Source organism: Amblyraja radiata, chromosome 38 (genome assembly GCF_010909765.2).
Source record: "Amblyraja radiata isolate CabotCenter1 chromosome 38, sAmbRad1.1.pri, whole genome shotgun sequence".
Classification (NCBI taxonomy): Eukaryota; Metazoa; Chordata; class Chondrichthyes; order Rajiformes; family Rajidae; genus Amblyraja; species Amblyraja radiata.
The window spans coordinates 8516740-8654479 of record NC_045993.1 but is presented as its reverse complement, the minus strand read 5'-3'; the positions used below and the strand labels follow the sequence as shown (position 1 = coordinate 8654479).

Genomic DNA, 137740 nt, shown 5'->3' with positions numbered 1-137740 from the left:
CAATTTAGTCTGCAGCTCTTTCTGACTCGCAAAGTTTGTGTATGCAAGTCCCACCTGAGAGATAAAAATATAAGATGATATACTTGCAATATTAATGAGATATTAAATTAAAAGTCCAGCATGATCAAGTGTCATTAAGTTACTTTGGGATTATTTTGCAGAAGGGGAGTTACCTCAGCTATTCTACCTAAGAGTCACCCTACATTATCTAGCCAATGTTACATGCTATATGTAGGAACTTGCTATGTTCAGATTAGCTGCATGATTCCTCTGTCACAACTGCATGGTTGCGGCAGGGTGGCGCAGCGGTAGAGTTGCTGCCTTATAGTGTTTGCGGCACCTGAGACCTGGGTTCAATCCTGAGTACGGCTGCTGTCTGTACGGAGTTTGTACGTTCTCCCCGTGACCTGTGTGGGTTTTCTCTTTGATCTTCAGTTTCCTCCCACACGCCAAAGACGTGCAGGTTTGTAGGTTAATTGGCTTGGTACACAGTAAGTGTAAATTGTCCCTAGTGTAGGGTAACGTTAATGTGTGGGGATCGCTGGTCGGCATGGACTCGGTGGGCCGAAGGGCCTGTTTCCGCGCTGTATCTCTAAACTAAACTAAACATTGATTACAATTCAAAGGTATTTAATTGGCTGGAAAATGCTTTTGAACTTCACTAGGTCATGAACAAAGTGATATATGAATCTTAAATCCTTCTTTCTCTCTTTCTGATAGCTGAGTATGCCTGTGTATCTTGCAATCAGTGAAGAGAATTTGGAGTTACAATAATATCTTCTGCATTGCGTTTGTCAGTGCAGGGTGTTTTAACAAAGCCTTTGTCCCTCTGATGTCTTTGGTTCCAAGGTGTTTCAGTTCTTCAAATTTTCACCAACTTCATGCTGTTCAGAAATTATTTTTAATGGTTTGTATTATTTTTATAACTTTAATACAACTTTATTATGCTGATTTTATAGAAATGATTTGCAATGAAATTCCGAGAATCTGCTGTCTGAATATTTGGAAATCTCCTTTGTTTAGTATCTGAAACGCCAAGTCCTATTTCTTGCCCTCCCATTCAACTCACTAGGCCCCTGCGTCCCCTTCAGGTTTATTAGGTTGGCAGGGAAATGTATTGTAATATTGTGTAACATCTTAATAAAATGAATAAAAAAGTATGCATATAAGAATAATATCCAATAGTCTGCTATTCTGAAAATAGGCTGACAATATGCTAGTCTGACACTACCAAAATGCTGAGTGTACCAGATTTTACCAGAATTTCTGTTCTGGGTGTTTGATGCTTTGCTTTGTCAAAGAGCTGTCTTTCTGCATTTCCCAAAGCTTTCGCTTTTCCTGGACTGGTTGGTTTTTATAATTATAATAATGACAATTTTATAATGCCCAGAGATGGGGAATCGAGGACCAGAGGACATGGGTTTAAGGTGAAGGGGAAAAGATTTAATAGAAATCTGAGGGTTAACATTTTCACACAAAAGGGTGGTGGGTGTATGGACCAAGCTGCCAGAGGAGGTAGTTGAGGCTGGGACTATCCCAACGTTTAAGAAGCAATTAGACAGGTACATGGATAGGACAAGTTTGGAGAGATATAGACCAAACGCAGGCAGGTGGGATTAGTGTAGCTGCAACATGATGGTCGGTGTGGGCAAGTTGGGCCGAAGTGCCTGTTTCCACACTATATCACTCTATGACAAGTATTTCAGTTCCTATTTTTTGTGCTATCCAATTGTAGTGTGATGGCAGAAAGCACTGTAAAATATGGTGCCTACAGTGCATATGGTCCACTGTGCTTCAATATGTTAGTTGAAGTTTGAATTCCCCTGTTCATACCCATTTAATTTTGTACTTGACATTTTCTGTGGATATTATCTCTTCCCAACATCTATGAGAGGGTACATTACATTTTGCACTTTAAAATGGGTGTCAATATCCAGGCTGAGCATTTTATCCTGTGTGAAGAGTAATTGCGGTGGATGATGGGTGATATAAACTGGTTCAAAGTACTACTTGTTTTCCCCAATTCATGAAGTTGGTGTTGGAGTTGGACGACCTCCTACAAATATTCTTTTTGTAAAGCTCAAAACTGTTATTTTTCTTTTACCCTATAATGTAGGGACTCCCAATTCCAATTGTGTGTCACTAGTTGATTTCATTATCCCTGGACAGTGCCCATTTGCAGAGATGTCAGGAAAACAAAAGTTGGGACAGTTGTCTCAGAATGTATGGGGACAGTTGTCTCAGAATGTATGGGGACAGAGCCAGACTTCTGTCTGACTAACCTAAGGCCTTCTCAATTTTCTGAAGAAGGGAAACGTCACCTGTTCCTTCTGTCCAGAGATGCTGCCTGTCCCGCTGAGTTGCTCCAGCTTTTTGTGTCTATCTTCAATTTCCTGGGGCATCTCAAGAATGGGTTTATTTTGTTCGGATCTGAGCAGCTGCCATCCCGATGCACTGTATGTATCGGCAGGCTGAAAACGGAAAGGTAAGTGACAATTCCTATTTGCTCCAAGCCTCAACGACCTTCCTAGGATGCAATAATTGGAACCCGATCTCTGAGCCTGTCAGATGAATGTTCACTTGGGATCTGCAGTTGTGTTGAACGTTTTTGCTGATGCTAAGTCCTGTCAGTGAGTGTGGGCACTCACTCGATTTGGACAGGCAGAGCACTGTTTCAGTTGCTGTTTATGCAACAGGGATCACTCTATCCAATCTTGATTCTGGAATTTAGTTACCCATTTTCTTGGGTACCTCAAATAAAATACTTTCTGGACCCCATTGCTGTTTAACTCCCAAATCTTATTGATTGTATGTTTTTTTGTAAAATGTGTTCTTTTCTCCAGCAGAACTTTTGACTGTTTAGGTAGAGCTGGGAATGACACAGTGATGTTAACTAAGATAGAGGTAGAGCATTGACATGCAGACATATTTGCAATGTGCCCGTTTTTCGGTCTGAAGAAGGGACCCAACCCAAAAAGTCACCCATCCATGTCTCCAATGCTGACTTTGTGTCTTTTTTGTAAACAAGTATCCTCAGTTCCTTGTGTTCAAAAGGGAACTGCAGATGCTGGAATATCGAAGGTACACAAAATTGCTGGGGAAACTCAGCGGGTGCAGCAGCATCTATGGAGCGAAGGAAATAGGCGACGTTTCGGGCCGAAACCCTTTTTCAGACCCATCCTCAGTTCCTTGTTCCACCAATTTTGTTGTACAATTTAACAGTGCTTTTTCCATTATGGTGCAGAGGTAATGAGTGTAGTTGGAATCAAACTGCCTTCCTACTTATTATGTGATTCAGAGCAGCTGTTTGTCTAAACTAATTACACCAATTGTTAGTGTTATGTAGTAATCCACATTGTATAAAATGAATTCGCTTTCCTTAACAGGGCAAGGACCCAGTTTAGAGAAAGCAAATATTTTTTCTCGAGTGCCTTTTGCTTCCTTTCAGGATGTTACATCGTTTTATAATCACTGAAGTGTAATCACTATTGAAATATGGCAGGCATTTTTCACACAGCTGGCTTTCTCAAGCAACAAATTGACAATGACCATGTTATGTCCTGGAATAACTTCCTCGCTGTTCTATCAAAGAGTGAAAATGGATCTTTGATATAAACTTGAGAGAATAGAGGGGACTTTAGCACTTCATCTGAAAGGCGACATGTCTGACTGCACAGCAGTCTTTCAGTACTTTTCTCAAGCAGTCCCCGAGATCTGTATTCTTAAGTGTTGGAATGAGATTTAGACACATTACTTGTATGAGGGATATGAGAATGCTGCCATAGCTGACATTGTGGTATTTGTGTTAGTGAAGGAATTTGGAAAACATTAAGTAAATGTTATGTTGTATAAGATGACAAAAGATGGATTTGTTATTTACAACAAAAACTATAAAATATGAAAGCAAAATGCTGGAAATAGCTGGCATGAAACAGTAATATTTAGATTGATAACCTTTCATCAGACCCTTTGGTTGTTGATCATAGATACAATTTGTGTCAGCACAGTTGGTCTTGATTTCTAGAATGACTAAAGCATTTTCTGTTTTCATCATCTGCAATATTTTATTTTTGTTTATTGTCTTTTATTTGTTGTTGGCGAACTGTCTGTGTACAGTCAATAAATTTAACTTTCTATTTGGTTACAGTTAGATTTTTTTTTCTTTTGTTATTTGTGTGTGTTTTTTTATACAATCATTCTTGTTCACAGACTTTTACACCTCCTGCCATACGCCATCCTATTGAAGCAGCTATCCAATTAGTCTTATTACCTTGTCCATCGCCACTAAGAGTTTTCCCTTGTATTTATCGGATTCAATTCTGAGAATTTGTATTTGTAACCCTATTGGGTATATCAAAGCAATGGACCACATTTTAAAGTTTTGTCACCTCTAATCTTCACATATGTTGCCAGTGCATAATTAGCAATATCGTCTAGTTTGGCTGAATATCTTGTTTAAGCTAAAGATACATTGAGTTTAAACACTCTATCCTCTGGTTACTAACCCTCCTGTCACTGCCCGACATGCAAGGGATTATAGTATAAATTTGTACCTGAATATTTGCTGACACAATTTGATGCTCCAATGGAAAAGGCTACTTTAGGGTGAGGGGTTGTTATTTCTGTATGGCTGATATAAATATTCACAGCCTCAATGTACTGCAGCCTCCAGCTTGTGTGTATCCACATTTGTCTCTGTTCTGCCAACTTAATGTTTGAATAAGCAGTCCATACAAGGTGTCATGCTTTTCCAGTACATCTGTTTTGGAAGTTTTTTGTTCTTTATTGGGCAAACTGTTCGACTGGGCGTCCCCTCAAATATGCATCAGCTAACTGTAAATGAAGATGAGAAAATCTGTTACTGCTTAATGAGTGGGTAAAGAGGATAAAACTGTTACTGCTTAGTGGGTAAAGAGGATAAAACTTCTTGCAAGTCAGTGTCTGAGGTAGATTGTTCATTTGTACCTCACGAGTGCGAGAAATAGCTAAAATACTTGTCTAAGCAATTAAATTAGGCAATGAAGAGACTCGGCTAATTAAACTTGTTTTGTTAAAGGCCTCAATTTGGGCTATATTTGACAAACCTTTCTCTCTGTTCATGTCCAAATGGTGATATTATAAAATAATTACTTGGCAAATGTTTAGCTGCAGAGTTTTGAGTTTCAGCCAGTTTCCTTCCTGTTGGGGATCAATGAGTTTAGTTTTGAGAATGTTCTCCTTCCTCTGTATTTGGAACGACAAACACAAAATTGATTTTTTTTCTCATTTTGTATGTGAGTTTTTGGCAGGCAGGCAGCCTGGGAGCTTGTAAATATGGAATAGAGAATGTTGGAAATATACAGCAGGTGAGGCGCTCTATGTGGAAAGAGAAATAGTTGATGTTTCACATCAGTACTGGTGAAGGTTCTTTGAACTGAAAAGACAATCTCTCCCTGTAGCTCAGGCCCTCGAGTCCTGGCAACATCCTCGTAAATCTTCTCTGCACTCTTTCCAGCTGAACAGCATCTTTCCTATAATATGGTGACCAAAACTGAACACATTACTCTAAATGTGGCCTCACCAATGTCTTGCACACCTGCAACATGACCTCCCAACTTGTATATTCAGTTCTCTAACTGATGAAGGCTGATGTGCTCTACCTGTGACACCATTTTGAAGGAAATACGTACCTGCACTCCTAAATCCCAATGTTCCACAACACGGTGACACAGATTTGCTGCCTTACAATGCCAGAGACCAGGGTTCGATCCTGACTACGGGTACTATCTGTATGGAGTTTGTACGTTCTCCCCGTAACCGCGTGGGTTTGTTCCGAGATCTTTGGTTTCCTCCCACACTCCAAAGGTGTATAGGTCTGTAGGTCAATTAGCTCGGTATAAATGTAAGTCAAAATTGTCCCTAGTTTGTAGGATAGTGTTAATGTGCGTGGATCACTGGTTGGTGCGGACTCGGTGGGCCGAAGGGCCTTTTTCCGCGCTATATCTCAAAACTAAATTACCCTGTTCCCTGCAATTCATCGTGTAGGTTTTGCCCTGTTTAGACTTCACAAAATGCAACGCCTCTCACGTCTCTGTATTAAACTCCATCAACCATTCAAGATACAAGATAGATTTATTCATCACATGTGCCAGATGGCACAGTGAAATGAAATTCCCATACAGCCATACAATAAAAAAGGGACACAACACACTATAGGGTTTGACATAAAACATCCCCACACAGCAGAATCAAAGTTTCCCACTATGTGGGAAGGCACCAAAGTCAGTCTCTTCCTCCATTGTTCCCCGTGGTCGGGGCCTCCCGTGCCCTCCGCAGTTGCCGCTACGGGCGGCCAGATGTAGTGGACCGCTCGCCGGGGTGACACAAGTCCGACGTCGGGGCTGCGGGACGTCCTCAGCGGCGTGGACACCAGAGTCGGCCCCCTCCTACCGAAGTCGGCGGCTTCCAAAGTCCGCAGGCCGCGCCGGGTGGAGACTGCTGCTGTAGACCCTCTGCAAGGCGCCCCCGGACTCCACGATGCCGTTCAGCGCCGCCCGCGTTGGAAGCTCTCCGCACCAGAGCTCCACAATGTTGGAGCAGCAGCCCAACGCTTCGGAGCTCCAAACGGCGACCCGGGTAGGCATCGCCCGCTCCGCGGTGAGTCCAGCACTGCGCCGCTGCTGTAGCAGCCCTGGTCCGGTTCCCGGTCCCCGGCAGGAAAGGCCGCTCCGATCCAGCTGGTAGGCCGCGAGGTGGTGGGCGAGGACGCGACTCGGAGAAATAGTCGCGTCCCCGCCAGGAAGAGACTGGGAAACGGTTTCCCCCTTACCCTGCCCCCCTCCCCCACATAGAAAAGTAAAAGTTTCCCCCAACACAAGACTTTAGACTAATTAAAAATAATAAGAAAGATAGAAATAACAGACAGGCTGTAGGTAGAGGCTGCTGCCAGTGCAGCGCCCCTAGTGGACAACCCACCTGCCCAACAGATCAAGATACTGCCACACTTATTGACAACCATCTTCATTATCTACAATACTACCCACTTTAGTCTCATCTGCAAATTTACTCATCATTGCCTTGTATGGTCTCATGCAAATCTTTGATATAGATGACATTAGCAATGGGCCCAGCACTAAAGCATGAGACACACCACTAGTCACAGGCCACCAGTCTGAAAATCAACCCTCTACTTCCTTCCATGAAGCCAGTTTTCAATCTAGTCGGCTAACCTTCCTTGGATCCCATACCATCAAATCTGGAACCTTGTCAAATGCTTTGCTGATATTCATATAAACAACGTCTACAGCTCTGCCCATATCAACATTTTTGGTCACTTCTTCAAAAAACTCTTATCAGATTCATGAGACACGATCTCCCATGTACAAAACCATATGGACTATCCCTAATCAGCACTTGTTCATCTAAATGCATATATATCTCATCCCTCAGTAACTTCATCCTCAGTAACCTAACCACCATACTAATGTATGCAGATGATGACAGTGGTCAATTTTAATGCCCAAAATTATTTACAACTACATTTGTTTTAAATGATGACTGGTTCTGTTCTCTCACAGAACAAAACAGTATATTTTTGAAAGGTCTAGTGCTGCTTTCTTCAATTATTTTGGCAGAGTGCTTGATCACAATATTTTGCTTTCGCATAGATTAGAGATAAGGCATGGAAACTTGTCCCACTGACTCCATGCTGACCATCACCCGGTCACACTAATTCTATATTATCCCATTTCCTCATCTACTCCCCACACACTAGGGGCAATTTACAGAGGTCAATTAACCTACAAAATCACACTTTTTTGGGGGGATGTGGGAGGAAGCCACAGCACATGGAGGAAACCCACGTGGTCACAGGGAGAACATGCAAAATCCTCACAGACGTCACCCGAGATCAAGATCGATCCTGAGTCTGTGGGTTAGCAGCTCTACCAGCTGTGTCACTGTACCACCCTACTGCAGGGATCATAAATAAATAAATCATAAATCATTTATATAAAAATAAATGATTTGCATGAGAATCCATGTGGCCTGATTACTAAGTTTGCTGATAACACAGATATTGATGAAAAAGGTTGCAAAATTATTTGGAGGGATATAGATGAGTTGAGCAGAGCAGTGGCAGTTGGAATTTAATCCAGATAAGTGTAAGGTAATGCATTTTATGGTCAAATACCAATAAGACACATGGAGTAAATGGCAGGGATCTCAGAACTGTTGATGTACAGAGGGATTTTGATGTAAGTTCATAGCTCCCTGAAAATGTCAACATGGTTAGATAGGGTAGCGAAGAGGGCACTGTTGCCTTCATAGGCTGAGAAATAGAGTTCAAAAGTTGGGATGTCATGTTGCAGCTGTACAAAACAATGGCTAGGTGGCATTTGGAGTATTCTGTACGGTTCTGGCTGCTATAGTGCAGGAAAGATATTGTATAGCATTGTATAGCAGAGAAAAGACTTTGCCTTCCATCACAGTGAGGAGGAGATTCACTGTGATGGATGTTTGTGTAAATTGAATTGTTTAAATGCCTTGTAGGAATTGTCTTTGTTTGTATGGCTGTGGAAACGGAGTTTCATTTGAGCCTCACTGAGGTTCAAATGACATGTAATAAAAATATTGTATATTGTATTGAATAGAGCGTTATTTATCCAAAGGTTAGATAAATTGGGCTTATTCTCGCTGGGAATTAGGGGGCCATGGAGTGATCTTATTGAGGTTTATAAAATAGAGAGGATAGACAGTTGGAGGCTTTACCCCAGAGTGGGGAGACTAAAATTTGATGGCATTACTTTAAGATGGGAGAGGAGAAATAGAAAAGAGATCGAGTGGTGTTGGCAGAGAGTGGTGGTTGTATGGCACAAGCTGCCAGAGGAAGTGGTAGAGGCGGGTACAATTTTGATGTTTAATAGGCATTTGTACAGGTGGATGGATAGGAAAGGAGTAGAGGGACACAGGCCTAATGCTGATAAATAGGATTATTGTAGATAGGCATCATAGTTTGCATAGACTAATTAGGCTGAATGGTGTGTTTCTGCGCTGTACAATTCAATTGCCCGATTTTAAATGACCTACAGATGGTGGTGGGGAAATCAACCAATTCATGAAATATGAAGAGCATTACTGTTGCATCCTTTCGTCGAAGCACCGTACACCTTTGTCATTTGTGATGTTGAACTTTGAATTCCATAGATCATTCTAGTCGGACGATTAGTTCAGGCTGCTTGCATACGACAACCTTAGACCTTGTGTAAGGCAATGCTGAATAATCAAAACATTCAGATTATAGACTGTGCTTGACAGCTCCACCTCATGTGTCAGCCAATGAATTGGTGGTTGGGTGTGTCATATGACATGCAGCAGGAAATTTATTGTATATCAATTTAAAGTTACTCAAGAAATGGAAGCTCATTAATAAATAGAGAAATCAGAAACAGTAACTTTCAACAACAGCAGGGTAATTTCACCAGAAAAATGCAGCGAGTGAAGACTGCTTCCAAGTTAATGTGCATAAAATCAATCCCAGTCATCACAGCAGGGTGGTCACCAAGCTTAATTGGCCCAGTCCTTTCCTTTGAGTTTGGTTATAGTGCTGAAGGATTCAGCACAATCATTGTGCCCATTTTTAATTACTGAGGTTTGTATCCCAAATGTTGCAATTATAAAGAGAAGTTTAAAGAACAAACTGGATAAATTGTCAATGAGCTCGGCATTTAATCTTTGTAAATATTACAATATAATTAACCATAATATTTTAAGGGAGGGTCTGGAGGTGTAGCGCTAACGGCTCAGTTTTAATAGCCACAATGCCAGCTCCACCCATGCAGTCTACAATGTGCAGTTCGCCTGCTTAAAGCTTTCCTGAATTCTTTAGAGCCATTGTTCACAGCCAAAGGGAGGAGTTATGCCACAAAGAATATACTGGTGCAGCAGTAATAGTGTTTTCATGTTCACATTTACTTCCTTTCATAACTGCCCTACAATGATTCCAACTGCATGAGATCATCCACTAACCTGCTGAAAGGCTCAGACTTCAGAAACTGGGAGATCTGGAATTTAAATAAATCGTTAGTTAAAATATGCCCACTATGCACTTGTGTTTTGTTTCCCACTCTTGATTCTAAAAGCTTGGTGGCTTCTTGTTGCATCAGCCGAAGGCTGACATGTAAACATAAGTTTCTGTGGGCCCCTTAGTAAATGTAATCACCAGCAGAAAGCTCAAGTTTCTGGGCTGAGTGCCATTTCTTTTTTGCTTGGCTGTGTTGAGCACTCTTGCTTGGTTATTTCACGGAGGGCCACTACTCTGCAGACTGAAAAAGATTCATCATCTATTTGTTGTATTTGTTTCTTTGGAATAAAAGCAAAAACATGCAGGAAATACTGTGGAATCAGGAACTGTTATGTTTCAAGTTTATGATATTTAATTAGAAATGAATACAGATGAAAATAAACATAGTTTAAATTGCCATGGACGGCGGGGTCATATTAGTAGTGCATAGCACAATGAATGCCAGGAAATAGGAGCAGGCAGAGGCCACCTGCAATGCCATTTGTTATGATCTGCCCTGGTCTCAGTGGTTCTTTATTATCACATGTATCAAGGTGCTGTAAAATTCTTTTTTTGCATATAATTAAGTAAAATATTACCTACATAAATACAATCCCAGATTAAGTACAAAGTGTATAAAAATATCCCACTGGGACCATATGCAAGAGTCACCCGGTTTTTGTGCCATTTTCAAAGTCCAAACCAAAACTGGCCCATTGCAGCCGTCACCACCATCTGGATTGTCCAGTGAACAGTCGTCCCTCTCCAAGCCCATCCGCCATTCAGCCTTTGTGCACCAGGTCACCTCTTGCCATTGACCTTGAGGGTGCAGAAGGTAAGCTACCGGTTCTTTGTTCTTGTGTCTGCTGTCGGCCACTCCCACCATCCCCTCCACTCCGGGACGAGCAGAGGCTGGGCTCGGTGGCTCCCTCTTCGGGCAGGTTGTTGTGGTTCCGCGGTGGGTAAGCCAGGCGTGTTTCCGAAATATGGCTGTGGCCCCTCTTCTCTGCCAGCTCCTCGAGGCCCTCAATTCTCTAACCTTTGCAAAAGTGATCTTCCATCTCTTTAGAGATCTAGTGATCTAGCCTCCATGATTGCATTGCTTTGTAAGATGATCTTTCGGGACGACAGATGGCACAATGGGCTAAGTGTTCGACTGGCAACCGGAAGGTAGCCGGTTCGAATCCCGCTTGGAGTGCATACTGTCGTTGTGTCCTTGGGCAAGACACTTCACCCACCTTTGCCTGTGTGTGAATGTGTGTGAATGTGTGTGAGTGATTGGTGGTGGTCGGAGGGGCCGTAGGCGCAGATTGGCAGCCACGCTTCCGTCAGTCTGCCCCAGGGCAGCTGTGGCTACAGAAGTAGCTTACCACCACCGAGTGTGACTGAGGAGTGAATGAATAATGCGATGTAAAGCGCCTTGAGTATTAGAAAGGCGCTATATAAATCCCATCCATTATTATTATTATTATTATAAGAAGAAATTCTTGTGCACTTCAGTCTTAAGTAAACGTTCCTTATCTTGTAACTATATACCATACGCAAATAGAAACATTTCTTCCATCGAATGTGTCTTAAAGACAAGCAGCTCGATTTGCTACACATACCTATGAGAGAGAAGCGAGTGTTACCAAACTTCTGAATTCACTGGGGTTGAACCCTCTCCAAGAGGCGTAAAGCTCACCGTTTGACCTGTTTTTACAAAATGTTAAATGGTCAGCTCGACATAGATTACCAAACCTACACCAAACCCAAACCTAATAGGAGCAGACGAGGGCATTCGATCCAATTTGAGATACCAGCTACCAAGACAGACGTGTACAGCAATTCATTCTTCCACCGCACAATTAAAGCATGGAATAGTCTTCACCCTACCATAGTTACTCAACCAGATGCAACTAAATTTAAGAATCCAAGAATCCAAGAATCCTTTTTTGCTTAAGTCCACCCTCCACCACCTCCTGTTTAAATTCCATTTGGAATATTTTGGAGGACCAAGAACCCCTATTCATGTGTCTCCACCAGTGGAAACATCTCAGCATCTACACTGTCATGCTCTCTTGGGGTCTTGTATGTTTCAAATAAGATCATCCCTCATTCTTCTGTATTAAAAAATATACAAACTTGACTAATTATGTTTGGTATGATAGGCCAATCCTTTTATCCCAGAAATGAGTGGAGTGAATCTTTTCTGGATGGCCTCTAATGCCATCAATAAGGGGCCAAAAACCATACCAAATATATCAGGTGCAGCCTTACCTACACCATGCACAATTGTAAAAATACTCTGCATTTCCAAACTACAGCTCCCCTGCAAAGAATGCCATTTGCCTTCCTAATTGCTTGCTTCACCTGCTTGCTAACCTTTTTGTATTTCATGCACAAAGAGCACCTAAATCCATCCTGTGCTCTGCTCATTTGCAGTCTCTTTCCATTTAGATAATAGTCTGCTTTTAACTTGCTTTTGTTGAAGACCACAACAGTATATTTTCTTTTGTTAAACATCAATTGTCAAGTTATTGCCCACAGGCAGAATCCATCTATATCCTATCTCCGACCCTAACCCACCTATTTTGTTGTCATCAGCACTTATTTTTGTGTCATCAGCAACATACTGTCCTCTTTTCCAAGTTACTAATGAAGGTACTAAATAATTGAGAGCCAATGACTGATTCTTGGGGAACTCCACTAGTTTTTTCCTTCTCTGGAAAACCCATTCATTCTGACTTTGGCGATCTGCACGGAACATAAAAGGTCTCCACCCAAAACGTCACCCATTCCTTCTCTCCAGAGATGCTGCTTGCCCTGCTGAGTTACTCCAGCTTTTTGCATCTATCTTCGGTTTAAACTGGTATCTGCAGTTCCTTCCGACACATAAACTTTAATCCACGTTAATTTAGGTTTAGGTTTAGGTTTATTTTTGTCACGTGTATAGCAAAAAGCTTTATTTTGCATGCTATCCAAGAAGATCATGGACACCATACATGGAAACAATCAGTTCAAACTCAAGTACAATAGGTACAGTAAAGGGGAAGATGCACATCAATACCATGAGCTGTGATATTGTACACCCCGCCTGTTATATGACACCTTAGCAAATACCTTCTGGAAGTTTAATTTTCTGATATCAACAAGTCCTCGTGTTTTGATTCTGCTTGTTACATCCTCAAAGAATTTCGGCAAATTTGCAAAAATATTTTCTTTTCATGAAATCTCGTTGACTTAGTTTGATTGCACCAAGCTTCGCGAAAATTACTAGCTATATTTTTCCTTAATTATAGACTCTGCCACCTTGCCAACGCTAATTGATTGGCCTTTAGTTGCCATCTTTTGTCTTCCTTCCTTCCTTGAATATTTGAATCACATTTGTGGTTTTCCAATCTGCTGGTATCCTCCTGGAACTCTTGAGTTGTGACAAACTTCACCCAATGTCTCCACTATTTCTATAGCTATTTCCTGTAAAACTCTTAGGCGCAGTACATTGTTTTCTTAGAACATATAGCTGTACAGCACACAAACAGGTCCTTCAGCTTGCAATGTTTGTGCCAAACATGGTGCCAAGAATAATATTTAGCTGCCTACAAGTAATCGATATCCTTCTATTTCCTGCATATGCAGTGCCTATCCAAAAGCCTTTTTTAATGCCACTATTATGTCTGCCACCACCACCATTTCTGGCAGGGGTTTCAGGCATTCACCATCCTCAGTGTAAAAAATAATGATCCACACATCTCCATTCAACAATGTTTGTCTCACTTTAACTCTTTTTGATTTTTCCCTCCTGGGGAAAAGACATTCTGGTAATATTTCTGCTTTTACCCTGGTTGTTTACCAATATCTTGTCCCTTATGACTGGAATTGTTCTTCCATGCTATGTAAAACTAGTCAATTTTCCAATGTTGAGATATATGTGCAGTGTTCTCCACTACTGCAAAGTATTGATTTAAACTATCTACCATTTTTGTTTCTCATTATTAATTTCCTAGTTACACTCTCCAGGGTTTTGTCATTTCAGTTACCCTCTTCCTGTCTGTGAAGGAATGTCAACTGGGGGAGAGTGAATAATACAAGTGATACTGAAAGAGGGTAGCAAAACAGCACAGTCAGTAGAACCTCAGCCTCAATACACCTGCGGTGGGTGCTAACTGTGCGGAGTTTGCACATTCCCTCTGTGACTGCATGGGCTTTCACCGAGTGATCTGGTTTCCTCCCACATTCTTAAGATTGGGTGGCATGGGGCGTAGCGGTAGAGCGACTGCCTTACAGCGCAAGAGACCTGGGTTCGATCCTGACTCTGGGGGCTTGTCTGTACGGAGTTTGTAGGTTCTCCCAATGACCTGCGTGGCTTTTCTCCGTGATCTTCGGTTTCCTCCCACACTCCAAAGACGTACAAGTTTGTAGGTTAATTGGCTTGGTATAAATGTTTAAAAAATTGTCCCAAGTGTATGTAGGGTATGTGCGGGGATCGCTGGTCGGTTAGGACTTGGCGGTCCGAAGGCTCTGTTTCCGCGCTGCATCTCTAAACTGAAAAAACTAAACTAATTGGCTGGTTGATGGGTTTATTGTTATCTGTAAATTTTCGTCATTTGAGTGGTAGAATCCAAAATTGATGGGAATATGGTGAGAATTAAAATTGAATTAATATAGGATTAGTGTAAATAGGTGGTTGATGGTCAGCATAGATTTTGTTGGTCAAAGGGCCTGTTTCCATGCTGTACCTCTCTGGTAAAAGGCAAGTGAATTAGACAAAGCCATGCCTGGAAGAGAAATAAATAGGAGACTAAATCTGAAATTATCAGCATAGTAAAGAAAAAGTATGGTGGAAAGTACATTTTACATGGCTGAGGGCCATGCAACAGCTGGTACCTTTCCACCATTCAAGGACCCAAATGTTCTTTCCAGCAGAAGCAGCAATTCCTCCAATTTAGTGTACTACATTTAGTGTTCACAGTGTGGGCTCCTCTACCTTTGGAGATACCAAATGCAGGTTGGATGATTGATTTGTGGAGAATTTGCTTTTGGTCCTCAGTTATAACCCAGAGAATATACATTATATTTCCATTCTGATGTATCAGTCTGTGGCCCCCTGTACTGTTACACAAGGCCAGAAAGGAATAACATCTCCTCTGCTATCTGGGCATGTAGACTGTATTGTTTTCTCCACATCTACACAACACAGTCCTTTCTCTTAGGATCAGAACTGGTCATCCAATGTGATTTTTGGCTTGACCTATTCCTCTCCAGTATTACAGCCTGACCTGCTGAGTATGTCCCACAGCCTTGCTAATAACAACACATATCAGACAAAGAGTAGTCTGCCTCAAACTGCCACATTCACCCTTTGGTCTCGCCCTATCATAATATTCCCTCTGTCCAATCCATTAGTATTGAATTAAATACGGTGCCTGGTAAAGCACACGGCATTGGGGGTTCAGTATTGATGTGGATAGAGAACTGGCTGGCAAACAGGAAGCAAAGAGTAGGAGAAAACGGGTCCTTTTCACAATGGCGGGCAGTGACTAGTGGGGTACCGCAAGGCTCAGTGCTGGGACCCCAGCTATTTACAATATATATTAATGATCTGGATGAGGGAATTGAAGGCAATATCTCCAAGTTTGCGGATGACACTAAGCTGGGGGGCAGTGTTAGCTGTGAGGAGGATGCTAGGAGACTGCAAGGTGACTTGGATAGGCTGGGTGAGTGGGCAAATGTTTGGCAGATGCAGTATAATGTGGATAAATGTGAGGTTATCCATTTTGGTGGCAAAAACAGGAAAGCAGACTATTATCTAAATGGTGGCCGACTAGGAAAAGGGGAGATGCAGCGAGACCTGGGTGTCATGGTACACCAGTCATTGAAAGTAGGCATGCAGGTGCAGCAGGCAGTGAAGAAAGCCAATGGTATGTTAGCTTTCATAGCAAAAGGATTTGAGTATAGGAGCAGGGACGTTCTACTGCAGTTGTACAGGGTCTTGGTGAGACCACACCTGGAGTATTGCGTGCAGTTTTGGTCTCCAAATCTGAGGAAGGACATTATTGCCATAGAGGGAGTGCAGAGAAGGTTCACCAGACTGATTCCTGGGATGTCAGGACTGTCTTATGAAGAAAGACTGGATAGACTTGGTTTATACTCTCTAGAATTTAGGAGATTGAGAGGAGATCTTATAGAAACTTATAAAATTCTTAAGGGGTTGGACAGGCTAGATGCAGGAAGATTGCTCCCGATGTTGGGGAAGTCCAGGACAAGGGGTCACAGCTTAAGGATAAGGGGGAAATCCTTTAAAACCGAGATGAGAAGAACTTTTTTCACACAGAGAGTGGTGAATCTCTGGAACTCTCTGCCACAGAGAGTAGTCGAGGCCAGTTCATTGGCTATATTTAAGAGGGAGTTAGATGTGGCCCTTGTGGCTAAGGGGATCAGAGGGTATGGAGAGAAGGCAGGTACGGGATACTGAGTTGGATGATCAGCCATGATCATATTGAATGGCGGTGCAGGCTCGAAGGGCCGAATGGCCTACTCCTGCACCTAATTTCTATGTTTCTATGAAATGTATCACCTTACTTTAGAACTTGAAAGGGAAGGCTTAAATAGTGCTACTTGGACTTTTGAAATTGATACCACAAAAAGGTAGAGATTATAGGGTAAATGTTCTGAATAAATGTCAAAAGAAGAATCATGACGCGTTCTCAATGATCAACTTAGTAAGTCCTTTGTTTGGTATTCAAGGAGTAAAAGGATCCAAATGAATGAAAGCTGCTACAAAAATCGGTTGAAAACAAAAACAAAGGCATATGTCCAAAAACCTGCTCTTATTTAGACAATGCCTGTAATAAAGGGGAACAGCAGTCAAACAATATTCTGGTTCAGCATTTTGCTCTTCAGGAAACAAATTAAAGGATGTGTGAAACAGGATCAGCAATTCAACAAAACTACAAATGGAATGATCTTGTCCCCAGATCCTCTTTTCTCATGTCCCCGGAACTATTGAATTCCCTATAGGTTAAAAATCTGTTTTGGCTTTGAATATATTCCATGGCTTCCAGGGGTAAAGAACTTTACCTTCTGAGAAACAAAAATTCTTCATTATCACTGTGCTAATGGGCAGCCCTCTTCTTCTAAAACCTATTCTGGATTCCTCAGTGAGAGAAAACTTGGTGTCCCAGAAGGTTTTATTTTGTACGTTCTGATATATGGCATAAACTCCTAAATTTTGGAAATAGTTATTTGCACACTAGAGTGTAGCATATATATAACCAAGTAAAATAGCATTGCAGCATTTATGACATTGTAGTTGTAATGGGAATTTAATTGAATTGTATTTATGCAGCGTTTGTCAGTCATATCTGGCTGCAACTCTTTAACCACTTTTTGATTATACAGTAGATGTTCATTGTAACCTGGGAACCACAGGATTTGGGGTATTTTAAAACGTCATTCTTACTGATGTGCATGACATCAACATAAATTCTGTTGCCTATAGTATTTTAAAATCAGGAATCAGTTTTACCTGTAGTTTGGAAATTGAATGAAATTAGTATTTCATGGTTATACGTGGCATTCAGATTTGAAAATGTACCATATGATGTACTGTGCCAATAATTGCCAAAGTGGATCATGCACATTGTTTCCTGATCGGTAAGGGGATCAAATCCCAAGCAACAAGAAATTTCAAATCACTGGGTAACGAATGTGGAGGAGAGAAATGACTGAAACTATGAGCCCATTGATCCAGGAAATATAGCTGCAAGGGGTAAATGCTTCTTGGCAGAAGGAATCAAGGGATACGGTTAGAAAGTAGATGGTTAGAGTATTTCTAGCAAAATAAACTGTTTTGTTTAATCAGAATTCTGTTCCTAAAAATCAAAATATTCTTAAACTGTAGTTGAAACAAACAGAAATGCTCTGTGTACCAGTGTATTATCTTTTAATTCTCTTAACCTGTAAATGTGTAACACTGGACATATTGTTTACTTACCAGTTTCTTCTGTTTCGTGGAAGAGGCAGAAAAAATGCAAGGTATTTTCTACTTTAGTTTTGCCAAGGAAAAAACTAATTAAAAAAAAAAAATCAACCAATTGAGTACTCAAAGATAGTGCATTAGAAGTGCTCATTTTTCATTCAACTGCATATGATATTGTTTACACATACAGGCATGTACAAAGTGTCATGTGATATGAAGAGGGCAATTTCTTTCCTTTTAACTTTCTGCAGATAGTTTTATTTTCTCCCCTATATTGTTTTGTATTTTTCCTCAGTTTGGATTAATGCTAACAAAATTCCCAGGAAAATGAATTCTGTCTATATGAGCAGGGCCTGGTGAACATTCAGTGGTACTTTATTTGTAACATGTACAGTGAAATTCATTTTAGTATTCAGCTCGATGCAAGTATCACTTTACATAAGAACTTAGATACATTTTAAATAAGGTTTATTTAAGATCTGTTACATTATTTAAATCTGTTACATAAATATCAGACATTGATCACCTACAGAAAAATAGATTCTATCAACTGCCCATGAAATAGTCTCTTTGTTGAATTCCCCACCGCCAACACGCTAGAATCACCGTTGACCAAATCTGAAAATAAAAAAACTGCTGATGCTGGCAATCTGAAACATTAATGGAAAATGCTGGAAACTCTTATAGGTGCTTCTAGGATTTTCTTATTTTATAAAACGATTGGTCAGAACCTTATCCAGACCATACAGCACACAGGCGCGTGTGTACTGGCATGTGCTTTTGGAGTACATCAGAACTGATAAGTGACACATCAAATGATTGTAGAAGTGTTTCCATTACTTGACAGATTTAAGTCAACAGTGAGTTGGAGTACTTTCCATTTGCCTGGATTGATGTAGCTTCAAAACTGTATGAATAGGCAGAGGATTGGACTGCCCTTTAAATTTGCTCTGTCATATAAAGAGATCTAAGCTGCTCTGGTTGTAACCACAACTTCATGTTCTTGTCTACCTGTGATAACCTTTCAGCACCTTGCATATCAAGAATTTAAAAATATTCAGAAACTGCTTTCAATGACAAAGTGAATTCTAAACATTCACAGAGAGAAAAACATTTGCCTAATCACTCTTTTAAATGGATGACCCCATATCTTTAAACAGTAATCCTTCCACAAGAGGAAATATTTTCCGAACAATTCCTTGGGATCATGTATGTTTCAGTCAAGTCCTTCTCTCTCTCTTCTAAACACACCCATTTGATTAATAGCCCATTCACCATATTACTTAGTCATTCCACCACTAGTGTGATACGGGCATGGAATATACCAAATACAAAATGGAAGTATTTTATCAGTTTACCAAACTACTGTAAATGGCACAACCCAGTGGCTTTATACCACCTTGTAGGGGATGCTAAGCAGGAAAATTGGGCAACCAAGTCACCTTGAGTCAGACAATATCTTGGAAATGTATTGGCATTCCTTCGTTGTCAGAGAATGAAAGCCTAAAGACCCCCCCCCCCCCCCCCCGCTCAACAAGCAGTGTTAGACTGCAGCAGCTCAAGCAGCTCATCATTTATATATCACAGGTAAATGGGGATGGGTATTAAATACTAGCCTTACTAAATGAATACATTTATGCGAATAAATAAATAAAAATAACTCAAAAGATTATGTTTATTTTATAAAATGAATTTTTTATTTTTTATTTCTGTCTTATCGTTGCCTCCTGCAGTGATCTGGGGATTTCTGGACATTTAAATTAAAGTGCATGGGAATACCATTATATCCAATTTCCCTTAGGTCAGGCATTATTGTACTTGGAACTATATTGCCTTTTCTTCATTGCCATTGATTCAAATTCCTAGTACCCCCAACCTAGACTGCAGTGTTTCAGTCTGTTTGCTCCTGAGTGCATATGCTCTCTTGTACTTCTGTTTATTTGCATTCTACTGAAATTGCAAAGATTTTGTACTTTTTTTGTTACTCGGGTGCAACATAACATCAGCAAGATGATGTCATTGACTGAGTGACAGTACATTCAATTCGAGACCTCTTCCTGCATCCATATACCTACAGTTTCTAACAAGAGATTCTCAAGAACGTGATCAACACTTGCAAAGGGGGTTTAATTTGTTCCTTTGTTTGACATGCTTACCGTGGAAGAAATTACAAAACCTGTACTGAGTCTTATTTTTGCATATAGCAGAAATGGAAAATCTGAGGCCAGGATAATACTATCTATTACATTCACCAACTGGGTTATAACAGGAGCTAAAAATGTATAATCTGATTCTATATAATTTGTCTTTTACCTCACCATTGAAAAGCATAGATGTAGTATTTAAACTGCCTTTATGCTGTATTTGACTGAAAACAAGACTGCTGTTGCAAATCCATTTATGAGTTTATTGCTCATTTCCAGCCAGGTAATAGTCACAGTGGTTTTAACATGAAAGCAGCTTTATTCCTTGGTGCTTTTAAGTCTAAATGTTAGCAAGTAAGAATTGCATTGTTCTATCTGGGACATATGAATGACTTGACTAGATTGATATTGTTTGCTAACACCAGGCTGGCCAAAATTAGAGGCATTTATTGCTATTGAAATTAACTGGGAATGTTATTCATTGAAGTTGGTCTGTCTAAGGTTATTTGGGTGGAATGTGACAATGGCAGGTTTTGGTGGAATGTTGGGATTCTGCTCACGAAGGAAACGCTGCGCCTTAATCTTTCGAGAGCGATTCAGAAATGATGTTAATGGCGAATATTTGTTGGGTGCCGGGGCTAAGGGCTGCTACAGTGGAGCTTCCAGGAAATTCCTGAATGGATAGTGGATTATTGAAAGTGTGACTGATAACAATAAAATTGCTGATGCAGGTCATTTGTACCATGCATTGAACACACAATGTGGAAAGTTCAACACTGTGTGTTTATGGAGCACCACGAATTGAAAGAGAGGCGAGTGCTGCTTATCTATGTGCCTGGTGAAAGAGATAGCTTGCAGGAAGGCAGTGGAAGAGTTAATGTTGTTGCTAAGTTGCAGATTGCTCTGGTGCTGTACGCAGAGGGATTAACCTTACAGGGTCCTGCTGCATGTTAGAACATGTAAACTACCAATCAGAGTGCCTGTGCTTGTGGGGGAGGTGGGACTCAGCCTCCCTCTCCCTCTCTCTGCCTCTCTCTTACCCCACCCCCGTATGATTGATGGGACAGTAGATCACATGACAGCCTCTTTCTGAAGGTCACAAATAAAAGCTTCCCACAGAAGCTGGCTCTTAAGTTCCTGCCAAAATGGCCGCCGCAGTCTCTGCTGGCTTTTGAGCGTTTGTTGTTTTTTTTAAAAGAGAAGAGAGAATCTGTTTTTTTTTTTGATTTAATATTCTTCTTTTGCTCTTGCCTTGAATGCCTCAACTTGCTGGATCCTTGCACTGCTGCACTTTATGAGGTTTGTGGCTGATGCCCGTGCCTGTGGGCTGGGCTTTTTAAAGAAAAAAAATCAAGAACAGTGTTTAGTCTGTCTGGCAGCAAACAGCTACAGGGTTGGAACCTGGGCCTGGTTTAAGAAGGCCACAGCCATTTTATGAAAACTGGTTGGTGGGAGGGGAAATGGTGGCTTTAAACTTTAAAGATGCTATTGCTTTTCAAAAGTCAGAAAGGTTGAAGATTCTGCAAAATACCGCCATGCTGCAAATGAGCAGTTGCTGATAATTTTTCATTGCGAGTATGTATTGTGTAGCATAGCACTGAATGCTAAGTTTTTTTTCCCCAAAGCATCTTTCTCTCGTGCGGTTGTACAAATCTTTGAAATAAATAGCAAGTTGGCACAAGGAGAATTCTTGCACCAGGCATTTTGATCATGGAAAAAGGCTTTTTTTCCCTTTGGCAAATACGCTTTCTAACCAGTTTGGCTTGATCTGCAAACTGCCAAGTGGCATGGTTGAACTTATTTACAACACTGCGGGGTAGTCTAGCTAATTATAATTTCAAGACCTAGAAAATCAGCATTGTAAAGCTATTATTATCTGGAATGTTTATAATTTAAAATTTAACTTACATTACATCTGTTTTATTGTTAAAAAGATACAGCAGTCTCTCTGCAGTTTTTAAGTTAGTTGCGTTGGTTAGATCCAGAAATTGTTTCATTGTTACTCAGTCAATTAACAGTGAAAGACCCGGTTGTGATCTTAGTCAGTAAATTCCATATATTCAAATTAAACTCCAGTGTGAACTTCCATAAGGTTCTGCATTTATGTACTCCATTCTTTGGATCCTGCAATACTATGTTATACCTCGTCCGTTGTATTTTCTGCTCTCCTTCGAGAGCAAGGGAGGGGGGAAGGAGGGGGGAGGGAGGGAGGGGGGGGGGGGGGGGGGGGGGGGGTGAGGTGAATGGTAGTTTGTCTGTTTGTGGTCTGATAGGTGAAAGCTGTTCCTTTTAACAGGAAGGTCATGGGTTCACGTTTTTGGATCTAAGAGGTACTTTAATATTCCTGTACTTTTGTTGGTAGTTGGGAGGGATTGCAGTATTGGAGTAGGTGACTTGGGAAAGAGAATGATAAAGGATTGGTGGTTGGGAGAAAGGAAGCAGTGTGACAGTAATAATGGGATGGAGTCGTGAAGAATGTCCCTATTTGTATTAATGGGTGAATGACTGAAATGGAACTGATATAATTCATTAGGTAGACACAAAATGCTGGAGTAACTCAGCGGGACAGGCAGCATATCTGGAGAGAAGGAATGGGTGAAGTTTCGGGTCAAGACCCTTCTTCAGACTGATGTCAGGGGAGTGGGTGGGACAGAGATAGAATATAGTCGGAGAAAGTAAGACTGGTGGGAGAACTGGGAAGGGGGAGGGGATGGAGAGAGAGGAAAGCAATGGCTATTTGAAGTTAGAGATGTCAATGCTCACACCGCTGGGGTGGAAGCTACCCAAGCAAAATATAAGAGGTGCTGTTCCTCCAATTCATTATTATGTCTTTAAACTTTCTATGAAATATTTGAAACACTTTTGATGCGTATTCTTTGGAACAACTGAAAATAGATTTGCAGTGCGACTGTTATTCAGGAGATTGGAAATGAACTAGTGGGAATTAATACCAAACTGAAGTTAAATGCATTAACATGGAGTGAATAAGGAACATGAGATTTGTTGAAGGTGAATAAGGTCCAAAAGAGTTTTTGATGAATAACAATGTTAATGAGGTTGATGATATAAATAGATTTTTTTAAAGGGAAGCAATAAAGACAAGGGGGTGTGGTATACCTGATACTAAGATATGCAATAAAGGCAGTGAAGAGAAAGGATCTAGCCCCTCAATGGGAGCAAGCAAAGGGCGGAAAACATTGATGTTGTTTATAGACCCCCAAACAGTTGAGGCAATGCAGAATATAAACCAGGAAATATGGAGCACGGCACAAGGATAATGAAATAATCATGAGTGATTTTAATCTCTAGCTTGACAATTAGAAGTGTTGGTGTGGAGGATAAATTGAATATGGTCTTCTAGATCAGTACATTGAAGAATGTATGAGGGAGCAGGCTCATTTAGATCGAGCATTATGCATTGAGAAAGAAACAATACTAGATCTAAAGTTTTTAAGCAATAATCATAATATGTTAGAATCTTACATAAAAAGAGAAGATTATTTAGTTTAATCTGAAACTAGAGTCTTAAATCTGAATAAAGCAAGCAACAATTGGATAAGGAGTGTTGGCTCTGCCATATTTGGAAAGGAAAAGATCAGTCTGAAGAAGGGTTTAGGCCCGAAACATTGCCTATTTCCTTCGCTCCATAGATGCTGCTGCATCCGCTGAGTTTCTCCAGCATTTTTGTTTACCTTGGCAAAGGTACATTATATTTATCATATAATGGATTAGATTTAAATAATTAATATTGTTCACAAATAATATATATTCCCTTTTAAATTAAAAGAATATCAACCAAAAAGATGTTTTAAGAAGGAACTGCAGATGCTGGAAAATCGAAGGTACACAAAAATGCTGGAGAAACTCAGAGGGTGAGGCAGCATCTATGGAGCGAAGGAAATAGGCAACGTTTCGGGCCAAAACGTTGCCTGAAGAAGGGGTTTGGCCCAAAACGTTGCCTATTTCCTTCGCTCCATAGATGCTGCCTCACCCGCTGAGTTTCTCCAGCATTTTTGTCTACTCTCAACAAAAAAGATGTCCAGTTGTGGTTATAATATAGCTGAGTATAAAAGAGTCAAGAGAGTTTTATTGTCATGTGTCCCAGATAGGACAATGAAATTCTTGCTTGCTGCAGCACAACAGAATATGTAAACGTAATACAGAACAGGAGTTAAATCAAAGGAATAGGCATGTAATGTTGTTTAAAATGAAGTTAAACTGGAGGGGAGGTGACATTTCAGTAAAGTAAGATGAAAGCTTTTATATGAAAATGAAAAGTAGAACATGAGCAAGAACAGGTTATAAAGTAGCAGATTATTACAAAGCAACTATAAATGTGTAACAGAAAAGATTCGCTACAGTTAATGTGGGGGAATTTGAAGACTGAGGCAGAAGAAATTGAGTCAGGGATAAAGGAAACAAGAGAAATGAAACATATTTCTGCCTGCCTGGAAGAGGACTGAGGAAAACATGGAAATTGTGGAGAGAGACAGGCTTAATACAAATGTGGAGATCAAAAATATAAGCATTAAAAAATAGTTTGTGAAGAGCTAATAGCCTGAAAGATGATAAATTCCCAGGATCTGATTGCTTGGATCTTAAGGCTTTGATAAAGGCTACTGGAGATAATGGATGCACTGATTGTCATCCTCAAAGTTCCATAGATTAGAGAATGATTCCCACAGACTGGAAAGTAGCAAGTGTAACTCCACTATTGAAGAAGGGTGGGGGGAAGGGAGGGAGGGAGAGAAGAGAGAAAACGGGGTGGACAATAGACCACTTGGCATGAATCAGTAGTGGGGCAAGTGCCGGTTTCAATTATCAAAGTAGTTGTAACAGGACACTTAAATAATTGGATTAGGTAGGCTTAGCATAAATTTATGAAAGGGAAATTTTATTTGACAAATCTATTTTTTTTTAAGGTTGTAATCAGCAGCGTATAAAATGTAGTCAATTAAAGTAGACAAAAATGCTGGAGAAACTGGGTGAGGCAGCATCTATGGAGCAAAGGAAATAGGCGACGTTTCAGGTCGAGACCCTTCTTCAGACAAAAGTGATGTTTTTGGAGTTTGGAAAGGTCTTCAATAATTTGCCATGCAAAAAAAATATTAAATAAAATTAGAGCACAGGAGGCACAGATGTAGAGTTGCTGCCTTACAGCGCCAGAGTCCCGGGTTTGACCCTGACTACGGGTGCTGTCTGTACAGAGTGCATGGGTTTTCCCAGAGATCTTCTGTTTCCTTCCACACTCCAAAGACGTACAGGTTAGGTTAATTGGCTTGGTATAAATGTTAAATTGTCCCTTGTGTGTGTTAGTGTGCAGAGATCCCTGGTCAGTGCGGACTCGGTGTCTTGTGGCTAGGTGGTAGCTGTGATGAAGTTCCATTTGTTGTCAATCTATACCTGTGATTTGGTTGAGGGAATCAAATGTAATGTAGTGAAATTTGCTGACAATAAGCTGGATATACAGTGCATTCAGAAAGTATTCAGACCCCTTCATTTTTTCACATTTTGTTATGTTACAGCCTTATTCTAAATGGATTAAATTCATTTTTAAAATCATCAATCTACACACAATACCACATAATATAAAAGCAAAAACAGGTGTTTAGAAATTTTTGCAAAGTAATTAAAAAGAAATAACTGAAATGTCACATTTACAAAAGTATTCAGACCCTTTACTCAGTACTTTGTTGAGGCACCTTTGGCAGCGATTACAGCCTCAAGTCTTCTTGTGTATGACGCTACAAGCTTGGCACACCTGTATTTGGGTAATTTCTCCCATTCTTCTCTGCAGATCCTCTCATGCTCTGTCAGGTTGGATGGGGAGCGTCGATGCACAGCTATTTTCAGGTCCCTCCAGACAAGTTCGGGCTCTGGCTGGGCCACTTAAGGATATTCACAGAATTGTCACAAAGCCACTCCTGCATTGTCTTGGCTGTGTGCTTAGGATCATTGTCCTGTTGGAAGGTGAACTAATAATAATAGTCTATTGTAGTTCATAGCTTATGAGGTTGTAGTGTTTAATAGCCTGATGGCTGTAGGGAAGAAGCTGTTCCTGAACCTGGACGTTACAGTTCTCGGGCTCCTGTGCCTTCTTACCGATGGCAGTGGTGAGATGAGAGTGTGGCCAGAATAGTGTGGGTCTTTGATGATGTTGGCTGCCTTTTTGAGGCAGTGACTATGATTGATCCCTTTGATGGTGGGGCGGTCAGAGCCGGTGATGGCCTGGGCAGTGGTCACAACTTTTTGTAGTCTTTTCTGCTCCTGGATGTTCAAGTTGCCGAACCAGGCCATGATGCAACCAGTCAGTAAGCTCTCTACTGTGCACCTGTAGAATTTCAAGAGAATCCTCTTTGACATACGGTATCTGCGTAATCTTCTCAGGAAGTAGAGGTGCTGATGTGCTTTCTTTATGATTGCATCAATGAGCTGGGTCCAGGAGAAGATCGTCAGAAATATGCACGCCCAGGAATTTGACGTTTTTAACTCACTCCACCATCGTCCCATTGATGTGAACAGGATTGTGGGTCCTCAACCTTCCTCTTCCAAAGTCCACAATCAGTTCTTTAGTTTTGCTGATATTGAGAGCCAGGTTGTTGTGCTGGCACCATATGGTCAGTCGGTCGATCTCACTTCTATACTCTGACTCATCACCCTCTGTAATTCGTCCCACAACGGTGGTGTCGTCAGCGAACTTGAAAATGGAGTTTGCACTATGTCCGGTCATGAGTATAGATTGAGTAGAGCAGGGAGCTGAGCACGCATCCTTGAGGTGCTCCCGTACTGATTATCACTGAGGCTGAAGTGTTTCTGCCAATTCAAACAGACTGTGGTCTGTGCATGAGGAAGTCGAGGATCCAATTGCAGAGGGATGCGCAGAGACCCAGTTCCGTTAGTTTCGTAACCAGCTTGGCGGGGATGATGATATTGAACGCCGATCTGTAGTCTATAAGCAACAGCCTGAAGTAAGTGTTTTTATTGTCCAAGTGGTCCAGTGCGGAGTGCAGAGAGTGAGATCGCATCCTCTGTCGACCTATTGTGACGGTAGGCGAACTGTGGTGGGTCGAGGTTCTTATTGAGGTAGTAGTTGATATGCCCCTTAACCAACCTCTCAAAGCACTTCATCACCACGGACATTAGTGCCACTGGTCGATAGTTATTGATGTACGTCACCTTACTCTTCTTGGGCACGGGCGGGGGGGGGGGGGGGGGGGGGGGCGGTGAACTAGTATCAGTAATGGTGATCATAAAACTACCAGATTGTTGAAAGTTCATCAGATTTGCAAATGTGCTTTAGGGGAAGAGATGTGCTGCTCTTGCCTGTCTGACCACAATGTGGTTGATGTCTTAACTTCCCTCAGAAATAGTCAAACAAGCCATTTAGTTCATAGACCATTAGGGTTGCATAAATAAATAGCAACACTCACTTCCCCGACCGAATCCAATTGAAGAAATATAAACACTTTCATCAGTGCAAGATTAGGGATTATGAATATAAAATATTTGTTTTTCCAATCAATAAATATCAGTGATATGATAAAAGATTATATGCACAATCGTGACAAAATGTATTCTTCTAATATTTCACACAAAATGATTAGAAAAGTTTATGATTCTAATATATCCCCAAATGGAAATGCTTACCTTTCCCCAATTTAGTCATGTGGATTATAGCTTGCACGTATTAAATCAGTGTCAGTCACAATCAGTTGCTTAGGTTGGTTGTCATTTGCCCACCATCTTTTCAAAAATCTTTAGTCGAGATTTTATTATTTATTTTTGATGTTGTATTCTTAACATCGGATCGAAGGCAGAATGCTAATGAGTTATTATGCCATAGTGGGTAGATGGACCACAACTGGGGCCAGGTGAGCAATCCTGCAGTGTCCAGGGATAAATACATAACCATTAGCGATCAGCAGCTTGAAATATGCTCATCTCTCTTCCCAACACTTGTCATGAGAAACTGAGGCAGACTTTATCATCTATAGTAGGAAACTGAAAGCATACCAGTCTTTTGACACTGAACCATGATTGCAGTCATTATAGCTTCTATGATTATTTATGTCTCTTAGAATCATGTGACAAAGAAGCAGGCTCTTCTACCTGTCGTTTTACTGGTAGCTTTTTGAAAGTGTTTGAGAATTAAAAGTCTGAGAATTAAAGATGAAATCTTTTTCTGGGATATTGATATCTTGCCATTAACGACTGCCTCAGTTTAAAACCAAAACAGTGCATACTGAACCTTAAGTTAGGGTGTGCAAAAATCAACATTTCGGGTCGGCAATCCTTCGCCAGAATTGGGAAAGAAACAGATACATTTTCTGCAGGAGTACAGATGGGATGATTAGAACAAAGGGAATGTCTGCGATAGGATGCATCAAAATTACTTAATGGCTTCATTTCAAATCTGACCCAGAAGTACTCGATCACCAAAAATCTGTGATTTGGAATCCAAAGATTCAACCGTACCTTATATTATTTTTCCTTGAGTGTTCACATGAATAGATACAATTAGTGTGAATGGACTACATTGTAACAACTTTTGATCTGGTTACCAGCCAACCAATCCATTGGAGCTTGTGAATTTCTATTTAAAATTCCTTTCTCACATTTGCTTAGGAGGTTTTAACAGTCGTGTAGTTTGATTGGTTCCATGCACACATTAGTCCCGTCATTTATTTGGAACTCCTTTGCTGTAATAATTACGACAGTTCCACCGCATGTGCCCTTCCTTCATGTCAGCATGGACGCAGCATCTTCTTTGCTTTTTTTCCCCCCTTGCTTCGTTTCTGGCAAAGTTTTCATTTGTCTTCTTCATAAGCAGGAGTGCATTTGGGTTGGCTGTTATTTAAGTCAATTAGATACACTTGCCATGCTATGCAGGATTCTCTGGTTATAGACTTTGAACTACATTTGAATATCCTGTACACACTGTTATCGGGGATATTTCTTGATCTCTTGTGCTGTTTGAGATTGTTTTCAGTTCCCGTGAATTGAAATCAAGATTATGGATTGGATTATTGGATTTCACTTTCATTTCTATATGGCCATAATGCGTTCAGTAAGACATTTCTTGAGCAGACTTTTATTTTTTATTTTATTTATTTTATTTATTTTATTTTATTATTTATTTCGAACAGAATAAAAGAATAAAAAGCAAGTGTGAAACGGCATACCAAAACAAAACAAAAATATTTATAAAGTGTCATAAACAATATCTATAAATAAATGAAATCGTATGTGTCCGAAAAGGAGCAGGAAGAAGCCAAAGCTTATTAATTCCCACCCCTTATTCAACTGCTTGTAATTATCTTATACAAATTTAGCAGCTATATGTACACCATATGTACACCAGCCACTATATGTACATCAAATTATTTACATTTGAACACTAATCAAATATTTACAAAGCCATACAAAAAAGAAAAAAAGAAAAAGAAAAGAAAAAACCCGCATATACTATACAGTATCTTAGTCATATTTACAACCCATCACTCTATAATCACCCTTCCCAATACAATCAGTTTAACAAATATCACAATCACCTATCCTCATCCCAATATCCTTTTAAACAAGTGTTTTTGTACATCTTTTTAAACTGAATGATGCTTGTGCTAAGTTTTATCTCCTGTTCCAGACCATTCCACAAATTCACACCACAGATTGCTATGCACATATTTTTAAGAGTTGTTCTGACATTGAGTTTTTTTAAATTATGTTCCCCTCTCAAATTATACCCACCCTGTCTTTCCATAAACAGTTTTTGTATATTTCTTGGAAGTAAATTATTTCTTGCTTTGTACATGATTTGCGCAGTCTTAAATTTAACCAGATCAGTGAACTTCAGTGTATGTGACTTTAAGAATAATAAATTGGTATGTTCAAGATATCCAACATTATTGATAATCCTTATTGCTCTTTTTTGTAATGTGCATAACGGCTGTAGGTTGGTTTTGTAGGTGTTACCCCATATCTCCACACCGTAACTCAGATATGGCAATATGAGTGTATTATACAAAGTATGTAATGATTTGTGGTCCAGAATGTGTCTTGATTTTCCCAATATTGCTATAGACTTTGCCAGTTTTGCTTTGACGTGGTTTATATGTCGTTTCCAGCAGATTTTGTGGTCTAAGATCACACCAAGAAATTTATTTTCATATACTCTTTCTATACTTATGTTAACTTTTGATAACAAAGTTCTCAGCTCGGGGCTCATTTTCTCTTTCCTGTTTTGCTTTTGAATTTGTAAGGAAAAAGACTGAGCATTTAAATTTGTTCTAACCTGGCTGCCTGTTTGCGGAGTTGTTCAGAGTAACCAAAATTTGGTGAGGGTGGGACTCAGCTTGGGTAGCTGCTCTAGATTTCAGTGGCTTTTACTGCACTCTATATACATACATACATACATACATACATACATACATACATACATACATGTTTTGCTCAGAATCTGATGTTGATCTCCATTTAGGCTTGGGGTAAAGGGTGGCAATTTAATTAATCAGGATAGAATGGTTCAGGATTACAAGTAGAAAATATTTATGCTCAGAATGATGATCTATCTGGCTTGGATATTCTAAATGATGGGTATTGCTGAAATTCTGGGATTTATCATGACATCCTATAGTTATAGATTTTGCATGCCTGAAATTTGTTTATAATGGGTCACTGAGCATGTCTCTAATATACATATATTTCTACCATCTGCCACATTGCAGTAACTTGCCTTTGTATTGTGAAACCATATTCTCCTCTTTGAGTTGATGCAGCATTTTCTGTATCCCTGATCGGCTATGTGTGGTCCCTGCCAATATATGCTGAACCTTACAGATACTTTGCTCATTTGCACATTTGAGTGGATGTGAGAGAGCTTAGGTTTGATTGTGTGCTATAAAGCTTTGCGGGTTCGTGATTAAGCAGAGAGTAAAATGAAGAGCTGGCCTAGTGCAAACAAAACAGATATTTCATTTTTGAAGGGATAGGTTGAATCTTGGAGTTGGCTCGTGTCTGGGTGCATGGCTTAGTGGATTGTACTGCTGATGGGAGGAAGTGAATCATAAATTTGATGTGGAGGTTGGTTCGGTTGTGGAAACATCAATCTGACACTGACTGCAGATAGATTCATTCCAAAGGAACTGGAGTCTGCTTCATTGCAGCTGCTTTTTTCAACTGTAAAAATTGAGCTTTTAAAAAAAAAAATGGTTTCACTGAAAATAATACTCTTAACATCAGCATGTCAGAGACCAGAGAATAGTTTATTTAGGCATCACTGTAGACTGAGATTCATATATAACTAAATAGGAGTGAATTCTGAGCAGAGATGGAAATTTAAAAGGTGATGAGATCTTAAAAATGAAAAATCATAAAGGCATAAATTACTTCTTTAATTGTGTGAACTAAACATTTTTGAGTTATTTCGATATCCTGACTTGGTGTACTCAACAGTTTTTTTGCTGGCATTCTGCACTTCAAAGTTTTTGAGGGATAACTTTGTAATTCAAGATTGGATTTATTGCTGATTCAGAAATAAATTGATGAAACCAGAACAACTACCTATTCCGATTGTAAGCATAATGGTGAGGCCACCACTGATTCCCCACTACAAATTTTTGATCTAATTTGCTGACTATTTGTGAACCCTTATCTAAATTCAAGTGAGCATGTTCAGTTTCACTCTGAGCAAACACATAAGACCTGTTGTGAGATGTAGCAAGGTCACCAGATGAGACAAGGCTTCTTTCTGTTTTCAGTTGTTATGACATTTGTTGCACTGAGGGAATTGAGTATAAATTGCATAGCTTGGGGACTAATGTCACCATTGGTACCATGAAAGACACGGATAGCAGGTCCTCTTTCCTCATTAAGAAGACTGTTGGTTTTTATGACATTACTGTAACTATTTGATTTTCTTACTCTAGTGATGGTCTGCACAAGATCAATTATGAAACAGTTTCAGAACTAGGTTTTGAAAACTTGTGGGGAAAAAAGACAGAGCTGGAGTAACTCAGCAGGTCAGGCAACATTGCTGGAGGACCCAGATAGGTGGTGTTTCAGTTTGGGACCATTCCTCAGACTGATTGTTAGGGAGGAGGGCGAGAAATAAAGCTGGAAGGAAGAGTGACTGGGTTGATCTCATTAGCGATCATTTTCATCTCCTCTTCCTTCAATCCTTTGGTTTAAAGGATGATTTGCTTCAATTCAAGTTCTTTGGATTCTGATTAAATCAACTATGTCCTCGATTAAATCAACTATTATAATTTCTAATTGTAGACTTGGGCTTTTACTCCAATTTATCATGAGATTTGTATTGTTTTTAATGCAAAGCCTTTTATTTTTACTTGGGCTTTCATTACAGAGCTACGCTTTGCCTTTTGATTGTGACCACAAATGGAAATTCACTTTACTTTCAGTATCAGATAGAAATTAAGAACATGTACTTGTACATATGGAATTGTACTTTTTATGGAAAATGTTTGTTTATTTATAGTTGGTGAACACTTAAAGATAATTACCACATTTTATAATGGAATCGGGAAGTTATCAGTAAATGCAACCTTTTCCCTACTTATAAAAGATTTTTTGTCATATCAGGAGATCGGGAATGTAGTTATTAGATTTAAATGCTCCTCTCTGAAAAATAGTGCATGAAAATTAGTGTGGTTCTGTGTGATGCGTTTTCTACATGTAAAAGTAATTACGATGGAGTAATACTAAAATACCCATGTATCGAGCAATTCATATTTTCCCCACCTTCTCTTATCATCCCAGTCCCCTGCTACTATCTCCTCCTTTATATGATCATCTCCCAACCCCAACGTCTCATATTTCCATTGTATCCCCCTTTTTTCTCTTCCCCCTGCCCTCTTCCATATCCATATCCCGTCCTCCGGTTGTACATTTCACTCCTCCTCTCCTCCTTATCTTGAAAATCCCCTTGTCTCCTTTGTCATTTACTCTGCCCATCTATCAATCATCCTTTGTCCCCTCAGCTGTATCCACCAAGCACATGCCAGGCTTTGTCTCACCCGCATCTCTCTTTTCTCAGTGTTCTCCAATTCACCAATCATATTATACAGCAAAACTACCTTTACACCTAAGTTGTACCGTTGGTGATCATGCTTCTGTAAGATATTTGCTGAAAGAGGAACAGTTTCACTTGGTTACTTGTTCTTACCAATATGGCATGGATGGATAACGATGTGCAGAGCACCAGGAAGTCGCAAAAACAGTTCACATGTTTGGATCAAGACAACTCGAAGCATTCAATCCTTCCTTCAATGGTGCATCTTTTAAAAGCCTATAGGAATGGCTGATAAAAGCTGAACTTGCCATCGATTGCCATATCTGGAGAAATAAATGGGAAAATAATTATTGTGGAGTTATATGTTGACGACCAAGCAGTTCTCCCATTCCATCGAAAAAGTCTTCAAATTTCAACATGAGGAATGAGAAAAGTCCATTAACCATAATGAAATTAAGCTTTACAGTCATTTGTACCTGTTGATACCGTAAATTGCTTGGTCTCCTTTTGTATTTTGGAGGGGGGAATGGGTAATGCACGTGGCAGAGAAGGTGGAAGCAAATAAATATATAATGTTTGAGCAAGAGCCTGTGTTTATGCAACTGTTTTCATGAATGTAGGGTATTCTCACATACTTAACAGCCAGTTATTAAATTATATTCAAAGTTATGCAGGTCAGTTTTACAAGCATTTGAACACAGCATGATCCAAGAAAGCTGTATGATTTGGCAACCACTTAATGTGATTTGATGCTATTCGTTGATGGGGGAAATTCTACTCTCTTTCATAATAAGACCTTCAATTCCTTCAATTGGGACTTTCCAAACTATGTTCAAGTAATTTATAAGCAAATATTTGAATAGAACTGTGTCAGCTGCAGTAATCACAGGAAAAGAATATTGCACTGTAAAATGTGCCACTTTGAATGTTGCAGTGTGTAAGAAAAGAAAACATCTGTATTAATGTAATTGGTGTGCCTCATATACGAGGTGATCCCTAATTGTTGAAATTGGAATTTGAAATTTAAGATTTGTATATATTGCATGGCTGATTTGTTAATTTTGGTTATGCAGTCACTTCAAAAAGATTCTTATTTCTCTCTGCTCGTTAGCCAAATTCAGGATGAATTACAGCATGATGAGCTGTAACTAGTGGAGTGACATGGAGATGAGTAGTGGGACCTCAACCGTTTACAGTCTATATTGCTGACATTAATGCACTGTGTAATTAGACCAAATTTTCTGATTTCACAAGGTGGGAAAGCAAGTTGTAGAAAGGACGTGATGTGCCTGTGTTGAAAAATTAATAAGTTACGCTAGAACCAAGGAACATTAGTATCTGTTACCCATTTAATATAGAGGCAGGGAAGTTCTCTCAAATGTCATGAAGCTTTGGAATTCTCCAACCGAGGGAGCTGTGGAGGATTGGGTTATGAATACAGGTAGTTCTGCTATAATGGGCATTTCCATAATGCAAATTGGATATAACATGCTTGATTAATTAGAAGATACTTTGTACTACGTGGATATTGGTTATAATGCTATTTCAGTCTGCAACCAGAGAACCACTTAACAGTTATTTTGGAAATTGACAAGTGGAAAATAACTTCCTTGATAAAAAAGTCATTCTTGGAGGTAGGAAAGCTTTCCATGTAACCTCCCCGCAGTAAACTTAAGGGTGGTGGTGGGGGGTGGGGGGTGGGGGGGGGGGGGGGGGTGGGGGGAGAAGAGTGGGCACAGTGGCCAAGCTGTAGTGTTGCTGCCTTACAGTGCCAGTGACCCAGGTTTGACCTGGACTACGGGTGCTCTCTGTATGGAGTTTGTACGTTCTCCCTGTGACTGCATGGGTTTTCTCTGGGTGCTCCCGGTTTCCCCCTACATTCCAAAGACGTACAGGTTTATAGGTTCATTGGGCTCTGTAAATTGTGCCTCATTTGTTGGATAGAACTAGTGTACGGATGATCATTGGTCAGCGTGGTCTAGGTGGGCCAAAAGGCCTGTATGGAGGTCCATTATTGCAAGGGTTTACTGTATTGCAAATCTGAAACTCTCTAGCCCTTAATGCCCTCTTCCCATTGAAATAATTGTTTTTATAATGTTTCTATAACTGGAGGTTTCTATTGAGTTACAGCAGAACTACCTGTTTCTGGAAGGCCAAGTAAGACAAGTAATTGAGGTTACTGGGGCAGACCGGAAATAGAAACTGAAGCCAGTTTCAGATTAGTGAAGATCTTATTGAATTGTAGGACTGGCTCAAGTGGATATATTTTTTGTAGATGCTTGGTATGGCAGGGTGTTAGCATTCTCCCACAGATCAGGTTCAAAGCCTATTTCTAGAAACTTCTGGAAGCCAGAGTAATTTTTCAGAGGTGATTATCCGTCAGACTCCATCAGGACTTTCAAATTTTTAAAGTAAATCTGCAGGATTTGAAGATGACTAATGATGCTTTTTACAAACATTGATCTCTGATCTAATTGAATTTTGAATAAGTGTATATAGATATTTAATTCTGTTATATGTGATATTATTGTCAATAAGACTCATTTTACCTTTTGACAAGTTACTAAACTTGGAAAAAGTACTTCATTAACTCAAAGCATTCTAATTAATTAAAGGCCACTCTTATTGTGACACTCGGGTTTAATTGTAATCGTTGGTCCTGTGCACACTATTTGCCAGAGCCTATGAGGTGGATTTTGTGCTGTTCAACTCTCCCAAGCTTTTCAACCATGCAAACGTTCCACCAGGGTGCCACAAGTCTATTTAAGGAAAATGTTTTTTTTTGTTTTTTTTTGTTTTGTTCTGCTTAATCATGGAGTATTTGTAGGGATCTGGCAGCATTGCTGACTGACATTAGCTGATTCAGCAGGAATTATATGTTGTTTCTTTGGCAAGTAAGTTGTCCTGTAATTAGTGTAGGAATGAACTGCAGATGGTGGTTTAAATCTAAGGTAGACACAAAATGTTTGGAGTAACTCAGCGGGAAAGGCAGCATCTCTGGAGAGAAGGAATGGGTAATGTTTTGGGTCGAGACCCATCTTCAGACTGATTATGTCCCATAATTAGAGTTTGCCCAGATCAGCAGAATATGAAGTATGTTGCTCCTCCAACAGTTGCTTACAATTTACAGTTTTTAGTCAGGACTTTATTCACTCTAAAGTAGCATTACTTAATTAGCCACATCTTTTTTGAGCTACACTGAATTGTTTGCCAATTTTGGAGAAAAGTACTTATACAATAGAAATTGCGCTTCACTTAGGGAACAATGTTGAATGGGAGTGATGTTCTGCTGGCATCATAAACTGCAAGGGAAACTAGAGTAAAACTATGCTTATTTTTAATTCTTGCACCCACGAACCTGTTTATTAGCATAAATCATATGATTTAAATTGAAAGAAAATTCAAGCACTGTGTTTTGGAAATATGAAATTGAAAATATTAGATTTACTCAGCAGCTATGACATGATGACGATTTCAAGTGGTTCAGCAAGGGCATTGGCTAGTAGTTGGCTGGGAGACGGATGTTTGTGACAGTATATGATATAAGGGGGGAAAAAGATGGTAAGTATTTTATGGAATACAAGCGCTGATTCATATTAATTATTAATTTGATAATGGCGCAGGTGTCATGGGGAAATTGTCTGTCTGAATATTCAATTCAATTAATACTAATTATAATATTTAATAGGGTGCTTGGCTGATTGAACCAGATCTGCCATTCACTGAAAACATGGACGGTATGTGACACATTCCTACCTTTTGCACATCTATAAATACTTTTGTAGAACAATCTTTCAATTATAGACTTTGAAATCAATAGTTAACTCAATGTGAGTTGCTGTTAACAGGAATCGGAATATTTTTTTTCACACTGAGGTTAGTAAATCTTTGGAATTCTCTATCCAAGAGGGTCGCTGAATATTTTCAAGAAAGATATTTTTAGAGATGAAAATATTTTGTTTGGTCTGTTAGTCTTTACCTTAAATTTCAGACTTCTTCAACACCAATTTTGAGGAAGTGTTCCAAACACACGAAAACATCTGCCACAATGTTGTTTGTTCCTCATCTGCGTCTCAAACGGGTGACCACTTGTTTTTAAACTGTGACTTCTAGTTCTGAATTCTCCTGTAAGAGGAAACACCTCCCCATCTCCATGCGATCAAGATCAATCGGTATATAAATAAGTTATAGACTCATACAGCATGGAAACAGGCCCTTGGGCCCAATGTGCCGATGCCAACCAACATGCCCATCTACACTAGTCCCGCCTTCCTGCATTTGGTCCATATCCCTCCAAACCTATCCGATCCATGTACCTCTGCTTTTTTTTTTTTAAACATTGTGATAGAATCTACTTCAAGTACCTCCTCTGGCAGCTCGTTCTATAAACGTATCTTTTCTTTGAAAATTATATCTCCCCCCCCCCCTTCCCTCACCTTAAACCTATGTCCTCTGGTTCTTGATTCCCATACTCTTGGTAAAAGACTGTGCATTTATTCTATCCATTTCTTTCATGATCTTATACATATGACCACAGCTCATCCTCTTGTGCTCCAAGGAATAAAGTCATAGCCAGCTCAACCTCTTCCTATAGCTCAGGCCCTCGAGTCCTGGCAACATCCTTGTAAATCTTCTCTGCACCCTTTCCAGCTTTACAACATCTTTCCTATCACAGGGTGACCAAAACTGAACACAATACACTAAATGTGGCCTCACCAAATTATTGTTTATAGAGGTTCAATCCCTGCAGCGGAAGAAAGGCTTGTGTCTAATCGGGCAAATTGCACTGAAAACCAGCAGGAAGCTGATGATCAAAATCTGCACATGTTTTAAGTCTGAAGCAAAAACAGGAATTCATGGAAACACTCTGATCAGGCAGCAGCTACGGAAGAAAAAACGATATTAGTGTCTTGATTCTGAGACCCTTTGTCAGAGCAGGAAGGCAAAGTTCGCTTTGAAGAGAATATTTTTGCATGTTTGTTTTGAGTATGTATTTGTGGGAAGTGGTGGACGGGTTGCAGCTGAGGAAGAGATAGCAGTTTCAAACCATAGAGATCACCACATCTGACATTGGCAACTCTTAGCCGTGTTATTAACTGATGTGTGAAGAACTGCTGCTATAAGATATTTTGCATAACTATTGCTATCTGAGTTTGGTTTTGCACTGCAACTCCAGTAAAATCAAACAACTTTTCATTTGGAACATGGAGAGAATTGTGCTGAAATGGATATAGTTATATTAACTTGTTTTGCTGTTTGCGGAATCTTTGTTTACTTAAATTTGAATTATTTCCAGTGTAGACATGTTTAATGATGGTGTGATCCCCATATTTGACAGCTGCCTCATTGCACCCCTGAAAGGTAACCAACAAAAACATTAGTTCAAAACTGACCTTGACATGTCACTGCAGGAGCTGGTGCTATGATGATGCTATAAATCGCAGAAACCAATTTCATTATTGCATTGTTGGTTGGAAAGTTACATGGTCTATATAATACAATATGCTTTCATCTTAATTTACCTTTAATACTCTTGCTCCCATCACCACCAGTAATAAACCAACACCCATTATTACTTTAACCTGTTTTAATTGAGCTTATAATGTTGGTTCAAGTATATCTCAAGGACACTATTGCAAGGTGGTTGTTATTGCAGCTCAACTGGATGCATTTTGTAAAGTAATTCACAATTACTGTGATATCAAAGTATTAGTAATGGTGAATTTCTTTAGGCATAAGTTGATTGTATCTATCTTCAATTGTTATGTATTAGTCTAATTCATTCATTTGTTCCAGTGTGTACAAATTCAGGAACCAAATCTTATTCAGAGACTATTCTGATTGTGAGTTTCATTTTCTTGCTTTGGGGTGAAGTTTTCATTAAAAGTTTTGAGCAATATGTTTCTCTGTTTTATTTAGCCTCTTGACATAATTTAAACCTGAAAATATTGGTTGATTAATTTTGGCTGTTTGCAATCTCTGTACTTTGGCTTTCCGTGGAATCTAATTTAAGAAATTACTTAAGGTGCAGTGTCATCTTGTTTCAAATCTCTGATTTGAATTGCTGCAACGATTTTGCTAACTGGAACAGCTGGGTTCTGCTTGCTATATATAAATTGCTTTCCTTCAAAGTGCACTTTGTTCTGATAGTCCAATGGAGTATGATGATGGAACAAAATGTGTTCCAAAATTTGTCCACTTAATTAAACCATCTAGACCGAGTTTATATTGGGGATTATTGAGGAACTTTCATTGAGGCTTCTATGAATGCAAACTGAATTTCAGAATGGGCTGAGGGAAAATCTGTTTTCTCTGAAGTAAACTTTCCACTTTGCAAAATATTTTTTTAAATGATCTAAACTGTGTAGTTTGAGTCCAATGTACCATCTACTTGCACTAAAACAGGGAATTAAAAAAGCTGCAATGGGATATGGCACTTGTGGTGAATTAAATGCAGTGAGCCTGGGAGGTCATGGGTTTGATTCATGGTATGAACCTCGGCAGCTAATCTTGGCTTTGTGATGGTAAGCACCACTTGGTAACCTCAATGTTGTCATTAGGATAATTCATGAGCTAGTGATGTGGAGAGGAACATAATAGATTGCATTAATATTTTTTCCTCATCAATCCTTGTATGTCTGTGCTGTTCCCATAATCGATGTCCTTAATTTTGGTAAAAAGGTGTGGCTTGAGTCAGTCTTTCTCCCATTTTTGTAATTGATTCCGTGGTAATGAGTATTACAGTTTGTCTTTTTATGCGAACACACAATTGGAGGACTTAAAAGTGAATTTGAGCAACATGAATTGATGAAGTTGTCATTCACTATGAGCTCGATGACATCTAGCTGCAAACTAAAGGGCCTGTCCCACTTGGGCGTCATTTGCGCAGGTGGCGCGCGAAGATTTAGTGAATCCCAAAATCCTGGGGCACCGCGCGCGACCACGCGTTACTGCCTACGTCACCACGCACCATGCGTGCGTAATTCACGCCATGCGCGCATCATGTGTGCGTTATGACACGTAAATGATGTCGCGTAAATGACGCCCAAGTGGGACAGGCCCTTAACCCGCTATACTTTTTGTGTCTGAGAAGACTAGCTCAGTGAATTGCAGTGTTTCACGATTAATTTCAGTATATTTTCAGGGCAAATTCACCATTTTAAATTTTCTCACAGAAGTATTTGTAAGGGTATCTTCATTTTCCTGATACTTCAGACATTCGAGTATTTGGAAATAAAGGCACCTCGCGTTTTTCGCCCGAATACGTACCTGAAAAGCAGCATGTAATTCAAAAACGCAAATTAAACATGTATATTTAAACAGTAAATTTGAGCGCATTATTTCAAAAATATAGCTCGTAAACAAGGTTCTGGTATTAATTATGTTCAAAAGGGAACTGCAGATGCTGGAATATCGAAGGTACACACAATTGCTGGGGAAACTCAGCCCAATTTGGCTAGCCCGTGCTGTCTCCTCCCCTTCCTTAACCCTCTAGCTGTCTCCTCCCACCCTCCCATCCGCCCGCCCTCGGGCTCCTCCTCCTCCTCCCCTTTTCCTTCTTTATTTCCCCACCCCCCATCAGTCTGAAGAAGGGTTTCGGCCCGAAACGTCGCCTATTTCCTTCGCTCCATAGATGCTGCTGCACCCGCTGAGTTTCCCCAGCAATTGTGTGTACCTTCTGGTATTAATTAAACTAGTTATTTCAAAATTGGACGAATCAAGCAATGTGTAAAACTTGATAAAACTGATCTCTCCAAGTTGAGCATATTTCTGGAGTAACATTAGATACAGCACTACTCTATGGAGCACTGATTCTGTTTGTACTTTTGGCCCTCTAATTCACAGGGACATATTCCAGTCTACTTTTTGTTTTAAAGATATCCGTTCATGCAGGAAAACCTGGTATGAACACCTGCTGTCCTCAACAGTGTTGGGAACCTGATACAAACATCAGCACTTCCTGGAGATGCAAGCTGCTGCTATCCATGATCCTTGTATAGTGCTTTACATGTGACAGCATTCTGATTCACTCCTGGGATTGGTACGGCGGAGTTGCCTGTTAGGGCTTTGCTCAATAGGCTGAATATTGAGGTGTCGGGCTTCGTGCTGCACTCTGATTGGCATCTGACTGTAAGCTATTGCTGGGTTCTGACAGTACTGCCATACGTAAAATATTCTGTATAGAAATTTCTGGAGAGAGTTGTAGATCTAAACAGAAGGGGGTGCAGCAACTTTGCTTACATCCAAGAGCTAGTGATGAGGCAAACTGTAGTATTTGGTGGTCTGTCAAGACGTGGTGCAGGTGGTGCTAGTTCCTGACAATGGTCCACACCCTCCATGCCAGTCAAGGTGCAGCCATGAATCCCATAGCCCATTGCTGAGCACCTGCGCAATTTGTCCTGACCTGCCCAGTGCCAGTCAACACAGGCAGCCACTCCACACTGAGCTATGCATTGATAAATAGCTATGGGCACTCAGTACAAGGCAGGTATTTGAACCAGCTTCATGGCACAGCATCTAACGCATCTTTTTTTAATATTAGTATAATTGCCATTCTTAACACTGATTTCATTAATGCTGTCCTTCATGGGAACGCATCCTGAGTATCTCGCATAGTACTATACAATCGCAAATAAGATCATAAGAGATAGGAGTAGAATTAGGCCATTCGGCCCATCAAGTCTACTCCACCATTCAATCATGACTGATCTATCTCTCCCTCCTAACCCCATTCTACTGACTTCTCCCCATAAACTCTGACACCTGTACTAATCAAGAATCTATCTATCTCTACCGTAAATATATCCACTGCCTCCATAGCCTTCTGTGGCAAAGAATTCCACAGATTCTCCACCCTCTGACTAAAGATATTTCTCCTCATCTCCTTCCTAAAATAACTTTTGAGGCTATGACTTCTGGTCCTAGACTCTCCCACTAGTTGAAACAACCTCTCATTCCTGGGATCATTCTTGTAAACCTCCTTTGGACCCTCTCCAGAGCCAGCATATCCTTCCTCAAATATGGTGCCCAAAATCGCTCACAATATTCCAAATGTGGCCTGACCAGCGCATTATAGAGCTTCAGCATTACATCCCTGGCACAGCCTGTGACAGAACCATTGCTCATTTGTTACACAAATGTAACAGAACCATTGCTCATTCATCAGGTGTTAATATTCCTGGCACACAAATAGCCAAGAATTAATAATTTTAATATTGGAAGGTCAAACCTATTGCATGACAAAGACATTCTTACCCCATATCAGGTATATTAAATAATGCCTTCTTTAAAATAAACAGAAAAGTCCTACGTGTCCATTAAAATCTTACCCATTGAAACTGCTGTTGTTTTCCACCTATTTTCTACCTATTTAAAAAAAACCTTACAATGTGACCAGCATCTGCATTTCTTTCTTAAACGTGTTCACAGAAGGTGCGCGGCCATGCCGGTGGCTTTGCGTAGAATGCGGTATAGCCAGAGCCCGGCCTCTGCTCGGGGTGTTCTGCGGGCTGGATGATTATGGGGGGGAAAATCCACCTGCGGGCTGGATGATTTTGGGTTACAGGCCGCATTCGGCCCGGGGGCTATAGGTTGCCGACCCCTGCCTTACCATTATCCTCTGGTTGTAGTCATCTCTGCTAAGGAAAATATTTTTGTTATCTACCCCCATTTGTCTGTCATAATTTTGTATACCTCAATCAAATCCTCTCTTGGCCTATCCCAATCCAGCAAAATCTAGCTTAGTTTATCCCAGTCTCAGCTCTGAATGTTGCATCCCAAGCAACATTCTCCTTTGTACTCTCTCCTGTGAAATCAGATTCTTTCTGTAGTGTTGTTCTCTAGTTCTGCCCTATCTGATGTTTTATATTGTTGTACCATAATCTCATGTATTCTATGCAATGGAAAGTATATCAATCGTACCACCCTCATTGACACACTTGATCACCTTCTCAAAGTTCAGTAAAATAATTAAACAGGATATACTATTAGCAAAACTTTGACTATCCTCGATTAATTTCTCTCCAAAGTGGAGATTAATCTTATCCCTCAATCTTTTTCAAGAGTTTCCTTGCTATTGATGTTAGACTGACCAATTGCACCCAGGTATCTGGTGTTGTGAAACAGCAGCACACACTGCTACACCATTGTGGTGCCTCTTTGCTATGGAGATGATTATGCACTGCCACTTTTTAGATCGAGCTGTGTTAGCAGGTGAGATCAAAATTAAATGTAACTGTACTATTTCTTTCTCATGGGCAGGTATCAGACATTGGTGGGTGTGTTGTAATCATTGAATGAAACCAGGATCCTGTTTGAAAATGCAAAAATATGCTCATTGAAGTACAGAAGAAAATCTTTCTTCCCTTTATATATTCAGTGATGGAATGGAGTATGTCTGGTTCTTTTGTAGCGCATGTTAAACACAGAACAAAGTTAGTTGGTCACAGTGTTTTCATTCACCATTCAGTGCTTTGCTGGTGTTAGGATAAGAATGCAAATAATAAAAGTTCATAGCTGGGTTGACAAATTTTTGAAAGCTGTGAGAAGCAAGAGTAAGGAATTGTATTTTATTAAGTGATTTTTACAATCAGGATTTAAATTAGTTGCAATTTTCATGCTATAATCACATAGAAACATAGAAACATAGAAATTAGGTGCAGGAGTAGGCCATTCGGCCCTTCGAGCCTGCACCGCCATTCAATATGATCATGGCTGATCATCCAACTCAGTATCCCGTACCTGCCTTCTCTCCATACCCTCTGATCCCCTTAGCCACAAGGGCCACATCTAACTCCCTCTTAAATATAGCCAATGACTATCCTCGACTACCCTCTGTGGCAGGGAGTTCCAGAGATTCACCACTCTCTGTGTGAAAAAAGTTCTTCTCATCTCGGTTTTAAAGGATTTCCCCCTTATCCTTAAGCTGTGACCCCTTGTCCTGGACTTCCCCAACATCGGGAGCAATCTTTCTCTGCTAAAATCTCCCAAAGACTAATTATAGAAGGTAGACAAAAAATGCTGGAGAAACTCAGCGGGTGAGGCAGCATCCATGGAGTGAAGGAATTGCCGATGTTTAATTAACTTCAGTTAGCCCTTGCTCTCTCTCTTCATCCCCCCCCTCCCTCCCAGTTCTCCCACTAGTCCCACTGTCTCCGCCTACATTCTTTCTTTCTCCTGCCCTCTCCTGAAGAAGGGTTTCGACCCGAAACATCACCAATTCCTTCTCTCCATAGATGCTGCCTCACCCGCTGAGTTTCTCCAGCCTTTTTTGTCTACCTTCGATTTTACCAGCATCTGCAGTTCTTTCTTAGACTAATTATAGATTCTGCCCCTTGTCACTTGAGATGTGTGAGAGGGAAAGACAGAGTGTTTCATGTTGTGGGTGATATACTGGTGGTGAAAGTCAGAGTAATAGTGAAAAATGTGTTGAAATTATTGGTGCGAGTAGATTTTATTTGTGACACCACACAGAAATACTTTATTGTTACTTTGATAAAAGAAAATTAGGTAAACAAAGTCAAGCCGCTGTTATTAGCTACAATTTAAAAAAGAGAGGCTAGAAAGTGTTTTGTATGTGATAATGGCTTATTTTCTCACTCCTTCATGTAAGGATTTTCTTTCTTCCACTGTTGATGTGAATAAACTGAGTCGTATTCTGAGTCGAGTGAGGACAGGTACTTAGTGATGATAGAAGGAAAGATTTGATAAATTGTTCATCTCCAAAAATCCCTAAAGACACCTTAATGGTGGTTTTCAAGGAATATGATATGCTGTCCATGGTATAGGATACGAACAAGGAGGTTATGTTTTGTTGAAATGGAGTATTTCAGAGATTAGAGACTGGGTAGGATAAACTGTTAGATTTTGCTGCATTGGGAAAGGCCAAGAGAGGACCTGATTGACATATACAAAATTATACTTCAATCTCTTTTGTCAAATTTGGACACTGCCTTCAAAGGCACTGTGTCATTCCCATTGACTATTTTCTCTTAGCTGCTTGATGGGCAGGTTGTTTTAGGAAGAAAGATTGGACAGACTAGGATTTATCTGCTCAAGTTTAGAAGTGCAGAGTGGGAATGATTGAAATACATATTCTGAGTAGTCTTGCAGCTTCCTAAGAAAATTTAGAAGTCACAGTTCAAGTAAATAAGGATTTGGCAAATTGGAACAAAGTGAATTTATTTCTGCTAGTTGAGTCTTCAGAACTCGTTCTCAAGTTTTTAAATATGTTTAAGGCAGATGTGGATAGATTCTTGACAAGCAAGGAGGGAACGTTATTCTGTCTAATGTAGATTTGAGGCTACGATTTAGAAGGATGAGGGGGAACCTCATTAAAACTTAACAAACAGTGAAAGGCTTGGATAGTGTGGATGTGGAGAGGATGTTTCTACTGGTGGGAGAGTATGGGACCAGAGGTTATAGCCTCAGAATTAAAGGACGTTCCTTTAAGAAGGAGATGAGGAGGAATTTCTTTAGTCAGAGGGTGGTAAATCTGTGGAATTCTTTGCCGCAGAAGGCTGTGGAGGCCGTCAATGGATATTTTTAAGGCAGAGATAGATAGATTCTGGATTAATACGGTGTCAAGGGTTATGGGGAGAAGGAAGGAGAATGGGGCTAGGAGGGAGAAATAGAACAGCTATGATTGAATGGCGGAGTAAACTTGATGAGCCAACTGGCCTAATTCTGTTCCTATTACTTAAGACCTTATGACAATTAGATCAACCATGATTAAATATGCTCCTAATTCATATGTTCTTCTGCATGTTTGTATGGACAAGTGGCTTAGCAAAATGTCAAGCTGCAGTGGTTTTCTAATGTGAAGTATATTAAGTTTTGATCCAGCTTAGGATAGCTCTGCTTTAGTCCACAGAATTCTTCTGACAAATAGATCAGGTTGTCCCCTCTGGCATGGGTTTGGATTATTTTCTTTATGAGAGAACATTGATCTAACATGCTGGGCCATCTGCTTTTTGGTGTTCAGCAAATCGCATCCCAGATATTACAGTTTGATTTTCCAATGCCAGTGTGTGTTTTAAATTCACTGTTTCATAAATCATTCTGCAAAGTTGAAAATGCTGGAAATGTTCAGTAAGTTGATGGTTCAATAGTGCTTTATTTGCAGCACCTTTTAAAAAATAAAAAAAAATAAAGAAAAAAGAGGAATAGGGTTATCATTTTAGGTTCTGAAAATGTTGAATTCATTACAGGGTTGAGAAGGTTGTGACTTGCCTGAAATTCAACAATTTAGGCTAATTTAATTTTTATTTGTATCAGAACCAGATTAACTGATATTATACCAATTTCTCTTTCTTCGCAAATCTGTTTGATCTAAGCATTTCCTACAGATCACATTAGCCTTTCTCAGTTTCTACATGCCTTGTTGTTTTCTCTCTCTCTGCCTTTATTTGTCCATTAAACGGCTCACTGCTTCAACATAACTTCTGAATATGACAACCCTGGCCTTGCCCTCTCAGACATATTACCGTTGTCCATTTCATCTCTGCAACTTTTTTTTTCTCTTTGGACGTTCCAAAACATTAACTCTGTTTTCCTTTTTCTCATATATTTCTCATACTCTTTCTCATATATTTCTTCGAATATCCTTGATACATTTGATATTGTCTGCCATGATGAGGGGATTGAAGGCATTGTAGCCAGGTTTGCGGATGATAGATTTTGTATCTGCCTGATGGGAAAGAGGAAATAACTCTAATATGTCGTGCTTGATTATGTTGGCTGTCCCATGTGCTACAGATAGATTTGGTGGGTGAAGGGCTGTATTGTGTGCTGCATCCACATTGTGGGCTGGTCCACATTTCTTTCCGTCTTGGGCCGAGCAGTTGCCAAACTAAACTGTGATGCATCCAGATAAGATGCTTTTTATCGTGCAGCTGTAAAAATTGGTAAGAATCATTGGGGATATCCTGAATTTCTATAGCCTTCTGAGGAAGTAGAGGCGTCGGCATGCTTTTTCCACCAAGCATCAAAGTGGTCTGAAGAAGGGTTTCGGCCTGAAACGTTGCCTATTTCCTTCGCTCCATAGATGCTGCTGCACCCACTGAGTTTCTCCAGCATTTTTGTGTACCATCAAAGTGGTTGAACCAGGACAAATGGGTGATATTTACACCTAGGATTTCTCTACCATCTCCACTTCAGCACTATTGATGCAAACATAGAAACATAGAAATTAGGTGCAGGAGTAGGCTATTCGGCCCTTCGAGCCTGCACCGCCATTCAATATGATCATGGCTGATCATCCAACTCAGTATCCCGTACCTGCCTTCTCTCCATACCCTCTGATCCCCTTAGCCACAAGGGCCACATCTAACTCCCTCTTAAATATAGCCAATGAACTGGCCTCGACTACCCTCTGTGGCAGAGTTCCAGAGATTCACCACTCTCTGTGTGAAAAAAAGTTATTCTCATCTCGGTTTGAAAGGATTTCCCCCTTATCCTTAAGCTGTGACCCCTTGTCCTGGACTTCCCCAACATCGGGAGCAATCATCCTGCATCTAGCCTGTCCAACCCCTTAAGAATTTTATAAGTTTCTATAAGATCCCCTCTCAATCTCCTAAATTCTAGAGAGTATAAACCAAGTCTATCCAGTCTTTCTTCATAAGACAGTCCTGACATCCCAGGAATCAGTCTGGTGAACCTTCTCTGCACTCCCTCTAGGGCAATAATGTCCTTCCTCAGATTTGGAGACCAAAACTGTACGCAATACTCCAGGTGTGGTCTCACCAAGACCCTGTACAACTGCAGTAGAACCTCCCTGCTCCTATACTCAAATCCTTTTGCTATGAAAACAGGGGTGTGTACTCCACCTTGCTTCCTGAAGTTCATGAGCAGCTCCGTTGTTTTGCTGACAGCAAGAGAGGTTGCTGCTTTGCTGCTAAGCTGTCAATGTCCTCCTTGTTTGAGATCTGGCCCACTATGATGCCGAATTTGGTTATGGTTGTAAAGGGAAGATAACAGGAGCTGGGAATGCAACTTCGCGGGACACCAGTGTTGAGAATTATCAAAGAGGATGTTTTGTCACCTATCCTTGCTGATTGCAATCTATTTGCAGAGGTAGATGGTGAGTCCGAGGTCCAGGCGTATGGGAGGAGTTCATTGGGTCTAGCAATTTCGAGATGAGTTTGATAGTATTTGATAATATAATGCTTAAGAAAATTTTGATTTTTACGGCTTAAGCTTCTTACTTTTAGTAACATGGTAGGACAAACATTTAGAGATATGCCTTTGTTGCTACTCAATTGATAATCACCCATGAAAATCAGCCATCTGTTTATTACTACAAGAGCTGATGAGCAAAGTGGAAGTTTGTGGTTGCTGTACATTACCACAAATTCTCTGTTAGTGAACTGTTCAGCTGCTGTCTCTTTCTAATTTCCTATTCCCAGTTTTATGAAACCAACAAAATGTTACACGTTTGATCTGGCAAAGGTGAGTGCAGTTGGAGAATGTATCCAATGTGGCAATGAATTCAACCAGAGCAAAGATTGTTGTGGAGGGGAATTAATTGGGCCTCTGTTCAATAGAGAAGCAAAGAGCTCTCTTGCCTTCCTGTTGTGGGATGTAGGTGTAGAGATCACAAGTTTCCCTGACATATCACACTCGGAGGAGCTTTTAAGCAGTGAAAGATTTCAAATGAAAATATGTTTTGTGCAATAATGCAAAAATCTGGGTTTTATTCATATCCCAGATTAGTGCTCATCAATGTGCCAAATATACTCGGTAAGATTTAACCCAGGCCTACTCGGTGAGATTTGTTGCAACATGAACAGTTTGAACAGTGTTATTTTTGCATTTAGTATGTGGTGTTGTCTTTCACCTATGCAGCCCCTACCCCCAAACTAATGTAACCACTTTCAATTTCATTTTTTTTTGTAGCCAGCCTGCAATCAAAGCTTATCCACTGGTAACATGCACTCTTTATGTAGGTTACCAGATGGGGAAATTTAGGAGTAAAGCCTCGATAAACTGACAATCACTCAAGAGTGGGATTATTGGCTGAAGGGCCTGTTTTCATGCTGTATAATGAGCGTCCCACTTAGGTGACTTTTTAGGTGACTGCAGGAGAGTAGCGAGAATTCTCGTGCCGTAGGAGGGTCTCCAGGAGGTCCTAGTGGGTTGCCAGCAGGTCGAAGGTTATCGTAGGTTCTTATAGGTTGTAGCCGGTGATGACCGATGAATTTCATTGGTTCATTGGGGGAAAAAAATGTAAGCAGTAGTTTTCAGAACCAAGGATAACTGACTGGTAATGTTAAATGCCCGACAGCTGCGTATCTCTGGCTTCTTAAAAGTTGTCGGGCTTCTTAAAAGTCTCCACTCCTTCTTCCCCCCCCCCCCCCCCTTCTCTCTCTTCTCCCCCCCCCCCCCCCCCCCCCCCCCCCCCCCCCCCCCGTTCCCCTTCTTTTAAAGTACACTGTGCTTTAGCCATCTTAATTACAGCACCAACCTTCCTGTTCATTGCGGTGTGTGCTTTGCACCGTGTGAATTTCAGACAGTGTTCCCCCTTCTTGCCCTGTCCCCCTTGTGTGTTTGCCGCGCGCGTGTTCCACTCTGACAGTCGCCGTTCCAGTTGCCGTTTTTTCAGGCGACTGCCAAGTGGGACAGGCCCATTACTCTGACTATAATTAATAGAACCAGTGCCTGTTTGAAGAAAAAGGTTCCGAACAATTTTGCAACCTGGGTCAACACTGCTGTGGAACAGAAATATTTTTTCCTCTTAGGTTACTTTGGCAATATTTAATGTATTGTAAATATCTCTCCTTTGCTCCAGCGATTTGCTTTATCCACAACTCCGGAACATACCCAGTTCACTAGTATGACATTTTAATCTTCAGCACCATGCGTTCATTTAACTTTTGAATTTGATTGCAAATTCGTACTGAATTAAGGTCTGTTATCTGCTTTGCAGTTGCATTACTTGCAACAGCTTAAAATTTCTGAAATTCATTTTTCTCATATCCACCAGAGACAGCAGGCACGCTGTCTTTTTGTAAATCTTAGCTGTATTGCGGACAGGATGTATGGAGGTGGAAGAACAATAATCTATTGTAAGTTATTCTGAAACTTTCAACCATAGTGAACTAAATGTCCATTTTATGGGTTTTTCTCCCCCCAGAAATATTCAGATGTTACATTGGAGATGAAGGCTTTTTAAAAGAATACTAATGTATACCCTACGATGTTGCTTATGAGTTGGAAGCTGTATAACAGCTTAGACTAGCAACAATATTGCTCCAGATTAATGGTAGTTTGTTGAGCGCTACTGTTAGAAAATTTAGACAAGTTAGAAAATTCACTTGATTGATTGGTCAGAATGGTAAACTACGCTTTACAGTTCAAAGTCAAAATTAATTTGGGAAATGATGCTAAATAGTGACAGTAGTGTTGGACCAAGCATTTTAGAGTGTGTGTGTTGTGGTAGCTATATCGGTTGGAGTTGTAGATAAGGTTTTCTATGAGCAAGTTGAACTATAAAGTTTAAAAAAATCAGCTAGTTCATTGAAGCAGAATAGGGAATTCATCACTGTAGAGGTAAATCTACCAGTTCCGAGATACTCAGTGGTCATAATAACGAGGAATATTGCCTTGAAAAGCATATTATGTCTAGTGATACGTGTTATCAGAAAGCATGATATTGTGAGTATGAAATGGAGGTATTTTGATATTGTGAGTATGAAATGGAGGTATTTGCACCTGCCCCCAATTTCTATGTTCCTTGCTCTCTTGGGTGACCCATGAAATGTGATTATTTTAGGTAGTGTACTAGAACACTTCCAGCAGCTTTGGGAATTGGGGATTTTTCAATGCTGCAGTTCTGGTGAGAAAAATAATAAGATTTGGAATAAGTTGATTATATTGGATGTGCTTTTGCCACAAATGCGCAGGTTTAAGATAATTAAGGGCTTTTGGAAAGGTGTTAACAGACTGTTTGTTAAATGTATTTGTGTTTTAATTCCCATCAGATTTAAATTGTTTAATAGACTGATTCACTTTTATTTCTGATTGTAGGAGCAATCAAAGTATTTTTGCGGATGCAGAGATCAAAGTAACTTGTTGGCAGGAATTAATATTGTGCGCTATTGGTTGTGTGTCAATGACAAAACCTATTGAGCAGTTTGCAAAATAAATGACCCTACTCTTTAAATAAATAGTAGTTCTGATAATCCAAGACAGCAAATGTTTCAGATATGGAGCAAGCTAAAAGTATGTGAATAATCTGGGATACAAATATACATAGTATAATGCATGCTGGAAGATCCCGATATGGCTCTAAGCTTCAGATGAGAAATCAACCTTAGATGTATCTGATACCCCTGACAAGGGTCTCAGTGCTAAAGTAGTATTTGAGATGTAATATTAGCCATCATCCAGTTGACTGCTCATGTGACTAGATAGTGTGCTCATGCTGCATTAATGCTATAGTGCTTTTTTATAGAACCCCTTTTAAAAAAATAAAATGCCACATGACGTCAAATTGCATACCTTCATTTTTCGTTGCAATGTCCCATAGGTGTGCGTGACTTGTATAGAAGTCCAAATTCACATGACACAGCAGGTCTATTGTGTTGGAGGCCAGAAGCAAATTACTTCAATTGGCTATTAAATTATATTGTAGGTGGCATTATATTAGAAATTCTAATTATAAGCATGGGATTGGTTGGCAAGTTAGAGGCCTGTTGTATTTGTAAAGCTACCTCGATATTGATATAATCTTTGCCTAATTTTATCTCGGCCCCCCCCCACCCCCCCCCCCCCCCCCCCCCATCCTGTATTTGACTGGTGGAATTTTCACTTCATGTTCTTTTTTGAATTAAACGGATATTGTGAAGAAATCAATCGCCTATTTAATTATGATAACTATAAATCTTGTGTTGCCGCTTCCACACTAGCAATTAATAACAACTTCACATAGATAGGAAATTTCTAATATAACTTGAAAAGTTAGTTGAAAATAGTTGGTTCCTCAATTTACAGAGGTGCTGACAGTTTTGTTTTGTATTTCCAACTATTACTATTTTTGTTTGTGCCAATTGCGATTTTAATAAGTAAATAATTATCTTTTCCTACATTGCATTGCAGAGATAAGGAAGAAGAAAAGGAAGAACAGTTAATGGAAGAAAAGAAAAGGAAAAAAGAGGACAAGAAAAAGAAAGACGCCACTCAGAAGGTGAGAAAAAAGGTCTGATCCTTTCATTGAGGCTTTTGTTTAATAAGTGCTGGTTTGCATTACTATTTTTATGACTGACAGTGTAAAACACATTACATTCAAAATCCTGCACGCATTGTCCAAATGGGTGTCATAGAGTCACAAAACTACAGCGCGGATATTGCCCCATTGCCCAACTTGGCTATGCTGACCAAGTTGCCCAACAATGCTAGTCCCACTTGTCTGTGTCTGGACCAAATTCCTCCCAATCTTTCTTATCCATCCTCCTGTCCACGTGTTTTTTTTTAATGTCCTAATTGTACCTGGCTCTACCACTTCCTCGTGAAACTCACACCACCCTCTGTGGGGAGGCGAGGGGGTGGGGGATTGCTCCTCACCCCTCACCCCTCAATGTCCCTTTAAAATCTTTCCACTCTCACCAAAAACCTATGCTCCCTAGAATTAGACAAGGTGAATAAACACGGTCTTTTCCCCAAATTAATTCCCATCATGATTTTATATTCCATTATAAAGTTTACCCCTCAGCCTTCTGTGCTTCGTGGGGGAAAATAATTAAAAAATCATGCAACTTTCCAGTCCCGGTAACATCCTCAAATGTATCCTTTCCAGTTTAACAACATCCATCCTCGCCCTATTTCAAGAGGGCTAGAATACAAAAACAGGGATGTAATGCTGAGGCTCTATAAGGCGCAGGTCAGGCCTCATTTGGAGTATTGCGAGCAATTTTGGGCACCATACCTGATGTGCTGGAGAGGCTCCAGAGGGGCTTTACAAGAATGATCCCAGGAAAGAGTGGATTAACTTATGATGAGCGTTTGATTTCACTGAGCCTGTAATCGCTGAAGTTTAGAAGAATGAGGGGGTGGGGGGAGGGGGGGGGGACCTAATTGAAAGGTGCTGAATAGTGAAAGGCTTGGATAGAGTGGATGTGGAGAGGCTGTTTCCACCAGTGGGTGAGTCTAGGACTAGAGGCCATAGACTCAGAATTAAGATGAGGAATTTAATTAGTCGGAGGGTGGTGAATCTGTGGGATTATTTGCCACAGAAAGCTGTGGCGGTCGTCAGTTGATATTTTTAAAGCAGAGGTAGATAGATTCTTGATTAGTACGGGTGTCAGGGGTTATGGGGAGAAGGCAGGAGAATGGGGTTAGGAGGAACAGATAGATCAGCCATGATTGAATGGTGTAGTTGACTGGATGGTCCGAATGGCCTAATTCTGCTCCTCTTACTTATGACCTTCCCATAGCTGGGCAACCAGATCATAGTGTTCCAAATGTGCCAATGCCTTGTAACCTGACGTTTCAATTCGATATACTGACTAATGATGGCAAGTGTGCCAAATGCCTCCTTTACCCCACTGTCCACTTGTGTTGCCACTTCCTTGGAACCATGCATCTGCAACCGCAGGCATTTTTGTTCTACCACGTTCCCTAAAGCCCTACACTTTAATATGCAAGTCCATCCTAGTTTGTCTTACAAAAATGCAACACTTCCCATTAATTTGAATGAAACTCCATCCGCCATTCCTTGCCCCTTGACATAGTTGATCAAGATCCTGTTTTCATCTGATCGGGTGTACTGGTGAACATTATTTCTGAGGTCATGTTAACAATTTTATTGAAGTAGTGGTTTGTTTTTGCTCTCAGGAATCATCATTTTATACAAAACTATGTTTCAAGGTTCAAGGTCAGTTTATTGTCACATGTACCAATTAAGGTACAGTGAAATTCAGATTGCCATACAGTTATACCAATAAGGAGCAACAAGACATCCAAATAAAATTTTAACATGATCATCCACCACAGCCATTCCCCCACATTCCTCACTCTGATGGAAGGCAAAAAAAGTTCAACCTTCTTCCCTTTTTTTTTCGCCCATGGTCGGGGCACTCGAACCGTCCGTTGTCAGGGCGATCTTGGCTCCCGCAACCGGCAGTCGAGTCCTCTGCATCAGGGCGATCAAGCTCCTGCATCGGGGGGAATCTCATCTCCCCGCGCCGGGCGAGCTCCTCGATGTTGAAATCCACAGGCCACGGTTGGAGCATCGATCCCAGGGAAGGGATCGTAGGCTCCGATGGTAGGTCCATGGCCCAGTGGTGGGGCTCGGAGTCAGTCTCGAGCAAGGCTGCCAGCTCCATGATGTTTGACCGCAGAGTGACCAGAAAAAAAATCAAGTTTCCAGCAAGGTAAGAGATTGAAAACTCCCGACCCCCCACCCCCACATAAAACAAACCAGAGAAGATTAACATTAACACATACTTTTTAAAACACACTAAAAATAACATAAAAGATGAAAAGACAGACAGCCCGATTGTAGGCGAGGTTGCTATCACTGATGGCACCACCCTATGTCTAGCTTAAACAATACATTAAGCTCAATAATATTGCACTATAGTAAAGCATTATTTTTATCTGAGTCAGTCTTCAGTGCTCTTATCTCATCATGTATTGAAGGTAGTCAAAAATTCTGGAAAAAAACAGCGGATGAGGCAGCATCTATGGAGCGAAGAAATAGGCAATGTTTCGGGTCGAGAACCTTCTTCAGACATGTATTTAGGTCTTTTTCATTTAATTTTTTTTCTTGCTATAGTTTTGTTTTCCCAACTCAAATCCTCTCACAATGAAAGCCAACATGCCATTAGCTTTCTTCACTGCCTGCTGTACCTGCATGCTTACTTTCAGTGACTGATGTACAAGGACACCTGGTCTCGTTGCACCTCCCTTTTTTCTAATCTGACACCATTCGGATAATAATCTGACTTCCTGTTCTTGCCACCAAAGTGGATAACCTCACATTTATCCACATTATACTGCATCTGCATCTGCAATGTTTGGAGTTCTTCCATGCGGTCTTTAAATCTTTGCCATTGCATCTCCACTGTCAATCCATTAAATATAATTTGACAGTCTATCCTAGCCAATACCCGTCTCATACCTTCAAAGTCCCCTTTCTTTAAGTTCGGGATCCTAGTCTCTGAATTAACTGTGTCACTCTCCATCCTAATGCAGAATTCTACCATATTATGGTCACTGTTGCCCAAGGGGCTTTGCACAACAAGATCACTAACTCATTACACAATACCCAGTCCAGGATGGCCTGTCCTCTAGTTGGTTCTTCTACATATTGGTTTAAAATACCACCCCGTATACATTTCAGGAAATCCTCAGTGCTGCTACCAATTTGGTTGTCCCAATCTATATGTAGATTAAAGTCACCCATGATAACTGCTGTACCTTTGCTACACGCATCCCTAATTTCCTGCTTGATGCTATCCCCAACCTCCCTACTGCTGTTTGGTGGTCTGTACACAACTCCAACAAGCGTTTTCTGTCCTTGGCTATTTCGCAGTTCTACCCATACTGATTCTACAGCATCCAAGCTAATGTCTCTCCTTGCTATTGCATTCATCTCCTCTTTTTAACCAGCAGTGCCACCCGACCTCCTATTCCTATTCTGTCTATCCTTCCTGAATATCGAATGCCCCGGCATGTTTAGCTCCAGCCTATAAAAAAAATTATATGTGCCATGCGTTAAATATTTAGCGGAAATCTGAGTCCTATTTGCAGAATTTCCCTCAAGATCTGTTGTTTCTGCAGAACAACATTTTCTCCCACAGAACCATTAGGTTTTTTTTTAAGCTCTATTGGATGGCACAAACTTGATGGGCTGATGGGCCTGATTCTGTGCTCTATGACTGACTTAGCACCAATATTCTCAGATGCCTGCTAATTATTTTATGTGAGGCACATAGGGCTCACCAGCCTATATTTTAATGTCTCTGTCTACCCATTTCTAACATTGATGTTGGTGAATATAGACACAAAGAGCTGGAGTAACTCAGCGGGTCAGACAGCATCTCTGTGGAGAAAAGGAATAGGTGATGTTTTGGGTCGAGACCCTTCTTCAGCTTATAACATGAGATCCATCATTTGCTTATGTCCTTGCTGTGAATATACAATTGAAATGGTTGAAATGGTAATTCAAGTTTCACTGTACCTTATGTGGTACTCGTGACAATAAACAGACCTTTGAACCGTTGAAATTACCTTAAATTTGCTTGCCATACAAATCGCATTTTCTATTTTTGGTTGTATAATGATGGTCTTACCACCCCAACCCTTTTCTGAAATTAGTTTTGACTTATTTACAGTGTCGTTAGTGTTAAATCTTTCTTTGTGTATTTGTTCCATGTTGATCTTTCCCCTTCTATTCATCACACAGTGGTCTGTATCTATTCTACTGGCATTTCTAGTCATAAAAGTATATTTTTCTTATGTTCTTTTCCCCTGCAACAGTGCTGTCGTCCTTGCACCATCAAATCAGCAATCCAAAAGCTGAATGTTCTCATTGTGCTCGATTGCATTCATGTTATAAGGCTGCCCTTTCATGCAATGCCATTTGAGCAAGATCTTTGCTTGTGACTCCTGTTTTTGTGTACTAACGTCTTCTATTAGCTGAGTAGCGTCCCTGTACATATGGGCCCACAACAAATTTTTTCTAATTTAATATTATAACTCGCATCGTATTTTTACTGTTCGTATCCTCCTCATGGATACGCAATAAACTGAAGTTGCACATAAGCATTGAGTCTGTTCCTCTACATGACCACATCCGTAGCCGTATCCTTCCAGGTGATCTGGTGCTTCATAAAATACATTTTGTGAGTTTCCTTCCCCAACCCACCATATCTCACCATCCCAATCTGCAGATGGCTGCCTTAACCACATCCAAAACGTAAGGTAATGGAAATTTGCCTTAATAGAAATCATAAATCACTACCCAAATATTTTAGAAATGGAATAGATTTCGCTCTTGCAGAATTTATGTGGAAAGATAAGTAAGTAAATTAACATTTGTTGATGCTTTGTTACGGAAAATTGCAATGTGCATCCCTCCAGGAACATGACCCCTCCTCCTCCCCATAATACAGAATTGCCTGCAGTCCATTTTAAAAATAATTAATTTCCTCCTGAATTTTCATTTCTATGTGAATTAAACATTACCTGTACATTTCCCTAGAAAATAGAATTTATCAGTGCTTTGCTCATATCAAATTTAACACTCCTTCATCAGGGTAAAGCAGCTCGTTAAGCATTATATCATTATTAACGTGTATCAGATCAGTACATGTGGCCAGCACTGGTGATGTTCTGGCAGTGGCAATGATTCTGTTGTGGAATTGTCCAGGAGGGGGTATGCGATTATTGCAGCTTCTGTAATATGGTTCGGTTTGGTCATAATTTTGCATTCCTTTGTCCCTGAATAAACACAGTAAAATCCTAGATTAAATCATGGTCAGTGCTGAGTTTGGCTGAATTGGCCAGTTTTTTCATTAGCTGTTTATTGATCCATGCTGGAAAGCATGGGCAAATCTTAAGTGGAGTTAGGATCAGCTCTTTGCTGTGTCCTGCAAAGGTTGAAAGTTGCCAGTGCTCACTGCTGTAGCTTCAATGTAAGATTTGGCCTTTAAGGTAGTATGTGCCACAGTGGAGTGATTATAATTCCACAAGCAACAAGGCAGAGAATTAGCAAAAGAAAATCCTTCATGTTACAATAGGAATTGTACACATCAACAAAAGTGTATGATTCAGACTACAAACTCGCTTGAGTAATGTTTATGCAGTTAAATAAACTATGTTTGATGTTAGGTCATGACCAGCAGTATGAAGAAAAACAAGATTGGTAGCTCTTTAAATCTCACTTTCCAAACAATACAGTTCTTGTATTTACTCTTTTGACACATTAGCAAGGCTGGGCTGCCAGATGAGCAGTATTGATTGTGCAGGACATCCTGTATCTGACACAAATGTTATCTGTACCATGGACTCTTTATATGGGACACCAATTCTATATATGGAACACCCTCATATATGGGACACCAGTTTTCCCTGTTTTTCTAAAAACAAAACAATTTATGTCATGGAGGCTAATCTGGGAATTCCTAGATCAGTCACAACATCTTGAAAAAGCTCCCACAACTATGACACCTTGTTGTGACTGTAAGAAATGCCAGGGAGATGCGGTGAGGATCTGAGGTAAGAATTGAATGTTTAGCTGCAGAGGGCATATCCAATGCCAAGCCCAGGAAACTTGACCAATAAAAGAAAGCAGGGAAAACAGAGCCCTAACCTGGGCTAGTCACTCTTTGGTATGAATTTCAAATTCAGAGCACTTTCTGAAAGAACTATTGTAGGCATGATGGGCTGTAAGATTCTATGAATTACCATACCAGTCCCAGCCTCAACCACCTCATCGGATTTTGCTCTTGAAGAAGGGTCCTTACCGAAAACGTCACCTCTCCACATTCTTCAGCTGTTTGACCCACTGAGTTACTCCAGCACTTTAGTCTTTTTTGTTGCTCTTGTGGTTGCAAACATAAGTAATATGGAGCTAAAGTTGAAAGGAAGGATAAATACAATTTCATGACAAGAGTAATCTTTACTGTCTGAGATTAAGTGTGACAGCTCACTTTTTGAAAAACACTTGGCTATTGAATTCTGTTTTTTTCTGAATGGCCTTTAGACTCTGGTTAGAATTAAGAAATGTATAACTGGCAGATTCTTTATCAGATTTTTTTCCTTTATCACGTATTTAATTCCATTAAAATGTCCACTGTTACAGAAGGAAATTTGACACATTATGGTTTTCGATCATCCAGTGCAGTTTCTTGTGGCCCTGCCCATAACCTGCCCCATATAGTTGGAATAAACTGTTGATAACACAAACGGTAGCATCATCTAATTGGTCTTTCACCTTTTATTGTGAGGTTCTAATCCAGACTTTGTTGGTTGATTGTGTCTCATTTGACTGTTGGTTATAAAATTGGTTTGTGAGAACAGATTTGGGAGTATTATTTGTTACTTGTGGACATGAACGAGGTGATAAACTAGTAGCATAGTAATAGAGTAGAGAATGATTGTTAGGAATTCATATATCAGAAGGAGAATATTATAGCGTAAGTAAGGTTTTGACAAGCTGATAACTGTCTTGACCTCTTCTTCCTTGTTAATTGAGAACATTTTATCCAGAAGGCTTAAGAGCCTCTTGGATATTAATTTCAGATCTTATCAGAAAGCTTGATGAGGCATGGTGGGGTGAGAGACAAAGTGTGGTATATGATTAATTAATACTGCAGAGTAACTGCAATTGTGAATTAAAATCAAAATACATATTTTAGAAATAAAAATAGAAGCGGCAGAAAGAAAATTGTAATATTTTGGGCTAGAGGCCTGTTGTTATAATTGGACAAGAGAGAAAAAATAGTTTGAAGTTAAAGATGGGAAAGGGGTGGATAGAACAAAAGGGAATATCTGTAACAGGGTGAGGCCAGGGTTGCCATTGGGATAGGTTGTAGAGATAATACATTCAGTGGGTTAATAGGGACTGAGACAGTGGGAATGCAAAGTGTGACAAATGCAAGGCAGGACGATGTGCGCAGGAGATCAGGATGCTAAAGGAGCAAAATGGAGGGAGAAAAACGAGCCCATATCACATGAACTGCAGTAGATATGGCCAGTTCAGGTTTGGAGAACTCATTTTCTCTTTCTTCATCAGAGCTGGCTATTTCTGCTGCTTTACGATGATGAAGGCGTACTCCATTAATCAAATCTATTTACATTGTTGCATACTAGAATACGTTTTAAATTAGTGGCCTATTGTTTAATTTCACTTGATTGTACATTTTGGAAACAAAATGCTTGTAATATGAAGTTGCAGGTAGATGGACGAGATGATCAAAACACAAAGCAATTAGAAAACTGCCAATTTGGCCAGTTATAATGACTTCAAACTCAATGTTTAATTTTTTGAGTTTTTTGCATCATTGGTTATGTGAATGCAGTTTTTCAATTCACGTTGTAGCTCAAGCCCCTAAACGTGTAGTCACTTACCGTGCATCATCAGCAAGCTTCTCCTGCAAAAAGCTGTCTGCAGTACGCAGGAAAAAGCAGAAGAATGGGGTTGAGAGGGAAAAGTAGATCTCCTGTGGTTGAATGGCAGACTTGTGGACCGAATGGCCTAATTCTGCTGCTATGTCTTATGAACTTGTGAGTAGGGAGATTCGAAGACCAGAGAATATAGGTTCAAGGTGAATGGGGAAAGATTTTATAGGAACCTGAGGGGTGACTTTTTCACACAAAAGGTGGTGGTGCATGGAACGAGCAGCCAGAGGAGGTAGTTGAGGCACAGACTATCCCAATGTTTAAGAAAAAGTTAGACAGGTTCATGGATAGGACAGGTTTGGAGAATATGGGCCAAATGCAGGCAGGTGGGACTAGTGTAGCTGGGACATGTTGGCCGGTTTGGGCAAGTTGGACCGAAGAACATGTTTCCACACAGTATCACTCTAATAAATGCAGACAGTCCTATAACACTGATGATGGCTAAACAAGAACATATTATTCTTAATACATGGAACTTCAGATATTTTTAAACTTCTACCTGGAATTTCATTATTATGCTGAGATGACCTTGATCTTAATGTCACAATGTTCCTGTTCCAGAACAGTATAAGGGCATATGTTCTGGCTTCTACTTCATTCCCAAATCAATGACCATACAGCATATTATTTTGCTTTGAGGATTTGTTGATGCATATCATTCTTGTCCACGTGTAGCCTGAAGGTACTTCAGTGTATTACCTCCTCTCCCCCCATTCTCACTCTGATATATATAAACAAACACCAGTCTTTCTTTTTAATGCTGAATTGAGCACACACTGCCTGTTTGCTCAAGTAGTGTTCTGATTCCGAGGTAGGATTAGTGTTGTGCAAATTGGTTCAAGGACATGATGGTCGTAGGAAAGTAGCTGAACCTGAACCTGGTGGGGTTGTGCTTCAGACTTTTGTACTTCATGCCCCCAAGTGTAGCAGCATAGCAACGAGAAGAGTACACAGCACATATGGTGGGGATTCTTGATGGTAGATGCCACCTTCTAGAGGCAGAGCCTCATGTAGATGCTTTCAATGGTAGGAAGGGCTGTGTTCATGATGCACCGGGCCAGTTTCACCACTTTCTGTAGCCTCTTGCATATCGGTGTGATATAATTGCTGCACCAAGCAAGCAATCACGATGCTTTCAACAGTGCATCAGTAAGTGTTTGTTGGAGTATTTGGTGACATGGCTTGAATTTCTTGAAACTTCTATGAATATATAGACACTAGTGCTCCTTCTTTCTGATTACATCTATGTGGTGGGCTCCGGACAGATCTTCTGAGATGTTAATGCTTAGGAATTTGAAGCTGCCAAATCTATCCATTGCTGAGCCACCAATGAAAACTGTCACAAGGTCTCCCTATTTCCTCTTTTTGAAGTCAACATTTAGTTCCTAGTATAGGAAGGAACTGCAGATGCTTGTTTATACAAAGACAGACACAATGTGTTGGTCTGAAGAAGGGGTTCGGCCCGAAACGTTGCCTATTTCCTTCGCTCCATAGATGCTGCTGCACCCGCTGAGTTTCTCCAGCACGTTTGTCTACCTCTGTGTCAGGCAGCATCTGTGGAGAAAAGGATGGGTGATGTTTTGGGTTGGACCCCTCCTTCAAACAGAATTAGTTCCTTGGTTTTGTTTGCGTTGAGAGGGAGGTTGTTATGGCAGCATCAGTCACCAGGTGTTCAGTTTTTTGCCTGTACGCTGCCTCAAACCACCTGTAATCGGCTAACAATAATGGTGTTGGCAAATTTGTAGGAGCTGTGCTTAGCCACACAGTCATGGGTGTCAAGAGAGCACAGCATAAGGCTAGCCATGTAGCCTTAAGGTGCATCTGCAAATGGTCAGTGAGGAGGAGATGTTGTTACAGATCCCAACTGATTGAGACCTGCCGATGAAATGATTACAATAGCACTTTCCTCTCCACTTCTCTTTCTCCTTTCATCAGAGCATTCTGGCCAAATATCAGGGTTGTGCAACTGACCCCATGGTTTAGCAAGGTGCCAATCAAACCCAGTGACATTATTGCAGTTGATCCTGCTAGTGTCTGATATACATTGTGTCAGAATGTATGAATGATAACTCCTTAAATTGGATCATCAGACCTCTATCTTGAATAAAGTTCTGTTCCACGACAGCTGACTTAGTTGTTGCTTTGCCCTTATGCACGGGTAACAAAGTATTTTAATACTGTAGTGCAAATTAATAGTAATTACTCGGGTATTAGTAATGTGTTTTATTTCTGGTAACTGCTCTCAGGTGTACACTATTATGATGGGCACCATATGGTATTTTATAACTTTTATATTTGCTGATCAGCACTGTCCTCCAGAGACTGGTGGAAGGATGATGCAAAATGATAGTAACCCTCAACCTTGGCCTCAATGGTGGAAAAAATATTGGGAGCCTGCTAGTTGCTAGTGATTTTTTTGATAGGTACTGGAATCATGGCTGTGAACTGACCAGCATTTTTCTTTTTGTGTGTTTCAGGTTACAGAACAAAAAACCAAAGGTGAGAGACTTTGTTTTGGAAGCAGACACATTTCTATCTATATCTATGCGCACAGATGAACACAGAGAGAGTTCATTCATGAATATGTCCTTCAGCATATAATCCTCTTTTTGAAGTCAACATGTTCGCCAATCTAACGGAATCCCACTACTGGCCACATCTTCCCATCTCCACCTCTTTCTGCTTTGCGCAGAGACCGTTCCCTCTGCAACTCCCTGGTCAACTCATCCCTTCCCACCCAAACCACCCCCTCCCCAGGTACCTTCCCCAGCAACTGCAGGAGATGCAACACCTGTCCCTTTACCTCCCCCCTCGACTCCATCCAAGGACCACGACAGTCTTTTCAGGTGAGGCAGAGGTTTACTTGCACCTGCTCCAACTCCATCTACTGAATCCGCTGTTCTAGGGTGTCAACTTCTGTACATCAGCGAAGCGCAGGCTCGGCAATCGTTTCGCTGAACACCTCCGCTCAGTCCGCCTAAACCTACCTGATCTCCCGGTTGCTCAGCACTTTAACTCCCCCTCCCATTCCCAAGCTAACCTTTCTGTCCTGGGCTGCCTCCATTGTCAGAGTGAGGCCCAGTGCAAATTGGAGGAACAGCACCTCATATTTCGCTTGGGTAGCTTACACCCCACGGTATGAACATTGACTACTCAACTTCAAATAGCCCTTGTTTTCCCTCTCTCTTTATCCCCTCCCCCTTCCCAGTTCTCCCACCAGTCTTCCTGTCTCTTTCTATCTCTGTTCCGCCCACTCTCGCCTGACATCAGCCTGAAGAAGGGTCTCGACCCAAAACGTCACCCTTTCCTTCCCTCCAGAGATGCTGCCTGTTACGCTAAGTTACTCCAGCATTTTGTGTCTACCTTTGATTTAAACCAGCATCTGCAGTTCTCTCCTACTCGTACACGAGTGGTGTTAGTCTTCTCAACTTTGGAAGGCTCTTGCTTTCTGCTCTTTTAAATGTTTAGTTTTCAGGTTAGTATTTGGAATGTGATCAGTGCAGGTAACCAGCATTAGTTAATTCATTCTCTATCCCTTCTCTTCCCTTTAGGACTGCTATTACCCAGATACGTATGTAATAGGATCCTAATTATAGCATCTTCAACCACGTGCCACATGAGTTAGCTGTGTCAGAATCGAGAGGGTTGAATGACTTAATGTTTCATCACCAATTGCTTTTACTTGCTGGAATTTTGAGCAGTTTATTTAAGCATCTTCTATTTTGACATTGTGCAAGCCAACAATTACTTCTGAATGAATCACATTTTTTAAGGGAAACTGGACAAATGTTGCTAATAACCTTTTATATCAAAGAATATCGCTGGGAATGCATGTGATCTCAACTGTGCATTTCAAATCTATAAATTAATTTGCAATATCTGACTTTTAATATACTAAAACATTAAATGTGAAGAAAGAATTTGACTATGGTAAGGAAGCAATCCTTTCCCTCAGGAGGCGGAATCCAGTTCAAGGGAATATAACCGTGGCATTTGAGGTAACCTAGTTAAAAATCAATTCCAGAAGAAGCAATTTTGTTCAAGTCGGGTGCTGATGTGGAGTGCACTGATTCAAAAGGTTATTGATACTGAAGCATTTAAAAGAAGTTCAAAGCATAAGTATGAAGATGGGGAAAGAAAGTTCAAATGGGTCAAAACGAGCTGCCATCACAACCAATTGTAAATTAGATTTGATGGACTGAACAGAGGAACTGCTATTCCTGTGTAAAGACTGATGGGTCCACATTGTGCTCTGTAGATAATGTAATACATTTGGAGAGATTGGTGTCCCCTTTTCACCCTGGGTCTCATGCAGTGTTGGAAAAGGCTTTGAAAGCAAATATGTTTTCATATCTTGGTATTGCTTTGTCATAAAATGTCCACTTTGCAACAGCATGCACAGTTTCAATTAAGAATTCAATTTATGCAATATGGAGTCATCTTTTTATGCTGTATGGAGTCCCTGCAGCTGCGATTCCGCAGTGCTATTGTGTTACTGTGCCACCTTGAAGATAGGAGCCACCTGGCTGTTTGTTGCAGTTATTTTGCCTTCTGTGTGTATTTTGTGCATAGGGATGCAATGTTACGTGGAAGGGATTTAATGGGCTTTTCTCATTAGCTTCATATGGCATCCTATCTTAAAATTGAATTCTGGACTGTGTTATCAGCTGGTAGATGTATATTTTGATTTTTGCAAAAATGTATGTAATTGTCAGGTGCCCAATAAATCTAAGATAGACAAGGTACAATCTATAATGGGTGTTTGACACCTTGGGCAGATTTTTATTTGTGATTTCAACCTTGATGCACATTGTATCCATTAAATAGTCATCATCCTTAAAGCTGGATTCCGTAAACCTTTTCTCCTTGTGAATGTCTGGGTTACATATTTTGAAATCCAGGGGTTTTGTAGCTGTAAATATAGCTGTGAATTTAGCTGTTGGTTTGTTTCCTCGTTCTTTACCCTCTTGCACCCTTCTCCGTTTCAAACTGAAATGTCTTAACCCTCAAATTCTCTTCCAGATTTATGTTTTTTTCCCCCCCTTCTCTGTCCATTATATGTTCAAAACTTTATCCCATTTCATGGTCCCCATCTTTGTTAGGTTTGGGCCTGTCTTAATGTGGAAGCCACTAAAACATGAGGCTTGAAAACAAACGCTTTTGCAGCAAGTGATGGACAAAGGAGTGGATAAAGAGTGTCATCTTTGTGCTGATGATGCAGAACTCCTCGAGCTGGTTAAGGGTAGTGATAACTAAAGACTGAAGAGCTAATCATCAGCCACAATTGGTAAAGAAGGAAAACATAGAAAGTGGCAGGAGTAGGATATTCAATCTTTTGGGGCTGCTTTGCTATTTAGTAAGATTATGACATACTTTCTGCCCAAACTGCAAATAAAAGCTTAGTGATTAGAAGAAATTGCTGGAAGTCTTTGAAAATGTCAGTTTGCAACAGGAGTAAAAGTGGGAGGTAAATTGCTGTTTGAGATAATTACTGATCTGTGTGTTTCCAGCTTTTTCCAATTTATTCCTTATCAATGAGAGGTTCAATAGTTTTTCTGCATTAATGCTTGAGTGATATCAGCACTCCAGATTTAAATACACATTCTGAAATCCCATTTGGCGGGGTGGTGGTAAGTGCAAGGAAATCAGTCGTAGATTTTCTGTAAGTGAGTGCTGTTGATAACACGGCTTACACCTTTAGTCTCTGATGAATCCCATTTTCATCTCTCTGACTGCTAATCCATAAATTATTTGTGCAGATGGCTCGTGTTAATATTTACTCGGTTGGCAGCTTTTGGAACTGTTTTGCTTGTGACTCTAACCTTGCACAATATTGTTAGCAGTTCTTATTCCTATTCTAAATGAATTTGATTGGCGTTATTATGTGCACCCCACAGATTAGGTGCATGTGGAATAATTGCCTAAAGTAGTAAAAACAGCAGCACAGTCTTGCAGAGGCTGAACAAAAAATTAGTATCTTTGGCCTACAGTCGCTTAATATAGTTCAATGAATTTGTCAAAAAAGCCTTGAGCATCTTGCCTATTTTAAAGTTATTATACAAAGTTAGTAGGCATAGCTTGAAAATGTACCATTTCACGCTCATATTTGAAGTGGATGACTGTTGTACAATCATTAGTTTCCAAGCCCAATGTTCCCAGGTAACTACATTTTAATAAATGACCAATTTAACTGATGTGTAGCTGGAAGAAAAATTGCATTCATATAGTATTTTTAAAATTTTCAAGAAACCCCCAAGACCTTTGTAGCTAATGACTTAATATTTATGTGTAAACTAGACCATGTGCAGACCCGTTGGGTCCCGTTCTCCAAATGCAATATTCCACCAAACTGCGCATGAGCGGCTGATGGACCCGCACTGCGCTGGCGCGACTGCCGCGTTCAAAGTTGTGCCGTTGACGGCAGAAATTAAGTTAAAGTTAAAGTGAATGGAGGACCCGTGGAGACATTTGTAAAATAGAATGAAACTTACCCGTGGAGCTGTTGTGTCCCCGTTGTGAGGCCAGGCAAGGGAAAAAAAAATGGCGATCTGAAAATCGTCAAAAGCGCCAATTGCGCAGGCGCGGATGCCGGGCCCACTACGCACGCGTGGGGCGATGATGTCAATTGTGACGCGGCTGATGGGGCCCCTCCCAACTGCGCAGTCGCGGCCGGCAAGTGGAGTGCTGTTTTAAGTTAATTTAAGTTTAAAATGTCAATAACTTGAAAAATATAACATCAATCTGAACGAAACTTGGCGAATGCACATCACAGGACAATGATGAGTAAGGTGGGCCTAAAATTGTAGCGCTATCGTGTACCGTTCTGGTGGAGTTTCGGGAACACACATATATACAAACAAACAAACAAACAAGATGAGAGTTTTAGTAATAAAACAAACAAGATGAGAGATTTAGTAATAAAAAAAAAACTAAACCAAGTGGGACCCGATGGGTCCCTGTCACATGGGAGGGCTGGGCCCGAACGCAGTATTCCACCACTCACCCATAGCCCCCAACTGCGCAGGCGTGGCTCATTTCCCCTCATCCCCAGCACTCCCTCCCCCTCCTCTTTACCTTCCCTCTTCTTTCCCCTCTCCTCCTCCCCTCCCCACTCCCTCCCTCACCTCTCCCCCTCTCTCTCATTTCCCTTACCCTCAGTCCCTCCATTCCTCCATAACCCATTTCCCCTCCCTATCCCCTCCTCACCCTCTATCTACCTGCTCCCCCACTGCTCACCTCTCCCCTATCCCACTCCACCACTAAACATAATGTTTAAATAACATTAAACAACAATCCTCCCCTCCCCCACTTTCTCCCTCTCCTTATAACAATGTAACAAATCTCATTGTACTGGGAGTCCTGTCTCCCCTCCCCCACTCCCTCTCTCTCCTTTCAACAATAACCAAACCCTCATTGGGTGTACTGTCATTTGGTAACATTGTAACAGGCAGAGCAAGTTTTAAAGTGAAAAGTTTGATTTTTAAAGTGAAAAGTTAATTTTTTAAAGTTTAAAATATAACATCAATCTAAATGGAACGCTGCTGTGTTTTTAAAAATGGACTTTTTAAATGTAAATGAGATCCCATTGTGACATCATTGTGGGGTGGTACACTGCTGACGGACAGTTTATGTAAATGAGATCCCATTGTGACATAGCTGCTAACTGTCAGTGCAAGTTCAAGTGATTTTTCTCAAACTGGATTTTGTAAACTTTAAAATGTGAATAACTTGTAAAATATACCATCAATCTGAAAGAAACCTGATACACCACACATGGACAATGTAGGACCGAAAATTGTTGTGCTATCATGTACCGTTTTGCATGGTTCTGGGAGCACAGCTCGGACACACACACACACAGACAGACATAGAAACAAACAAGATGAGAGTTTTTGTAATATAATAATAGATAGATATAGATTATTGTTGTAATACTGGTTGAGATACTGCTCATGAGGTAAAATTGCATCTAGAATGTAGTGCTTGTGGTAGTTCATCATTGCTTCAAAGCTTGGTTGAGATGTTAGCCTATATTGTGTGCTAAAGTTCTGGAGCAAGCTATGTGCCCACATTTCTCTGAGTCAAAATTACACTTAAGCTGCTTTTCTTCATGGCCAGTGCACTCAGCAGAGTTGGATCTTGTCTGTACTTGTTTTGGCTGATCCTTGTTAATGTCCTTCATTACTTTGAAAACATTTAGTTAGACAAGCCTTTCATCTTTAATTAAATCTGGTAAAATATTAAAGGGTGTTATTTTCCCTTTCTAATCCTGAGGAAATTAAAGGTCCTTTCTATATTTGCATATATATCTGAATTTCCAATGGCTAATTGTTGTAAACATTTTTTCCCCAGTGCCCGAAGCGACGAAGCCAAGCTTAAGCCAGCCTCCAACTGCCACCTCAGTTGGCAGTGTTTCCACACCAGCCGGCAACGGTGGTAACAATGCCAAAAGGGCGGTGGCCACCAACGGCCAGCCACAGAACGCCGCCCGCTATCTGCCCCGTGAGGTGCCTCCTCGATTTCGCCAGCAAGAGCACAAAGTGTTACTAAAACGTGGTCAGCCCCCTCCGCCTTCCTGTGGACTTCTTGGAGGTGGGGCGGGGCCTCCTGGGTTGCCAGGATCAAACCCCGGCACTGCACAACCATTGACGCAACCCAACGGTCCACTGCAGCACGGCAGTACACCAGTGGGTAAGTAGGTGGAATTCATTCTCAGCTTCTGATGGTTTTATTGGAAAAGTCAATATCAAAGATGAAACTCGAAAGAATGGTGAATATTAGAACGCTTTTCAAGGTTCTTAAACTGATTTTGCAGTAGCAGTACTGTAAGATCTTGTTCAATTCCACTGTACAGGCTGTGCTCAAGATCGCAAGAAGTTACAGAGAGTTGTAGATGCAATCCAGCAATCGCACAGACCAGACACTCTACCCCTGACACCATCTACCCTTCATACTGCCTTTGCTCTCTGTTGTAATCCAGTTTCACTTGATTGTATTATGTATAGCATTATCTGATCTGGTTGGGATTACATGCATAATACATTTTTTTCACTGTACCTCGTTACACATGACCATAATAAACCTAAACTTGGCGATACTTTCTTGAGACAAGGTCATGCATCAAAGGAGATAAAAAGAGTGAAATCCTTGTGTGCACAATACACAGATACTGTTTCCTCACCCAGTGGAATTACTGATTTTATTGGTACTAATTTATAGAAATACTGGATAGAAACTATCACCAACAGAGGACAAACTATAAATGTGAGCATTTCTTGACACATAATACCTCTAGAAGAAAAGCATTAAAGAGACAGTTATTGTTGCCAATTTCATGACGGTGATTGCAGCAAGCTGTACTGTCTGTGAATTTTCTCCTTTCCAGGATGGCTCTCTAGGTATTCAATTACACAGAGGCAGATAATCATAGTTATTTCCCCCGATGGTGATTCCTTTTTCAAATAATTATTTATTATGGACAGGTTGGCCACTTGATTTAGTGCAAGATTAACAAAAGCCACCAAATCAACATTTGGAGAGGGAAATTAGACTGCATATTGGCATAATAGTAGAACTGCTGCCTCACAGCGCCAGAGACTGCTTCAATCCTGAGTAAGAGTGCGCTCTGTGCGGAGTTTGTACAGTGCCCTCCATAATGTTTGGGACAAAGACCCATCATGTAATTTCACCATATAGAAATTACAGCAGTGTCTATACAAAGTCCCCCATTTCAGGGCACCATAATGTTCGGGACACAGCAATGTCATGTAAATGAAAGTTGTCATGTATAGTATTTTGTTGCATATCCTTTGCATGCAATGACTGCTTGAAGTATGTGATTGATGGATATCACCCGTTGCTGGGTGTCTTCTCTGATGATGCTCTGCCAGGCCTGTATTGCAGCCATCTTTAGCTTATGCCTGGGCTAGTCCCCTTCAGTTTTCTCTTCAGCATATAAAAGGCATGCTCAATTGGGTTCAGAAGACGTGATTGACTTGGCCATTAAAGAATTGACCATTTTTTAGCTTTGAAAAACTCCTTTGTTGCTTTAGCAGTATGTTTGGGATCATTGTCTTGCTGTAGAATGAACTGCCGGACAATGACTTTTGAGGCATTTGTTTGAACTTGAGCAGATAGACAATAGGTGCAGGAGTATGTCATTTGGCCCTTCGAGCCAGCACCACCATTCACTGTGATCATGGCTGTTCATCCACAATCAGTACCCCCCCGTTTCTGCCTTTTCCCCATATCCCCCGACTCCGCCATCTTTAAGAGCTCTATCCAACTCTCTCTTGAAAACATACATTGAATTGACCTCCACTGCATTCTGAGGCAGAGTATTCAATAGATTCACAGCCCTCTCTGTGAAAATGTTTTTCCTCATCTCTGCTCTAAATGGCCTGCCCCTTATTCGTCAACTGTGTCCCCTGGACTTCCCCCAACATCGGGGACATGTTTCCTGCATCTAGATAGGATGTGTCTATACACTTCAGTAATCATTATGCTACTACCATCAGCAGTTGTATCGTCAATGAAGATAAGTGAGTCAGCAGCCATACAGGCCCAGGCCATTACATCCCCACCACCGTGTTTCAACAGATGAGGTGGTATGCTTTGAATATTGGGCAGTTCTTCTCTCCTCCATACTTTGCTCTTACCATCACTCTGATATAAGTTATTCTTCGTCTCATCTGTCCACTAAACCTTTTTGCAGAAATGTGGTTGTTCTTTTAAGTGCTTCTTGGCAAACTGCAACATGGCTATCCTATTTTGCATCTTGCAGTGTAGCCTCTGTATTTCTGTTCATGAAGTCTTCAGTGGTCATTGACAAATTCACACCTGACTCCTGAAGAGTGTTTCTGATCTGCCGGACAGGTGTTTTGGGATTTTCTTTATTATAGAGAAAATTCTTCTGTCATCAGCTGTGGAGGTCTTCCTTGGCTTGCCAGTCCCTTTGCGATTAGTCAGCTCACCAGTGCTTTCTCTCTTCTTAACAATGTTCCAAACAGTTGATTTTGGTAAGCCTAAGGTTTGGCTGATGCCTCTAACAGTTTTATTCTTGTTTCTCAGTCTCATAATGGTTTCTTTGACTTTCATTGGCACAACTTTGGTCCTCATGTTGATAAACGGCAATAAAGGTTTCCAAAGGTGATGGAAAGACTAGGTGCTGAGAGCTCTTTTATACCTGCATTAAGGAGGCAATTAAACACACTTGAGCAATTACAAACACCTGTGAAGCCGTGTGTCCCAAACATTATGGTGCCCTGAAATGGGGGTACTATGTAAAAACACAGCTGTAATTTCAACATGGTGAAACCAAAATGTATAAAAATGGCCTTTAATAAAATCTGACAATGTGCACTTTAACCACATGTGATTTTTTTTTTCTATTACAAATATGAAATTGTGGAGTACAGAGGCAAATAAATAAATTGGGTCTTTGTCCCAAACATTATGAAGGGCACTTTATGTTCTCACCGTGACCGCGTGGGTTTCCTTCGGGTGCTTTGATATCCTCCCACATACTAATGGCGTGTAGGTTTGTAGGTTAACTGGTCTCTGTAAATTGTCCCTGGTGTGTAGGACATAGAGCTGGTATACAGATGATTGATGGTCGGTGTGGACCAAAGGGTTTTTTTCCCTCATCTATCACTGTTGTTAAATAAGTGGGGGTTGTAGACCTGAATCCACCTTAATAGAAACGTAGAACACATCATTCTACATAGATTATTTTCACTTAACTGACCTAACCAGATCCAGTCTAGGGTTTTTGAGAGCCTAATTAGACAAATTAATTATAACTTGAAGTTCAAATCCTGGCCACCGATGAAATGACAGGAATCAATCAAATTTTGCATTATTGTGGCCACATTCCCTCTTTGTTTATCACGCCAACAATGATTTGTTCATGGGATTATTATTCTGCATGTTAACGGTTGGCTCAAAGTTCAATCAGTCAGCCCCCTGGAGATGCCAGCTGCTGAAATATAATGGGTAACAGTCTCAAGATGGTGGCAATTAATTAATGCTGTTTGCTGAGTAACCAAGATTTAGTTAGGATTACAAGCTTTCTTCATTAACGACCCTTGTTTCTAGCGTACTTCAAGATGGTTTCAGGTTTCTTGAATCTATAATCATAGTCACAGTCATTCAGCTCGGAAACAGACCTTTCAGCTCGATGTCCATGCCACCAAACGCTGTATCGAAGCTGCCTATTTCATCATGTTTGGCCCATATCCCTCTAAACCTTTCCTAACTCTGTATCTGTCCACGCATCTTTTAAATATTGTTATTGTACCTGGCTCAACTGCTTTCTTTGGCAGCTCTATTCCCCTGCTTATATGTTCCTCTCATGATATTATATACCTCTATAAGATTATCCCTGAGCCTCCTGTGCTCCAAGAAATAAAGTGCTAGCAATAGTATTTAACTTGCATGTCAACATTTCTCATGGTTAACAGTGTTCAAGATGGATTTTCCTCTCTCTAATTTATATTAAAAAAAAAAAAAATTAAATTTTATCAGGTTGCGTGTTGGTAGATTTTACTTTTCCTTTTCTTCTTAATGTCATACCCAGGCAGAAGTATATTTAATCAAAGTGTCAATTGTGTTAAAAATTGGTTTTAAAAAGCCATTCAAATATAAATACTTTTTCTTGGAGATCTTTAAGATGTTTGTTTGTTTTTTTCTAGACACAAACTCTGGGGGTGCTGGTTCAAATTATGCAAATTCTGCTTGGGGTTCTGGATCATCCAGCACTGACCTCAACCACGGCTGGGATAAGTTAATCGTAGACGGGTCTGATATGGAGGCTTGGCCTTGCATCACAGGCAGAGACTCTGAGTCAGCTTCGGAACACGTAGATAACGAAGGTGCCTCAAACCTTGGCTCTGAGAAGAGCCTGCCACCTGGAAGTGGCGCTGCCAGGAATTGCAAAGGAGCTGCAAACCAGTTCGCTGCTGGGAGCGGAAAGAATGAATGTAAATTGGGGGCCTGGAACATGGGCCTTGTGCCTAAACCCAGTCACGCATCTTCCATCTCTTCGGAGAGCAAAGACGGACTTAACAATTGGAAAAACTTGAGCAGCCCTGATGGAGCTGGCCTTGGGTTGACCTTGAACCCAAATATCAACCCATCGGCCTGGCCAGTATTGGGCCAGGAGGGCACTTCTGGAAAAGGTACTTTGGAGACGGACATTTCGAGCTCCAGTGCACAACTTAGTGCAGTAGGTCAAAGCCCTAGGGATCAGGATGGTACTTCTACAAGCGCCTGGGCAAAACAGTCTAAAACGGAAAATGCGGGTGTTACATGGAATGCTTCTGTTGGAGAACAGCCTCAAGCTCTTAACACTGATGGACCAAATAATGGCGACACTAACTCTTTGAATGCAAGCTCACAGAGCACCGGGAACCCTTTGCAAAATAAGGGAGTGTCTGAAACAACAGGGAATGGGACCTGGAGCATGCCCTTAGGAATGGGTTTGGGAAACCCCTTGGTATTGAATCAATCTGTGAGCACTGAAGCCTCATCCGAAGGCAGTATTAGAGGAACTATGGAGGGACGGGCAACTGGGGGTTCTTGGAATACAGTTTGGGGATCTTCTGGAACCGATTCCATTTCTGGACAAAATGGTACAGCAGCTGATGGCAATAATGGACGCAGTGGCGATGATGCAGCAAAAAATGGCTCTGGTATGAAACAGTTACTGGTGAATAGATCAAGAACTGAATCATGGGACAATAATGGTGGATCCTGGGACTCTGAGACACAAGACCCCAACAAAGCAAAAAATTGGGGTAAAGGGAACAGAACAGCATCTGGTAGTGCTCAGGGTTTATGGGGTCAACAGCCAGGGACTGATAATCGGTCAGAAGGAGATTGGGTTGGCTCTACTAATGAACAGAATTGTGGCACAGGCGGATGGGACAATCACAGGGTAAATCCCCCCCCAGAAAACCAAGGAGAGAATGCCCAAAATTCCAGCTGGGTAAAGGCCTCTAGTTCCACTGGGAGTGACTCTGGTAGTCGAAACAACAACAAAAAAGGAGGCGCTGACAACCACCCAGGTGGACGGCGCTTAAACAAGGCTGATCATCCTGACCAAGAGGAAGTATTGCAAACTGTAATAAACAGGGCTGATCTAGACCCAAGGGTGCTGTCAAACACTGGGTGGGGCCAAACTCAGATAAAGCAGAACACAACTTGGGAAGTCCAGGAGTTACCCAGGAATGAGAGGCGCACTGACAAAGGAACAGAAGGGTGGGAGAGCACTTCCACTCAGAGCACTAACTCAGGGGGCTGGGGCGAAGGGCCCAGTCAAACCAGTCGCTGCACCTCTGGGTGGGGAGATGCTCCCCAGTCTTCAAACGTGGAGTGGAAGGATTCAAAGGCTCCAAGTGGATGGGTGGACCCAAAGAACAGTCAAAGTTGGGGAGGTGGAACACCAGAAGAGAAAGCACCATCTTGGAATGATGGGCCTAGAACCAAGGAACCGGGTTGGGGTGCAAGGCAGCAACAAACTCAAGGATGGCCTGCCAATAATGGCTGGGGTGATGGAAGTGGACAGCCAGCTGAGCAACCAAAAACAGGTGGCTGGGACAGCTCAAACCCGAGATGGGGTGAAAGTGGCCGTGGTGATGTAGGATCTTGGAGTGGTGGCAGTAGTTCTAATACTAATCAAAGAGGTGGGTGGGAGGACCCCACAAGACACCAGGGATGGGGTGAGCCATCCAAAGCAACCACTTCTAATTGGAACAAGCAGCCAGAGGTATCTGGTTCCTGGGGCACCGCTTCTGCTAATAGCCGACCGTCTGGGCCAGGTTGGGGCTCGGCACCTGTGCCACCGATGCCCTCTTCAGCTGTCCCACCTGCAACTACCCAAACTTTGCCAAAGGAGGAAGAACCTACTGGATGGGAAGAGCCTTCGCCGCAATCCATCTCCCGAAAGATGGAGATTGACGATGGCACCTCAGCCTGGGGTGATCCCACTAGCTACAATTATAAGAATGTGAATCTGTGGGACAAAAACTCTAAAAATGATAGCTCTGGAAGTGGGCCAATACAACGGGAGCAGAATGCATCAAGTGCGGTTACAGGACGAGGATCCACATCAAGTTCTGGTAAGCAGTTGCAAATTCTTCCCCTTTTAATTATTATTTGATGATCGTTGTGTTCCATATTGCACTGATGTTGAAATGAAGCTGAGAGTGAAGTGAGATTCTCTGTAGATGTTTTTTTACATGGCATCTTTTTTACGACGGTGAGGCATTGTAGGGTCTGTCTTTCCAGATTTTCTTGTGGTAAAATATCTTGTTTTTGCATGGGATGGAATTAAAGCCTAGCTAAATAACAAATGCCCTGACAATATTGGGAATGGTTTATTCTCAATTGTAAAGCTACATTGCATTCCCATCTCATTCAGCTCTTTATGCATGGTAAAGTGCTTTTGGCCATTGTTGAAAGCAATTTTGTTGAGTCATCATGTGTTTAAAAGGAGACTTTTAAACAGTTCCCTATGAGAGGCCATGCTGTGTATGCAGTGTCTTTAATTTTGTCTACCTGACATGTCAAATTTGCTAAAGAGTTTAACTTTTTATAATCATGTCTGATATGGTGATCTGAACCATCCTTTCCTGCAGCATGTTCAGCTGTTGTTTTGCCCTAGGCAGGTACGGGATACTGAGTTGGATGATCAGCCATGATCATATTGAATGGCGGTGCAGGCTCGAAGGGCCGAATGGCCTACTCCTGCACCTAATTTCTATGTTTCTAATGTGCAGCTTATATTCAACAGATGGAGACAAACAGTCATAGATTAAGACTGTGTGGCATTTTTCTGCACTCCTGATGCATAATTCTAAAATGTTTTTCCATCTTTACATCCCCATATGTTCTTCTCTGACCAGACACATTTTCCAAGAAATTATAATGTAACAACAAGGAACTGCAGATGCTGGTTTACCTGCTGAGTTACTCCAGCATTTTGTCTTTGAAGGAAATTAATCCAGGACTCGTTTCAGCAACACCCCAGTAGGCAATGCTCATTTCTGAAACGGATGAATGTGGTTTCCAATTTTTCTCAGAGACTGGAGCACTAACATCTGGGCCAATGCTTCTTTACAGCACTGTAGGGGTTCTGTCTTTATTAAAAGGCATATAACTGAGGTCTCATCTGCTTTCTCACGTAAAAGATCTCATGGCAAGTTTTTAATGAAACGATGAGGTGATGTTCCCAGTGATAATCATCCCAGTCAATAGCAGCACAATTCATCCAATGATGACTTTGCTGTTTGTGGGAGGTTTCCATTGCATATTTGCTGTAATTTCCTGGATTATAACTGTGGTGACACTTCAAAAGTAGTCATTGCCCCCAAAATACTGCACATTCTGAAAGGAATGAGGAAGACTTTGTAGACGTTTTGGTTGTCCTCTCACGTTATTAGCTGACAAATTATTTAATGTGTTATGACTACCTTAATTTGCATTGATCACCTTGTAACGTAGATATTTTTCCAGTTTTCAGTACAAAATGAATTGTTATAAATTTGATAGCTATTCACCCCAAGGGGTCTCCCCTATTTTCTTGACAATGGATTGCATTAATTTTGTTTGTGATCTGTGCTTCAATCTAAGAAACTTTAAACACAATGGTTGCCCTTGTATTGATAACTACTTTATGCCAGCTCTCCCATCTTCCAAATTACAATTGAGTTACTGCCCTACACGAAAACTTGGCAGCGGGTGCAGTCTGATGCCAGGAAGTCCAGATTGCAGTTTATGCATACACAGGCTTCTTTGTATTGTACAAGTTGTACCTCTCCTTGCTGGGAAAAGAACCTCTGGATTTCATAAGAATGTTACAAGTTTCTATCTGATCATAATAACCAACAGAAGGAGATCCTTGTTTTTGGAATCTTGAGTTGGTGTGCATTTTGATTCAACAAAGTAAACCTAATTGGAAGTGTGTTTAAATCTGAGTCAGCATTCTACTTTGGGATATTAACAAAACACTGGAAAGTATAACTGATTCCTTCTGGTCAATGGAAGATCATTAAAAATTATTTTTCAAAAATGTTATTAACATGGCTTGCTTCCAGTTGTTAGCTGACAGCAGTGCTCACAAATTTGAGCTTAAAATACACACAGCACCCTTGGATTTGGCTGTGTTAGCTAAATGGAAAGATCCTGTCTTTCATGTAACGTGCTTGTCTGCAGTATTTACTTCAACAATGGTGACCATTGCAAGCTGACTTTATTTTTCTGGTGCATTGTCTGCAGTTCCATAGGGATACCCAACATTGGTATCCTAAATATCAGCACTCTGCAGTGCTGTTGCAAAGCAGCAAGCGAAACTTAATGCCCCGTTATAAAGGTGAATGGGAAATGAATGTTTCATTTGAGCCACTGCCGTACCACTTTTATGGGGTTTAAAATAGTTGCTGATAAGAGCAAAAGTAGTGAATTAAATCAACATTTGTACGTCTGCAGGACATTCAGGTACTTTTTTTCCATTTGTATTTGTGCCTATTCAAATAGAGATTTGATCTCATATTTTCATATGCCTCTGACTGACAGATTCAACATGCATCAGGTAAATAAAACGTATTTCAGTTTCACTTATCAGGTCACTTCAGAGTGAATGTAACTGAGCCGAGCAGTACTGTCTGAAGGGAGCTGGGATTGGGGGGTAAATGAAAGCTGGTGGAAGGGAATTGGTTGTTGGAGTTTAGGGCAGATCATGCTACAGGGAATGAGGGAAATGTTCGGTGCTAATTGCTAGCTGAGAGTACTGGGGAAGGGCATTGCTGACTAACGTCGAGGAGAAAGCAGGATCTGAGCATTGAATCCATGCCAGAATGGCAACAAATAGTACGACAGTTTAGCAAATTTTGCAGAAGGTGTTAAGGATTTGCCCTGGTCTAAATGTTAAAATTCCAGCTATTTCAATTGGCGGCATTCAAAAGGATTTTTCCATTGGCTGAATGATTTGAAAACCTTGTGTTTAATTATCGACAATGAGAAATAAGCCGATTTATTTGTGGCTGCCATTCATTGGGTTCCCCACAGCTTTAACCCCAAACTGCTCACCTGAAAGACCATTGGATAAGGGCTTGTTTGTAAGGCCAAACGTATATAAAGTTGTTATTTTCCATCACCAAAACCACGTTTAAAAATAGCCACTTGAGCAATCTGCTTACTGGAAGGCTTCTGGGAACATACTCAATCATACTGTGTTCCTTTGAGGAAAATATATTTCCTGCAATTGCTGCATTTTGCTGGTAAATAAAATACAGCAACTTAGTGTTTGGCGTACTTAGTGTTTGGCGTGTAATATGTGAATTAGATTAATATTATACGACACTGACTATCATACGACTGAATGAGTGACAGATTGGAACTGAGCTCAGTGTACTCCATGTGCAGGAAGCCACGTGAGTAGAGCAATGACTGTTTATGTAAAAGGAGCTGTAAACTTTAAAATCCAATAACACTTGGAATTTTAATCTCAAGTTCCAGTGAAGCTCATTTTGCCTGTTTTCGATTAGACACTTTCAAACGCAGCTCGACAACAGACTACCACTTTTAATTTGGAAATTTCTGGAATCCGTGGATTTGAGCTTCATATCGTGACACTATTTTCCTGTCCATTGCTTAATCTTTTAACAAGGTCCTGGATTCAATATTGTACTAGTTTTTACCTTCAGTGAGCTTGAATAACGGAGTTGCATCACTGTGGTTGGGGATCCCTGGTAACATGCTGTTTCTATTTACTTGATCTCCAGAAATACTAAACAGGAAATGTTTTAATTGTACTGCTTAAAAGCCAATTCAGGATTTAGGACAGATGCCAATGTTTTGTGCACCGAGAAATATGTTTGTTTATAGCTGTGTGTAACTTTCCCTTTTAACTTTAATTTTGTGATCATGCTTTCAAACAACTGATTTTTTTCAGGGGTTGCAGGGATTTATTTTTCCTTTTCTCAGTTGTCCGCACTTGATACTCACTGATATATGACCTTTCTGTTCTGTCTCAGTTGTTAAAAGGTTGTCTAACCATGAAGCTGTCTTCAGTGATTTTTCTTTTCTAGAAAGCTTATTTATAAATTGTTTTAAATTCTTACTTTCCGAGTCATTCCCTAGTTAGTTCTAGGAATCTTTGATTTACTTGCCAGTTTGAAGCAGTAAACAAGCAGTAATGTCTGTGTTATTTAACATTTATTTTATAGTGCCATCAAATGGCTAAGGAAAAATAAAACATAACAATTATATAAAATACTGAATATGAATTTTTCAGGTTCAAAATCAGTGCAGGATGGATGGGGAGGTGGCGATCGACCTACTGTGGCAAATACTCGTCCCCCAAGCTGGGAAGAAGATGATGATAATTCAATGGGCCTGTGGAACAGTACTGGAACTCAGGAGAGTAGTTCACCCTACAACTCAGCTAACTGGACCTCAGGCGGGAAGAAAATTCACAAGGTAAGAAAGGAAAAGTTCTGTGAAAATAAGCAGTTCGCAAAGTGCCTTCTCATTTTTGGGAACTTGGTGCCAGAACGGTGTTCAGACAGAAGTCGAGGCAGCGTCTTGCTCTGTGTGGCATTCCCTATGATGATAGTCAGTTCTTGGAAACTTTGATTTACTTGCAGGTTTGAAGAAGTGAACAAGCTGTAATATCTGTGCGATTTAACCTCGATATTTGATAGTGCCATTGAATGACACATGCAATGACAGTTTCGGCCCTGATTGGTTCTGGCCTTTTCTCGCCTCTAGTTTATATTTCCTCCTTCCCTACACCTCTACTTCCAGTCTGAAGAAGGGTTCCAACTCGAAACATCACATTCTTTTTCTCCTGAGATGCTGCCTGACCCAATGAGTTACTCCAGCATTTTGTGTCTATCCTCGAAGAAAACCTGGCAATAGTGAGAGGGGTGGGAAGCTTTGGGAATACATCCAATTTACTGTAATCTGCAACAACAAAAAACACCTTGCGATCTGAGGTAATGTTAACATTGTAACAATGTAAGTGGTTTGCTAGCCAACTTCCTGGGCACCTTCCGGTATTTCAATTTTCCAACATAACGGTTCCATAAATCCATTTATAATTACAATAGCTCAAAAACCCAATCTAACAAGTTTTGTAGGGTGCAGTGGGCGAGGTTGGGGGGGGGGGGGTTGACAAGAGAGAGTTCTGTCTTGAACAAATCCAAATTATTTTTAGATTCACAACATATGGTTGTGCAATTTCCTCAGTGCAAATTTATAGTTCAAGGTCAAGGGTCAGTTTATTGTCACATGTACCAATTAAGGTACAGTGAAACTTGATTACCATACCGCCATACTAAAAATAGCAACAAGACACACAACTACATAAACGTTAACATAAACATCCACCACAGCGGATTCCCCACATTCCTCACTGGGAATAAAGTCTAATTTTCTTTCCTCTTTGTTCTCCCGTGGTCGGGGGAGTCGAACCATCCGCAGTCAATGAAATAGTAATGAAGTTCTCAACAGCCAAAAATCTGTAGCCTCCCTTTGATCTGGTATTTTGTTGGTTCACATGCTTGATCAATAGTGTTTTATCATTAATGTTTTATTATTATTAATGTTTAGTGTTTTCTGAGTCATTCGTAACTGTCACTGTATGTCATGTTGTTACTTGTGGGCGGAGCACCAAGGCAAATTCCTTGTATGTGAATACTTGGCCAATAAACTTACTTACTTAAAGTTTTAATGAAAATAATTTAAAATGCTAAGTTCATGTTATTTTTTGAAATTGTGCGACATTGTTATTCTGTCTCCATGTCTGATTTGAATCATTAGTACTGCTAAAAAATATATAATTTTGATCATAGTAGTCATTATGTAGAGTTTGTTCTAGTTTAGCAGTAAGCAGATTGCAGCGACTTGCTGTGAGATAATCTATCATCCGTATCCCAGCACTGTATAAGTGCAACTCAAACTAGAGCTAAGCAGTTGCTACCTAATAACAGTGAGAATATTCCTCCAGTACTTTTTTCCTTTGATTTTTTTCTGAGCTGTAACACCCAACAGTCTGCATCTATTTCACACTTGTTGGCATTAAATTGATGACTTGTTTCAATTTCAATTAGAAAGGGCTGACTTCAGGCAATCCCCTCTGTTACAGGCAAGTTGCATTTCTAGTAATCGGCCTGTACTGTGATTTTCTGTAACACAAAATTGCATTAGCTGCCCATATGTTTGGAAATGCAAATTTAACAATAATAACATTTTGTGTTTAGTTAAAAGCTACCTTTTTCCTTCAGCACAAACTCTTGAGAGATAAAATTTTATTCTGCTCCTCAAACTTTTGGGTGGTGATTTGTGAAGGGCAAATTTCTGTAACGCAAATGACTATAATGCAAGATTTGCCTGCATTGTGAAGAAATAGGAATTCTATAGTGATATCTTTATGACAGGAAATAAGAGCAGATAGGGTCATATGGGCCATCAAGTTTGCTGCACCATTCAATGCCCAAAGGTCTATCCCACTCAGTGCTCTAAAGCATGTTACATGTTCCAAAAATATTATCTTGCATGCATGTAAATCCCAGTAAGGAGACCTTTACTGCAATTGAGGGAGCTTATTTCCATAAGGTGTTTGACAAAGTGCCACATCAAAGGCTGTTGCACAAATAAGAGCTTGTGATGCTGAGAAATGTGTGTTAATGGGTTTTAAAAACTTGTCGCTTGATCATTTTGTATCTACATTGATGATTTGGAGGGGGGGGGGCATACAAGGCATTAGAATTTTCTGATGATGTGAAAAATGGTTGGAGGGCATGCTGTTATGAGGATATTTATTACTCTGCTGTACGACATATCTTGAGTGAGTGGTAGAAACTTGGCAAATGGAGTTTAACAGGAGGAGGTGTGAGGTCTATACTTTGGAAAGAAGAAACAAAGGAAATTTTACTTCGGAGTCACGTGAGTGACTACGTGAAGAACCCCGCAAGGACGCATGCGTGTCATATCGCTACACGCATTGCGAAACGTCAGGCGGGGTGGAACGACGTTCCCCCCGCAGTGGCAGTTTAAAAGCCGGAACCTGCAGGTAAGAGTTACTCTGCGGTCTTTTGTGTTTCCCATACCAATTTACAGGTGGGGAGCATGGACAAATCGAAGAAAGCAACAAGAGCTGCGACAAAGCTGGTGGGGGAGGACCGCGGAGTAGCGGGCAGCCAGCAGCGGCCAGCGGCACTTGAATCACCGATAATGGGATCAGCTGTGCCCGATGTCGCCTCCGCACCGGCCAGATCCACTCCGCGGCCGGGCAGTAAGGCAAGACAGAAAACTAACAAAGTCGTGGACTCAGATGAGTCCGACTTTGAGCAGCCGCGGGCGGCCAGCGACCGTGAGCGCTGGAGCCGGATGGAGCGGTGTGTGGACCATTTGCTCCAACGTGACAGGCTCAGGGAGATGGAGTCGAGTCACTGTGGGCTCTATGGAAAACCCACAGCAGCACCTCTTGTAGGGCTGCACAGTGCTTCTCCCTCATCAGAGGGGAGCACTGGGGGTCAGTACTGGGCTGATCCTGAAGAGGGGTTTGCAGAAGAGAAATCAAGTGTGCAGGGGATGCAGGAACGAGAAAATCTACTGGACATGGTGTCCAACTTCATACAGTCAGACCAGACTGGCCAAAACCTGGAGCAAAAGCTAGCTGCCAGTATAGACTATATGTCCTTTAACCAGCTACAAGAACAGGCTGTATTGGACACCACGTCAAGACACCTGGCACCGGGTAACTATATCCCTGAATGTTCCAGTAGTAAATACTTGTATATGGAAACATATTGGAATAGGAGTTAGAGGCATGGATATCAAACTCCAAAAGGTAATAAAACAGCAGGGATAACAGCATTCGCCCGCACAGTGGATGAGAAGGACATGTCCCAGGACCAACAGGATGCACTGGCACTGCTTTGCAACACTCAATATGAGATGAACAGCATCAGGAAGAGTGCCATCTGAGCCACTTTAAATACGAAATTCGTGGGTCTGTGTAAACCTGGGAACATAAAACCACAAATACTACTATTTGGAGGTAACCTATCGAAGCAAGTCAAGGAGCTCGATGGAAGCAAAAACCCTGGGACTCATAAAAGGGACTTCATCAAAAACCCACTACAGCCATAGACAGCACCCCTACGCACCCACCAGTAGAACAAGACCGACTGGTGAAAGCTCGAAGGTCCGGTACACCAAACATGAGTCCTTTTTAGGCCATGGCCCAGGCCGGCCTTCTTGGAAGATACGCGAACCTCCAACATCAACCAAACCACAAACCCAGACACCAACGCCTCAACATCAACGAAGGACTTACAAAAATAAATAAATCTGCCACTGGTAACTATGGAGGTAGGTGGGTCTGGTTCCCTACAAAATACAGGGAGCATGGAGGTTGGGGGGAGATTACACTCCTTTCTGGATGCATGGAGTATGTTAACTACCGATACTTATATTTTAATCAGTATCCAGGGATATACAATAGAATTTATACACAAGTACAGCCCTCCAGTTCAACATATACCGAACCGAATGTTCGTACTTTCTGGTAAAGAGAAATCAGAAGCGCATGCTGAACTGGAGCGGCTTTACGCAAAAGGTGTAATTGAAAAATCCCAACACGAACCGCTAGAATTCGTGTCCAATATATTTACCAAAAACAAAAAAGATGGTGGTTGTCGCATCATCATAGATCTGACCAAATTGAATACATTTGTACAATATATTCATTTAAAAATGGAAACCTTTGTTACTGCTAAACAATTGATTTCTAAAGGTTACTTCATGGCTAGCATCGATTTAAAAGATGCTTACTATTCAGTGCCTATACGAGGTGACCACAGATGTTACTTAAAATTCAACTGGATGGGACAGCGCTGGCAGTATAGAGCGCTGCCAAATGGGTTAACATCAGCCCCCGGGCTGTTCACAAAATTTTTGAATCCAGCCCTAGCGTTTCTACGGAAACGAAAACACATGGTCATGGCATATCTAGATGACATACTTATTGTGGGCAAAACTTTGGAATTGGCCAAACAAACTGTAACAGCCACAAAACAGTTATTTGAAAAACTGGGGTTTATTATCCATCCAGTTAAATCTAAATTAACGCCTTCCACTACTATGGACTATTTGGGGTTCACCATTGACTCAGTTCACATGTCGGTGACTTTGCCAAAGGGAAAGGCTATAGACTTAATAGAGGCTTGCAATAACCTCATTGACATCAGTAAACCATCCATCAGATTGGTAGCAAAAGTAATTGGCAAAATGGTGGCTGCTTTTCCAGCCACACAATTTGGACCTTTACATTACCAAAATTTACAGAGAGCAAAAATACAAGCACTCAAAATCAATGCTGGTCATTTTGACAGACCAATGAAGCTACCAATCAAAGCTATAATGGAACTAAAATGGTGGATAGATAACATTTGGCTTTGTTTCAATCCAATCATTATCAGCAACCCTTCTATGGTGCTACAAACTGATGCCAGTGCACTTGGTTGGGGTGCCACCAATTCCATCTCCAGCTGTGGAGGTAGATGGACTGCTCAGGAGGCATCATTATTACTCACACTGGGCATAAACTACCTGGAAATGTTGGGTGCATTCTATGGCCTAAAGTCATATTGTACTGGGTCATATCACCAGCATGTTAGACTACAGATTGACAATACGACCGTGGTAGCATATATCAACCACATGGGTGGAAACAAATTGACATCATGTGACAATCTGGCTAATACAATTTGGCAGTGGTGTATCCAGAGATATATTTGGATATCAGCTACTTACCTACCAGGAAAACTAAATTTAGTGGCAGACACCAGGTCACGCAAATTTAATGAAAACACCGAATGGATGTTGAATAAAAAAGTATTTGCTGATATTACAGCACGATATGGAACACCAGATATCGATCTATTCGCATCCAGGCTTAATCACCAGTTATCAAATTATGTTTCGTGGGAACCAGACCCTGGGGCAGCGGCGACAGATGCATTTTCGCTGCATTGGGGGAAATTGTTTATTTATGCATTCCCTCCTTTCTGCCTCATCAGTCAGGTATTAAGGAAAATACAGCAAGACTCTGCGTCTGGTATTTTGGTAGTATCCGATTGGCCTACTCAACCATGGTTCCCAGTGATACTGAACATGGTATTAGAACCATGTATCACCATCCCGAATAGACCAGACTTATTGGTTCATCCCGTAACAAGGGATAGCCACCCATGCCATAACTATTTGAATTTATTAATTTGTAGAGTTTAAAAATACCACTACTACAGCTGGGACTGACGGACCGAACAGTGAACATGATTTCGGCGGCCCAAAGACAGTCCACCAAAAAACAGTATCTGGTCTATATCAGGAAGTGGGAGATGTATTGTCACAAAAACAGCATCACCTACAGAGATATGAACATCCCGTCTGTTCTGGAATACCTGGCAGGCCTCCATTATGATGAGGGGCTCAGTTATAGTGCCATCAACTGCGCCAGAAGTGCCCTATCAACTTATCTATGGCAAGGAACAGAGCGTCACTCTGTTGGGACTCACCCACTGGTAACAAAACTTATGAGGGGAATTTTTAATACCAATCCCCCAAGAATCAGGTACTCCCAAATATGGGATGTGAGTATTGTCCTGAAGATGCTCAGGAATTGGTCTCCAGCAACAGCTCTGTCCCTACATAGACTGACATTAAAAACAGTCATGCTAATGGCATTGGTCACGGCACAAAGGGTACAGTCATTACATAAATTAAGACTGGACAACATGACTTCTTCATCTGAAAATATTACGTTTCATATTTACGAATTAGTAAAGCAGAACAGACAGGGATCAGCAGGCCTCAATATAGAATTTAGGTCTTACCCAACAGATGATCGTCTCTGTATAGTAAGACATTTGTCGTTATACATGGAGAAAACGAAAATCATCAGAGGCAATGAGAAGGCACTTTTTGTCAGCCATAAGCAACCACACAAAAGAGTGATGGTCCAGACCATCTCAAGATGGCTGAAACAGGTTCTAACACAGGCTGGGGTGGATACTAATATTTTTAAATCTCATTCCACCAGGGCTGCAGCTACATCGGTAGCTATGCAGTTGGATGTACCAATGGACCAAATCCTCAAGGCAGCAGGATGGTCAGGGGAAAAAACATTCCAACTATTTTATCATAAACCAGTCATGAAACCTGGAACGTTTGCAGAAACAATTTTAAGTTCTGTAATTTAATTTACCCCATAAATAGGGGTTATAATTTTGTGTTAATAAATTTCATGGATTTCAATGTCGGATTCATGTCCAAATTATGTTGACACAATTCCTCCTACAGTCATTAAGGCAGATGTGATGCATGGACTCGTTTCCACGGCATGAAATCACAGAGCTTTGAAATCTTCACGTAGTCACTCACGTGACTCCGAGGTAAAATAGTAAGATTAAATGAGAACTTACCAGTTCGAAGTTTGATCGTTATTTTATGAGGAGTACGTTGAGGGAATACGTGCCCTCCGCTCCCACCCATGATCATATACTCAACTGGTATTTCTTTCTCTAATCTTACTATGTTTAAGTCATTACAGTTATCTGTGATTTCACACCGCTGCTTTGAAGAATGACACGCATGCGTCCTGGCGGGGTTCTTCACGTATTCCCTCAACGTGAAATTATATCTAATTGCAAATGAGTGAAGTAGAAAGAGGTCTGGGTATTATTGTGCATGAATTGCAAAAGGTTAGTAGGCAGCTGCACCAAGTAGATAGGATAGCCTTTAATGCAAGTGATTTGGAGTTTAGAAATAGAGTAGTATTGTTATAATTGTACAGGATAATGGTGAGGTTTCATTTGAAATACTGCATTCAATTTTTGTTTCCTTATGTAAGAACAGTTTACCAGCATTAAAGCTGTCCAAAAAGATGCTCATTTTTAATCATGGGGTGAGCGCATTGTCCTATCACAAACGTTCTTTTGAGTTCGAAGAATAAGGGTGATCTTATTGAAACAGAGAACAGGGTCAGATGTTAAGCTGTTTCGATTATTCAGAGATGTTGAAGCATGGGACATTGTTACAGGATAAGGGGATGCCAATTTAAAACTGAGATGCAAGGAATTTTTCTTACCTAGAGTGTTGAACTTCATGGAATTATCTACCACTGAGAATTGTGGGCTTGATTCACTGGAGGTTTTTAAAGAGTATTTAAGGGGAACTGAGGACAATGTGGATCAGGCACAGAAGAGGAGAAGCAGCTTGGGACAGATTAGGTGCGATCGTCTTGAATGGTGGAGTTTGAGTTGATCCATTCTGCTCCTGTTTTCTGGGAGGGGCCCCATTCCCAGTTCTCCCACCAATCTTACTGTCTATCTCTGTCCCGCCCACTCCCCTGACATCAGTCTGAAGAAGGGACTCAACCTGAAACGCCATCCATTCCTTCTATCCAGAGATGCTGCCTGTCCCACTGAGTTACTCCAGCATTTTGTGTCTACCTTCGATTTAAACCAGCATCTGCAGTTCTTTCCTAGACATAGTGGCCTGTGGTACCTGTTTGGTTCATTGGGTAAAATACTCTTGCTGGATGATTATTAATTTTGTATCAAAATTGATGATAAATCATGAGGAAGCATTAGTTTAAATGTTTACCTATCACCCATGATAATGTGTGTCCTGTAATTTCAGGAAATGGGTTTTGGATTATTCTGCTCCTCAGACTTTTGGGTGGAGATTTTTGAAGGGCAATTTTCTGTCACGCAAATGGCTATAACACAAGATTTGCCTGCATTGTGCAGAAATAGGAATTCTGTTTTTTAATTGTGGAAGATTTAGATTACTTTTTTTGCAAAAAAGCATTGAGTTTTAAAATATATAAATAGTAGAGTGATCCTTTATGTGACCCATTCCATGAAATTTGACAAAATGGTAAATACTTGGGGTACTTGCACGATCTTGAGGAAGAAATAGCAGACAGATTTAATTCAGCTGAATGATCTGATTGGATTAATGAGAGACTATTACCATCAAAAATCTGAAGAAGATTAGAAAATCCACAGCAATAGTGTCTGAAATAAGAAGACAGCTCAATATTTCAACTCTGACGATTACTCTTGTTTCACTGCCTCTTTCCTCCAGGGCTCCATGAAAGGTGGGAACAATGACACATGGATAAACCCCCTCTCTTCGCAATTTTCCAAAATGGGATTACTGGTAAGATCAGTTTTACTGAACATGCTGAAGCCTTGATGTACCGCTTTGCCAGTTAAATTTATCACATTAAGCCAATTGCTGATTAGCCTTATCACTGTAAACCTCATGAAAAAATAGTTTTGTGACAAAAAATACTGAAATGATCTGCAATACAAGTTAAACAGAAAGTCACTGCAAACTTATTTCCTATTACAAAAAATGTGTTGTTTATTTGTTGCAATGCAAACTGCACAGCAGAAGACAACCACAAGCTTTAATGTGCAATTTACTTCCTTTGCATTGTCCTCAATTTGTTACCTCAAATTGCACCAACACTATTGCCACCACTAGTATTATGTCTTTACGCTGTAGAACTTTAACCTGGTGTTATATAGCACAAAATGTAACATACTCGATCTTGCTGCAGCATAAATTTAGATGGAAAGGATCGATAATTATGCCACAGGGTGCTTTTAACCATCCAAATGGACTACATATAAGAATACAGTGATCCAGGAAGATTTATACAGCTCATTTTGGTATGTTTTCCACTGCAGCCAACACCGCCTCTATGTCACAAGAGGCTTAGAGTAATGAGCCTTGGTCAGCAGAGGCTTAATGTTGTAAATTACACACACTAATCCAAGTGACGACATTGGGATGACATGATCTGCAGTTCTGTTATGATTATGGCATCAAGTTCAGAAACTGTAAAATGTTGCATTGGGTCATATTTGTTTATTGATTCCTCAAGTCCCTTACATGACAGATAATTTGTAATCTTTACCATTAAACTTCACTACCATAATCTGTCTTAATACCTCGCAAGCCAGCTGCGCTCCGGCAATATATAACATCAAGTGCCAATGTTGGGTTACAGCCAACATTTATATATTTTTAAAACAGTCTTTAAAATGATTGGTGTTATTTTATATGTTTGGTGGCTATTCCTAGGGATTACAGCTACTAGTTTTCAGCCCTGAGGTTTGATGAGAGACACCAATATTAGTTGTTGCTAGGAAAAAGAGCTAAATACACAGAAAAACTTGAGTTTCTTGGGAGATGTTAAGCAGGAGGTTGATAGTAGAGGGTAGGATTTGTTATATATTGTATAAAAGGAGAAGAAGCAAATCTGTAAGGTTTTTGTTATGTTTACCAATATGTTTTTAACCTGCTTACCATTTGATTCAGCTATGTCCAGAATGTAATTTTTCAATAAAGATTGCAATTAGATGCTTATAAGTGTATTTTACACTACAGTATTTTTTTACTAATCTGTGCTTTAAATAAGCTATGGAGTTAAATTAGAAATGTCTGGAGTTTTTTTTAAACTGGAAATCTATTCTATTTTAGAACACTTAAAAGTGAATGGTACATAGGTTTGTTGCTTAATGATCACCATTTCAACTGGAGGTCAAATTCAAGTCTTAACAATTGGATAAAGCTTTTCCTCTTTTGCTGAATTCTGAGCAGACAGAAATATAGAGCCTAAACTGCAGAACCAGATTGTCAAACATTTATACTTCCTACAGTTTCTGAGGAAAGCTGTGGGTAAAATAAATCTAGCAATGAGTGGGCTCCAGGAAACGGATTTTTAAGTTGCCTGTTATCTGCATTCATTGTATCATTGCTCTATTCGCAGAGGGAGTCTTCCGAAGACAGCGTTGGTAACAAAATGGACTTAACTGTTGGTGAGTATTAAACGGGATATAGATGATTTATTTCAAGCAGATAAATGATAGTAGCTCTGGTACCTGTGATAAATTGCAGTCATATAGAGTGAAGCGCTGAGTTTGAAAATTGATGCGATTACAATCTTAGTACTGATTGCTGGTTCTTATCAGGATGCAGTTCAGACTCAAATAAAGCAGAAAAAGAAACATCTGATGCATCCACATTTTCTGTTTTTATTTCAGATTTCAGCATCTGCAGATTTTGTTTTGATTTTCTGGTTTTAATCACTTTCCCTTTTCTTCAATTGAAATAATAAAGTAAGATGGGTCAATCTTTAACAATAAGCAAGCTGCCTGCAGCCTATTAATAATAATGGTATCAGTACATAGGACAATGCACTCCAATTTTTCAGAAATTTGCGTACTTGTGTAAGAAGGATAGATCGGTGTAATGGGTCATGGAAAAATGCAGATTACTGTGAGCATTGGGGTACATCAGATTTGTTGGTAGTTATTGCAAGAGGTTTTGAGTAAAAGTTTTGTGGAGAGTGTACAGGATTTTGAGCCTGCATGAGGAGTTCTGTGGGCAATTTTGGTATCTGTACCTAATCCGAGAGTATATTTTATAAGATAGGCACAAAATGCTGGAGAGATTATCTTTGCCTTCAATTCAATTCAATTCTTCAATTCAATTCAATTCAACTTGAAGTCCGTGCACTGGATTGATTCTTGGGATTAAGAGAACCTGGCTTGTATCTGGGTTTAGGGAGAATGAGAGGTGATCTGATTTAGATGTACCAGATTCCAAGAGTGACTAACAGTATGCTTGGAAGCTGTTTCCTCAGTCTGACAAATGTAGAATTTGGGGAACAAGTCTCAGAATAAGTGCTAATTTGGGGCAAACAAAGTAAAATCTTTATATTATAAATCCTAGAAATAAAAGGACACAAAATGTTGGTGCAACCCAACGTGTCAGGCAGCATCTATGGAAAACATGGATCCATGTTCCCCAGAGATGCTGCCCGACCTGCTGAATTACTCCATACTACAGCATGTGCAGTTCTGATTTTACTTCTTTGAAATCTTCAACTCCCTAGGGCTGTGGATGTTGAAATGTTAAGTACATTTAGGCTGAGATTAATATATTTTTAAGAATAGAGGTATGTGGAGATCCCATAGGACAGTGAGCAGGGATATTGAATGATGAAGCAGACTTGAAGACATGTGTGGCCTACCACTGTGTCATGTGATAAAAATACCGTTTGTTTATTAAGCTCAGAATATGAATTAAAGCTGAGGTTTTCTGGTCATAATTGCATTTTCTTCTAACAACTATATCCTGTTGGACAGTTATCTATAGTAGTATCACTTTAAGTGATGCATTTTAACTAGGTTCGTAGCTATGGTTAAATTATTCTGTTTCTTTCAGGTGGTCTACCAGACAAAAAGCTGGAATCTGATAAACGTGGCATGAACATGGATTACAATGGAATGATGAGAAAGGAACGTTCTGGATTCCGGCCATCAAATTCCAAAGATTCGCCCACCACAGACAGTGGACCCTACTTTGAGAAGGTGAGGTCTCCACTGATAGAGAATACTTACATTTATATTACTTACCATTCTTCCATAAACATCCTAAAATCATTTATCTGGAGCAGAACATGGCGACCCAAATCTGATGGGATATGATTGTGTTTAGGCCTGGTGTATGTTCTAATAAAATACTGGGGATTAGGCACTGGGTCAGCTCATCTTGTACTTGGTTCAGAGATATAGCAAGGAAGTGGGCCCTATGGCCCACCGAGTCCACACCGACCATGTTCACTCTAGTTATGTAGAAACAAACAATTGCAGGTGCTGGTTAATACCAAAGATAGACACAAAATGCTGGAGTAGGTGGTGGTGGCAGGGACGTGAGGCGCATGATGTACTTCCTTAGATTGTCTTTATTTTGGTGTGACTTTGTATCATTTATGGCGGTCCAATATTCTTATAATATCTCTGGATTGGACACAGAAGAAAATAAATGCTTGGGTGGGATTTGGATTGGGGGTGGTTGGATCAGGTTTAATTTACTATCTGAACAGACTTCTTCTCAAGTGAATTGACTTCATATCAGAGTGATGAGCAATCATGTTTAGAGATGGAGGCACAGTATGGAAACAGGCTCTTCGGCCTATCAAATCCACACTGACCATTGATCACTCGCACACTAATTCCATGTCATCCCACATTCGCATCCTACACACTTGGGGCAATGTACAGAAGCTAATTTATCTACAAACTTGCACGTGTTTGCAGTGTGGGAGGGAAACCACAGGGAGAACGTACTCCGTACAGACATCACCCTTAGTCAGAATCGAACCCGAGTCTCTGGTGCTGGAAGGCAGCAACTCAACCGCCATGCCACTGTAGCTCAACATTCACTCACTGAAAGGTCAGATAGACAGCAAATGATGGAAATCTCTAAAGATCACATGGCATCATTAGAGGGAGAGAGAGAGATTTAATATTTTAGAATGAAAACCTACTGTCAGAACTGGGAAAGGTTACAAATGTAAAGGGCTTTAATAATGTGGAAGGACAGGGATTGGGAGGGAAAAGAAAACTCTCGGTCTTTTGTGGCAGGTAAAATAAATTGAATTATAAAAACAAAAGGGACAAGTATCTGAAGTATAAACGTTTCCAGACATATTTGCTTCATCAGACTTTATAATTGATTGTAGTTATAGGAAGGGGAATAACCAGAAGGAGTGGAAATATGTCCTTGCTACTATTTGAATCATTCGGTGGGAGCCTCAACATCCGGAACCCCCTCAGAAAAGGCAGAAACCCATGAGCATTCAAGATAGGGCAGCATAGTGATGGAGTTGCTGCCTCACAGAGCCAGAGACCCGGGTTTGATCCTGGCTACGGGTGCTTGTCCGTACGGAGTTTGAACGTTCTCGTGACCTGCGTAGGTTTTCTTCGAGAACTTCGGTTTCCTCCCACACCCCAAGGACGTATAGGTTTGTAGGTTAATAGGCTTGGTATACAGAGCTGCCAAGTAGTACGGATTTTTCGTATTTTGTATGGCAATGTGATAAGAATACGGATGTATGGATTTGCTTTGTAAATCGGCCCGACTTCCTGTTTCATCTTGCTGCTTAAAAAATGCAAGGATATAAAAAGTCATACTGTAACTCTAAAAAATTATAGCAGATTAAATCTATTAGTATTTTAAATTTAAAAATCTGGATGATTATTTTTGTAAGCATTGATCTGCCTGTCCCGCTACAAGTTTAAACAGCGCTGTTAGTTTAGCGCTATTGGTTCTAATTATAGAGCTACCAGCTGGAGCGCTGTTGCCTTTACACATAGCTCTATGGCCACAGCGCTGTGGGTCACAGACTGTTCGGGGAGGGAGGGAATAAGAGGGAGGGAGAAAAAAAGGAAGGAGAGATGGAGGAAAGGGGGAGGGAGGAAGAGAGAGGGAAAGAGAGAAATGAGGGAGAGAGAACGAGGGAGGGAGAGGGAGGCTTCCAAAATGGCTTCTACATCATCATCTGGTGCTAAAAGCAGGAAGCAGCCGTTCAAACAGGTATACAAAGAGATGGCAATGAATGCACTGTCATGTAAGGTGCGTAGAAGACATGTCAATTGGTAGCAAGGTTATGCATTCTTGTACTCTTACATGGGTATGACCGCACATAAAAAAAAGATTTTTTCAGCAAAATAGCACAGCGTAAAAAAAACGGATTTCCTCAGCAAAATACTGATTTTCAGGTACTAGAATGCTGAAATGCTCTAACAAAACTTGGCAGCTCTGGGTATAAAAGTAAAAATTGTCCCTAGTGTAGAATAGTGTTAATGTGCGGGGATCGTTGGTCAGTGCGGACTCGGCGGGCCGAAGGACCTGTTTCCGCGCTGTGTAACTAAACTAAACATTATTGGTACTTAACGCAAACACTCAAAGATTCAAAGCAGGATGTAAGCCCGCCCGCACGAATCTAAGAATGTTGTAGATAACATTTTCTCCTCTATCTGCATTTTTGATATTGGCTTATAGAAAATGGAAACCCACCATTTAATTTAGTAATACTAAACTTTCTGTAAACTTAATTCCTGACTGCCTAAAAATGAGATTTTTGTAGAATGTTTAAAGAGTGGTCAACTCCTCCTCCCCCACCCAACTCCTCACAAAAATTAAAATTCTGATCTGTGTATTAAACAAGATTTTGTTTTCTACTTCCAATTCTGCAAGCACAGTGCACTAATTGCCCAGCATATCGATATGTTTATCAACAACACATTTGAGAGCTGCCATGAATATTTTTGAACCCCTTCCCCATCTTACTCTGGCAAAATATGACTAGTCCAGCCACAGCAGAATTCTGTTGGTGTAGATGGCTAGAACCTCCTGTGCAGAGAATGATTTTCAACTACTTCCAGTTTGCTTACAAACATTGGTACGTCTTTTTGAGCAGAGACTTCAGTTCGCCATAGAATGCACCATTGCAATTCTAAGTTGACAGATTAGTTTGTTTCATAAATTATTAACAGATGAAAAGTTGCCTTTGTGTGTTTTAGATTGGTACAGCGATAGGAAAATAAAGATCTTGCAGTGCAAGGCTCGCTTTTTCACTGCACAAAGCTTAGATGTTACCTGTGTCTGATAAGGGGTTTTATTTGCAAGTTTGATTATGGCACTAATTTTATCTAACTGTCTGTGTGAGGCCTAACTGCTCTCATTTTTTGTTTCTTCTTCCCGCTCTACCCACAACTTGTTTTTGTGCTCTGTCCTTGTCTGTTTCATACCCCCCCCCCCTGCCCCTTTCTTCTCCCCCCCCCCCCCCCCCCCCCAATACCCACCCCTAATCGCATGCTGGTTGGCTAACCCTCCTTCAGCTGACTTTGCCTTTCTCCAATCAAGATGGGTGCCTGTCTGACGAGGCACCTAACTCGCCCTTCTCCCCTCCTCCAAGCTGCAAGCTGTCTCCCTCAGGCACTGCTCTACCCACCGCCAGCCTCGGCTGCATCGGCTCTGGTCTTAACATGCAAAACCTAAACGCTAGACACGTAAGGGCTGCTTTCTGAATGTGTCTTGTGACTGGGATGTCATGATACTGTGCAATCTATGTGAGCAAATCTTAGTGTCTGTTTCTGCCTGCACTTTTCTAGAGGTCGCAGTCCATGACCTAGTAAGGTGATCAATAAATGTCGCATCAGTACTAAATTTAAGTCTTGCCCCATTACTATCTTCCTCCTTTTAGACAAGCCTATTCATACACTTCCTATGTTTCTTTTTTTTTCATTTGCCCTTGCCCTCCACTCAACCAGTGATATTTCTGTACCATTGCAGCAATAAAAATGTACTGAGAAGAGTATCCAATAATTTCAAAATCAGCATTATTAGGGGAAAGGAAGTGATGGGGGCAAAGCATATTTATTCATTAAAAGGAACACTTGATGTGTTTGATCATGTTGTGCAATGAAATGTTTTCTGGGGTTTTTTTTAGGCGTACCTTACTTTTGTACATTTGTACTTTTCCAAGCTCTACCAAGAAATTTTCAAATTCATTCATTATTTTCAGGGCTCATGTTTTTCTTAGGTCTTTCTGTATCAAACTGCCAGGATGGTTTGGTGGTAGGTTAGGAAATTTCATAACTCATCACCAAATGTGCCCATCATTCTTTTTCCAGGACTCAGCTGGGTTGCCTGAGCAGGGCAGAGAGGGGTTATAATCTCAAGTGGTTGCAAACTTGCGATCTGTTCACGCCGGTCAGAGTGCGGTTCTGAAATCTAAATTTTGTTCCTTAATCCCTCGCTAAAGTCACTTCTCTCATTGATATACCAGGCAGCCTCAGTAACATGCAGAATTTGCATAACTACTGTAGCATAGTGGTGTAATCCCAATTCTGATCACATGAAGATTTTATCCTGCCATCTTAAAACTGTGAAAAACTATTGTTTGCAGTCCCTGAAAATAACAAGCTGAGGGTATGGGGAATAGAATGAGTTGGAGAGGGGTGGAGGGGTGGACAGGGGGAGAAGGAGTTAAGTGTAGGCGATGATGTTAATAGTTGTGGGAATAACTTGGTATGAAGATTGAAGAGTATTGAACATTTCAGTTTAGTTTATTATCACATGTACCATACAGTGAAAAGCTTTTGTTGCATGCTAACAGTCAGCAGAAAGACAAAACGTGATTACAATTGAGCCATTTACAGTGTATAGATACATGATAAGGGAATAATGTTTAGTGCAAGGTAAAGCCAGCAAAGTCCGATCAAGGGTAGTCCGAGGGTTGCCAATGAGGTTGATAGTAGTTCTGCACTGCTCTCTAGTTGTCTGTTAACAGCTGGGAAGAAACTGTCCCTGAATCTGGAGGTGTGTGTTTACACACTTCCATACCTTTTGCCTGATGGGAGAGGGGGAAAGAGGGAGTGGCCAGGGTGCGACTCATCTTTGATTATGCTGCTGGCCCTGCCGAGGCAGCGTGAGGTATAAATGGACGGCGTTTTCAACGCATCAGTTTTGAATGAAGCTGAGATCTCAAGGTGGCCTCTTTAACAATAAACATTCCTGAAGGGGAAAGAGTGACATTATGTCAGAGTCCAACTGGGATTTGAACCTGATTCACTGGTGACATGTGGGAGGAAATTCAGTAAACATACAAAGGAGAAATATTAAAGCCCTGAGGGAAGGTAGATAATCCATTTAGGGAGCTGTAACAGTTACAATAGACCCCTTTTGCTGATACTTCTGAGATGTCAGTTCTCCACAGTGGAATGTTGCATTACTTTGGGAATGGTGGTGAGGTGGAATAGCTAATCTTAGACATGTGTTTCTGTTGTTCTGTGGGGGTATATATGATTCTAAGGTGGTCTCCCTATCTGGTTGCATTAGACCAAGTTATGCTGTATAAAAAATATTTAATACAAGGAAATCTAATTGATTTAACGTTTCCTATCGGTCTCTTTTTCTCGTACGCATACAGAATGGCAATCATGGTTTATTTGGCAGCAGCACAGCACAATCCAGAGGTGTGCACACGCCTCAGGTGCAGTCCATGAATTCATCCCAGCCTAACCTTCGGCCTCAAGTGCCTCCGCAGTTCCTGCCCCCCCCTCAGGTACGTAAAGTTGAGTTGTCGCGTCTTTTTATGATTCCTGCACCTTTTTTTGGGATGGGGGAGGAAATGTGATTGGGAAGACAGCACTTTGTGTGTAATCATTCAATTCTTGGTCTTGGATTCATATGCTAAACATTGGATGTTTGGCAGCTGAGATAAAAACAACATGCTGGAAATAATCAGCATGGTAAACTGTATCTGTGGGAAGAGAGATGGTTAAGGTTTCAGATTAATTTTAAAAATATTGATTTGAACTATTGGCTCTGTTTCTTTCCAGTTTTTTTGAAGATTGGTGTCAATGGATGCCTGTAGTGTTTCATTCCCGAGCACTTGTATCATTATAAATATTCTAGTCAAGGCACAAGAACACCTAAAATCCCACGTTGTCATCCCTGCTGCTGTACATGATGAACCTAATGAACAAACGATATATATTATCGGGACTTTTGAGTTAAATTGGCAATTTTTTAGGTTGGATAACTTTGTCAAATTTATAGTTTCATTCATTTGCGCTCAATTAATTCCTTTTAAAAACAAAAGACAGAAAGTGTTATGGCGACTCAGTGGGTCAGGGAGCAACCCTGGAGAATATTTTGGGTCGGGACCCTTCTTCAGACAGTAACACAGCAAATGAATGATTTTGATTAATTGCAGGTTCCTGCCCCCATGTTGAAGCATACCACTCCGAATGGTGCCCTGAACCCAGCCTTGTTTAGCCTTGGTCCTCAACTAACCCCTCAACAAATAGCTATGCTCAGCCAACTCCCTCAGCTCCCACAGCTACAGTTGGTGAGTATCACATGTATATAATAGCAATTACATATTTTCTAATGGCTTTATCATCTCCGTCAGCCTCCATTAATATCTATCGATCATCGACACAAAAAACGAGTATGCAGAGGGACACTGGGGCCACCTTTGAGAGTGGCTTTACATTTCTGTTTGTTGTTAAGTGTTAATTTGATTCTTTTTTTTTCCCTTTGTTTATTTCATTTTTGCTTCATTAAAACTTCAAAGCCTTGCACATATTTACAGTGCCCTCCACAATGGTTGGGACAAAGACCCATCATTTGTTTATTTGCCTCTGTACTCCACAATTTGAGATTTGTAATAGAAAAAAAATCACGTGGTTAAAGTGCACATTGTCAGATTCAATTAAAGGGTATTTTTATACATTTTGGTTTCACCATGTAGAAATTACAGCAGTGTTTATACATAGTCCCCCCCATTTCAGGGCACCATAGTGTTTGGGACACAGCAATGTCATGTAAATGAAAGTAGTCATGTTTAGTATTTTGTTGCATATCCTTTGCATGCAATGACTGTTTGAAGTCTGCGATTCATGGACATCACCAGTTGCTGGGTGTCTTCTCTGGTGATGCTCTGCCAGGCCTGTATTGCAGCCATCTTTAGCTTATGCTTGTTTTGGGGGCTAGTCCCCTTCAGTATTCCCTGCAGCATATAAAAGGCATGATCAATTGGGTTCAGATCGGATGATTGACTTGACCACTCAAGAATTGACACTTTTTTAGCTTTGAAAAACTCGTTTGTTGCTTTAGCAGTATGTTTGGGATCATTGTCTTGTTGTAGAATGAACCGCTGGCCAATTAAATTTGAGGCATTTGTTTGAACTTGAGCAGATAGGATGTGTCAATACACTTCAGAATTTATTATGCTACTACCATCAGCAGTTGTATCACCAATGAAGATAAGTGAACCAGCAACTGCAGCAGCCATACATGCCCAGGCCATTACACCCCCCTCCCCCCCCCCCCCCCCCCCCCCCCCCACACCGTGTTTCACAGATGAGGAGGTATGCTTTGGATCTTGGGCCGTTCCTTCTCTCCTCCATACTTTGCTCTTGCCATCACTCTGACAATAAATTGAATTGTATTGTATTGAATTGTATTGTATATAAGTTATTCTTCATTTCATCTGTCCACTAAACATTTTTCCAGAACTGTGGTTGCTCTTTTAAGTACTTCTTGGCAAACTGTAACCAGGCCATCCTATTTTTGTGGCTAACCAGTGGTTTGCATCTTGCAGTGTAGCCTCTGTATTTCTGTTCATGAAGTCTTCTGTCGGACAGGTGTTTGGGGATTTTTCTTTATAATTGAGAGAATTCTTCTGTCATCAGCTGTGGAGGTTTTCCTTGGCCTGCCAGTCCCTTTGTGATTATTTAGCTCACCAGTGCTCTCTTTCTTCCTAATGATGTTCCAAACAGTTGATTTTGGGAAGCCTGATGTTTGGCTGATGTCTCTAACAGTTTTATTCTTGTTTCTCAGTCTCCTAATGGTTTCTTTGACTTTCATTGGCACAACTTTGGTCCTCATGTTGATAAACAGCAATAAACGTTTCCAAAGGTGATGGAAAGACTGGTGGAAAGACTAGGTGCTGAGAGCTCTCTTATACCTGCATTAATTTCTACATGGTGAAACCAAAATGTATAACAATTGCCTTTAATAAAATCTGACAATGTGCACTTTGACCACATGTGATTTTTTTTTTCTATTACAAATCTCAAATTGCGGAGTACAGAGGCAAATAAATAAATGATGGGTCTTTGTCCCAAATATTATGGAGGGCACTGTGTTGGGTGGCATGTTGCAAGGCTAGCACTGTGAGTGTACAGTCTTTTGTATAAGCAAGTAAGCAGGAGCAAGAATCTGGTCTCCCCTTTCATTGTGATTTCCTGAACTCTTCACACAGGCTTACCAGCTGTTGCTTCAACAGCAACAACAGCAGCAAGTGCTGCAAAACCAACGGAAGCTGTCTGCCGCAGTCCGACAACAACAAGAACAGCAAGTATGTGATTATAAAGATAGTGAATCTCTTGCAAACCCCATGAACATTTTTTGTCAGTGTGGTGAATGTTTTTCATGTTGGGTTCTTTGCAGGATAGATGTGGAGATAACATTTCTCCTGAGTGGATGGAGTGTCTAGAACCAGAGGTCATGGTCTCAGTATAAGGGGTCAGCCATTCAGGGTAGAAATAGGTAGTTTCTCCACTCAGAGCCACAGTAGTGCAGTGGTAGAGTTCCAGAGACCCTGGATCGATTTGTCTGTAAGGAGTTTGCACATTCTCCCTGTGACCATGTGGGTTTTCTCTACAAATCCAAAAGACATGCAGGTTTGTTGGTTAATTGGCTTCTGTAAATTGTCCCTTGTGTGTGTGTGATAGAACTGTATCATTGATCGGCGTGGACTCAGTGGGCCGAAGGGGCCTGTTTCCACTTTGTATCTCTAAACTTAAAAACGATCCAGATGGAAGCAGATTGTTGGTATTCTTCATCCAAGAAGCTTGTGGAAACTTAATTGCCGAGTATATTCAAGACGGATGCAAAAATGTCAGATATTGGGGAAATAAAAGGCTGTGAGGTTAGTTCAGGAAAGTTGTGCTGGGGTAAAAGATAAACCATGTTATTGAATGGCAGAGCAGGTGTGCGGACAGAATGTCCTACTCCAGCTTTGCTTTCACCTTCTCAAATTTGAGAGTCCAACTTTGTTGCTACATGCCGGCATTCTTTGCTGAAGCTTGTGCCAGGAGTGCTGAACATTAAAAATAGAAACATCACTCATTGTGGTGAAACTCTGTGGTGCCACATAGAGTTTTAAATATCACAGTTTGCAATTGGGGCGGTTGAAAATGGTTGGACTTTGTATGCCTTCTTGGGACCAGCGTGTGCTGTTGGCAAATGCCCCTCGGTTCCATTTAATGACATTTACCAAGCCAAATATTAACTAAATACTAAGGGAAATAGGCTGGATTGGTTGTCAGTTCTTGAGTTAAAATACACTATTTCAGGTTTCTATTAAATAATGTCCTCCCCACTAGAGTAGTATCAAATGGCTGCATTGTCATTTAATCTGGAAAGTGATTTGATACGGCAATGACTAAATAGCAAAATTAATTGTTTGATTCAGCACAGTGAAAGACAAATGTTGCGCCTGCTGCATCGTTCGTACGTGAATCATTGTATTGTTGTTGTGACTCGGGTAAAAGTTCATGTCAGCTAGCATCAACGCAAAACTTTGTAGACGTTGAAATCATGCAAACTGATTTGCCATGGTTAGGCAGGTTATCACAGCATTTAGCAGCGCAGTCATGTGGTGAACCTTTAACACTTCAAATTCTCCCAGTTATGTACTCTGAAGCAAATGAGAAACAAATGTGCTGCATTTAGATGGCAGGATCCCGTGAGACCAGAGTAAGGAAGTTGGAATGTGATGGGTGGCAGGGTGTATTCAGCTTTGGGCAGAGGATTTTATTTCATTTGCCCTTTAACTGCAAGGTGGTGGAATTACCCAGCACGTTCATCAGTTGAACCTGTTCACATTGTAAACGAATTGGCAGGTTCAAAGATTCTGCTCCTTCCTGATTAATCCCAAGAGGTTTGAAAAGTCCTATGTTTAATCGTACATATTGCTGCTAGGTATTCCATGGTCATTTTGAATTGTTAATGGTGAAACCGCGTGTTCTGTTTTGGTAATACGTACTCTATGAAAGGATTATATTTCCCTTCTATAAACCTAGGAGCAGTAAGGGCAGTTATGACATATCCTGCCCATTGACATTTTCATGGGCTCTATCCATTAACATTTTGTTAAAGTATTGTCCGATTTTCCAAAATGTGGTTCTTTAAGGGTAATAGATTTACTTGTATATTGGTGGGAGTGAATGTGTGAAGATGTGAGCAGTTTTAACTTGTGCTTGTGCTTTTCCATAGCTTGCCCGCATTGTTAATGCCCTGCAGCAGCAACAACAGCAACAACAGCAGCATCGACACAACAATACCCCTGGGATGAAGCATTCTCCGTCACATCCCGGCATGCCCAAGCAACACCTGGATAATGTTGTGCCTAGTTCTCTTCCCACTGGCCTTCCAGACTTCCAGACCAAAGGACAGATTCAGCCAGGCTACCCAATGGGTGAGTTCCCTCGTCAGGTTGTTTTGTAATCCTGCTACCGTATTAAACGGTTTTAAACTTTTACTAAGCTTATGGACTTGAGATTCTCGGCACTTAAAGCATAATTTGCATTTCAGGCATGGGCTCAAACATGAACGTAAACCAGTTAGATGTCAACAGTATTGTTGGAATGAAAGAACCTCAATCGCAGCAATCACGGCTCAAGCAGTGGACAACCATGGATGGTCTCTCTCCTGCCACTCCACCACCAGATCACAACCCCCTGAAAAATGGTAACTATGCAGACATGACATGGGGCTCGGGATGTATTGGACATATTCCATCATGTACTTTTGTTTTCATTCAACGTTGTTTGCAACTTCTCCAACTGGGTACAATTTCATTCTCCATGCTTTTTCTCCTGAAACCAAAATCCTTTATAAGCCCCTATCTGAAATCACTTAATCGTGGCCTCTCTCCTTTTCAACCATAGACGTTGTGTACTCCTTTACATTAATCCCACCTGCTGATTGCAGACAATTTGAGCATGTTTAAACAAAGTACGCAATGAAATGCCCACGTCACGTAGCATTGTGTATGAGCCCAAATTAAATTGCCGCTAAGTTTGAAATCACCAGATTTGAACTAGTGTTCTCTACCTGCTGAACGGCATAACGTTGAATCTGTGGAGGTTACAGTGATTGCGAGAGCCTGCTGGTATTAAACCTTAACACTAATTCAAAGAACATGAATTCAAATTGGTGTTTAATTGGAGAGTCAAAATAGATTGGCAGGTTTCACCTGAACCATCGCAGGATACAAAGAAAAAAAGAAACACCATTCACTTATGTCACTGCTTCTAGAAAAATGAGAAAATGTTCTTGATGACATACACAATGTAAAGAAGCATCTAGCAGTAAGAGTCATAGTCATACAGCCCAGAAGCAGGCCCTTCTGCCCAACTTGCCAAAGTAACTAAACTAGTCCCACTTGCTTGTACTTGGCCTGTAACTTTCAATACCTTTCTTATCCATCTACCTGTCCAAGTATCTTGTAAATGTTTTAATCTGTCTCTGGCACCTTGGTCCACATATGCATTACTCCCTGCGTGGAGAAAACGCTCCTCGGGTCCTCTTTTAAAACTTTTCCCTCTCATCTTAAACTTATATTTTCTCTTTGTAACTGAAACCCTCGAATCCTTGTAACATCCTCTGAAATCCTCCTTCCTGATTTAATATATTGGGTTGACCCCAATATGGTTCTGAACACGGTACTCCAAATGTGGGCGTACATACATTTTTCACAGCTGTAACATGACGTTTCAAGTCCTGCACAGTACCCTGGTCGATGAGGGCAAGCATGCCGAACGTCACCTTCAGCACCTGTGCTGCCACTTTCAAACCCTGGGTTTCTCCGTTCTCCAACACTTGCCATGCTATTCACTGTGCAAGTCCTACCTTGCTTTGTCTTACCAAAATGCTACACCTCGCATTTATCTGAATTATAATCCATTCCTTGGCCCATTGAAACATGGTTCAATTGTAAACTTGGGTAACTGTTAACTATTCCACCAAGTTTAAAGTCATCAACAAACTTACCATTCCACTCGCATGTTCATCCTAAATGTTAATGTAGATAACAAACAACAGTGGACATTTAGGCTTCAAGTTTATATGAAGTGCTTTCAGCACATTCGGTTGATAAGTTCTTCAGCTGATGTTTCTTGCACATTAAAAGAGGGAATACCTTAGAGCTAAAGCTAGGTACAAGCCGGAATGATACTATTCCCAAGTACTGCTTTATCACCAATCACTAGTGTGGCCTCCACTTTGTATATTTAATTATTCCGTGCTTTATTATTGCAGGGATATGTTCAGTTGTTAATTTGTGTAAGCATTCCCCTGACTGGTTTGAGTATAAGGTATTCGATATTACTTTGTTGGGAGTTTTGTAGCTGATCACCCAGAAGAACTGTGTGTTATTAGTCTTGTAATTTTATGTTGTTATACAGGTGCTATTTCGAGCGGCATGGCACCACCGGTGAAGCCTCGAGATAGTTTGCCCTATTATGAAATGATAGCAGGTGATTCCTTGGCCAGCCATTCTGGCCCTACGAGTGATAACTGGTCCACCCCTAAGCTCTCAAATGGTTCCAGCGGCTCCAGTTGGCCTCCAGGTCAGAAATAACATCAAAATGTTTTAAAATAATACGACCGAGTAAAATGTGGTCACTCTGGTAAAATAGCTTCAGTTTGAACCAGTGGGATTAGCTAATCTATAAAGCAGGAATTCAAGCCCTTGATCCAGATCTGTGACTTCGCAAAGGTTGAACCTTAATCTGAAGAGTGAGTAGTGGTGGACCATGACCTGGGTTCAGTCCTTCCCAAGTGAATCCAAATCTGCAAAACATTATATTTACGTCTAAGTTACACTGAACTAATTGTGAACATCTAATGAGTGTTAGTGTTCATGGGGAAATATCGGGAATACCCATGGGACCTTCAGGGTAATGCATCTTCACTGGAAAACTGAATCGTACTTTACCAAGTGCAGCCCATTTTCCGGTAATCAAATTACTCTAACAGTTCTACTGTAATATTAATTGATTCTGGAGCCCAAAGATCTGATTTCTGAAATCAAATACACAAGCATTGCAATTTTCAAGAATGTTCTTTACATGCAGTTAAAGTCCTCTGCTTGGAAGTATAGTAACTGTTTATGCTGATTCCAGGAATGTGGCTATCGTGGGCAGCTTTTATTATCTCTCTTAAAGTGATTTGCAAGATTAGTTTCAGAGGGCAAACTCATTACTTTGATCACGTACAAACCAGATTAGGTGTATATATTTCCTTCCCTGAAGGCTATTATGGAACCAGGTGGATTTTTGTGACACTGCATTAGTTTCACGGTCTCCATTATTGATACTAGCTTTTTAAAATCCAGATTAATTTAAACTGAATTTAAATCTCACAAAACAATCCTGTGGTGAAATTTGAACTGAGCTCCTTGGTAGAGGTTTCGGATTACTAATCCAGCATTATAGCAACAGCCATTTACCTTCTGGAAATTCCACAAATTGTAATGAAATTAATGATAACATCAGTCCATGTGTGGCTGTGTAAAGTGCAAACAAATTATTTGAAGTGTTCTGCAATGAGATCTTTAACGTGAACCTAGATCACCAGGAAATTAGGCACCTTGGCCAATGAGACGGCTCAGTGGCGCAGCACTAGAGCTGCCGGTTTACATCGCCAGAGACCAGGGTTCGATCCTGATTATGGCTGCTGTCTGTGGAATTTGTATGTTCTCCCTGTGACAGCCTGGGGTTCCTCCGGGTGCTCCGGTTTCCTCCACACTCCAGACATGCAGGTTTGTAGATTGTAGACAAAAATGCTGGAGAATCTCAGCGGGTGAGCCAGCATCTATGGAGCGAAGGAAATAGGCAAAGTTTCGACCCGAAACGTTGCCTATTTCCTTCGCTCCATAGATGCCGCCTCACCCGCTGAGTCGCTCCAGCATTTTTGTCTACCTTCGATTTTCCAGCATCTGCCGTTCCTTCTTAAACAGGTTTGTAGATTAATTGGCTTTTGTAACATTGTCCTTGTGTGTTAAGGATGGAATTAGTGTGAACATGTAATCGCTGGTCAGCACGGACAAAGGACCTGTTTCCATGCTGAATCTCTAAACTTAAAAAATATCTAATGTGCTACTTCCTCAGTCCTACTCTGGATCATCACCTTAAGTGACAGTCATTATGTGTTGTTCTTTGTTGTCACTTTGTTCCTCGAGTGCAAGGCAATAAAATCAATTGATAATGCATTTTCTTCCTCCATCTTAATTTACAGAGTTCCGCCCTGGGGAGCCATGGAAGGGTTTCCAAAACATTGACCCCGAATCGGATCCGTATGCGACCCCAGCGAGCATGATAAACAGCTCTGCAGCACCCCCATCCCCAGATTCGGAACACCAACTTCTCAGGGACAGGAACACAGGTATGAGGGCATTCAACATTTCCAATTTTTTGTTGCAATAGTTCTGAGAGACTAATGTCTGCTTTACTGGGATACTGCTCACCATCCCCAAGGAATGAAGTGGAAACTTTTCCCATTGCTGATCTGCATGTTTACCCCTTGCAGTGATCATAATAGTGGAATTGTGAAAAGTATTTTAATGCGGAACATTTAAACACAAACTGCATTCTTGACGAGAATATTCCCTGACCTTTGATTGTGCCTTTTTTGTTGGTCCACAGGATCCAGTTCCTCCCTGAACACCTCGCTGCCTTCACCCGGTGCCTGGTCCTATAGTGCCTCAAACAGCTCCTACAGCACCGTACCGAGCACTTCAGGTTAGGAGTACTGCATTGAACCAACCATTGTCAAAACTTTATTTTCATTGTCGTATAGCACAGAATTAGGTCCTTTGGCCCAACTTACCTATGCCGTCTAAGATTCTCCATCCATGATAGTCCCACCTGCTTGCGTTTGGTCCATATCTGCTCTAAACATTTCCTATGCATGTACCAGTCTAAATGTATTTTACATGGTGTCATAGTACCTACCTCAACTGCATTCTCTGGCACCTCGTTCCATTTCCCCACCATCCTCTGTGGAAAATGTTGCCCCTCAGGTTCCTATTAAATCTTTCCCCTCTCACCTTAAACCTATGTCCTCCTGTTCTTGCTTTTCCCCTACTCTGGGTGAATGACTTAGTGCATTGATCCTATTTATTACCCTCGTGATTTTATAACCTCCTTAAGATCACCCGTGTACACTTCAAGGAAAATAGTCCAGTCCTAGCCAGTCCAGCCTCTCTGTATAGCTCGGGCCCTCAAGCGCTGGCAACATCCTCGTAAATCTGCACTCTTTTCAGTTTAACTACATCCTTCCTATAGCATGATGACCAAAACTGAACACAATAGATAATAGACAATAGGTGCAGGAGTAGGCCATTCGGCCCTTCGAGCCAGCAGCGCCATTCAATGTGATCATGGCTGATCATCCCCAATCAGTACCCTGTTCCTGCCTTCTCCCCATATCCCCTGACTCCGCTACCTTTAAGAGACCTATCTAACTCTCTTGAAAGTATCCAGAGAACCGGCCTCCACCGCCCTCTGAGGCAGAGAATTCCACACTCACAACTCTCTGTGAGAAAAAGTGTTTCCTCGTCTCCGTTCTAAATGGCTTACTCCTTATCTCCTAACTCCAAATGAATACTGAATACGCCAAATGTGACCCCCCCCAATGCCTTGTACAACTGTGCTTTACAGGGCAATACTCTTTATAATTCATGTGATATATAATATGAAATTTGCTGTGCATTGTTTTAAATTAAAATGTAATTAAGCAGATTATGTTGTACATAAACAACATTGTTTTCTGCAATAAAGTTGAAGAGGCAGCACATGGATTAAGTTAGACACAACTATAATTTCAATTCTATGTGTTCCTTCTAAACACTGCAATTCCTTCCTTGATTTATTATATTCCGCCCTTAGATCCTCTATCTTCTCAGTTTCCTTGGTCCAAACAGTATTCTTTCCCTTTCTACTATGCATAATATAATACTTGATCGCGATTCACTGTTATGGGGGTTCTACTAATACACAATTTTGTTTCTGTGGCTTTGCTGGTTTTGACTTTAGGACTGCAAGATGAAACTGATTAACTGTTAATTTGATAATATTTGCACTTTCCTACAAATGTAGAGTAGGGATTATTAGAGATGTGTGCTAAAATCAAATTTCCTTTTAGTTTTCTACTTGTACGTGAATCTTTTAGAATGATTTCAGTATATTATGGTGTTGTTTGACCCCCTTAGTTTGGGGATTTTGATTCAGTCTCGCTGTTTCTTTTGTTATACTGACCGGCGTATAATCATGTTGTTGTTCCAGCCAAGTTCAGTGACTTCAAGTCGACGTGGTCTCCAGATCCAATTGGACATCCCAGGATGTGGAAAAATCAGATGTCATCTAAAAACACTAACCCGCCAACACGGCCACCACCAGGACTGACTAATCAGAAACCTCCGTCATTTCCGTGGGGAAGCGGAACGCCCCGGTTCAGCAGAGGATGGGGCATGCAAGAGTCACGATATGCCCTTAGTGCGTACCTTACTACCTGCTTTTTCCCTCATCCGTGTTCTATCTCTCTATATCTCTTTACCCAATTCAAAGTTATGCTATCAGATTAATTCTGTGGGTTCACATCCTTGTTTTGGGTATGCATACATAATTAGTGAAAGGACATCCTATAATTTGTGTTTATTGTATGTTTTGTTATTATTGATTCTGTGTATGACTGCAGGCAACATAATTTCGTTCAGACCGAAAGGTCTGAATGACAATAAAGAATCTATCTATCTATCTATCTATCTATCTATCTATCTATCTATGGCTCGAGTCAGGCTCTGTGGCTGAAAAATTGTCCTGGGAGAATGAAGATCTATATACATGTTTAGGCTGATCTCTTTTCCAGTAAGGAAAAACATATTGATCAGATGGTAAATTGGATGGTGCAATGGGTTTAATCCTGACAAGTGCAAGGTAATATATTTTGGGATGGCTTGGTGGTGTTCTTAGGCAGTATTGATCAGAGGGAGCATGTCCCTCAAGGTGGCAGTACACTTGAGGTGAGGTCTGCATTGGAATATAAGAACGGGAAGAGCATGGTGCAACTTTAGCAAACATGGTTTAAGCCATAGCTGGAGTATTGTGTGTATCGATGTACAGGAAGATCACACGAGGGTGCTGGAGATGAACCAGGATGGAATGCCTCAGTTATGAGGAGAGGCTGGACAGGTTGGGTTGTATTTCAAGGGTGGGGGGGGGGGGGTTGCTGAAAGGGAACTTGATAGATGAGTACAAAATTATGGGAGACATGGATAGGGTGGATGCTGCAATTAAGAATGTTGTTATTCTGTTTTGGGACCTTTGATAATAAAACCCTCTTGCTTTCACTCTTGATGTTTAAAACCAGGGGATGGGTTTACAGTGAGGGGTAAAAGGATTAAAGGAGTTCCAAGGTAAAAAGAAATGGATGATTGGAAACTGCCTGAGAAGACGGTGAAGGCAGGTTTACTCACAACATTTAAAAAGATAAAGTACTTGCCAAGACATATAAGGTTATGGATTAAGTGGTGGTAAATGGGATTGGTATAGATGTGTATTTGATGCTCAGAATGGACACTTTGGGTCAAAGAACCTGTTACTGTTGTATGACTCAAAATGCTGTATACCAGATGCGGCATCCTCCGGGGTGGCATTGAATCCTCGAGCAGAAGTAAAAGAAGCCACTGTTGGCTTTAACAAACAGATTTTGCATTCAGCCAGATTGTGTTTCTGTTCATGGAATTTTGCTGTGCTTGTATTTCCTTGCAATACTCGCAGCAATTGCATATCAGACTTCAATCTTATTGAATGGTGGAGCAGGCTTGAAGTAGTGTGTGGTCTCCTGTATCTGATATTCTGCAATCTTAGAAATGTAAATTTTCTGAGCCTGCATTAAAAGATAATATTGGCTGTAAAGTATTTTAGACTCTTGTGGATGCACAAGTTTCTTCCTCCAAACTTATCAGTAATTAATAACAGTTCCCCATCAAATTTCAATTTTGCTCTGTTTCCTAGAGTTAATGAAGTTTAGAGTTTCTTATCTGTCACATCACATCTATTAAATTGGCTGCCTGTCATTTGCAGGAATAAAGCCTCCTAGGTTTTAAAGAGAACTGTACCTCATCTCCTCCTCTTTCTCTAGGTTCCAACTGGAGTGATGGCAATTCGGGTGGATCTGGCCGAGTCAGCTCCTGGCTTGTTCTTCATAATCTCACTCCCCAGGTAATGGCGTTAAGCTTATCATTGGCAAGAGGCATGTGACAGCGATGGTTGTGATTCCTGATGGGTTTATAATGTTTTCTCTGGACGTTCATTCAGCATCATGGTCACAGAGTGTCAGCTGGCATTGCATACAAGTCTCGATATCCACCAGCCTTCAAGTGTAAGCAAGTGGATTTTCCCAAAGACAAGGCACAGTGGCGTAGAGGTAGATTTTCTGCCTTCCAGTGCCAGAGACCCGGGTTTGATCCTCATTACGGGTGATATCTGTACTTTCTCTCTGACTGTGCAGGTTTTCTCCGGGTGCTCCGGTTTCCTCCTACATTCGATAGACACAAGTTTATAGGTTAATTTGGCTTTGGTAATAATTGTAAATTGATGCTAGTGTGTTGGTATATGGGGGTCAATGATCGGCGCAGACTCGATGGGCTGAAGGGCCTGTTTTCGTGCTGCCATCTGTAAACCAAACAAAAGGGGGGTGTTTCTCTTGTGAACTCTTTCTGACATTAGTTTATGGAGAGTGCAGGCGTGTTGAACTGTAGCTAATATCCAATGCAGATTATAAGGAAAGATTAAATTACAGAGCAACAAGAAACGAAAAACTAATTGAGACAGGGTGGGAGATCTACTGGTGCAAAGGAGCCAGAAACAGAGTCTTTCAAGGAAGAGGAACATAGAATTTCCTGAAGCTTTGTATTATGAGGGCAGTAAATTGCAGAGCACCCTGGTGTAAGCCTGACAATTTGAAACTGCTGTTGTTTATTGAACTACCTATTATTTTCCGGCAAGTGTAGTGGCACTTGGTTTAATGTTTAAAAGCAAAGACTTGGATATCGCTGTCAAAAAAACAAACTGCCAAATACAATCTGAGGGAAAAAGACACAGAAATTATGACACCTGATCTGATGAATAGTTTTTGAGCTGAAAAGTGAAGTTTCTTTTTCCATGGATATTACTTGATCAATAGGGTAGTTTAGTTTAGCATGGAAACAGGCCCTTTGATCCACCCAGTCCATGCTGTCCAACGATCACTCTCACCAATTTCTTCTCTCACAATGTCCTAGGATACACTTTGTTGAGTCGCTGGGATTTGAACAGTTTGACACATCTTAAAACCACCAACTTTGTACTCTTACTACTCTTTGTAATGTCTGTGTTTCAGGGCATCACTATTCTTATCTATGAATTCCCTAGCCTCCATGACCTTCTCAACAGTAAATATAGTTGAGAAGTATTCATTCAAGACCATGTATTCATTCAAGACTTGTGACTCTACACTGATACTTGGTCTGCCAAGGATGTCTTGCATCTCCTTTTTGCTCTTCTGATATCCTTTGTAAGCACAGTCCTACATCTTTTGTTCCTTAGTCCCAGCTGCCTAACCTGACATGCTTCAATATTCCTCGTCAACCAGGTTTCCCAATTCTGCCAATCTAGCCCTTCACTCTAGTAGGGACTTGCTGTTCCTGAACTCCACCCATTTTACATTTATCAGCCTCCCACTTGCCAGACACCCTTTAGCTGCAAATTGCCTCTCCCAATCAACCTTTGCAAGTTCCAGTATAATGGCATCAAAATTAGTTGTGCCCCAATTTAGAAATTGAAGGCAGTGGGGAAGAAAAGTTAGCAGGTGTTGCTCCAGGGCATTTGGAAGCTTTGCCCTTTGGTTGATATAATTGATCTGTGTTTGGGTTCTTTGAATGCATTTCTAGGCCAGGACTTGGCAGAGCAGATAACGAGATTACAGCTTGTGTGAAAATTGATGCATACCAAATGACTACTGGCCTTTGGCTGGGAAAAGTAGGTGTGAGATTGAACTCCACCGTTATACTCCTTCATTGGAAAAGTCCTAAACACTTGCTGTATATCCAATTATGAAATCATTTGGATGGGTGACAAACAGTTATAATTGAGGAAGATGCTAGACTCTCATCAAAGCTTTGAGGAACAATTTAAAACAAAATAGCCAAATTAATTGAAAGAGTTTAATATTGCGTCCTCTCAGATTGATGGCTCCACTCTCCGAACAATCTGCATGCAGCATGGGCCGCTGATAACATTCCACCTGAACCTGACGCACGGCACCGCATTGGTCCGGTACAGCACCAAACAAGAGGCTGCCAAGGCCCAGACTGCGCTGCACATGTAAGTATCTGTTGTGCTGTTATCATGCTGTGTTTTGAAATGTTTTCACCTCAAGGTCAGCACGGTGGCGCAGCGGTAGAGTTGCTGTCTTACAGTGCCAGAGACCCGGGTTCGATCCTGACTACGGGTTCTGTCTGTGCAGAGTTTGTATGTTTTCCCCATAACCTACAAGGGTTTTCTCTGGGTGCTCTGGTTTCATCCCACACTCCAAAGACGTACAGGTTTGTAGGCTAATTAGCTTCTGTTAAATTATCCCGAGTATATGTAGGATAGTGTTAGTGTGCGGAGATCACTGGCCGGCATGGACTCGGTGGACCTAAGGCCCTGTGGTCCGCTGTATCTCTAAACTAGCTTTGAGATAAGATGATTTCCCTGGCTGCTTTCTCCCTACCTAACTGAATTGCTCCCTAGTCAGGAAGGTGACAGCAATCTATTCACAAACTGTTGATGCCAGACCTCCTTTCAGTATTGCATTCTGTTTTGAATTTTGATGACTGAGGAGAATGCATACAGAAACACACAATTAAAACAGCAAGTGTACCTTCACTTGCAATGAGAAGTTCTTTCTGCTGGAGCTTAAAAGCTGCCAATATTGGGAAGCACAAATGTAAAGAGAAAATGCTGGAAATCCCCAACAGAGAGCTAGTATCTGAAAGGGAAACAGCAGGTTAGAACCATGATTGGGTGCGTTTCATCAAAGTTCATAGCATTAGACGGTGCTGAAAACTCCACTGCACATTTACAGCATTTGTCTCTCTTTGTTTTCAATGGTTTGTAACACCACTGCAACAGAATGGTTGCTTTTCTGTTTTGGGTGGCGTTAATCAATTGGAGTTGAGGAAATAAAGCAGTAGTTGACCAAGTAGAGTTGAGTTTCTGGTAAACAGTGAATTGTCACAGGATGAGATTGCCAAATCTCAGATCACTTGCTCGTGAATTTATGTATCCAATGCTTTACCAGGTTGATGCAGATGAATTAATAATACCACTTTTGGGGAAGTAAATTAAAAAAATTAGTAGGGAGAAAGAAAAATAAAACAATATGCTGCTTCTTCACCATTAACATTTTTGAGCACTTTTCAGTGTCTCGGTGTCTTCCTTGAAACAATTCCCTGTTATTTTTATTTTGCAGGTGTGTGTTGGGGAACACTACCATCCTTGCTGAGTTTGTCAGTGAAGAGGAAGTCAACCGCTATTTTGCACAAGGTCAGTTATCGACACCTTCCCCAGGCTGGCAGACGCTGGAGACAGGACAGAGTCAGATGGATCCAGTGGGGAGCAGCCTGCATTCGTTTGGAGGCCGGGCCAGCCTGGGACAGTGGAACAGTGCCGGAGGAGTGGGCAGGGGTAGTGGGAACTTGGCGGGAGCTTCGCTCTGGGCCACCCCGAGCTACACGGCAAGCTTGTGGGGTGCCCCGAATTCTGACGATTCGCACCGAATGGGCAGTCCAGCGCCCCTACTACCTGGTGACCTCCTGGGTGGAGGGGCTGATTCAATTTGAACTTTTAAGCTTTCAACCTTTGACCTGTGACCTCGTGAACTTTTTTGAACAGCAGCACTAATGTGTTTTTTTTCAAACTGCAATAAGTTTCAAGACAAGTTTAAAGAAAAAAAAGGAGAAAAAAAAGAAAAAAGTGAAACAAATTAAGGGGGTCATCCACAGTCTCTTTTGTGCACATAGACACCTCCCTCCTAATTTTCAGCTACTTTTTTTTAATCAAAAAAAACTAAAAAACTAAAAACTAAAAAAACATATCACACTTCAAAATACTTGAATCATGAACGCCAACATTAAAAATGTGAAGTACACTTTACCATCACACAATAAATAAGTTTTTTAAAAAGGTAGTATAGTTTTTTTCCTTACATGATTTCCCCCCCCCCCTCCGTATTGAGAAGTTGTTGCAACAGGATATTTACTGAAAACACAAACAGGCTTTTTAAAATCTCTTTTTTTTTGCACTGGGCACGTTTCTGTCCTCTGACATGCAATAGCGGAGACGCAGCAGAACCTCACGTATTCAAGCTAGTGATTGACCAGGACGGATATCGAGCCTCGCAGTCACTTATTAGATGTACAATTTACAGGCTATTACTATGCACCCGTACCATTGCTATATGTGCCAGCCTTCAGGGCTGGGCTGCAGCAGTTACCAATGTCAGACCTGCATTGTGGGATGGTGTGGGGTTGGAATTTAGAACAGATTCTTAAACTGCTCCCCTGATAACTAAATAAACCACCAGGACCACTACTAAATCACACTGACCAGAGAAGTTCCACTTGATTTCTGGTCAGTGCTGAATTAGCTTATTTTTTTCAGCCACAGAGGCTGTTATCTTAGGGCTTAAATTGATGTTCATTGGCCCCTCCACCACTGTATACAAGCTGGTCAGAGGGTCAGAAAGAAATCATTCGTAGTTTCCATTTGTACGTGTGGCTTTCCGGTGTGGTCAGGGTCAAACAAAGCTGCAACGGCCTCTGCGGTTGAATACCCTGCCCACATTCGTTGTCTAGGGTCAGGAATGAATAATAGCTGCTTGGGCAAGGTTGCAAAGGGCTGTTAAATTATTGGCCCAGCATGACTGATAATCTTAAGGAGGGGGAAAAATGGCATCTCAAGAGCATCAACCTCCATCTGCTTCTAGAAGTGTGGAGAGTGGTATTTTGTGTCATAGGTGCCTCTGGTTGATTAAGGTTCTGGGCATAACTTGGGTTATCGCTTCCCAGAGTTAGTCTTTTAATCCAAGGAGATGCTGTTCCACTCCAATTTTGCCCATTGCCTTCTTTGTCTAACCAAAGGTTGTCTTAACACATTTCAGTTGATAATTAAGATGTTCCTAGCCCTTTGCTACAATGCTGCTTCTTTTGTGCTCTATTCAGTTTGGTTACCGTATTTTTCTGCAGAAGATTTGTAACACATCCAGTGATAGATAGCAAGGCACAATCTTGCGCCGATGAAGATAGTACCACACTGCTTATAGTGTCATTTCATCACCTATAGCTGGTGCTGTTTACCATGCGCCACAGGTTAGCGTTGCAGTAGTATCTTTATTTCCTTCTCTCTCTCTCTCTCTCCCCCCCCCCTCTCTCTCTCTCTCTGTTCCCCTCTCCCCCCCCCCCCCCCTCTCTGGGCTATGCTGCCCTCTGAATGCTACACTCTAATGACATAAGCACTTAAAAACAATGTAGGTTAGAAAAGTTAGTGTAGAGGTTTTCAAGGTAAATGTACATGTTGCACTCAGTTTCAAAGTGTAGAGGGGGACTTGCATTGTGTACTGTAACAAGCTTTATCATTTTGTAAACTGGGGGGATTCCTGGCGGGTCAGTCATTTCCCTGCCCCCTCCCCCTTGAGGTATTTCAAAACACTTAGCTAATCCAATGAAGGTGTTGCCGTAATTTAATAAAAATAACTCCTTTGAAAATAGTCCTCCCTCCTTTTGTATATGTTTTGTGTTTTTTTAATCTTTGAGCAGAAATGTAGCTTTCCAATTGGCTTGGCTGGCTTGAGCCTTCCTCCCTCCGTTCACCTGGACTGCCTGTAAATTGACACTTTCACAAAATGCTTGTGGCCACCCACAAAGCCTCATTGGCACAAGCCTGCAAAATTGGTTTACAGCCAGCTGTTTACATCCCACAGTCCCCGGCATCTCCACTCTTAACAAAACCTTCTCTGTAACTGCACAGGGATTTTGGAATAGGACCGAGCTCTGGGGACAACCTTGCTTATGGCTACAATAACGCTTGCTGTGCGCAACTCACTTTCCTTTCCTTAAACCACGCAGGTTATTTCTTTGAAATTACGGTCCATCTGTGACAGCAAGACATTCTGTGGCCATTCTGTGTACTTGCTGACCTGAAGTATGCAAACAAATGTTGCTGCAAACCTAGGTTTAAGGTTACATCAAACTGTGTAGGAATAGCTTTAGCATATTATTTTGTTTACACCAAACATTGAGCATGTCTGCATGCGTATGCAGAGCAATGATGCACGTGCATTAAGGGATCACAGCTGGGACTCTTAAGCAGACCTGGCGTGGCCACAGCATCGAACAAAATGTCCAATATAAACTTTAAAGATACTGAAAGTGTATTTCTTTAAAATGTTACATCAGGCGCATTTAATGAGTGGGTGTGTGTCTGTCTCCTGTCCAATTTCAATTAGTGACATTATTGCTGATTTCACCCACTCTTGAAATCAAATAATTCAATCAATTGTATTGAGTGTACAACAGTTGCGCTGGAAACTGGCACACATCCTTAATAATATATCTAAAAACACACACACACACACACACACACACACCTCAATAGGTAGCCGACTATTTCAGTCGTGCTGCTGTACAGGCTGGTACTGGGTCTCAATGAATGGTGGATAAAAGCCGAACGCAGAGAGGAGTATCAGTACCTTTGTTCACTGGTCGATCACTATATAAAATTTATAAACGTTTACGTATGAATGTTCTTTAGTAGTTTAAAAGCAGTTTGTGCTTTCCTTTATTTCCTCCCATTCATGTTTTAAGCCCACGGGTGAATCTAGTGAGAAAAGCATTTACTTGTTTAGGAAACTATATATAAAAATGTTGTTAATGTTGTTTAAAGTATTGCACCTTTTTTCTGTTTTTTAATTGTCCTCATTGTGTTTTGCTGTAGTGTTAATTATTTTTCTTTATAAACAAAGTAAAGCATTGTAGAATGGGTATGAGGGAGAAGGGGCAGCATGGTAATGGACAATGAGCAGTGACAAACAGTGGAGGGGAAAGGGAAGGACATTAGTCATTCTTTGAATGTCTTCACCTTGAGCTTGAAGGCACGCCGCTGTCGCATCAGTTCAGTGATTAAAAGTAGCTGTCATTAAAAGTTACTATTTTAACCTACCTTCTGATCCAACCAGCCAACCTGGAGAAAACCTTTGCCTTTCCCCCACTCATACATATTGTCACTTTTGCATTTACCATGCTTATCCCATCCCTGCCCTCCTCCCCAGTTCTAGCTCATATATATATACAAACACACACACACACACACACACACACACATTCACCCACCCAAATGCGCCTCACTCCTGCGTGTGCTTGCTCATCTTCCAGCACTTTGTGGAGTGATAAAATTCAGAATATTAGGGAGGTGTCCAAGAGTTTGGCCTTGTCCTGTTTACATAATCTCTAGGGCTGTGTCAAATTGAAATATTTTGAAGAATCTTGCATTTTTAAAACAAAAAAATTGTCTAGTTTGATTGAATAGTCTAATGACCTTTAGGTCTGGAAGAACGGGGATATTACTAAATTGCTGGGCTGGGCACTGTATCTGATCCAGCCACCCTCGCTCTGTTCATTAGTGGAGACTGGTTATTGTACCAGTTACCTAAGGCTGCAAAATACTTATACTCCTCTGACTAAGGTAACGTTTATACTGACTAATCCAAGGTGAGGTGGATTAGGGAGTGATGCGACCCGTCCTCCATCGCACTTAATCCACATTTCTGTTTTGAGAGTGTGGACTCTGAGAATAATTTATATGAACTGTTCTTATACATGATTTTAAATACTTAAGTTCAAATATTGCCGGCACAGTCCTATAAATTCTATTTCCAATGCATTGAGAAATCCGAAATCAGAAAAAAAAACGTTGAACCGTTCTTCCATCAAAACAGGATAACAAAAGACCAAAAATATATGTTTCGTATTTTTAGATGAAAAACTCTGGGAGCATTTGACAGTGTTGTTTTTATTTTAGTTTGCATTTTCTTTTTGTTTTGCTTCTATTATTTTACTTCCTCCTAAAATTTAAAGAAAGTTCTCAGGAATTTTTAGGGGAAAAGCCAGTTCCCAAAATGTTGTTTATTTTTAAGAGGGAATAAAAAAAACCTGATGTTTGACTTTGAGATTTAGATTTTTAAGTCTATTTGTTGCACCAGTTCCAAACCCGTCTAATGACAAGAAATTACTTAAATAGTAATACCTCATAGCGTTCCTTTTGGAATATTTGGGTTAGAAGTAATACGTACACACAATTGTCATCATATTCGCTTTGACTGGCAAGAACAACTCTTCTCATCCTGGAGAAGATGAAAGTGGAGAAAGGAAAGGGTGGGAGGGTTGTGGTGTACCCAGTGTAATATTAAATCTCTGATCAATCCTTTTCCAATGTGCAAAGATCCATTGTAAAATGCCCTCGCCCCTCAACCTAGTAATGGAATCCTCCACTCAACTACGCATGGCAACTCAAAATGTCCTGTCCAAATCTATAAGCAAGCCATTCACAGTGAGTGTGGGAACAGTTAGTCTGGATCAGGGTGTTTAATGTGCTGTATTTTCACTGTATTTCCATAACCTGACTGATCCATGCTATGACAGGGGGAGGAAAAGTGGCCAAAAATATTTCAAACAGGATAAAGTATTGTTTCATGAAATTAAGGGAAATGATTCCAAAATAAGCACAATTTGTTTGTACTCGTCCCCCATTCTGTGCACCATCCTGGCTTATTCCAGCTTGGTAAAGGAATTTATTGTGCTGATCAGCAGCCCCGGCAATTGTTTAAACTCTTCAGGATCCCTGTACTATATTACTTCAGAGAGGTGGCAATGAGGGGAGCTCAGCGAACGGGGCCCTTTTATATTGCTGTTACTGCTTTAGTGTGGTGCTGTTTAATGCTGAGGAGCAGCATTTAATACCGTTTGGCAGCTGAGCACTGGCACTTCACACTAATGTAGTTAGCAGCTTGAGATGATCAGCAAGTGCCACTGCAGAAACCAGCCCGGCCTGAGTCTCTAGCATTGCATGTGTCGTGCCTCCCCATCCCCCCATCTCATCCTTGCCCATTTTATGCATGGAACATTTCAAACATAAATATATCATGCTGCAATTTTATTGCTTAGTTGCACATGCCAGAATAACAATTATTGTAAAATGTCGCCTTGCTTAGAATAATTTGGTTGGTTTATGTTGTAAAAGTGTTCCTTGTTTTCATTTCTTCCCAACTGACACAAATTCCATTTTAGATGTCAATGTTGATGGCATTGTGGGACAGTCTTCAAACGAATGTTAAAAGTCCCTGACAATTGCTAAGCTGGTATTTATTCAGTAAGTGTATGACCACCCTTCGCATGTTGGACAGCAGGACTTGAATATTATTAACCTCCGACCCACAGAACCGCTGCAGATTTCAATATACCAACTTTGTGGATGCATTTAGACTGTGACGAAACAATAGACCCGAGAGAAGCAAGATTTGCAGATAAACAGAACATTTAAACACTGCTTTCAAACAAGATAAAACACTGCTTAAAATAATACACATGCTAGAACCCCACTGTACATGGCCTATGGAGCCATGCAAATGTGTGTTTAAAATGATCACAATGAAGGGTAGCCTGTAAGGCTAAGTGGAGGGTAGAAATTGTAGCTTACACACAACCCCTGCACCTTAAATAGTGTTTCAGATGGTGCCTATCATTTATCATCTGAACCTCTTCTTCAGATAGTAAATCTGCTGTCAATTTGCAGCATTTTCTGGTTTATCATAGGTTCTTATCATTCCTTGTTAGCTATCCTGCTGGTTTCCCCGACAACACAGCCACTGTTTCCGTGTGTAATTGAGTCCTGCATAGCTTTGTAATTGTGGTGCTTTAGGTGAGGGAAGCAGAGGTTTCACTTCCATGTCTGCATACAATTGTACCCTGACCTGAAAATATCAGTCACTGGCAAATTTCTGTGAAGTAAAGGGGTAGGTGTTTACAATACTAGATCCCATTCATCAGCCTGTGAACAGTGACCATATCCTTAGATATCTTAACTATATTAGAAAATGTGAATCGACCTGAGTTTCCAGTCAGTTGCTTTTCCCAGATCATAATCAATGTGGAGAAACTCAGCTCACATTGACCTTTGTAGAGGGGTTGGGAAAAAGATGCAAAATCTGCCGTGTGTTAGAGTGCCGCAGTTAGAATAATTAAGAAGGAATCGATTTTGGCAGCACCCGATGGCACTTTAAACACTTAGCTATCTCATTTACATCTCCTCAGCAAACGGTATCATTTTTTTTCACCTGGTTTTAGCTTACGGTTGGTGTCACATAAACCGCACCGCCATCCCCTGACTTTTGGTGGGTTGGAGTGGGTGGGGGGGAAGAAGGGTGAAAGACGGTGCCCTTTCTGACCTGTTGGTCTCCTGGCAGTGCCGAATGGCATTTTCATCAACACCAAACCGCAGTGCTAATCGTTCTTCCTGAAGGAGTGCCTGAAACCGCGAGATTACTGAGCAGTCTCTTGTAGATCCACTGCATTCCCCGAGTATTTTAAAAAAGATGCTCAAATCCCAATGCAAACTTACCAATTGATCACTCTCGAAGTGATCCCAGCACACGCCATTGACTGAAAGGAGAATTGATTCCCATGTCACCAGCCATATCTGAACTTCGCACACTTTAAACTGGATCTGTCATGATCGAGTCTTTTCATGGGGCATTCAGTACCTTGATCCCTTGTCTTTGTTCCATCCGCAGCCAAGATTGTAGTCTCCCAGCTACGTTTTTTTAATGTTAAAATGTAATTGTAATGTTTTTATTACCTGTGCTATTTATTGGCTGTAAATGTTTGGGCCACAGCTTGAGTATCAGGAAGAACCCGTTTATCTCATTTGTTGGTGGAAAAGTGCTTTCAAACTTCCCATCAGATTTGGTGATGATTCATCCATTGTCTTTGGTTACTTTGCTTGGGTTTGGTTGACTGGGATATGGAACAGCTGACAAGCTTGCCCCTTGTCTGTGTATGGATTGTATTGCTAACATCCTGCTTTTCCCTTTTCCTAAACCCTGAGTTGTGAATGCATTGGTGCTGCTATTAGTTTGATTGCACAGTTCATCTGTATGCACAGCTGTATTAGGGCAGTAGTGTTAATCGTATCTATAATCTTTATATTTTTGTGTGAGGGATGAGGGAGAGATTCGAGTCCTTGCCACATTGGGGTGAATGGGGTTTTGCTGAGGATTGGATGCCACATCTTTCTCATGAAACAGTGCAGCTGTGCTGCTTAAGTTGGCCGTTTAAATTTGTAAAGGATATCGCACTTTGAAAGGAAAATTTAGTGTTGAGAATTTCTGCCTTTTTGAAAGTATGTCTTATTTTAAAAAGAAATCCATAGCTGTGACTAAGATGTTGCTATATTGAATTATTGCTGTTTAGTTAATATTGTATGATCCAGGGCATAGCTCTCCCATTATTTCTTCCAACGATATTGCAGGGTGTGTTCATAGTTTGCTTTCTCCTGTTTTTTGGGGACGGGAGAATAAGATTGATTGCATACGTAATTTTTTTGTGCATGGAAAATTGTTAAGTTACAAAAACAATTCTGACAATTGCCTTTCGAGTCCTCCATCTCCCCTCCCTGATAACAGGCAGTTGCAGTAATCAGTGTCTTAGGATCTGCCGAAATAAAACTCCCATTCTTCAAGGAGAAACAATCAGCATTGCTTTGGAATTTTCCTTTAAGAAACTATCAAAAAGCTTTGGATTTGATCAATCCAACAGTGTGTGTATATTGCACAGTGAATTTATTCTATAATAGAGATTTTTTTTTTGGTATTAATGACTTTGATGGGGGAGAGAAGTGGCTCCTCATAAAAAAATAGTTCTAGAATTGCACGTAGCATGCAACTTGCTTCTTGTAATTTCTCATTCTTCTACACCACTGTGGCTGTTTAAACGCGTAGAGCAGCTGCACGCTGCACTGGTCAGTTGCTGGTGATTGCCTTTCTCTCCTGGCCAGTTGACTCACAGTCCAGGGAAGAAGTCCAACTGCCAGTAATTCTGTAAAGAACTTGTCCTGTGCGTTTACGTTCATCATCACAACACCAAATAAAGAAAATGAGACTCATGGATTGTTTTGAGGGCCATGGGGGGAGGGGGTAGCTTCAATCCTTATTCAGCAGTTTTAATTTAGGGAATAATTTTGTTAGAGTAGCACACGTAATTTGACCCAAGCTGTGTGCATGGCATGGGTCTTCATCCTCTCCATCTGTTGCACTGTTCCCGGGATGTGGTGATGCATTCCCAACACATCCTCTGGTTTATTTCCCCCCTCCCTTTTTGTTCCCACAGATTGCATTCATGCAACCCTCCACCCATCTTCTTTCCCTCCTGCCTCCATTAAATCTCACCTTGCCCATAAAATGGGGTGGGCTTCGGGTGACCTATTGCATTGTCCCGTGTTGAACAAAGAGACATTACAAAAATCCATCATGAAGTGGGGTGGGAAAGAGATTGAATTACACTGTTTACACTTGCCTGCTGTGACTCAGAGTGATGTCTATTACTTTGCTGCACCATGACAAAATATTCATGAAAATAAACAATTTTGTTCTGTTTTAGTTGGAGTTTACAGGGTATCATTGGAAAATTTGGTGCCATGTAAACTGGGATAATTAATCGCCAACAGTGTGATGCAGAGAGTGTTAGTTAGGCATCCTCCCCTTTCAGTGGAAATAGCAGAGTGGTCTTGCCAAGGATTCCTGCGTAGTTGGTTATTGGTGCAGCAGACAGTTACACAGAGTGTAGTAAGGAGGCAGCATATCAGAACTGCTCAGGAGAAGTTGAAACTATTTTTCAGTTGCAGACAAGTAACCTGTATATAAACCTTTACAATTATCACTCAACTAATGTAGAATTCGGCAACCAAGAAGGAAGAGATTAAAAAAAAGAAACTTATTCTAATAGTACTGTGAATTATATATATATATATAAATATATAAAAATCTTAAATTGCGTGGTTCCAAGGATTTCTCAATTTTTTAAATAAAATAATCCTAATGTTATATAATGAACAATTTAGAACATTTACAGAAGAATTTGCTGATATGTCATACATTAAGCATGTGTGTATTTTGATAGGTTTTGCAGGAAAAAAAATATATGGAGCTAGGTGGTCGGGATAATTGGTCTGTTTGGTATTCGGATGTCTGATTTCCTACCGTGCCTGCCCCCGGTACCAGTTCAGTATTGGTGCTATCGGACTGTCGCTTCTTATATTGATAAATATTGGTAAGGCAACCCTGTAGCACATACAGTGGGATGCCTGGCTCCCCAGATAGGGCAGCAGAGGGTTTAACACTTGCAGACTTGGCTCACCTGCCAGTGTTTGGCTAAAAGCTTTTTTTTTTTAGGCAGACCACTCAATGGGTTGCCATAGGTAACTGGATAATCCATCTATTTTATTTTTTGAGATTGGGGAGGGGTTGTTGGGAGGGAAAGAGAAGTCTAACGCCATTTTCTCTTCTGTGAACACACCATTCCTGTTTAACAGAGTGGTTGGTTGGCCTTGTCCAAAAATAAAATCATCATCCAAACCATCTTTACTGTGGATTGAAGGTGGGTTCAGTAGCAGAGTGATTTCTGTAGGGATACGGCGTGTCTGTGTAGAAAATGCAGTGTTGTCACTAGAATTACTTGGCGTAATGGTGCCAATACACTATAGGAAAAATAATAGTACTTCAAGCCAATACATTCTGTGATGTTGTGTTCATTCACCACTTAAAACTGTTCCCGTCTCTATCAGCACTGATTAGTAACTGGCAGTTATGCACTTCACCCAGTATTATACAGCTTGGGTTGCAACCAGGGAGAGTGTTATGTTTGAGAAGGCAGAACTTAGAATTTCGCAATGGTTTAAGTGGCCAAGAGTACATTACGGTTTACTGCAATGCTGGTGACAACACTGTAATGTATAAATTACCTTTGACAGAAGTGAGAGAGAGAGAGGCAGGACTGACACACAAAAAAATGAATGTATTTCATTATTTAAACAAAATGGCCTGCAAAATTTGTTTAAAGGGATACTGACTTTTTACCATATTGGGAGAGGGATGGGTGATGGGGTTTGGGGGGGTGGGGGGTGGAGAAATCATCCCATTAGTGGGTGCCATTGCCTTTTAATTAGAAAATGAAAATTCTGAACTATGCATTCTGTAACCAGGATAGGTACTTATTAAGAGAGGAAAAATAAAATCACTGGTTCATTAACAAATTGTGTTGCTCTATGTAGTTTGTACAAATAAGCTGGAGAGTTTCCATTTCTTGATCTGGCCATAGTTGGTACTGTAACCCCATCGCTGGAATAATAAGGGTGAATTTTTTTATATATCAGAGCAAAATATTAAAAAAAAAGTCATTTCATTGAAACTGAAACAAAATGTTGTTCTAATAGGTATATATATAAATAATTTTGAATTTTGCTTTTATCCGTGGTTTGTTTTGAGGATGTGATTGTGATTGTGCAACACAGTTGCTTCAGTGGACTACATAATTTTTCTTGAGAAAAAAAAGAGAATAAACATGTGTTTGGCTGCTAAGCATTACATTTCGTGTCCGACTTTTTTTTTCTTCTTTCATCTACATTACACAGTACAGTTAATGTTGCTGACCCCTCCTGGGGAATCCTGGAGACTCCAGTTGAAGGTTCATCTCCAGGACCCTGCTGCCAGAAATGAGAAGATTCTCTTCAAGTCTTTTATGTATTGGCTGTAAAAATGTTGGAACTGGGAAAGGATTTGCTGTTTGGTTTGAAGCTAAGGATACTTTTCTTGGAGAGCTGCTATGATTTATAATTCGCCTTAGCAAATCTTGGGTGACCAGAGGTGGGAATGGTGCTGTTTGAATAGGAGAGGTCTATTACTAAAGTCAGAGTCTTACAGTATGGGAACAGGCCAACAGTCCCAGCTACACTAGTCCCACCTGCCCATACCCCTCTAAACCTATCCTATCCATGTACCTGTCCAAATGTCTCTTAAATGTTATGATAGTTCCTGCCTCAACTACCTCATCTGGCAGCTTGTTCCGTACACCCACTACCCTATGCGTAAAAATTACCTCTCACTATTACTATTAAATATTTTCCCCTTCACCTTAAGCCTGTCCTCTTGGAGAGAATAATGGGAATGGTTGTGGTGGTGCTAGGTTTGAGGATGGTAATGACTTGTTCATCGCAACTGAGAAGAGGAGAAAGGGATGTGGTGCAATATTAAACACAGGTTCAGTCTGTATGGAGTTTGAACTGTTTTTGTGTTGTACATCAGTGACTTTAATGTCCACCAATTTTGAACACCAAATGCTGCTGCGCCCGCCTGCGCCAACCACTGGAAAGACGTGATATAGAAGATGGCCGGACACGAGGAAGAAGAACACCACCAAATGCAGTACAATTAATTGGGAAAATGCTGGAGAAATATTGTGGTCACAAGTGGGAAGAAGAGGTCAGTGGCATCTGCTGCCATCGCATGGTAAAATTCAGTGAGCTGGGGAGTAGGCGGTTGTTGCAGATGGAAAGGCGAACCAGGAGAAAAGAGGAAAATATGATATCGCAATGAAAGTGGCAGAAGTTAGAGGTTGATCTGGTGAATGTGGAGGATGGTGGGGTGAAAGATGAAGGCAAGGGGAACCCTATCCCTTGGGGAGTAACAGTGGATCAGGCAGCATCTCTGGAGAAAAGGGATGGGTAACGTTTTGGGTTAAGACCTTTCGGGGGAGATGGTGAACAGACCTGTGGACAATGGTGGGATGGGAGCCGAACTGCTGTCAGGCATCCCTAGTATAGAATGGGGGTGTAGATGATTTGGACACCAGTTTGAACCGAGAACTATAAGTGTTGGAGGACATCACAAATGCCGCAGCTGTAGATGGAAGGAAATTGCATTGGGGTAAATTCAGGTTCCTTATTATCACATGTACCAAGGTGCATTAAAATTCTCATCAGACAAGACCGGGCTAAACGATGCGGTTAGTCGGGAGCAAAATGTTGTGGAGGGTCAGGCGGTCTCTGTGATGAGAGAGGATGAACCTTTCACGTTGATGGCGTTTTAGCAAAACGAGGGTCAGTTTGTCGACAGGACGGGAGGGTGTTGGGGAGGAGGGAGGGCGGAATCCCGCCAGCGGGTCGGGCAGCGGCTGTGGAGGGTCGAGACCCCGGGGTAGGTAGCGACCCATCCATCCTCTCCCCCGCTCCCACAGCCGCTGCCCGACGGCCGACTGCCGCCTCCGGGCCGGAGATAGCGGTCAGCCGGCGCTTTGAGGGGGAGTTTACTCCGACGCCCGGTTATTGAGCGAGAATAACAAGCGCGGAATGTGCATGGCTGGACGCCCCTGGTTACCTGGTCCCGGCGCAAGATGGCGGACAGCGCCCCTAGCAACGCGGCGCAGGCAGTGACGTCATCAGAGGAGCCGGCAACCTCTGACCCGGAAGCTGTGGCGCAGTCCCTCGGCGCCCGTTGCTGAGGAAGGAGCGGGTTTAGGACGCTGCTGCCGCTGTTGCCGCCGCTGTCGCCATCATGTCGGACAACGAGGACAAGTGAGTGAGTGAGCGGGAGGGGGAGGGGCGTCGTCTCCGCACCCCTTGTCCCCGTCCCCAGCAACTCGCCGGCAGCCTGCGCTGTCGCACTTTGCTCCACCTTTAGCGCTGCGGCGTAGAGCGGGGTTCAGGGGATTAGACTAGCCGGCCAGGCCCGGCCCGCAGCGCCCCCACTGGCTGGGATGTGTCATTATACCGACCCCACAGGCCGAGATGGGTCATTGCATTGTAACCTACAGCGCCCCCACTGGCTGGGATGTGTCATTATAGCGCCCCCACTGGCAGGGCCATTATACCGACCCGCAGCGCCCCCACTGGCTGGGATGTGTCATTATACCGACCCCACAGGCCGAGATGGGTCATTGCATTGTAACCTACAGCGCCCCCACTGGCTGGGATGTGTCATTATACCGACCCCACTAGCAGGGCCATTATACCGACCCCGCAGCGCCCCCACTGGCCGGGATGGGTCATTATACCGACCCCGCAGCGCCCCCACTGGCCGGGATGTGTCATTATACCGATCCCACAGCGCCCCCACTGGCTGGGGTGGGTAATTGCATTACAACCTACAGCGCCTCCCCCAGCAAGGGCTGAGCAATTGCACTCTTGCAGTGACCTTCCCATTGCCTGGGGTGGGTCCTTGCACCTCACAGGGTGCAGCCACTGCCCTTCCCGCTGAGTCCAGAGCAGTCGGCCGGGCTGTCCAGAAGACTGGACACAGGTGGCAGCGAGTATCCAGTTGGTGCAATGGTTTTGCTACCCTGGGCGGTCATGGACATGGAAACAGGCCCTTTGGCCCAACTTACCTACGCCGATCAACGTGTCCCATCTACATTAGTCCCACCTGCCTGTATGTGGCCCATATCCCTTCAAACCCGCCCTATCCATGTACCAGACTAAATGTCTCTTAAATGTTATGATAGAACCTGCCTTAACTACCTCTTCCGACAGTGCGTTCCATATACCTACCACCCTTTGTGTAATAAAGTTACCCCTTGGGTTGCTATTAAATCTTTCCCCCTTCACCTTAAACCTATGTCCTCTGGTTCTCAATTCCCCTAATCTGGGTAAGAGACTCTGTGCATTTACCTGATGTATTCCTCTCGTGATCTTGTTTACCTCTATAAGATCACTCCTCATCCTCCTGTGCTCCAAGGAAGAAAGTCCTAGCCTGCTCAACCTTCCCCCTACAGCTCAGGCCCTCGAGTCTGGCAACATCCTTGTAAATCTTCTCTGGTGTGGGATGTGGAGTTAGAGGTGGTTCCCTGGGACACGGTGCAGGAGTTGTGAAGCTTCAGTGATCATGCAACGAGGTCCAGACGCAGCTGCAAGTGTGAACGACATCAGGTGGCTTTGCCCACATGCCAAGCTGCTGTTTACAACTAAAACTAAAAATACTGGAAATGCTCAGCAGATAACGCTGCGTCTTTGGAGAGAGAAACAGTAATGTTTCAACAGACTTGATCCGGGTTTATTTAGCTGACTCCCCTTTCTCCAATTCCAGTTTCGATGGGGATGATTTCGACGATGCAGATGAAGATGAAGCGATGGATGACTTGGATAACGCGGAGGAGGTGAGAGCCGATAATGATGTCCCTCTCGCTGAGTGTAACAACCAGGCCTCTGTTCGCCTTCAATCTGGGCTCAGTGCCACTTCCCAGTCTGGAGTGGAATTGAGCAGCATGTGAGAAAGGATAGGATACAGGAAAGAAGAAGGTGGGTGAGAGTAGCATGGACTGGATGGGCTGAATGGCCTACTGTCATGATATGGAGCTCCTTTTGTTGGATGTCAGCGATCAACTCTTTACACAGAGGGTGATGAGGGCCTGGAACATGCTGCCAGGGGTGGTGATGGATGTAGAAACGATCCTGGTGTTTAAGAGGCTTTTACATAGGCACATGGATGGATATATGCATGTTAATGTCTCAGTTTGATCACCTTTAGTCAGGGTTTAGAAAGCAAATGTGCAACAAAGAGGAAAGATGAGGAGAAAAAAAGGGAATCTCTGTGTGGGGGAGAGCCCAAAGCAAACTGAATGACAGATCTATTCCCACTCTATGTTGGCTGGGAGAGGGTTGCGGGTTGTTGATGGCTGTTAACCTGCCAGGAGGAGGAATAAATAGAGGGATTGGGGAGGGAAGAGAAACGTGGGCTGTCTGATACAAAGCAAAGTATTGTGTAGGAAGGAACTGCAGATACTGGTTTATACTGAAGATAGGCACAAAGCACTGGAGCAACTTCAGACTGAAGAAGGGTTCTGATCCGAAATATCACCTATTCCTTTTCTCCAGAGATGCTGCCTGACCCGCTGAGTTGCTCCAGAATTTTATTTACTTTGTGTATCTTCAGAGCAGAATATTGCTGGCTATCGAAAATGGTTCTGAGAAACCCCAGCCAAATTTTTGATCGTGGCGATTAAATTAATTATTTCCCCCCCTCTGAAAATTGCTCCTTTGGGACCATTTTACTGCTTTAGCTGTTAAAAAACAAATCCATGTCTTCCAGAGAAACTGCCTGAGCCGCTGAGTTGCTCCAGCACTTTGTGTCAGCTTTTTCCTCCATGTCCTGAGCTGTTTTTCAGGAAGACCGCGAGAACGTGGAGATTCTCCCCGCGGCGGACGGGAGTCAGGCCAATCTGAAGAGGATCACCACGTCCTACATGACCAAGTACGAGAGGGCTCGAGTACTGGGAACACGGGCACTCCAGATAGCGTGAGTACAGCCACCGCCTCACTGTACACTGAACGGTTGGCCAGACTCTCTTGCTAGTACACTATAGAGTCACAGAGGCAGCATGGAACAGGCCCTTCATGCATCCTCAATAAGGATAGTAATATAGTTGTATAGTAGTTCATTTAGTATATTTGTTTGTCTTGTATTATGGTGGTGGGTTTTATTTTGATTTATTTCATACTGTAAATATTATTGTAAATTGATTAAATAATTTTTTGGTTAAAAAAACACAGGCCTTTCAGGACTAATCAAGCACCCACTTACACTAAAGCTAAGGTACGCTCGGTCCACTGAGGCCTACGGGATCTCCCACTTGCCATCCATTTCAACTCCCCTTCCCGTACCCACACTGACCTTTCTGTCCTAGGCCTCCTCCATTGCCAGAGTGGGGCCACATAAATTGGAGGAACAGCCCCTCATATTTTGCCTGGGTAGCTTACAAGCCAGCGGTATGAATGTTGAATTCTCTCATTTTAAGTAACTTCAAACAACACTCCCCTCTCCAACCTTCTTGCTCCCTATCTCCACTCATTTAACTAGTTCCACAGTTCACCACATTGTTTCCCACTCGAGATCACACCTTCCCTGGCCAACGATGGGCCGAACAGGGCACCACCCTGCCTGAGGTCATTTGTTCTTGGTCCTGGTCTTTTCTTGCCTTCACTTCCATCTGGAATTTAAGCCGCAGGTGAGAAAGGTTGGGAGCCACGTCTATGGCAGGACTAGAGCTAAGGTTAGAAAAACAGCGCGGAATCAGGCCCTTCGGCCCACCGAGTCTGCGCCAACCAGCAATCCCCGCACACTAACATTATCCTACACACACTAGGGACAATTTATAATTTTACCAAGACAACTAGCCTACAAACCTGTACATCTTTGTAGTGTGGGAGGAAACCAGAGTTCCAGAGAAAAGTCACGGGGAGAAAGTACAAACTCAGTACAGACAGCACCCGTGGTCAGGATCGAACCTGGATCTCTGGCGGTGTAAGGCAGCAACTCTACCACTGACTCAGCGATGTGTGGCTGCACCACAGGTGCTCGGCTGGAAGGTTAACCAGCGCACAGTGCAACTCATCAGCTCCTTTCTTTTACAGAATGTGCGCCCCGGTCATGGTTGAGCTGGAAGGAGAGACCGACCCTCTGCAGATCGCAATGAAAGAGCTGAAGTAAGTCCCAGCATCAGTGCTTGGCCGCCATTCATTTCCCTCCCTGCTTTGCAATTATTGAAACAAGATGTTGCATGAAAACTGGAGGATTACTTTAATCTAAGGCTATTGTAAATATCATGTTCGAGACGAGGAGCTGGAAGCAGGCAGAGGGTCCAGATTGCAACAACCTGTCGTGTGAAAGTAATTTCCTGTCAGCTCGCCTGTGAGCATTTCGACAATTATCTTAAACCTCAAAACTGACCTTTCAACAAAAGCAGTTTCCACATATCCTCTTGATTTTCTTACACCACTGCCAAACTTGACCTTCTCTGCTCCATGAAGGAGAATTTATTTGTTACATAGTTCTTTATTTAACTGCACTCACTGCTCACCAGTTTTGATCAACTATTTTCTAAAGACAGCAATTACTCTTGCCTTCCAGAGCACGAAAAATTCCAATTATTATCCGTCGATATCTGCCGGATGGAAGCTACGAGGACTGGGGAGTGGACGAGTTGATAATCGCAGACTGACCATTGCCTTCCCATCAATCACTTTGCACACGTTTTCACTATTTAAATGTTATATTTTTAATTCTACACATTTTATAAAATAAACTGTGATTTCTGTTGACTCTTCTGCAAAGCAAATAAATCAGCAGATGCTGGAATCTCACAAAAACAGAAATGTTGGAAGAACTCAGCTGGGACAGTGATATGGAGGCTCCATGATCTCTAGCTGAATAATCTGGGCGCACAGTCTTGGACTTTTATCAACAGTAAAGTAGAGTAAAAAGGAAGTGAAATCATACTGAACCTTTTTAAAGCATTTGGCCAGTCTCAGTTATTCTGGGAGAGTTTGATGGGACAGCTCTTCCCATCAGAGAGAGCTTTAGTCTGTCACCTGTCTCCAATCTGACAGTCATAGCCGTACACTATGGAAACAGGCCCTTCGGCCCAACTTGCCCATGCCGACCAAGGTGCCCCATCTACACTGGTCCCACCTGCCTGCTTTTGGCCCATATACCTATAAACCTTTCTTATTGAGGTACCTGTCCAATGCCTTGAGACGATGGGTGCTTGTAGCATGTGTCTTCTGCCTGGGTGTCTATATTGCAGCAGTCTATTTACAGGGTGCAATGGAGCTCAAAACAAGCTTTGTCCTCTGTTCAATAGCTCACACAATCTGTGCCGATGGGATTTTCTATAAACTTTAAGGCAGCCCCCAGCAAAATCTGTAAGAGCCTTGATCAACAACTATTTTCGGTGGGCGGCGCGACTCTCGTCAGCAGCGGCCTCTGCAGTCCGTCTGTGTTTTATTATTTTTTGTCTCGTTTTTATGTAGTTTTTGTTATTTTTTTTGTTGGGGTATGTGGGTGGGGGGTAACTTTAAAATCTTTCCCCTGCACGGGAGACCCGACCTTTTCTTTGTCGGGTCTCCGTTGTCGTTGGGGCTGCAACGTGGAGCGGCCTCCAACAGGAACGACCTGGGGTTCCAGTTGCGGAGCTGCCGACTACTCACCGTCACGGGGCTGGCCGAGTCCGGAGCGGGTGGAGCTGTGGTTGAGCACTGCTGCCACCCGACCCCCCGGAGATTCGGAGGCTGCAACTGCGGGTTTGGCGGACGGTGGCACCGGGAGCCTGCGGGTCCCTGCTGGGTGACCGCTTTTCGGGGCTTCCGCAACGGCGACTTCTCCCGCCCGAGTTGCGGGGTTGAAGATTACCTGAGCGGGGCCTTACACCATCGCCCCGCGCAGCTTGGAATGGCCGCGGGACTCTGCGAGCGCACGCCGGGGGCTCTAACACCAAGACCCGGTGCGCGACCTTGCATCACCCGGCGTGGCTTTAATGGCCGCGGGACAATCGCCATCGCCAGCCGGGGGCTTTGACTTTGACTCTGACATCGGGGGGGGGAGAGTGCAGTGGAGAGATAAGTTTTTTTTGTGATGGATGTTTGTGTAAACTGTGTTGTGTCTCGGGTCTTTTTGTTTTGTAATGTATGGCTGCAGAAACGACATTTCGTTTGGACCTCAAGGGGTCCAAATGACAATAAATTGAATTGTATTGTATTTTTCACAACCGATGTGTTGAAATAAATGCAGGTGAGACATGTTTTGCCATTGGCTCTGGTTTGGATCAAGTTGTCACAAATTGCTCTTCTTGGCGCCCTCCAGTGGCCACCGGGTGGTACTGTCCTGGTCAGCAACATAGACAATAGGACTCAGGAGCAAAATTAGGCCATTCGGCCCATCGAGTCTGCTCCGCACCCTGTTCCCAATTATTGCAGCAACCTCCGTGGATGGCCAGATGTGAAATAGGACTAGCTGTCCAAATATTGCAGCGGTATCGGTGCTTATCCTGGGTTCTCGAGCAACATATTTCCTTCTCAGTGTCCTTTCAAATATTACACTAGATACACGAGTATGACATTCTAGGCCAATAGTTCCCTTTGCTAAATTACATTCACTCCTCACCTTGTAACCTGCTTTCCAATGTGGAGCATCTGCAACAAAAACAGAACTCCAGTTAGTTTTGCATTTTATAAGGAGTACGAGGGAACGTGGTTATTAAGTTTTTAAGAAGGAACTGCAGATGCTGGAAAATCGAAGGTAGACAAAATTGCTGGAGAAACTCAGCGGGTGCGGCAGCATCTAGAGCGAGGGAAACGTTTCGGACCGAAACCCTTCTTCAGACCCTTATTAAGTTGTTGGATGTATCAAAAGGCCTGACTATTGATATTAGATTCAGGGTTTTGAATCCCCCCCCCTCCCACATGAGATGAGAAATATTAATTTAAACGAAATTGCATTAAATTTCCAGAAATTCATGAAAAAATGCAGCTTGGTGTAATAGCACAGTAATGTGGTGAGCAGAGTGGCGTGCAGTATACACGTGTGGCCACAGAGAACATCAATGTATAAACAAGGAACTGCAGATGCTCGTTTACCAAAAAATAAACATAGTGCTAGAGTCACTCAGCGGGCCAGGCAGCATCTCTGGAGAACATGGATAGGTGGCGCTTCAGAACAGGACCCTTCTTAAGACTGATTATGTTGGGGAAGAGTGGATAGACAGGACAAAGCCTGGCAAGTGATAGGTGGATACAGATGAAGATGACCGGGTGGGGGGGGGGGGGGGGGGGTTGATAGGTAGATGGCCAGAGATAAAAATATATGAGATTGGCCTCACTTCCCTGGTTGTCAACTTTATGCATTTACAACCAAACTACAGCCCAGTTTATTTTCTACTCATGACCTTGCTAACTTGTAAAAGGAGGCCACTCAACTCATAGACTATGCTAGCACTCCCTATGCTGGTAATCCCATTCCTCCACTTATTTCCCTGTAACCTGTTCTATCTCACAGGCCCATCAATTCCACCCTATTGTCACTCCACCCACCTACAAGTTACAGCGGGCAATTAAATCATCAACCCACACACTTTTGGGATGTGGGAGGATATCGGAGCAACTGGAGGATTCATGCAGATAGAATGTGCAAACTTCACACATGTAACAGCCGGGGTCAGGATTGTATGAAGGCTGCTGATGCAGTGAGTTAGTTTCACCACTGCTGCACCACTTCAAAATGTCTCAATTGGTGCCCTGGAAGTGGCGCCTGGTTCCTTGGATGGTGGTGAGGGTGGAGGTGTAGAGACAGGTGTAACACCTTCTACCACTGCAAGGGAAAGTGCTTGGGCAGATGGAGGAATGGGTGGGGAGGAGTGAACGAAAGAGGGAATATGGAGAGAGAACGTGCTTATGCGAATCAGAACGGGCGGGGTGGCCGTTGTGACGGTTGGTACGATCGCATTCTAGGTGGAAATACCAAAGAATGATGTGGTGCATGTGAAGGCTGAGCACCAAGAGGACACTACCTCTATTCTGTCTAGGAGCGGTGAGGTGAAAGCAAATATGGGATGTGAGCATGGGCTCACATGAAATTAAGCATCCAGCTCACAGTGACGGAGGGGATGGGGGAAGCCCTGTTTCCTAGAGAAGGAGGACATCGCTAATGTCCTAGAGGGTCTCATCTGATGCGGCGGAAGCAGTGAAACCGAGGGAAAGGGGTGGCATTCTTACGGGACAAAGTAGGGGTGGGGGGGTGGGGTAAGGTATAGTTCGGGTGGCTGTGGGAGTCCTTGGGTTTGTAGTAGATAGCAGTGGATAGTTCCTCTCCCAAGATGGAGACTGAGATGATGAAAGGGGGGGGGGGGGGGAAGAGGTGTCAGAAACGGTCCATGAATTTGAAGGCAGAGTGGACGTTGATGAAATTGATGAGTTCAATAAGGTAGGGGAGTCAGTCTGCCAAACCGCGATGGAACTGCCCTAGTCTGCAGGTTAGATAACGAGGTTGGGATTGGCGCAGAGTGTGGGAGGGCAGTGGGTGAGGTTGGAGTTGGTGAGGGCAGTATAAACTCATCAGGAAGGCTGGCTCCGTCCTGGGGGCGGAGTTGGATTCACGGGAGGTTGGTCTTGGAGGGGAGGATGCTCCTCAAACTGTGGAGCATCCTGGACAATACAGCTCACCCCCTCCATGACACACGCTGGCCAACCTGAGGAGCACCTTCAGCAACAGACTGGTTCCACCAAGATGCAGCACAGAACGCCACAGGAGATCCTTCTTCCCTGTGGCTAGCAAACTGTACTACTCCTCCCCCTTCTGTCGTGGGGTAGACTGACCCCCCTTCCCTCTCCCCCCAATCCTTTCCACTCCTCACTTTAATTTCATGTATCTTGTGTTTTATGACTGTTGTCAGATCAATTTCCCTCCTGGGATAAATAAAGTTCTATCGTATTGTAAATGGAGAAGTCAATGCATCAGACTCGTATGTTGTGATCTGTGCTATCAACTCATCAGGCAGTGATGGAGTAGCTGCCTTACGCGCCAGAGACCCGAGTTCGATCCTGACTACGGGTGTTGTCTGTACGGAGTTTGTACGTTCTCCCTTTGACCGCTTGGATTTTTCTGAGTGCTCTGGTTTCCTCCCACATCCTAAAGAAGTGCAGGTTTGTAGATTCTTCAATTGACTTCTGTAAATTGTAAATTGTCCTTAGTGTGTAGGGTAGTGCTAGTGTACGGGGTGATTGCTGGTTGACTCGGTGGGCCGAAGGGCCAGTTTCCACTCTGTATCTCTAAAGTCTAAAGTCCATCTTGTTGTAAATGCAATATGTATTCAAATAAAGAACAATAGGTTTTGTATTTTTTTTTTTTTTTTTTTTTTTATATTTTATTTTATTAGAAGTAAGTACAGTCATATGGCACCAAAGTGCCTAATATATTTTTTCATAATACATTTTATGTACAACTTCTTTTTTTTTTTTTTTATTACACTGAAAAAAGATTAGAATAAGAAAAAGAAGTTAGATAGTAAAGGATAGAAAGATGTGAAATATATAGTGTGTGAAAAAAGAAAACGAGTAAATGAAGAAAGTTGAGAGAGAGAATAGAGAAAATAAAATAAAATAAAAAAAGAAAAGGAGATCATTATTTATAGTCTTGACCAACCCTCGTCCAGTCCTGAAACAGTTATTTTTTACAATTGTGTTGCACCATATGATTCCAAAAAAACGACGAATGGAGACCAACTCGTTATGAATTGGTCTGATTTATCCAGGTTTTGTATTTTTACAACATGTTTAAGGTTATAGAGTGGGAGGGGTAAAGACAGCAAAGGGCAGAGATCAGGTGAGAACATTGCTTTTGGTACCACGCAAGAATGTGAAATGAAAGCTTGTTGATCGTAGCTGGAGTGTTTGTGGATGTAAATAGGAGCAGATGGATGAGGTTGGGAGAGAAAACGTCATGCTGGAACTGTAAATCTGTAAAGAGGAGACTGCTGGAAACACTCGGCAGGACCGGTAGTGTATGTGGAGAGAGAAAAGCTGGGTTCAAGCTGGGTTAATGGCATCAAAACTGGCCTGTTCTGACGCAAACTGGAAAAGTTGGTTATCAGGAAACTGTTGCTCCCGGCACTGCTTTGAAGAGAGGTGGAGAAGGTCTCCCCTAATCCATTGTTGCTGCATTCAGACCAGTTACTGTATTTCCTGCAGATCAGAATATCTTTCAGCTCAGTTCACAAGCTCTTCACCCACTCTCTACTATCATTCTGAAAAAATGTCCCGACCTGAAACGTCACCTATTCCTTTTCTAACCCTCTGAGTTCCTCCAGCACTTTGCGTCTATCTGTGGTACACGCCAGCATCTGCAGTTCTTCGTCTTTACATCTTAGAGTAAAACAGTTTGGGTTTGATGGTCGCAAACACTTGAACCCTTCCAGTGTGTGGTGAAGACACACCCGTGATCTTGTAACAATGAGAGCAATGGTGTTCTTACACATTATCTTGTTGGAACACCCCCCCCCCCCCCCACCCCCACCATCTCCAAGGGAAGGAAAATAGAGATTCTGGAAATACATCATAAAAAAAGAAAACACATGGCTCCAGACACCACCCTCCCAATCCATACCTTCTCCGGCCTTACAACCCCATTGAGAAATCTATGTTCCTTTATGTCTGATCCCCGCACATCTTGATTTGCACTAGACCACCATCAGTGTACACGCATTCCTTCAGCAAGAACCCAAAGTTTCCAGTTCCCCACACTACCTTCCTCTCCATGGCTTTGTAAGTGATCACTTTATCAAGGTCTGGTCACCACTGCCAACATCCTATATGGGATTGTTAAATCTATCTATAAATATTTAGTTTAGTTTATTGTCACGTGTACCGAGGTACAGTGAAAAGCTTTTGTTGCTCGTTAACCAGTCATCGGAAAGACAACATGATTACAATCGAGCCATTTACAGTGTATAGATATATTATAAGGGAATATGGTTTAATGCAAGGGCCTGTCCCACTTTCAAGACCTAATTCATGCCCTTTTTTACTCGTGGACATTTTTCATCATGTTGAAAAAACGCCCCGACCTATTTGATACCACGAGTACCTACGACTAGCATCACGGCCTGCTACGACCTACCTACGACCATGCTGCGAGTATGAGTCAAGGGCAAACTCGGCAGAGGTCGTGAATTAGGTCGTGAAAGTGGGACAGGCCCTTAAAGCCAGTAAAGATAGCCAGAGGGTCACCAATGAGGTAGACAGGAGCAAAAGGATAGTAGTAAATATGAGCAAAAGGAATGGTTTGACTTGCATTGTAACGTTTAAATCACATTGTCAAGCCATTCCCAAACCCTCAACACTAGAAAGAAAATGACAACAGAACTTTGAGAACATTATCGCCTCTCAGCTGCCCAGTCGGGTTTATTTGGCGTGTGTCTCTCCTCCTTTATCATTGCTGGATCTAGTCTAGAGTGTTTTATTGCCATATGCTCCAAACAG

The 137740-nt window shown here is 41.5% G+C and overlaps 2 protein-coding genes across 4 annotated transcripts; both read left to right on the top strand.

The window, feature by feature from the left end:
* The first annotated feature begins 21218 nt into the window (after positions 1–21218).
* Positions 21219–124529, top strand: tnrc6b (trinucleotide repeat containing adaptor 6B). 3 transcript variants are annotated; one of them, XM_033013452.1, is made up of 22 exons: positions 21219–21442; positions 52266–52353; positions 62771–62792; positions 68646–68984; positions 72986–75412; positions 79588–79772; positions 88455–88529; positions 90151–90199; positions 91611–91756; positions 95072–95242; positions 97165–97299; positions 97954–98088; positions 100009–100104; positions 102027–102228; positions 102345–102500; positions 104219–104383; positions 106053–106199; positions 106460–106555; positions 108101–108310; positions 109959–110038; positions 112041–112180; positions 113313–124529. In XM_033013452.1, the coding sequence occupies exons 1-22, from the start codon at positions 21438–21440 to the stop codon at positions 113680–113682; spliced, it is 5439 nt and encodes a 1812-aa protein (XP_032869343.1). In that variant the 5' UTR covers positions 21219–21437; the 3' UTR covers positions 113683–124529. The 3 variants fall into 3 exon arrangements, with proteins under 3 accessions (XP_032869343.1, XP_032869344.1, XP_032869345.1); XM_033013453.1 differs by lacking the exon at positions 104219–104383; XM_033013454.1 differs by lacking the exon at positions 95072–95242 and having other exon boundaries at positions 21281–21442; positions 113313–113784.
* A 1860-nt stretch (positions 124530–126389) lies between these two features.
* On the top strand, positions 126390–131032 carry polr2f (RNA polymerase II, I and III subunit F). The gene is made up of 5 exons (XM_033013221.1): positions 126390–126514; positions 128022–128091; positions 129100–129230; positions 130346–130417; positions 130842–131032. The coding sequence occupies exons 1-5, from the start codon at positions 126495–126497 to the stop codon at positions 130930–130932; spliced, it is 384 nt and encodes a 127-aa protein (XP_032869112.1). The 5' UTR covers positions 126390–126494; the 3' UTR covers positions 130933–131032.
* The last annotated feature ends 6708 nt before the right edge of the window (positions 131033–137740 follow it).

What these genes read in the sequence shown, in the direction of transcription:
- polr2f (XM_033013221.1), top strand. Translation starts at nt 126,495, where the DNA reads ATGTCGGACAACGAGGACAA. An exon ending in ACTTGGATAACGCGGAGGAG is followed by an intron (nt 128,092 to 129,099) that starts GTGAGAGCCGAT and finishes GCTGTTTTTCAG; the next exon opens with GAAGACCGCGAGAACGTGGA. An exon ending in ATCGCAATGAAAGAGCTGAA is followed by an intron (nt 130,418 to 130,841) that starts GTAAGTCCCAGC and finishes CTTGCCTTCCAG; the next exon opens with AGCACGAAAAATTCCAATTA.
- tnrc6b (XM_033013452.1), top strand. An exon ending in GCACGGCAGTACACCAGTGG is followed by an intron (nt 68,985 to 72,985) that starts GTAAGTAGGTGG and finishes GTTTTTTTCTAG; the next exon opens with ACACAAACTCTGGGGGTGCT. An exon ending in AGAGTCACGATATGCCCTTA is followed by an intron (nt 108,311 to 109,958) that starts GTGCGTACCTTA and finishes CTCTTTCTCTAG; the next exon opens with GTTCCAACTGGAGTGATGGC.